The 123886-nt window shown below is 52.7% G+C and overlaps 3 protein-coding genes across 11 annotated transcripts; 2 read left to right on the top strand and 1 right to left on the bottom strand.

The window, feature by feature from the left end:
* The first annotated feature begins 7821 nt into the window (after window positions 1-7821).
* Window positions 7822-30818, top strand: LOC144674363 (AP-4 complex accessory subunit RUSC1-like). Of its 2 annotated transcripts, none has more exons than XM_078535751.1 (9): window positions 7822-8478; window positions 17165-17299; window positions 18629-18705; window positions 19746-19920; window positions 21238-21343; window positions 21455-21501; window positions 26108-27320; window positions 28755-28889; window positions 30616-30818. In XM_078535751.1, exons 1-9 carry the CDS (start codon window positions 8391-8393, stop codon window positions 30779-30781), a joined length of 2142 nt encoding a protein of 713 aa, XP_078391877.1. In that variant the 5' UTR covers window positions 7822-8390; the 3' UTR covers window positions 30782-30818. The 2 variants fall into 2 exon arrangements, with proteins under 2 accessions (XP_078391877.1, XP_078391878.1); XM_078535752.1 differs by lacking the exon at window positions 7822-8478 and adding an exon at window positions 15506-15558 and having other exon boundaries at window positions 17175-17299.
* Window positions 30819-32304: 1486 nt separating this feature from the next.
* fdps (farnesyl diphosphate synthase (farnesyl pyrophosphate synthetase, dimethylallyltranstransferase, geranyltranstransferase)) lies at window positions 32305-51693 on the bottom strand. Of its 6 annotated transcripts, XM_078535747.1 has the most exons (13): window positions 51549-51692; window positions 51410-51484; window positions 50988-51349; window positions 50152-50270; window positions 48695-48843; window positions 45119-45259; window positions 44251-44331; window positions 43168-43290; window positions 40792-40880; window positions 39836-39908; window positions 38669-38746; window positions 38075-38209; window positions 32305-35362 (listed from the first exon to the last, which is right to left on the bottom strand). In XM_078535747.1, exons 4-13 carry the CDS (start codon window positions 50255-50257, stop codon window positions 35162-35164), a joined length of 1176 nt encoding a protein of 391 aa, XP_078391873.1. In that variant the 5' UTR covers window positions 50258-50270; window positions 50988-51349; window positions 51410-51484; window positions 51549-51692; the 3' UTR covers window positions 32305-35161. The 6 variants fall into 6 exon arrangements, with proteins under 6 accessions (XP_078391873.1, XP_078391871.1, XP_078391874.1 ...); XM_078535745.1 differs by having other exon boundaries at window positions 51410-51693; XM_078535748.1 differs by having other exon boundaries at window positions 50152-50239; window positions 51410-51624.
* A 1440-nt stretch (window positions 51694-53133) lies between these two features.
* On the top strand, window positions 53134-88164 carry LOC144674360 (pyruvate kinase PKM-like). 3 transcript variants are annotated; one of them, XM_078535742.1, is made up of 11 exons: window positions 53134-53379; window positions 63784-63975; window positions 67456-67547; window positions 68249-68380; window positions 70810-70996; window positions 73723-73993; window positions 75328-75478; window positions 83439-83591; window positions 85763-85929; window positions 86960-87141; window positions 87987-88164. In XM_078535742.1, exons 1-11 carry the CDS (start codon window positions 53244-53246, stop codon window positions 88091-88093), a joined length of 1770 nt encoding a protein of 589 aa, XP_078391868.1. In that variant the 5' UTR covers window positions 53134-53243; the 3' UTR covers window positions 88094-88164. The 3 variants fall into 3 exon arrangements, with proteins under 3 accessions (XP_078391868.1, XP_078391869.1, XP_078391870.1); XM_078535743.1 differs by having other exon boundaries at window positions 53135-53343; XM_078535744.1 differs by lacking the exon at window positions 53134-53379 and adding an exon at window positions 60196-60322.
* The last annotated feature ends 35722 nt before the right edge of the window (window positions 88165-123886 follow it).

Below are 123886 nucleotides of genomic sequence, written 5' to 3'. Positions count from 1 at the left end.
GCGTGCGCGCGTCTGAGTGTGCGCGCGCGCGTCTGAGTGCGTGTGTGTGTGTGTGTGGATGCTCTGTGAGAATGTGATGCCCTCCGAGGTGAGGCAGCCTCCCATCGGGGGCTCATGTGTGAAGTGTGGCCATGTGGGGGGTGCTTCAGGACCAGCAGAAACAAGCCAGGCACCTTCGGGAGAGAGAGAAGGTACTGAGGTATTCCATTTCTCTGGCGCCTTTCACCACCTCAGGACATCGCAAAGTGCTTCACAGCCAACAAGCAACTTCTTGAAGTGTTACCTCTGTTGGAACTCTGTAGGAAATGCAACAGCCAGTTTGCGCACAGCAAGATCCCATGGACAACAATGTTGGGGGGGGGGGGGTGCTGTACCTGGAGCAGGAGCCTGACTGGGGATCAATGGATTGCTCCGTGGCAAAGCCCCTACTGATCCTTACTTGACGGTGCAGAGGAAGAGCAAAACTCCTCGTGAAGCCTCCGTATAAAGAGGCTGGGCTGAATTCCAGATACTCCACAGTGTAGAGCCGTGTCAGGAAGCAGTACTGACCCTCCCACTCTGCCCTTTACACTCTCGTTCCTTCATTTTCCATTCCTCCTTCCTCTTCTGGCTGTTGCATGTCCTACACAGGAGGTGTGAAACTCCACCCCAGTCCTCTGCCAGCCTCCGTTATCCTCCCTGAGAAACTGGCACCAGGAGGGGCATGGTCAAAGAGGGAGAGAGAGAGAGAGAGAGAGGCGGAGGGAGAGAGAGAGGCGGAGGGAGAGAGAGAGGGGCGGAGAGAGAGAGAGGCGGAGGGAGAGAGAGAGGCGGAGAGAGAGAGAGAGGGGCGGAGAGGGAGAGAAAGAGGGGCGGAGCGAGAGAGAAAGAGGGGCGGAGAGAGAGAGAGAGAGAGAGGGGCGGAGAGAGAGAGAGAGAGAGAGGGGCGGAGAGAGAGAGAGGGGCGGAGAGAGAGAGAGGGGCGGAGAGAGAGAGAGAGGGGCGGAGAGAGAGAGAGAGAGAGGGGCGGAGAGAGAGAGAGAGGGGCGGAGAGAGAGAGAAAGATAGGCGGAGGGAGAGAGAGAAAGAGAATCGGGGGAAGAAAGAAAGAATCGGAGGAAGAGAGAAAGAGAGGCGCAGAGAAAGAGAGAAAGAAAGAGAGGCTCGGAGAGAGAAAGAGGCGGAGGGAGAGAGAAAGAGGCGGAGGGAGAGAGAAAGGTAGGCGCAGAGAGAGCAAGAAAGAGAGACGCAGAAAGAAAGAGGTGCAGAGAGAGGGAAAGAGACATGCAGGGAAAGGGAGGCGCAGAGAGAGAGAGGAAGAGAGGTGAAGGGAAAGAGAGACAGAGAGAGGGAACGAGAGTTGCAGAGAGTGAGAGAGGCAGAGAGAGAGAGAGGGAAAGAGAGGCAGAGGGAGAGAAAGAGAGGCGCAGATAGAGAGGGAACGAGAGGTGCAGGGAAAGAGAGACAGAGAGAGAGGCGCAGATAGAGAGAGAGAGGCACAGAGAGAGAGGAGTGCAAAGAGAGAGGTGCTGTGAAGCGCTGAAAGAGAAAGAGAGGTGGAGAGAGGGGCGCAGAGAGAGAGAGGCGGAGGGAGAGAGAGAGAGAGAGACGGAGGGAGAGAGAGAGGCTGAGGGAGAGAGAGAGAGAGAGAGAGGCGGAGGGGTTAAGGCTGAGAGCTCAAAGACTGGGAACCGGACATGATCCGCCAATGATACAATGAGGGGGAGTGAACAAAAGGTTAGAACTGTTCCTGAACCAAGTCCTGATCACCTATCAGCCTCTGTGCTCACTGACCTACACTGGCTGCTGGTCCAGCAACGTCTCAGATTTAAACTTCTCATCCTTGCGTTCAAATCCCTCTTCTCCCTCCTCTGTTTCTCCCTCCCTCTCTCTCCTCTCACTCCTCTCTCCCTCACCTCTCTCTCTCTCTGCTGTCTTCTCCCTCTTTCTTCTTTCTCTCTGATCTCTCCTCAATCTCTCTGTTCTCTCTCTCTCTCTGTCTCTCTCTCTCTCCCCGCTCTCTCTCCTCTATCTGAGCTCTCCTCTCCGCTCTATCTCCTTTCGCTCTCCACTCGCCTCTCCCTTCGCGCTCTCCATCTCTCTTTCTCTCCCCGCTCTCTCTGCTCTCTCTCCCCCCTCCCTCTCCTCTCTCTTTTCGCTCTTTCACTCCTGTCTCCCACACCTCTCTCCTCTCTCCCACTCTCCGTCTCTCTCTCTCTCCTCTCTCCCCGCTCTCTCTCTCCCACCACACACTCTCCTTGCTCTTGTTCCTCTCTCTCTTCTCCCTCCCCACTCTCTTTCACTCCTTTCTCTCTCTCCCCACACACTTTCTCTCTGTTCTCGCTCCTCTCTCTTTCTCTGTCTCTCTCCTATCTCTCTCCCCTCTCTTTCTCCTTTCAGTCTCTCCTCTTTCTCTCTCACACTCTCTCTCCCTCTCACCTCTGTCTTTCTCTCTCTCCCTCCTCCCTTGGACCTCTCTCTCTCTCTATCTCTGTCTATCTATCTCCCCCTCTCTCCCCTCACTCTTTCTCTCTCCCTCTCTCTCCCCGCCCCCGCACTCTGCCTCCTCTCTCTCCCTCCCCCATTCCCCCCTCTCCCCTCTCCCTCAACCCCTCGCTTTCTCTCTCTCCCTCTCGCCCCCCCTCTCTCTCTCTCTCCCCCTCCCTCCCCCTCATCTCTCTCTCTCTCTCTCCCTCCCTCTCTTTCTCTTGCTCTCCCCCTTCCTTCACTCTCTCTATCTCTCTCTCCCTCTCCCCCTCCCTCTCTCTCTCCCTCCCTCTCTCTCTTACTTCCCCTCCCTCTCACTCTCCCTCTCCTCTTTCACTATCCTGTCTCCTACACTCTCCCTGTCCTCTCTCCCCACTCTCTCCCTTCACACACACATTCTCTCTCTCCCTGCTCTCGTTCCTCTCTCTCTCTTTCTCTCCTTTCTCTGGCTCCCCACACGCTCTCTCTCTGCTCTTGGTCCGCATTCTCCTCTCTCCCATTCTTCCCCCACCCCCCCCCCCCACCCCCCGTCTCTCTCATTCTCCCTCTCCCCCTCTCCTCCCTTTCACTATCCTGTCTCCTACACTCTCTCTCTCCCCATTCTCTCCCTTCACACACACATTCTCTCTCTCCCTGCTCTCGTTCCCCTCTCTCTCTTTCTCTCCTTTCTCTCTCTTTCCCCACACGCTCTCTCTCTCTGCTCTCGCTCCTCTTTCTCCTCTCTCCCATTCCCCCCCTCTCTCTCTCTCTCTCTCTTTCTCTCTCTCACTTTCTCTCCGCCGTCCCCCTCCTCCACTCTCTCTCCTTTATGATTCTGCTTTAAACCTTTCACCAAGCGTTTGGTCACCTGTCCTAATATCTCCTCCTGCGGCTCTGTGTCAAATTTGACTCGAAGTTCTTGTGAATGCACCTTGAGATGTTTCACTATGTCAGAGGTGCTATATAAATGCAACTTTTTAGTACAGACAGAATATTCCCCTCCCCGTGAAAGTGGAAGAGCTCAGTGATTTCTCCTTCTATCTGACAAGACACGGTGTATTCACAGGCTAACTCAGCACCATTATTAAAGCAGCTCGAGGTTTGACTAATGGTGACATGATCAAAGTAAATGAAACAGTGTAATTTTTACCAATTTACAAATAAATCATCGTTCTTGGTGGAAGTTGTCAGAAAGAGCAACACCAAGGAAAGACGATGTGCAGTCAGTTTGTGGTGAGGAAGGTTAAGGGGATGTTATAGCGGGATTGCTGAATAAAATTGGACTTTATTCTTACACTTGTACAGGGTTAGCTGGTCTTGGAGTGGGAAACAAGAAGGGACAGGGGGAAATCAGCCAGGGTTCCTGCTCCTGATCACTGTCCAGTGACCCCTGGGTTAGAGAGAGAGGGGAAATCAGCCAGGGTTCCTGCTCCTGATCACTGTCCTATGTCCCCTGGGTTAGAGAGAGGGGGGAAATCAGCCAGGGTTCCTGCTCCTGATCACTGTCCAGTGATCCCTGGGTTAGAGAGAGAGGGGGGAAATCAGCCAGGGTTCCTGCTCCTGATCACTGTCCAGTTATCCCTGGGTTAGAGAGAGGGGAAATCAGCCAGGGTTCCTGCTCCCGATCACTGTCCAGTGACCCCTGGGTTAGAGAGAGAGGGGAAATCAACTAGAGTTCCTGCTCCTGATCACTGTCCAGTGACCCCTGGATTAGAGAGAGGGGGGAATCAGCCAGGGACCTGAATCACTGTCCAGTGACCCCTGGGTTAGAGAGAAAGGGGAAATCAGCCGGGGTTCCTGCTCCTGATCACTGTCCAGTGACCCCTGGGTTAGAGAGAGGGGGGAAATCAGACAGGGTTCCTGCTCCCGATCACTGTCCAGTGACCCCTGGGTTAGAGAGAGAGGGGGGAATCAGCCAGGGACCTGAATCACTGTCCCGTGACCCCTGCTGGAAACCAGGTGTCTGGATTTTTGCCAAAGGCATCATCTGGCTTTTTAAAAATCCTTTCACGGGATGTGGGAGTCGCTGGCAGGACCAGCATTTGTTGCCCCTGAACTGAGTGGCCTTGCTCAGGCATTTCATAGGGGGCAGTTAAGAGTCAACCACACGTGGCTGTGGGTCTGGAGTCACGTGTAGGCCAGACCGGGTAAGGACGGCAGATTTCCCTTCCCTAAAGCGGGCATTAGTGACCCAGATGAGTTTTTATAACAATCGAGAATCATCGCCGTGGTCACTATTACTGAGACTGGCTTTCAATTCCGGATTTATTAATGGAATTTAAACTCCACCTTCTACCGCAGTGGGATTTGAACCCGTCTCCCCAGGGTATTAGCCGACGCCCCTCTGGATTGCTAGTCCAGTGTCGTTGTCACTAGGCCAGCATCTCCCCCAGTTGCCATGGTAGCCCCTTTGGTTGTCAATAGTCACTGTCCCATCACATGAATGTTGGATGACCATTCCGAAGCACAGCTGCAGGAAGCCAGTGCCCACAGCAATGTATTGCAGTGCGGGTCAGACTGCGCCCCACTGAGTGTCCGTGCCCCAAGAGCACTGTATGCAGTGAGTGTCAGTGCCCAGGGATACTTACGCACTGAGAGTCAATACCTGTAGCCCTGTGCCCCAGTGAGAGTCAGTGCCCACAACCCTGTATTCCAGTGAGAGTCAGTGCCCACAACCCTGTATTGCAGTGAGAGTCAGTGCCCACAACCCTGTATTGCAGTGAGAGTCAGTGCCCACAGCCCTGTATTCCAGTGAGAGTCAGTGCCCACAGCCCTGTATTCCAGTGAGAGTCAGTGCCCACAGCCCTGTATTCCAGTGAGAGTCAGTGCCCACAGCCCTGTATTCCAGTGAGAGTCAGTGCCCGCAACCCTGTATTGCAGTGAGAGTCAGTGCCCGCAACCCTGTATTGCAGTGAGAGTCAGTGCCCGCAGCCCTGTATTCCAGTGAGAGTCAGTGCCCACAGCCCTGTATTCCAGTGAGAGTCAGTGCCCACAGCCCTGTATTGCAGTGAGAGTCAGTGCCCACAACCCTGTGTTCCAGTGAGAGTCAGTGCCCACAACCCTGTATTCCAGTGAGAGTCAGTGCCCACAGCCCTGTATTCCAGTGAGAGTCAGTGCCCACAGCCCTGTATTCCAGTGAGAGTCAGTGCCCACAGCCCTGTATTCCAGTGAGAGTCAGTGCCCACAGCCCTGTATTCCAGTGAGAGTCAGTGCCCACAGCCCTGTATTCCAGTGAGAGTCAGTGCCCACAGCCCTGTATTCCAGTGAGAGTCAGTGCCCACAGCCCTGTATTCCAGTGAGAGTCAGTGCCCACAGCCCTGTATTGCAGTGAGAGTCAGTGCCCACAACCCTGTGTTCCAGTGAGAGTCAGTGCCCACAACCCTGTATTCCAGTGAGAGTCAGTGCCCACAGCCCTGTATTCCAGTGAGAGTCAGTGCCCACAACCCTGTATTCCAGTGAGAGTCAGTGCCCACAGCCCTGTATTGCAGTGAGAGTCAGTGCCCACAACCCTGTATTGCAGTGAGAGTCAGTGCCCACAGCCCTGTATTCCAGTGAGAGTCAGTGCCCACAACCCTGTATTCCAGTGAGAGTCAGTGCCCACAACCCTGTATTCCAGTGAGAGTCAGTGCCCACAGCCCTGTATTCCAGTGAGAGTCAGTGCCCACAGCCCTGTATTGCAGTGAGAGTCAGTGCCCACAGCCCTGTATTCCAGTGAGAGTCAGTGCCCACAGCCCTGTATTCCAGTGAGAGTCAGTGCCCACAGCCCTGTATTGCAGTGAGAGTCAGTGCCCACAGCCCTGTATTCCAGTGAGAGTCAGTGCCCACAGCCCTGTATTCCAGTGAGAGTCAGTGCCCACAGCCCTGTATTCCAGTGAGAGTCAGTGCCCACAGCCCTGTATTGCAGTGAGAGTCAGTGCCCACAGCCCTGTATTGCAGTGAGAGTCAGTGCCCACAGCCCTGTATTGCAGTGAGAGTCAGTGCCCACAGCCCTGTATTGCAGTGAGAGTCAGTGCCCACAGCCCTGTATTGCAGTGAGAGTCAGTGCCCACAGCCCTGTATTGCAGTGAGAGTCAGTGCCCACAGCCCTGTATTGCAGTGAGAGTCAGTGCCCACAGCCCTGTATTGCAGTGAGAGTCAGTGCCCACAGCCCTGTATTGCAGTGTCAGTGCCCGCAGCCCTGTATTCCAGTGAGAGTCAGTGCCCACAGCCCTGTATTGCAGTGTCAGTGCCCACAGCCCTGTATTCCAGTGAGAGTCAGTGCCCACAGCCCTGTATTGCAGTGAGAGTCAGTGCCCACAGCCCTGTATTCCAGTGAGAGTCAGTGCCCACAGCCCTGTATTGCAGTGAGAGTCAGTGCCCACAGCCCTGTATTCCAGTGAGAGTCAGTGCCCACAGCCCTGTATTGCAGTGAGAGTCAGTGCCCACAGCCCTGTATTCCAGTGAGAGTCAGTGCCCACAGCCCTGTATTCCAGTGAGAGTCAGTGCCCACAGCCCTGTATTGCAGTGAGAGTCAGTGCCCACAGCCCTGTATTCCAGTGAGAGTCAGTGCCCACAGCCCTGTATTCCAGTGAGAGTCAGTGCCCACAGCCCTGTATTCCAGTGAGAGTCAGTGCCCACAGCCCTGTATTCCAGTGAGAGTCAGTGCCCACAGCCCTGTGTTCCAGTGAGAGTCAGTGCCCACAGCCCTGTGTTCCAGTGAGAGTCAGTACCCACAACCCTGTATTCCAGTGTCAGTGCCAATCTATCACTGGGGTGATATATATACCCCAGTGAGAGTCGATGTCTCCAGAGTAGACAGAACATTGCTGGTTCTCATTTATTCTTGTTCATTCTTTTCATTATTTGTAGATGTCTCATTTTGTCCAGATTTGTGACTAATTCATGTTATTCTTTTTTCTCCATTACCCTGTCTTTACCTCCCTCTACCCCCATACCCTCTGCATGATTTTGTTTGATTTTTCCCATCTGTCTCTCGTGCTTTGTAAATTTTCTTTCCCCCTCCCCTCTCTTTCAATCTTTGTCTCCTCCCTGCCACCCCACCTTCTCCTCCTCACTGTCCATACTTTTCCCTTTCTCTCTCCTCCACTGTCTCTCCTCCACCTCTCCATCACCCTCTTTCTGCCCCTCTCCTATCTCTTTCCCCCCCCCCATCGCTTTCCCTCTCCGATCCCTTTCTCTCCTTCCTCCCTCTACTCCTCTCCCTCTCCCGTGCTCTCCCTCTCCAATACCCGCCTCTCTCGTTATCCCTCCAATCTCTCCTTCCTGTCTCATCCCTCTCTCTCTGCCTCCCCTCTCCCTGTCCATCCATCTCCCTCTCACCCTCTCCCTACCTTGCTATCTTTCACTCTCCCTCTCTTACACATGCCCCTCAAGCGTTCGCATCTCTCTTCCCCAGAATCCAGAGACCCAATACCCTGCAGCTCCAGCCCTTCCACCTTTGCCTTCCCGCTGACAGGAACCCGCTGTCTCCTGGCATCTTCCACCAGTCTGCTGCTGACCGTCACTGGCTGCACAGCTCTGTGGCCAGTGCCAACCCTGTCCCCCCCCAGACCCTGACCCCCCTATGCCCTCTGACCCCAACTCTCCTGGGTCAACCTTTGTACCAGGAAGTGCAGCTACACGGCCATGACCTGCCACCTCCTGAACGGTCAGAAGTCAGCACGGCCTTCCAGCTGGACAATGGCCCCTACCCCGCAGCTCTGCGCCCCTCCCCCGTTGGGGCTTACTCTCCGCCTCAGCGGGGAAGCCTTCCCCAGCTGGACACACCGGACCACTCCTGCCTCTGGTCCCCTTTCTTCCCGAGGAGCCGGACCTTCCCAGCTGACCCACCCCGCGTTCCCTCACACTTCCCCTGCCAAGGCAGTGCCAGCCGTTCCCGTGGAGCTTGGTTCCCTCTCGGGCTGCACTTTGGGATCATTTCCCCAAAGCCTCATCCTCCATCCTGTATGGAAAGCTGCTTCCGAAGGAACTTGCGTTGGAATTGTCAAGGAACAGAGGCAAAGGGTGCAGGGTATTCCATTTGGAACATTGGCAGTAAGTCACTTTCATCTCTCTCGGTCACTTTAACTCTCTCGGTCACTCTCTCTTGGTCACTTTCACTCTCTCGGTCACTCTCTCTTGGTCACTTTCATCTCTCGGTCACTCTCTCTTGGTCACTTTCATCTCTCGGTCACTCTCTCTTGGTCACTCTCATCTCTCGGTCACTTTCATCTCTTGGTCACTTTCATCTCTCGGTCACTTTCACTCTCTCGGTCACTTTCACTCTCTCGGTCACTTTCACTCTCTCGGTCACTTTCATCTCTCGGTCACTTTCACTCTCTCGGTCACTCTCTCTCGGTCACTTTCATCTCTTGGTCACTTTCACTCTCTCGGTCACTTTCAATGTCTCGGTCACTTTCACTCTCTCGATCACTCTCTCTCGGTCACTTTCATCTCTCGGTCACTTTCATCTCTTGGTCACTTTCACTCTCTCGGTCACTTTCATCTCTCGGTCACTTTCATTCTCTCGGTCACTTTCACTCGGTCACTTTCACTCTCTCGGTCACTTTCACTCCCTCGGTCACTTTCATCTCTCGGTCACTTTCACTCTCTCGGTCACTTTCATCTCTCGGTCACTTTCACTCTCTCAGTCTCTTTCACTCTCTTGTTCACTCTCTGTCGGTCACTTTCACTTTCTCGGTCACTCTTGGTCACTTTCAGTCTCTCAGTCACTTTCACTCTCTCAGTCACTTTCACTCTCTCGGTCACTCCCTCTCGGTCACTCCCTCTCGGTCACTCCCTCTCGGTCACTCCCTCTCAGTCACTCCCTCTCGGTCACTCCCTCTCTCAGTCACTTTCACTCTCTCGGTTGCTCTCTCTCTCTCAGTCACTTTCACTCTCTCGGTCACTCTCTCTCAGTCAGTATCAGTCTCTCAGTCACTTTCACTCTCTCTCGATCACTTTCACTCTCTCGGTCACTTTTCCTCTCTCTCGGTCACTTTTCCTCTCTCTCGGTCACTTTCACTCTCTCTCGGTCACTTTCACTCTCTCTCGGTCACTTTCACTCTCTCTCGGTCACTTCCACTCTCTCGGTCACTTCCACTCTCTCGGTCACTTCCACTCTCTCGGTCACTTCCACTCTCTCGGTCACTTCCACTCTCTCGGTCACTTTCACTCTCTCGGTCACTTTCACTCTCTCGGTCACTTTCACTCTCTCGGTCACTTTCACTCTCTCGGTCACTTTCACTCTCTCACTCTCTCACTCACTTTCACTCACTCTCTCACTCACTTTCACTCTCTCGGTCACTTTCACTCTCTCGGTCACTTTCACTCTCTCGGTCACTTTCACTCTCTCGGTCACTTCCACTTTCTCTCGGTCACTTCCACTCTCTCTCGGTCACTTCCACTCTCTCTCGGTCACTTTCACTCTCTCTCGGTCACTTTCACTCTCTCGGTCACTTTCACTCACTCTCGGTCACTTTCACTCTCTCGGTCACTTTCACTCTCGGTCACTTTCACTCTCTCGGTCACTTCCACTCTCTCTCGGTCACTTCCACTCTCTCTCGGTCACTTCCACTCTCTCTCGGTCACTTCCACTCTCTCTCGGTCACTTCCACTCTCTCTCGGTCACTTCCACTCTCTCTCGGTCACTTCCACTCTCTCTCGGTCACTTTCACTCTCTCTCGGTCACTTTCACTCTCTCGGACACTTTCACTCTCTCGGTCACTCTCTCTCAGTCACTTTCACTCTCTCGGTCACTCTCTCTCAGTCACTTTCACTCTCTCTCGGTCACTTTCACTCTCTCGGTCACTTTCACTCTCTCAGTCACTTTCACTCTCTCGGTCACTTTCACTCTCTCGGTCACTTTCACTCTCTCGGTCAGTTTCACTCTCTCGGTCACTTTCACTCTCTCGGTCACTTTCACTCTCGGTCACTTTCACTCTCTCGGTCACTCTCTCTCGGTCACTTTCTCCCTCTCAGTCACTTTTACTCTCTCGGTAACTTTCACTTGGTCACTTTCAGTCTCTCATAGTCATCAAGTTATACAGCCCATAACAGACCCTTCGGCCCATTTGTCTATGGCGGCCATCAAGCCCCTATCTATTCTAATCCCCTTTTCCAGCACTTGGCCTGTAGCCCTGTATGCTGTGGCATTTCAAGTGCTCATCTAAATTCTTCTTAAATGTTGTGAGGGTTCCTGCCTCTACCGCCCCCTCAGGCAGTGTGTTCCAGATTCCAATCACCCTCTGGGTGAAAAAATTATTCCTCAAATCCCCTTTAAAGCTACGGCCCCTTACCTTAAATCGATGCCCCCTGGTATTGACATCCCCACTAAGGGGAAAAGTTTCTTCCTATCTACCCTATCTGTGCCCCTCATAATCTTGTACACCTCTATCAGGTCCCTCCTCAGCCTTCTCTGCTCTAAGGAAAACAACCCCAGCCTTTCTAGTCTCTCTTCATAGCTGAAACGCTCCAGCCCAGACAACATCCTGGTGAATCTCCTCTGCACCCTCTCCAATGCAATCACATCCTCCCTATAGTGCGGCGACCAGAACTGCACACAGCACTCCAGCTGTGGCCTAACTAGCTTTTTATTTAGCTCCATCATAACCTCCCTGCTCTTATATTCTATGCCTCGGCTAATAAAGGCAAGTATTCCATAAGCCTTCTTTACCACCTTATCTACCTGTGCTGCTGCCTTCAGGGATCTATGGACATGTGCACCAAGGTCCCTCTGATCCTCTGTACTTCCTAGGGTCCTACCATTCATTGTGTATTCCCTTGCCGTGTTTGTCCTCCCAAAATGCATCACCTCACCCTTCTCAGGATTAAATTCCATTTGCTGCTGCTCTGCCCATCTTACCAGCCCATCTGTATCGTCCTGTAATCTAAGGCTTCCCTCCTCACTATTTACCACACCACCAATTTTCGTGTCACCTGCGAATTTACTGATCATACCTCCTATATTCACGTCCAAATCATTAATGTACACCACAAACAGCAAGGGTCCCAGCACCGATCCCTGTGGTACACCACCTGTCACAGGCATCCAATTGCAAAAACAACCTTCAACCATTACCCTCTGCCTCCTGTCACTAAGCCAATTTTGGATCCAATCTGTCAAATTGGCTTGGATCCCATAGGCTCTTACCTTCTTGGCCATTCACCCATGAGGGACCTTGTCAAAAGCTTTACTGAAGTCTATGTACACTACATCAACTACACTACCCTCATCTACACAGCTAGTCACCTTCTCGAAAAATTCAATCAAATTTGTTGGACGTGATCTCTCCCTGACAAATTCATGCTGATTATCCCTGCCTCTCCAAGTGGAGATTAATCCTGTCCTTCAGAATTTTTTCCAATAGTTTCCCTACCATTGATGTTAGACTCACTGGCCTGTAGTTACCTGGTTTACCCCTGCTACCCTTCTTGAATAATGGTACCACATTCGCTGTCCTCCAGTCCTCTGGCACCTCTCTTGTGGCCAGAGAGGATTTGAAAATTAGTGTCAGAGTCCCTGCAATCTCCTCCCTTGTCTCACATAGTTTCCTGGGATACATCTCGCCCGGGGATTTATCCACTTTTAAGCCCACTAAAACTGCTAATACCTCCTCCCTTTCAATGCTAATTTGTTCAAGTATATCACAGTCCCCCTCCCTGATTTCGACACCTACATCGTCCTTCTCCATAGTGAACACAGATGAAAGGTAGACATTCAAAACCTCACCTCTGTCCTCTAGCTGCACACACAGCTTGCCACTTTGGTCCCTAATAGGCCCTATTCTTTCCCTGGTTATCCTCTTGGCCTTAATATATTTATAAAATGCCTTGGGATTCTCCTTTATCTTGCCTGCCAGTGTTTTTTCATGGCCATCTTCGCTCTCCTAATTACTTTTTTAAGTACCCCCCTACACTTTCTATACCCCTCTAGGGTTTCTGCTGTTTTCAGCCCACTGTATCTGCCATAAGCCTCCTTTTTTTGCCTTATTCAATCCTCTTTAACCCTTGACATCCAGTGTTCTCTGGACTTGTTGGTCCTACCCTTCATCTTCATGTTGGCCCTGAACTCTCTTTATTTCCTTTTTGAATGACTCTGACTGCTCTGATGTAGACTTTCCTACAAGTAGCTGCTCCCAGTCCACTTTGGCCAGACCCTGTCTTATTGAAATCGGCCTTCCTCCAATTCAGGACCTTTATTTCCGGCCTATCTTTGTCCTTTTCCACAACTACCTTAAATCTTACAGAGTTATGGTCACCATCCCCTAAGTGCTCCCCCCACTGACACCTCTACCATTTGCCTGGCTTCATTCCCTAAGATTAGGTCCAGTACCGCCCCTTCTCTTGTCGGACTTTCTACGCGCTGGTTCGAAAAGCTCTCCTGGATGCACTTAATTCCGCATCCTCTAAGCCTTTCACACTAAGACTATCCCAGTTAATATTGGGGAAGTTGAAATCCCCTACTATTATTACCCTATTATTTTTACGTTTCTCTGAGATTTGTCTACATATCTGCTCCTCTATCTCCTCCTGACTGTTTGGAGCTCTATAGTACACTCCCAGCAAAGCAATTGCCCCCTTTTTGTTTTTAAGTTCTACCCATATGGCCTCATTTGAGGAACCTTCTAAGATACCATCCCACCTTATGGCGGTAATTGACTCCTTGATCAATAGTGCAATGCCACCTCCTCTTTTACAACCCACCCCCGCCATCACGCCTGAAGATTCTATACCCTGGAATATTGAGCTGCCAGTCCTGCCTTTCCCTCAACCATGTTTCTGTGATAGCAATGATATCATATGCCCATGTGTTAATCTGCCTTACTTGTAAGACTCTTTGCATTAAAATAGATGCAATCCAGCCTTGCATTATTCCCTTGTGCCTTAACAGGTCTATATTTGCTCTGCCTTCCAGGCTGACTTTGTTTCTCTTCTATATTTGACTGTGTAGTAGGTACCCACTATTGTACCTCCACTCTGTATCCCATCCCCATGCCAAATTAGTTTAAAACCACCCCCAGCAGCACTAGCAAACCTCCCTGCAAGGATGTTGGTCCCATTCCGGTTCAGGTGCAACCCGTCTGCCTTGTACAGGTCCCACCGCCCCCAGAAACAGACCCAGTGATCCAGGAAACTCAAGCCCTCCCTCCTGCACCATCTCTTCAGCCACACGTCCATCCCCTCTACCCTCCTATTCCCATACTCACTAGCATGTGGCACAGGGAGTAATCCAGAGATTACAACCTTTGAGGTCCTTTTTAATCTGCTACCTGGCTCCCTAAATTCTTGTTGCATGACCTCATCACTCTGTCTACCTGTCATTAGTAACAATGTGAACCACGACCTCTGACTGTCCGCCCAACCCCTTCAGAATGCCCTGCAGCCGTTCTGTGACATCCTTGACCCTGGCACCAGGGAGGCAACACACCATCTTGGAGTCATGTCTACAGCCGCAGAAGCACCTGCCTGCACCCCTCACGATTGAGTCTCCTGCCTCTATTGCTCTTGCTCTCTTACTCCTCCCCCGTTGTGCAGCTGAGCAACCCACAGCGTCGTGAACTTGGCTCTGGCTGCACTCTCCAGAGGAACCTTCACCCCCACCATTTCCCAACACAGGAAAAGGGTACTGGAGTGGGATACACTCTGACTACCTGCCAGCCTCCCTTCTTCTGACTGGTGGTCACCCATTCGCTGTCTGACTGCACTTCCTTAAGCTGCGGAGTGACCACATCTAAAAATATGCTATCCACGTTAACCCCCAGCCTCGTTGGACAAGCCGGTGGCACTTGCTGCACATGTGGTCATCCAGACTGCAAGGAGTGGCTACAATTTCCCATGTGCTGCAGGCCTTACAACACACAGGACTGAGCTCCCATGTCAGACTTTTTGTTTGTTTTTAATTAAAAGGCTATTTCCTTACATTTAAGCCCTGCTCTGCTCACTGAAGTCTCTCTCTTTACAGCCCCACTCTGTTCAGTGAAGATCGCTCTTTACAGCCCCGCTCTGTTCACTGAAGTCTCATTAGGGTTGCTCCAAGACCTGCCACGCTGGCATCACACTGCGAGGTGACTTTATCATTGACATCATCGTACTTCAGAACTGGGGCTGTCATCACCAGTTGTTTGATTTTAGTGAATGCTGCTCCTTGTTCTGTGCTCCAGTATGACTGTACATCCTCAGAAGTGAGCTGGCGTAATGGTTCACACTCCAACAACCAATTCGGCAAGAATTTTGCTAAATAGTTCACGAATCCAACAAATCGTTGCGCTGTTTTCGCATCTGTAGGTTGCTGCATCGCTGCTACAGTTCTCACCCTAGCAGGATCTGGTGGAAGAACTTTTGGTGTCAGTACATGACCCGTGTACTTGATTTCAGGCACCTTCCGTTGCGATTTTCTCTTGCTCAGCTTCAGGTTGACCTGCCGAGTGAGCTCCAGCAGTGGTATTAAATTCTGTCCATGGTGGCTATGGCTTCTTCCATTGTGTCTCCACATCCGTAGACTTAGTAGGTCAACTACCATGGCTTCCGCTCCGGGAAGATCACTGACTATCTCATGCTGTCTGCATTGATGCTCTCCTGGAGCTGGGGGGAAATACCACAACCGTCAATATCTCCCGAGCAGCACCCAGAACGTAGTTAGAAAGCTGCAGCTTCACTTGCCATTGACCATCCTTCGCATCCAGGGTGGTGAAGATCTTTGCCTTGGCAAGTTGTGGGCAAAATCCCTTCGATGGTTGGCATGGGGTAGTGAGGCCTTTTCAGCGCTTCACTTAGATCCTTTGGGTCCAAGCATACTTGCAGCTTTGCAGGTGGTTTCACTGTTACCATTGCTGCTAATCCAGTCTGTAGGAGTTGTCACTCCCTTGACTACTCCCTTCTTTTCCAGCTCTTCTACCTGGTTTTTTAGGCTTGGCAGCTGGAACTCTTGTTGGCAGATGCTGAGTTGCTCTTACCCTCTTATCTACTTCCAGATGATATTCTCCAGGTAGACATCCCGACCCTGTAAACACATCTTTGTCCCCCTCTAGGATCTGTTCAGCGGGTGTGTGAGCTGCGACACATTGTAAATCTCTGTTGGCACGTTTAGAGTTACCAGTCCAAGCTTTAGCCTTGCTCCAGCGGAGATGAGTGGCTGTTGTGTACTGCCTATGATCTGGAACTCCCGATCTTCGTCTTTCCATTGCGCTGGGCTCTCAGACTAATTTGTCCTCTCGGTAAGAGTATCGTGCCCTCATATAGCCTCAACCTCACTTTCGAGGGCTTCGTTTTTTGATCACTAGGCTGAGTCACTTCACACAGATCTCTCTGAGGGTCATGATGTTGCATGAGGCACCAGTGTCTATCTAACACTTGCTGTTCACTTGATACTCTCCTTCTGCAGTCATCATTCTAACAGTCACAAACCATTTCTCACCTATAGACGGAACCAACTCGTTGCAGGGTGTGTAGTTATTCATCACAGTCTCTTCTGCTGATATCTCCCCAGTGGCCATTTGTGTAGGCTTGTTTCTAGCCAAACGCTTCTGTACGAAATGATTCCGATTTTTGAAGTTATAACACTGCTTTCCCCACGCCGGGCAATCCTTCTTTTCCTTTGTATGATGTCCTCTGCAGTACTTGCATCCTGTCCTTTGTCCACAACTGTTCTGCTCTTTCAACCTGGAATGTGTCTCAGTGTAACGTATCTCCTGGCCTGCTGTGCTATACATGTGTTCTAGCTGATATTTTACGACCTCCACGTTTCTGCACATGTCTATCGCTTCCTTGAGGGTAAATTTCTCCTCTTCTGGTAGACTTGCTCTCACTGTCAGACCTCTTATGCCCAAGACAATTCGATCTTTAATGAGACTATTTTTTAGTTACCTGGGTTCTGTGAGCTGTGCGATTGATGTCACATACTGATCATTGACACTGTTTTTCACCTGGAGCTCTAATGTTGAACACACACCCTTCATAAGTTACGTTCACTTGGGGTTCAAAGCGTGCCTTCAAGGCTTTCAACATTTCTGCAGTCTGTTTCTTTCTGTTCTTCGGATAGATTTGCAGCAGTCTCTCCCCTGCAGTGTTAAAAGTGTTGCTCCTCATATCGGTTCCGCCTTGTTAATTAACCCTGTTGCAATCTCATAGTTTTGTCATTGCAAGTGGGAAAATTGCCAGTTCTACCGCATATCTCCTTTCACTTCGACAGGAGCTAGGAGTGGAAGATTTACAGCCATTTTTGTCTCACCCAGTATTTTACTTGCAGCTTTCAGCTTGTGTTAGCTTTTCCTTGCCTGTGTTTTTTTTTTCAGCAGCTTTTAGCAGATTGGAACATTTCAGCGTTCCTCTTTCAGTAGCTGTGGCTTCTCTTCCAGCTTTTCAAAACTCAATCTCAGCTCCATTCCTGACACCACGTTATGAGCTCAAAGACTACAGTCTTTCTGGTGTCGTGTCTTCACTGAACTGAATGTAACATGGCTGCCCCCAGACATTTCTCCATGGCAGAGGTCACATGAATATGGCAAGTCAGGTAGGACACTTAGTAATGATTGCATTTCAGAACCCAAATACAGTACATTCCCATCCTCAGCTGGTGTGAGCTCCACAGACACTCTTCAGTATTGCGTGACTGTCGCTGTGAAAAGTAGCTGGGATTCTGAGACCCGTGCTCTGACTTGATGGGATGGGTGTGAGGTGGTGGAGAGAGATGATCCACGTTTACCTCACGGACTCTCTGCTATTTTTTTTCTGTCTGTTGCAGTTGGCCGGAGCCGTTCTTTACCCGGCCGGACCTGGACGGAATGGTGTGGAATGGCCAGCGCCGCGATGACCTCCTCCCTTCACACACCTTTTCTGGAGGGCAGTGTTCCCTCAGACAGTCCACAACAGAAGAGAGGTACGAGCGTCTTCCAAGTGGCGGATACTTGGAGCTGTTAGAATTGAAATCTGAGGATTCAGTCTTTCGTGTGAGTTGATTGTGCAGTGACATCTCTTCAATGGCTGCGTTTTGAACCAAGAGATCGGTGGACATTCAGTTATTGATGTTATGGCACAGCCGATGGTAAATGCTGAGCTGCTCAAATCCCAAAGGGAAGCTTGAAATAACTGCCACAAGTTGTTTTGCAATTTGTAAAAATTTCAAGATGCGTGCCTCGAATTCAGTAATAATAAGACCACTGAGTCTTATAGGTTTCTTACAAAACTAAATTAAACCTTTATTAATAGAAGAAATGATTTTAAGCACACATAGATCTAGAAATCACGACTATGATAACTTCTAAATCCCCTAGTTAATCTAACTCCCAGTTACACTTTCGTTAAGGCAGCAAGAAGACACATAGATTTTAAAAGACCCAGGCAAAGAAACATGATACCCTGAACAATCCAATTCAAAGTGAGTTTTCTTAACTTCAGTTCTTTGTACACAGCAGCTTGAGGCTTAGATGCTGTAAGCTTTTGACACTAGTTTTAGATCTTAGAGTGCCTGCCCTTACACACAGCCTTCTCTCCTTTATACATATTTTCCACTTTGAATGCAAATTCCCATTGTTTCACTATGGCTTTGCGCTTTACCTCTCTAATAATAAAAATTTCTCATAGTACCACTTTTACCAGTAATATTTGGGGAAAAATGAACACACTGTTTCTTAACTTCTCCTGGCTAGGTGAAACATTTTACCCCTCCTTTGAATTCAAGCTAGTCTGGTTTATTTAAAATGCAAGTATTCCCTTTGCCTCTTACATTCTAAATCTTCCCCCGTGTTTACCTACTTAACATTTCAAACCTAGATTATCTTCTGATACATCAAAGCCTTCAGACAAGCTGCCTTTAATTCAATTGAGTCACACACATACACACACACACACACACACACAGACATAGACCAGACCCCCACTATTACTCTACAATAAATTACAATAACATTATGAAAATTATTGTAATCTTCCTCACAATTGAGTAGGTACAAGGCGGAGATTAATGGATTATTTGTACGCACGGATTAAGAAATCTGGGAATAGTGCAAGGAAGTGGAATTGGGGTAGCAGATTGGCGCGATCTGATTAAATCATGCAGCAGGCTCGAGGGGCCGAATGGCCTACTCCGGCCCCTATTCCTTTTGTTCTGATGTGATATTCCAGTCTGGGCTGCCTGCGACACTGCTGACGTGTCATTCGCCCTGCTGCCATATTACCAGTGTTCATCATATCGTGCTTTCCTGTCCAGGTCTCCTGTGGCCCGTGAATGTGGCTGTCGATAAAATCGTCTCCAATTTCAGTGTTGCCCGGAACATAGTACAGAAGGTATGAACAGCAATATCAGAGGGTCAGTACTGAGGGGGCGCCGCACTGTCGGAGGGTCAGTGCTGAGGGAGCGCCGCACTGTCGGAGGGTCAGTACTGAGGGAGCGCCGCACTGTCGGAGGGTCAGTACTGAGGGAGCGCCGCACTGTCGGAGGGTCAGTACTGAGGGAGCGCCGCACTGTCGGAGGGTCAGTACTGAGGGAGCGCCGCACTGTCGGAGGGTCAGTACTGAGGGAGCGCCGCACTGTCGGAGGGTCAGTACTGAGGGAGCGCCGCACTGTCGGAGGGTCAGTACTGAGGGAGCGCCGCACTGTCGGAGGGTCAGTACTGAGGGAGCGCCGCACTGTCGGAGGGTCAGTACTGAGGGGGTGCCGTACTGTCAGAGGGTCAGTACTGAGGGAGTGCTGCATAGCCGGAGGGTCAGCACTGAGGGAGTGCTGCATAATCGGAGGGTCAGCACTGAGGGAGTGCTGCATAATTGAAGGGTCAGCACTGAGGGAGTGCCGCACTGTCGGAGGGTCAGTACTGAGGGAGCGCCGCACTGTCGGAGGGTCAGTACTGAGGGAGCGCCGCACTGTCGGAGGGTCAGTACTGAGGGAGCGCCGCACTGTCGGAGGGTCAGTACTGAGGGAGTGCCGCACTGTCGGAGGGTCAGTACTGAGGGAGCGCCGCACTGTCGGAGTGTCAGTGCTGAGGGAGCGCCGCACTGTCGGAGGGTCAGTACTGAGGGAGCGCCGCACTGTCGGAGAGTCAGTACTGAGGGAGCGCCGCACTGTCGGAGGGTCAGCACTGAAGGAGTGCCGCATTGTCGGTTAGCGCTGCTGCAATTTTATGCAATTTATGGATGTCCTGAGGTAGTGGAAAGCACTGTAGAAATACAAGTTCATCTTGTTGCTGTGAATATGGTGATTGGAACCTTACCCAGCTAACAAAAGTCAGCGTGCCTCAGTTTAATTCAGTCTCTGTGGAGACACCTGACCAAAGAATATGTGTCGGTCACTTTCTCAGTAAATGTGAAATCCTCTCTCTCTTTATATATAGGCACAGCTCGGAGATAGTAGGGTCAACCCGTCAGTGGGTCGGCTGGTGTTGGGAGACCTCTGTCCAGCTCTCTACACTGTGCTCCACGATGGACTCAATCTCTATCAACAGGACGTGATTCTGGGCCGGAGGCCAAACTCGCCCTGGTCAGTGGTGGAAGCGTCAGTGAAAGCAGGTAAAGGATTGGGCCATGGTGGAGCTGGTCAGTTGCAGATATTGGTCCCCTCCTCTCCTGAAGGTGCTGACTCTTACTGGGGTACAGATCCCCCTCCTCTCCTGAAGGTGCTGATTCTCACTGGGGTACAGGGTCCCCCTCCTCTCCTGAAGGTGCTGACTCTCACTGGGGTACAGGGTCCCCCTCCTCTCCTGAAGGTGCTGACTCTCACTGGGGTACAGGGTCCCCCTCCTCTCCTGAAGGTGCTGACTCTCACTGGGGTACAGGGTACCCCTCCTCTCCTGAAGGTGCTGACTCTCACTGGGGTACAGATCCCCCTCCTCTCCTGAAGGTGCTGACTCTCAATGGGGTACAGGGTCCCCCTCCTCTCCTGAAGGCGCTGACTCTCACTGGGGTACAGGGTCCCCCTCCTCTCCTGAAGGTGCTGACTCTCACTGGGGTACAGGGTCCCCCTCCTCTCCTGAAGGTGCTGACTCTCACTGGGGTACAGGCTCCCACTCCACTTTCCCATAAGCCTTGACTCCCTTGCCCATCAATAATCTGTCCAACTCTGCTTTGAATAGGTTCGATGGCCCAGCCTCCACTGCTTTCTGGGGGTACGAGACTTCCACAGACTAACCATCCTGAGAGGAAAAAAATCCTCCTCATTTCTGTCTTAAAACGGAGGCCTCTTGTTAAACTGTCTTCCCTTGTTCCAGACTCGCGGTATCCACCCTATCAAATCCTCTCAGGATCTTACAGGTTTCAATAAGATCTCCTCCTCTCATTCTTCTAAACTCCAATGGGTCTGGGCCCAACCTGTTCAACCTTTCCTCATATTATAAACCCCTCATCCCAGGAATGAGCCGAGTGACCCTTCTCTGAGCTGCTGAATGTCAGTGGAGGGATTGGACTACAAAGGACATCACATCTGAGCCCAGTCCTGAGCTGGAGTCTGAGCAGAGCCCAGTTCTTATTCACCACCCCCCCACCCACCCGCCGGGGGTGCGATGAGGTCAGTGCTTTTAGCCGCTCAATACCAACCGGATATCGCTGTGACGATGCTGATGCTGCTGCCCACAGCCCTGGAGGAGTGAAGGTGAGGCTGTACCAGCCAGCGGGATGTACACAAGGACAGCGTTCACCCCCCTCTCCATGGCTGGATTCAACCCCTGTCATCCCCTGTGGTTCAGCAGCTTCTGCTAGCCTGACACGTGCCCCCTTCCTCTACCCATGCCCCTCTCCCCCCCACCCCAGCAATAGGCTGTTAAATTGGGGGTGGGAGATCTCTCTGTAACGCGTGTCTGATTCTCATCCTGCCTCTTCTTCCCCCTCCAGGTCCCTCTCTGAAGCCCCTGTACAGCCTGTACTATCAGCTGGACCAGTTCTCCCAGCTCAACAACTCCCAGAAGAAGTTCAACGCTTTTATATTTGGCCTGTTAAAGTAAGTGACTCCAATCCCCCTGCTATGGGATCTTCCTGCTTACTCCCTCTCCATCAGTCACCTGATGGTTTGGAGTACTTCTATTAAACACCTTCCTTCTATTCCTTACAGCCTCAAACGCCTGGATTTCTGGATCTCCTGTCTACACAGCTGCAGGGGTGAGTGTTAACCCATCACAACACACAGCCTGGAAAAGATCAACTACTCCAACCAGCTTCCCCACACGGCCCATACTCCAGGCACCAGAACTACCCACTCCCCCTTCTCTCACCCCCTCCCTCTTCCCCTCACCCTCCCCCTCCCTCTTCCCCTCACCCTCCCCCTCCCTCTTCCCCTCACCTCCCACTCCCTCTTCCCCTCACGCTCCCCCTCCCTCTTCCCCTCACCCTCCCCCCCCCTCTTCCCCTCACCCTCCCCCTCCCTCTTCCCCTCACCTTCCCCCTCCCTCTTCCCCTCACCCTCCCCCTCCCTCTTCCCCTCACCTTCCCCCTCACCCTCCCCCTCCCTCTTCCCCTCACCTTCCCCTCACCTTCCCCCTCCCTCTTCCCCTCACCTTCCCCCTCCCTCTTCCCCTCACCCTCCCCCTCCCTCTTCCCCTCACCTTCCCCCTCCCTCTTCCCCTCACCTTCCCCCTCCCTCTTCCCCTCACCCTCCCTCTTCCCCTCACCCCCCCCTCTTCCCCTCACCTTCCCCCTCCCTCTTCCCCTCACCTTCCCCCTCCCTCTTCCCCTCACCCTCACCCTCCCTCTTCCCCTCACCTTCCCCCTCCCTCTTCCCCTCACCGTCACCCTCCCTCTTCCCCTCACCTTCCCCCTCCCTCTTCCCCTCACCCTCCCCCTCCCTCTTCCCCTCACCCTTCCCCTCCCTCTTCCCCATCTCCCTCACCCTCCCTCTTCCCCATCTCCCTCACCCTCCCTCTTCTCCATCTCCCTCACCCTCCCCCTCCCTCTTCCCCTCACCTTTCTCCTCCCTCTTCCCCTCACCTTTCTCCTCCCTCTTCCCCTCACCCTCCCCCCTCTTCCCCTCACCTCCCGCTCCCTCTTCCCCATCTCCCTCACCCTCCCGCTTCCCCTCACCTCCCACTCCCTCTTCCCCATCTCCCTCACCCTCACCTCCCTCTTCCTCTCACCTCTCGCTCCCTCTTCCCCATCTCCCTCACCCTCCCCGTCTCTCTTCCCCGCTCCCCCTATCTTCCTCATTCTCTTTCCCCGTTTCCCTAGTAGCGTAAAGACAGATAGTAACTGTTTCTATTGATATTTAAATAAGAACAGAGTTAACAAAGTGAGTGTTGGTCCTGTAGAGAGTGTGTCTAGGGAATTGATAATGGAAAGTAGGGAGATGACAGAGAAATTAAACCAGTATTCTGCTTCAGTCTTCACTATAGAGGACGCAAGTAATATCCTGGAAATCAGGAAATGGGAAGGTTCCATTAGATTGGAAAATAGCAAATATAACTCCTTTATTCAAAAAGGGAGGGAGACAGAAAGGAGGAAATTACAGGTCAGTTAACCTGACATCTGTCACAGGGAAAACGTTAGAAGCTGTTATTAAAGATGAAATTTATAAAAATTTAAGACAATCAGGCAGAGTCAACATGGTTTTGTGAAAGGGAAATCGTGTTTACCCAACTTACTGGAGTCCTTTGAAGGAGTCACATGCGCTGTGGATAAAGGGGAACCGGTGGATGTGCTGGACTTAGATTTCCAGAAGGCATTTGATAAGGTGCCACATCAAAGATTATTGCGGAAAATAAAAGCTCATGGTGTAGGGGGTAACATATTGGCATGGTGGCTAGCTAACGGGAAGCAGAGTGTTGGTATAAATGGCTCTTTTTCTGGTTGGCAAGACCTGACGAGTGGTGTGCCACAGGGATCAGTACTCGGGCCTCAACGGTTTACAATTTATATTAATGGCTTGGATGAAGGGACCAAAGGAATGGTGGCTAAGTTTGCTGATGACACAAAGATAGGGCAGGAAAGTAAATTGTGAAGAGGACATAAGGAGGCTACAAAGTGACATAGATAGGTTAAGTGAGTGGGCAAAGATCTGGAAAATGGAGTATAATGTGGGAAAGTGTGAAATCGTTCATTTTGGCAGGAAGAATAAAAAGGAAGCTTATTATCTAAATGGTGAGAGATGGCAGAGCTCTGAGATGCAGTGGGATCTGGGTGTCCTAGTGCATGAATCACAAAAGGATAGTATGCAGGTAATTAGGGAAGCTAATAGAAAGTTATCATTTATTGGGAGGGGAATTGAATACAAAAGTAGGGAGATTATGCTTCAGTTGTACCGGGCACTAGTGAGACCGCATCTGGAGTCCTGTGTACAGTATTGGTTACCTTATTTAAAGAAAGATGTATATGTGTGAGAAGCAGTTCGGAGAAGGTTTACTGGACTATTACCTGGAATGGGCGGGTTGTCTCATGAGGAAAGGTTGGACAGACTAGGCTTGTATCCACAGGAGTTTATAAGAGTAAGAGGCGACTTAATTGAAACATGTAAGACCCTGAGGGGTCTTGACAGAGTGGATGTGGAGAGGATGTTTCCTCTTGTGGGAGAATCGAGAGCTAGGGGTCAAGGCAAAATACTGCGGATGCTGGAAAGCTGAAACAAAAACAAAAAACGCTGGGAAAACTCAGCAGGTCTGACGGCGTCTGTGGAGAGAAAGACAGAGTTAACGTTTCGAGTCCGTGTGACTCTTCATCAGAACTGTTCTTCTTCAGGACTAAGGGTCACTGTTTAAAAATAAGGGGTCACTCATTAAGACGGAGATGAGGAGAAATTGTTTCTCTGAGGGTCGTGAGTCTCTTCCTCAAAAGGCGGTGGAAGCAGAGTCTTTGAATATTTTTAAGGCAGAGGTGGATAGATTCTCGATTAACAAGGGGGTGAAAGGTTATCGGGGAGTAGACAGGAATATGGGGTTGAGGTTACAATCAGATCAGCCGTGATCTTATTAAATGGCGGAGCAGGCTCGAGGGGCCGAATGGCCTACTCCTGCTCCAAATTCGTATGTTCGTCTGCTCCCCCTCCCACCCCTCGTCTCTCTCTCCCTGCCCCTCCTCTTCCTACCTCCCTCTCCTCTTTAGTCATGTCATTTCTCAGCGTCGTTGAGGGGCGGTTGCCTCTCCGAAAGCCCTCAGGCAATTGAAAGTAGTTCAGGAAATCACACGGAGCAGATATTAAGTGTAATCTAGATATTGTGATCTCTGTCCCAGTCGGGAACCAGTCCGACCCACTGCCACTCCGAGTAGCACTGCCCAGGCAGGAGTTGGCACTGTGTGGCCCACACCATCTTGGAGTGAGAAGGTTGTGGGTTCAAGTCCCACTCCAGAGACCTAAGCATGTAATCCAGGATAACTGGCAGTGTGATACTGAGGGAGTGCTGGCTGTCTAAGGTGCCACCTCTTGGATGAGGCATTGAACCAAAGCACTGTCTGCCCCGTGAGGTGGATGCTAAAGATGCCCCGTGGTGAGGGTTGAAGCGGGTTGGGGTTGGGGAGAATTCCCTGGTGCCCTGGGGGCTGAAATTTATCCGTCAACCAATTTTTTTCAAAGTACAAACGACCTGGGTCATTATCTCATTGCTGTCTGTGGGATCTTGCTGTGCGCACCTTGGCTGCCACGTTTCCTCCATTGCAGCCGTGACCGCACTGCAAAGTAACGCTCCACTGGCTGTAAAGCTCTCTGGCACGCCCTGAGGGTGTGAAAGGTGCTACAGAAATGCAAGTCAGTCTTTTTTGTTCATTTCCTCCATCATCTTTTCCCAGCCGGAACGTTCGGATCTGGAATCGTGGGCGTGGAGTTTGTTCGGGTGGTGGGGGGTGGTATTAACAGGATTAAAGCCGGCTGGTGAAGTTGAAACCGGGGCACAGAGCTTTCCTTTACGGAGAGAGTTTAGTGACTTTGTTCTGCCTTATGCCTCGCCACACGCCCAGTGTCCCAGCTCTCTCCTATTTATATGCTCTTTTTGAACCAAATAAAAACAAACCAATTAACAGGGGTGTTGCAGAAGGGCTCAAGTGTACTTGTGGACACCATGTACTCCCTCTCCATGGACACCCGGACACAGATGTAACTGCGGAAGAGGGGCAGAAAATCGGGTCCAGCGACCCCCCCCACCATGTCCTGCTGCCTGGTCCTGTTAATAGCCACCTTCGCCAGGCCTGTCCCTTATTTATATGCCCTTCTAATAAACCAGTACGTAACCAATAAGATAAAATAATGAACTATTAACAGGGAGCGACAGCACCTTAAAAGGGTCACTGCCACAAAAATAAAACTTGCAAAGGAATCGTATCTAATTACATTAAAATGGTGTCTCCGGAGCTGACCATGCACTCCAGCCCCTGCAGTGCCCACCGGTCACCGAAGGCACCAAGCGCACTCCGCACGCTCCCTCTCCATGGACACCCGGGCGGGAACCGAACCGTGGAAGAGGAGCAGATAATCAGGCCTAACAAACCCCATCGATGGCTCGCGGCCTAGACCTGTTAATGACCCCCTTGGCCAGGCAAACCCATCAATCAATCAAATAACAAATTGTGGGGGGGGGTGACAGACCCTTAAAGGAGGTCCCTTATTTATATGTGCTCAAGGTACTTAATTAAACAATGCCCTTATCGGTGCATCTTAAAAATATAATGAACCTAATTTTAACGGGGTGTTGGGGGTGGGGAGTGTGGGGCAGCCTTTGATGTCTCTAAACTGCCTGAGGTGGGCTGGGATGTTAATGTTCCCCCTCTCTCTCCCCCTCTCCTTCTACAGAGGTTCTGAGAACACACTACTCTCCGATGGCGTTCCTCTCACTCTCTCACAGTTCCTGCAGAGCTCTGTTCGAAGAGCTCCTGCTGCTGCTGCAGCCTCTCTCAGTCTTCACCTTCCACCTGGACCCCCTCTTTGAATATCACCATCAGTCCCTGGCGGACCGGGGGGTCCTGGGGAGCGACCCCCAGCTCCGGGGGCTTGACCAGAAGGAGCGGCGCGCGACCCACCCGAGGGGGACCCAGCAGCGCCAAGGTGGGCTCCCCATAGCGGCAAGTGGCCAACCCGCCGAGGGCAAAGAGGGGCCGGGGACGGGCCTCGGTCAGAAGTCTCAGCCCCGGGGCTCGTCCGAGCGAGGGGAGCAGGTCAGCGGTCAGAGGGAGGCAGCGGCCGAGGAGGTGAGGGATCGAGAGACGGCGCAGGGTACGAGGGCCGGGAGGTCCCCGAAGGCCCGGGAACGCCAGGGGGGCAGGGCAGAGCCAGGGTACACGTTACAGCAAACCTTTGATCAGGTGATGCAGTGGGGCGACAGGCTTGCACAGACCCTGGGGGACCTCCACAAGCCCCCCGCCGTGGTCCGGCAGGAGCCCCCGACAGTCCCCGCGTGCAGCCCGCTCGAGCCGATAACCCCGGAGACGGCCGCAGGGGTGAAGAGGAAGCTGAGCTGGTGGAACCAACTGAGCCAGAGTTCCCAGGTCTACCTGGCGACCTCCCAGGACAGCTCGGTGTCCGCCAAGTGGATCAAACCAAAGACAACAGGCTCCAAAACCAGTTCCCTCCCGGAACGCAATGGCCAGGAGCCCTCAGCCCCCGGGCAGGAGAGTACGGGCAGCACAACGGCACAGCAGCGCAGCAGGCAGGCCAATAACTCGGTGCGAGTGGAGTCCGCGCCGCAGGACACTGACCGCACAGGTTCCCCTGGACCAGTGGCTCAGAAAGACTCCAGAGACGCCACCAATAGGAAACGCAGCCCCGATGAACAGCAAGATCCCACGCCGTGCAGCAGAGACCCGTCGGACAAGCTGGGAGAGGCAGCTCTGCCCGCGACCTCACCCCACAGCAGGCCCGTGGCATCTCGGAGTGACCTGGACGGGCAGGCGGTGCTCCGACTGGGAGACAGGCTGTGTCTGGGGAGATTGTTTGGAGCCAGAGTTCCCTGTGTTTACTCACCGAGTGACCAACCACAGCCAGAGGCCCAGGAGGGTCGGCGAGGCCGGTAAGGAGGCAGCTTGTGGTCTCAGACTCTCCGTCTCTCTCTCTCCGCCTCACCCTTACCGACTCACACTCACCCTCACCGCCTCACCCTCTCCGCCTCACCCTCACCCTCTCCGACTCACCCTCACCGACTCACCCTCACCCTCTCCTACTCCCACTCCCACTCCCACTCCGCCTCACCCTCACCCACTCCGCCTCACCCTCTCCCTCTCCCACTCTGCCTCACCCTCACCCACTCCGCCTCACCCACTCCCTCTCCGCCTCACCCTCTCCCACTCCCACTCCGCATCACCCTCTCCCTCTCCCACTCCGCCTCACCCTCACCCACTCCGCCTCACCCTCTCCCACTCCGCCTCACCCTCTCCCACTCCCACTCCGCCTCACCCTCTCCCACTCCCACTCCGCCTCACCCTCTCCCACTCCCACTCCCACTCCGCCTCACCCTCACCCTCTCCCACTCCCTCCCCCACTCCCACTCCGCCTCACCCTCCCCCTCTCCCACTCCCTCCCCCTCTCCCACTCCGCCTCACCCTCTCCCTCTCCCACTCCGCCTCACCCTCTCCCTCTCCCACTCCGCCTCACCCTCTCCCACTCCACCTCACCCTCTCCCACTCCACCTCACCCTCACCCACTCCGCCTCACCCTCACCCTCTCCGCCTCACCCTCTCCCACTCCACCTCACCCTCACCCACTCCGCCTCACCCTCACCCTCTCCCACTCCGCCTCACTCTCTCCCACTCCGCCTCACCCTCTCCCACTCCGCCTCACCCTCTCCCACTCCGCCTCACCCTCTCCCACTCCCTCTCCCACTCCGCCTCACCCTCTCCCACTCCACCTCACCCTCTCCCTCACCCACTCCGCCTCTCCCACTCCCACTCCGCCTCTCCCACTCCCACTCCGCCTCACCCTCTCCCACTCCGCCTCACCCTCTCCCACTCCGCCTCACCCTCTCCCACTCTGCCTCACCCTCTCCCACTCCCTCTCCCACTCCGCCTCACCCTCACCCTCACCCTCTCCGACTCCCACTCCGCCTCTCCGACTCCCACTCCGCCTCACCCTCTCCCACTCCGCCTCACCCTCTCCCACTCCGCCTCACCCTCTCCCACTCCGCCTCACCCTCTCCCACTCCGCCTCACCCTCTCCCACTCCGCCTCACCCTCTCCCACTCCGCCTCACCCTCTCCCACTCCCACTCCCTCTCCCACTCCGCCTCACCCTCACCCACTCCGCCTCACCCTCTCCCACTCCCACTCCGCCTCACCCTCTCCGCCTCACCCTCTCCCACTCCCTCTCCCTCTCCGCCTCACCCTCTCCGCCTCACCCTCTCCGCCTCACCCTCTCCGCCTCACCCTCTCCCACTCCCTCTCCCACTCCGCCTCACCGCCTCACCCTCCCCCCTCTCCGAGGTAACAATGCTTTGCTGTTGATTTCTGCAGGTTGCCCTCGGACTGGCTGCAGGTGAATATGATCCACTTTGAGCAGCTATTGAAGGTGATCCCTGTGGGGAAGGAGAGGTCCCCACAACTGACGGAAATCAGTCCCCCATCACAGGAAACCTCCAAACCCACCAGGTCAGAGCAACTTCCCATTCCCATTCCCAATCCCATTCCTCTTCCTCACCCAGATGCCTTTCATTAAAACGTTCTCTGACTTTCACTGGAGCCTGACCATCACACACAGCCAGTCTGCAGAAACAGCAGGCCATAGACGCACAGCAAGATCCCACAAACGGCAACCTGATAATGACTCAGGTGACCTGTTCTTGGGGGATGAATATCGGCCCAGGATTCCGGGAAAACACCCACGGCTCCTCTTTCAATACTGTCCGTGGTATTTTTACATCCACTGGAGAGGGCAGATGGAGCGACTACTTAAATCCTTATCCAGAGAAGACACCCACTGCGGCACTCCCTCGGTACTGACCCTCCGACAGTGTGGCACTCCCTCGGTACTGACCCTCCGACAGTGCGGCACTCCCTCGGTACTGACCCTCCGACAGTGTGGCACTCCCTCGGTACTGACCCTCCGACAGTGCGATGCTCCCTCAGTACTGACCCTCCGACAGTGCGGCACTCCCTCAGTACTGACCCTCTGACAGTGCGGCGCTCCCTCAGTACTGACCCTCCGACAGTGCGGCACTCCCTCAGTACTGACCCTCCGACAGTGCGGCACTCCCTCAGTACCGACCCTCCGACAGTGCGGCACTCCCTCAGTACCGACCCTCCGACAGTGCGGCGCTCCCTCAGTACCGACCCTCCGACAGTGCGGTGATCCCTCAGCACTGACCCTCCGACAGTGCGGCGCTCCCTCAGCACTGACCCTCCGACAATGCGGCACTCCCTCGGTACTGACCCTCCGACAGTGCAGCACTCCCTCAGTACTGACCCTTCGACAGTGCGGCGCTCCCTCGGTACTGACCCTCCGACAGTGCGGCGCTCCCTCGGTACTGACCCTCCGACAGTGCGGCGCTCCCTCGGTACTGACCCTCCGACAGCGCTGTGCTCCCTCAGTACTGACCCTCCGACAGCGCGGCGCTCCCTCAGTACTGACCCTCCGACAGTGCGGCACCCCCTCAGTACTGACCCTCCGACAGTGCGGCGCTCCCTCAGCACTGACCCTCCGACAGTGCGGCGCTCCCTCAGCACTGACCCTCCGACAGTGCGGCGCTCCCTCAGTACTGACCCTCCGACAGTGCGGCACTACCTCAGTACTGACCCTCCGACAATGCGGCACTACCTCAGTACTGACCCTCCGACACTGCGGCGCTCCCTCAGTACTGACCCTCCGACAGCGCGGCACTCCCTCAGTACCGACCCTCCGACAGTGCGGCGCTCCCTCAGTATTGACCCTCCGACAGTGCGGCGCTCCCTCAGTATTGACCCTCCGACAGTGCGGCGCTCCCTCAGCACTGACCCTCTGACAGTGCGGCGCTCCCTCAGTACTGACCCTCCGACAGTGCAGCGCTCCCTCAGTACTGACCCTCCGACAGTGCAGCGCTCCCTCAGTATTGACCCTCCGACAGTGCGGCGCTCCCTCAGCACTGACCCTCTGACAGTGCGGCGCTCCCTCAGTACTGACCCTCCGACAGTGCAGCGCTCCCTCAGTACTGACCCTCCGACAGTGCGCACACTCCCTTTGATCTGCCATAACTTTAGCAGAAGATTAATTGGGTGAGGATAGTGTACCTGGACTGTGGGAGGAGTGTGCTTCCATTGCTCCACGTTCTTTGTGTGGGGGGGTGAGAGGTTCCTGATTACTGAGCAGTCTCTCTCTCTCTCTCTCTCTCTCTCTGCCCAGAAAGGTACGAACACTGTGTGACCACACAGCCACAGATGAAGACCACCTGAGCTTCCGAAGAGGGGACACCCTGGAGATTTTGGCCTGTGTGGACGAGGACTGGATCCGCTGTTGCCATGGTGATGTCACTGGCCTGGTGCCCATTGGCTACACGTCACTCATTTAGAAAAAAAAACCTGGGAGCCGCCGCTCACGCACGGAAAGCTGCTCAAGTCTCCTTGGCAACACTGGCAGTGACTTTTCTCCACAACCCCACCCCAGACCAGACACCCTCCTTCCGCCAGACACTCACTGTCACCTTGTGACACACCATTAAACCTCAGTCATTCCGAGGTGGATCGTTCCCGCCTTTAATTTCCTCTGAGGTTCTCCATGGTGATGGAACCCGCTTACCTTATCCCAGAGAGGGAGGAGTACACACAGCGGGTAAAAGGGGGAATGGTTCACTCCCGCCTGGGACTGTATGATCTGTTTGTGTCTGTGTCAGCTCCTGTACACGTACAGTACACACAGCGGGTAAAAGGGGGAATGGTTCACTCCCGCCTGGGACTGTATGATCTGTTTGTGTCTGTGTCAGCTCCTGTACACGTACAGTACACACAGCGGGTAAAAGGGGGAATGGTTCACTCCCGCCTGGGACTGTATGATCTGTTTGTGTCTGTGTCAGCTCCTGTACACGTACAGTACACACAGCGGGTAAAAGGGGGAATGGTTCACTCCCGCCTGGGACTGTACAGCCCGTGTGTCTTGGTAAGTAAAAGGGAACAAGTCCAGTTTGTGAGGTGCTCTACATAATGGTAACCTCGTGTGTGTATATATAGATATATATGATATATATAAACTCCATAAAGTGACTGATTGACTGTAATGATCTAATTTCAATATCTGGACACACAGCCCTCTTGTGTGAGCAGGGAGATGCTACCAGGGGGCCCAGCAGACAGTGTTATTGTGGGGATATCGGCCTTCATTACTCACTAGACAGCTCCTTGCCTGTAAATAGCAGCTAGCCCTTCACGTGTCAGGTTTTGCACAACCTGTGGTGAGTATCACTTTCCCATTGTGTGATTTTCGACTGTCGCAATGGCAGCATTCTCTGTGGGTACCTTGACTGGCTGCAGTCAACAATACTCTATATCCATCCACCCATCTTTCATTTCCCTCCCCCCACCTTGGGGAATTGGGGATGAGCACTGACTGTCCCCCAGGGTTAGCGACGAACATGTCCAATCTCGACTCTCTGGCGTTTGCCATCGCTTAGACACTCACCTGCCAGGGGGTCCCTGGTTTCATGGTCTGCTCCACGAGGGTGCAGATATTGTGCTGTCTCTGTCCTGATCCCTGTATCCCCCACATTCCCGTGTTGGCTCCGCTCTCTCACTGTGACTAAGTCAATCTCTGGATGTATAATGGCTTTGTGTCCGCATTGTGTCTAGGCTCTCTCTGTCCCCCCCAGTGCTCTTAATAAACTGTTGTTACCCTGGTGGGCTTTCTGCTCGTGCTGTCTGGGGTTTTGCATGCTGTCACTCGCTGATCTCTGAACTTTCACTGGTTCCGACATTTTCATTAAATTGTATATTCGACAGCCCAGATCCAGGTTGCTGTGCGTTTTAAAAGAATGCTTCATCTTTGATTCACATCTTCAACCGTCTCAGGCTATCCCAAAATGCTATTTTTTTTTTTGCAGTATGGTCATTGTTGTAATGTAGGAGACACAGCAGCCAATGTGCGCATAGCAAGATCCCACACACGGTAAAAAGACAACAACCCAGATCATCTGGTATACCGAGGAAAATTTCCCAACTCTTTCACTTGTGGTTGTGGGATCATCTACCACAGCCCCAGGGGCAGATGGGACCTCACTTCCGCATCTCATCCGAATGATGGTACCTCCGACAGTGCGGCGCTCCCTCAGCGCTGACCCTCCGACAGTGCGGTTCTCCCTCAGTACTGACCCTCCGACAGTGCGGCACTCCCTCAGCGCTGACCCTCCGACAGTGCGGTTCTCCCTCAGTACTGACCCTCCGACAGTGCGGCACTCCCTCAGTACTGACCCTCCGACAGTGCGGCGCTCCCTCAGTACTGACCCCCCGACAATGCGGCGCTCCCTCAGCACTGACCCTCTAACAGTGCGGCGCTCCCTCAGCACTGACCCTCCGACAGTACGGCGCTCCCTCAGCACTGACCCTCCGACAGTGCAGCACTCCCTCGGCGCTGACCCTTCGACAGCGCGGCGCTCCCTCAGCACTGACCCTCCGACAGTGCGGCACTCCCTCAGTACTGACCCTCCGACAGTGCGACGCTCCCTCAACACTAACCCTCCGACAGTGCGGCGCTCCCTCAGAACTGGCCCTCCAACTGCGGCACTCCCTCAGTACTGACCCTCTGACAGAGCGGCGCTCCCTCAGCACTGACCCTCCGACAGTGCGGCGCTCCCTCAGCACTGACCCTCCGACAGTGCGGCGCTCCCTCAGCACTGACCCTCCGACAGTGCGGTGCTCCCTCAGCACTGACCCTCCGACAGTGCGGCGCTCCCTCAGCACTGACCCTCCGACAGTGCGGCGCTCCCTCAGCACTGACCCTCCGACAGTACGGCGCTCCCTCAGCACTGACCCTCCAACAGTGTGGCGCTCCGTCAGCACTGACCCTCCAACAGTGCGGCACTTGCTCGGCGCTGACCCTCCGACAGCGCGGCGCTCCTTCAGCACTGACCCTCCGACAGTGCGGCGCTCCCTCAACACTAACCCTCCGACAGTGCGGCGCTCCCTCAGTACTGACCCTCTGACAGTGCGGCACTCCCTCAGTACTGACCCTCCGACAGTGCGACGCTCCCTCAACACTAACCCTCCGACTGTGCGGCGCTCCCTCAACACTAACCCTCCGACAGTGCGGCGCTCCCTCAGAACTGGCCCTCCAACTGCGGCACTCCCCCAGTACTGACCCTCTGACAGTGCGGCGCTCCCTCAGCACCGACCCTCCGACAGTGCGGCGCTCCCTCAGCACTGACCCTCCGACAGTGCGGCGCTCCCTCAGCACTGACCCTCCGACAATGCGACGCTCCCTCAGCACTGACCCTCCGACAATGCGGCGCTCCCTCAACACTGACCCTCCGACAGTGCGGCACTCCCTCAGCACTGACCCTCTGACAGTGCGGCACTCCCTCAGCACTGACCCTCCAACAGTGCAGCACTCCCTCAGCACTGACCCTCCAACTTCGGCACTCCCTCAGTACTAACCCTCTGACAGTGCGGCACTCCCTCAGTAACTACACCAGGCATGTTGCCTGGATTGTTATATTCAAGTATCCGGATGGTGATTCGCTCCCACCACTTTCTCACTCAGAGATAAGAGAAGCTGGTCAGTTAGCCAAAGCTGGCACTGTGACCAGGCCCTGTCACTAACCAGATCAGAACGAGTGCTGGAACAGAATAACTGTGGAAAGCTGGGAGGACAGGAACCAACAAAACAACTTCAGACAAAAATCTGCAACGGTAAGGTCATATTTTTAAACAGATTTATTTCCATCAAACACTCTCAGGACAGGTACAGCACGGGGTTAGATACAGAGTAAAGCTCCCTCTACACTGTCCCCATCAAACACTCCCAGGACAGGTACAGCACGGGGTTAGATACAGAGTAAAGCTCCCTCTACACTGTCCCCATCAAACACTCCCAGGACAGGTACAGCACGGGGTTAGATACAGAGTAAAGCTCCCTCTACACTGTCCCCATCAAACACTCCCAGGGCAGGTACAGCACGGGGTTAGATACAGAGTAAAGCTCCCTCTACACTGTCCCCATCAAACACTCCCAGGACAGGTACAGCACGGGGTTAGATACAGAGTAAAGCTCTCTCTACACCGTCCCCATCAAACACTCCCAGGACAGGTACAGCACGGGGTTAGATACAGAGTAAAGCTCCCTCTACACCGTCCCCATCAAACACTCCCAGGACAGGTACAGCATGGGGTTAGATACAGAGTAAAGCTCCCTCTACACCGTCCCCATCAAACACTCCCAGGATAGGTACAGCACGGGGTTAGATACAGAGTAAAGCTCCCTCTACACCGTCCCCATCAAACACTCCCAGGACAGGTACAGCACGGGGTTAGATACAGAGTAAAGCTCCCTCTACACCGTCCCCATCAAACACTCCCAGGACAGGTACAGCACAGCAGTGGGAGCCACAGCCTGTAACTGGTATGAACAATTTCAGCAGTTCGAGCCACTCTCCAACAGTAGTGGAATTACACACATACAAACACACACATATACGTATACACATGAGCAGTTTTCACTAATGACCTGTGGTGGACCCCCTCTATCCCATTCCCTCTCTCCCCTTCCTCTGCCCCTTTTCTTCCCCCCTCCCACCCTGTTCCCTTTACTCAGGCTTGTTTCCCATCCTGATGTTACATACAGTCCCACACATTTCACCGTCAGGGAGCAGAGGGGGTTAGGTTCTGTGACCTTATTGGAGTGGATCCCTGCTCAAGGTGGGATATCCCTCTCCCCGAGCCTGGGATTCCTCGACAGCCTTTTCAATCTACTTGTGTCTCCTGTAGATCTTCTGAGCGAAGGAGAGGAAGACTTCTTGGGGCAGCTTCGTACAGTGTTGGCTGATGAGTCCCAAGAGCCTCTGGTAGCTGTGCTCCTCATACTGAGAGTAGATCGCTCGCATGTCCAGTTCCTCATACAAAGCCTTAACCTTTGCTATCTTCTCCTGCTCACTCCTCCCGTAGTTATCCTACAGTCACAAGAACAATTGATGCACGGTCAGGAGCCGAAACACGTTTACTGAACCCTGACAGCACAGAAGGAGGCCATTCGGCCCATCTTGTCCATACCAGCCCCAGGACACCCAGGTGCCCTTCCTAACCCCACCTTCCTGCACCCGGCCCATAGCCCTGCAGCTTACAGCACTTAAGGTGCAGATCCAGGTACTTTTTAAAAGAGTTTAGAGTTTCTGCCTCTACCACCAACTTGGGCAGCGAATTCCAGACACCCGCTCCCCTCTGCATAAAAAAAAGTTCTTCCTCATGTCCCCGCTACACCTTCTGTCACTTATCTTGAATCTATGTCCCCTGGTTCTAGAATTCTCCACCAAGGGAAACAATTTTATCCTGTCCACTCTATCTATTCCCCTCATAATTTTGTACACCTCAATCAAGTCACCTCTGAGCCTTCTTTGTTCTAAGGAAAATAACCCCAACCTATCCAATCTCTCCTCATAGCTACACTTTTCTAACCCTGGCCACATTCTTGTAAACCTCCTCTGCACCCTCTCCAGAGCTATTACGTCCTTCCTGTAATGTGGTGACCAGAACTGCACACAATACTCCAGTTGTGGTCTCACCAGTGTTTTATACAATTCCAACATTATATCCTTACTTTTATATTCTATACCTCTGCCAGTGAAGTGGAGCATTCCATATGCCTTCTTTACAACCTTGTCTACTTGAACTGCTGCCTTCAGGGACCTGTGTACTTGTATGCCAAGATCTCTCACTTCATCTACCCCTCTTAGTATATTCCCATTTATTGTGTAATCCCTGTAACTGTTTGACCTCCCTAAATGTATGACCTCACACTTCTCTATGTTAAAATCCATCTGCCACTTTACCGCCCACTCCACCAACCCATCTATATCGTTCCCATTGAATCTGCTTCCACCGCCTCCCAAATCACAACCACTGGCTGCGTAAGAGAAAATTCTCGGCCCTCCCTCTGGTTCCTTTATCAATTTCCTTGAATCGGTGTTCCTCTGGTTCCCAACACTCCTCCCGCTGGGAACAGTTCCTTCCTGATTTGGAACACCTCTATCAAATCTCCCCCTTAACCTTCTCTGCTCCCAGGAGAACAATCCCAGCTTCTCCAGTCTCTCCACATCAACTCAAGTCCCTTATCCCTGCTTCCCACCCTGGTAAATCTCCGCACTCTCTCCTTGGCCTTGACATCTTTCCACAGTGCGGTGCCCAGTGTTGGTATTGACGTGGGCCTGCCACAAACCCCTCTTTTTGACGGATTGGCCCTACCTCCAGTCAGCCCTTACTCTCTCCGCACTGCAGTGATACTGTCCTCCTTAAAACCAATACCCCAGCAACAAGCTCTGACCCTCCACTCCCCACCGTTCTCCAGCTTACTCCTCCCACGTGTTCCCAGATTTGCTTCTCAAACACTCCCAAATGGAAACCTCGGAGTCGCCCCTTTAGAGAGGAGAGCCTCTCGACTATCTGCATTTGTGCACAAAACATCATTTTGTTGAGCAAACACCCTGAGGCCATCACAGAAACAATTATCAAACGTCAATCTGACACCAAGACACACCAGGAGATGTGAGCAACAGGGAGCCAAATGTTCAGCCAAAGAGGTAGATTTCATGGAACATCTAAAAGGAGAGAGAGAGGCGGAGAGGATTAGGGCAGGAATTCCAGAGCTCAGGGCCCCCCCAGGCAGCTGAAGGCACGGCCGCCAATGGTGGAGCGATGGGAATCGGGGGATGTGCAAGAGGCTGGAATTGGAGGAGTGCAGAGATCTCGGAGGGTTGTAGGGGCTGGAGGAGGTTACAGAGATAGGGAGGGGTGTAGGGGCTGGAGGAGGTCACGGAGATAGGGAGGGGTGTAGGGGCTGCAGGAGGCGACAGAGATAGGGAGGGGTGTAGGGGCTGGAGGAGGCGACAGAGATAGGGAGGGGTGTAGGGGCTGGAGGAGGTTACAGAGATAGGGAGGGGTGTAGGGGCTGGAGGAGGTTACAGAGATAGGGTGTAGGGGCTGGAGGAGGTTACACAGATAGGGAGTGTAGGGGCTGGAGGAGGTTACAGAGATAAGGAGGGGTGTAGGGGCTGGAGGAGGTTACAGAGATAGGGAGGGGTGTAGGGGCTGGAGGAGGTGACAGAGATAGGGAGGGGTGTAGGGGGTGGAGGAGGTTACAGAGATAGGGAGGGGTGTAGGGGCTGGAGGAGGTTACAGAGATAGAGAGGGGTGTAGGGGTGGAGGAGGTTACAGTGATAGGGAGGGGTGTAGGGTCTGGAGGAGGTTACAGAGATAGGGAGGGGTGTAGGGGCTGGAGGAGGTTAGAGAGATAGGGAGGGGTGTAGGGGCTGGAGGAGGTTAGAGAGATGGGCTGGAGGAGGTTAGAGATAGGGAAGGGAAGGCTCAAGGAGGGATCGGAAAGGATGAGAATAGCTGTGTGGGCAGTGACGGGTGAACAGGGTGAGTTCAGACGTGGGGAAAGCAGAGGTTTGGATGAGCTGAAATGTAGAGAGGGCGGCAGGTGTGAGCCTGGTCTTGGGAAAGCAGGGGAATGAACTTCATAAAGCAGATCCCTGTGTGTCCTGTGAAGCTCAGGATCCTGTTCCAGCATCTCTTACCCAAACCTGTTCCTGCAATTCCTTAGACACCGGATTAGAGGGACAGATCAGCTAAAATAGGGTTTGCCTGAGTCAAGGTGGGTTCCTCACCTCCAGAAGCTGCCTCTGTTTTGGATCGACCCTCTTGAGTGCCTGTACCACCAGCCAGCTGCACTTGTTATCCTCAATGTCAGTGCCAATCTTCCCAGTCACCTCCGGGTCCCCATAGCAGTCCAGGTAGTCGTCCTACAACACAGAACTTCAACTCAAACACATTGCCAGAGAAACGCAGCGCATCGTTACTTCCCGGCAACGCACTGACCTTCAACTCCCCTCCACAGGGAGCTACCGGGAACGACAGCGCTGTGGGTGTCCCTACACCACACGGGCTGGAGCGCCTCACCACCACCACCACCTCCTCAAGGGGCAACCGGGGACGGGCAATAAACGCTGGCGTCCATATCCCGGGAGGGGATGGGCATGAACAGTTGCTACTCTGGGGTTTAAAAAACAGAATTTAAAGAGCTTTGTGTAATGTTTCCCCCACCCTCCACACTTCAGGGCGCGTGGGACAGAATCGCGCAGAGCAGCTCCATGCCCTCCAGAATCAACACTCACTCACTGTTCGGGGGGGGGCGACCCTGGCTGACAGGTCAGGGTGGTAATAGGCCAGGGGCAGTGAGGAGTCCTGCCTTTCCTACTCACCTGGATCTGGAAGAACTCTCCCATCTCCAGCAGGATGACCCTGGCGCTGCAGTGTTCAGCTTCCCCGGCGATCCCAGCCTGCAGAAAAATCAAAGGAGAAAGGTCACACCCGAGCCCGGCTGAACGTTCACCGTCCCCGCTGAGGGCTTGGCTCCCTCTCCCAAGGTTTTGTTCTGTTGATGCAGTGGCTGCGAACTGGAAGGGTTTTCACTGAGAGAACGTGCATTTATCAGTCGGGTTTGTTTTAGAGTAATAAAAGCAGAACAATCGTCTCCTACTCCCCGGAGGGGAATCCTTCCAAAAAAAAAACTAGCTGGAATGAGACCATTGAAACACTAAACGTTAGAATCATTGAAAGGCTGGTGCTGAGCTGCCTTGAGCCGCTGCAGTCCCTGTGGTGTAGGTACACCCACAGTGCTGTTAGGAAGGGAGTTCCAGGATTTTGACCCAGCGACAGTGAAGGAACGGCCGATATATTTCCAAGTCAGGATGGTGAGTGGTTTGGAGGGGAACTTGCAGGTGTTGGTGGTTCCCCATGTGTCTGCTACCCTTGTCCTTCTAGATGGTAGAGGACATGGGTTTGGAAGGTGCTGTCGAAGGAGCCTTGGTGAGTTGCTGCAGTGCATCTTGTAGATGGTACACACACTGCTGCTACTGTGCGTCGGTGGTGGAGGGAGTGAATGTTTGTGGATGGGGTGCCGATCAAGCGGGGCTGCTTTGTCCTGGATGGTGTTGAGCTTCTTGAGTGTTGTGGGAGCTGCACTCATCCAGGCAAGTGGGGAGTATCCCATCACACTCCTGACTTGTGCCTTGTGGATGGTGGACAGGCTTTGGGGAGTCAGGAGGTGAGTTACTCAGCACAGGATCCCTAGCCTCTGACCTGCTCTTGTAGCCACAGTATTTATATGTCTAGACCAGTTGTTTCTGGTCAATGGTAACCCCCAGGATGGTGACGGTGGGCGGAGGAGGCGGGGCCGGGCTGGGAGGAGGCGGGGCTGGGACCGGGAGGAGGCGGGGCCGGGACCAGGAGGAGGCGGAACCGGGAGGAGGCGGGGCCGGGGCCAGGAGGAGGCGGGGCCGGGAGGAGGCGGGGCCGGGAACAATAGGGAAATGTAGAGATAACTGTTGGGAGGAGGTGCAGGCCTGACCTTTGCCCTCAGTACTCACCATGTACATGGCTGCAGCAACTGGGAGGTAGAAGCTGTAAAAAGCTGTCTTGTATTTCACAATGGCCTTGTACCTGAAAGACAGGGAGCGGAGATCCATTAACCTGCAACACGGGGACCCCCTCCCCTCCCCCACCGCGGGGACCCCCTCCCCCCCCCACCGCGGAGACCCCCTCCCCCCCACCGCGGAGACCCCCCCCCACCCCCACCGTGGGGACCCCCTCCCCCCCCAACCGCAGAGCCCCCCTCCCCCCGCTCAGCGGAGACCCCCTCCCAACGTGGAGACCCCCTCCACCCCCACCGCGGAGACCCCCTCCTAACATGGGGACGCCCCCCTCCCCTCCCACCGCGGAGACCCCCTCTCCCCCCCCACGGCGGGGACCCCCCCCCCACCGCGGGGACCCCCCTCCCACCGCGGAGACCCCCTCCCCCCCCCACCGCAGAGACCCCCTCCCCTCCCCACCACGGAGACCCCCTCCTAACATGGGGACCCCCCCCTCCCCTCCCACCGTGGGGACCCCCTCCCAACACGGGGACCCCCTCCCAACACGGGAGACGCCCTCCCAACACGGGGATCCCCCTTCACCCCCCCCCCCCCCCACCCCCAGTACGGGGACCGGGCCACCTTATACACGCCCTCAGTAACCCTTCTCCTCCTGGCTCAGACTGTAGATATATCGGCCGGGGAGGTGGACGGACACACAGACCCGAGGGGCCATGTTCCGATCCCGGCTGCGGCAGTATCCGGGAGTTATCATTAAAACCAGTGCTGACTGGACCAGGAGAGAGCGAGACATAACAACACTGGGGTCTACCCGAGACGGAGCCGCCAGTGACAGACTGAACAAGTCCAGGTCCCGGGGAGAGGGGGATTAAAGCAACTGTCATTGGAGGGCGGCCCCTGATAACACTTACCCAGCCCCTGATAACACTCACCCAGCCCCTGATAACACTCACCTCTGTTCTGTGAACCTGTCCAGATTAACCTTGCTGGGCTGTGCAGTCATGAGGTCCAGCGCCTGGCCAAGCTCGGTCTGGTGTGAGGTCTGAGGTCAGAGAAACAAAAAACATCAGACCCGCTGGACAGAGCAGGTGAGTGAGTTGGGGGGGAACGTTTAAAGATTTCACAGCAAGTGACGAAAGTGAAAAGCAGACGGAAGCTACAGTTCAGAATTTCACTGCTGGGGAGAAAGTGCTAGTTCTTGTTACCAGCGCTGGGTGACACGTTAAAGGCAAGGTTTAGTGGGCCTCTTACAGGATTGAAAAGAAATTGAGTGAAGTAAATTATTTAATAAATACTCCAGATAGAAGAAAGAAGCAGAGGGTGTGTCATGTAAATTTGCTTTAAAAAGTACTTTGAGAGGGAAGAGGAACACGAAGAGGTGTTAGTGATGGTGGAAGATGAGAAAGAGGTGGAAGTGCAAGATTCTGAAACTGATTTTCCTCTAATCAAACTGGCTAATGAGGGGGGTGCTTGAAAATTTAAACGTTATGTTGAGTTACCTTCCAGACAAGTGTTAAAAGTGATTTGGAAAATCTATTGCAGTCACACAAAGATATTTGTGGAAACAGGTTGGGGAGGACAGATTTAGCCAGACATGATGTCTCTGCAGAAGTTTCATCTCAATATGGCAACATCTTTGTAGATTAAATCGGGCAAAGTTATCACAAGGACAAAAAGAAATTGATTTCATGCTTCAAAATGATATCGTTGAGGTTAGTTGCAGTAACTGGAGTTCACCAGTTGTACTGGCACCGAAACCGGATGGAACACAGACTGTTCGAAAGGTGAATGAGGTGACAAGAGCGGATTCATATCCCAAACCACGGTTGGAGGATTGCATTGAGAAAGTGGGACAATCAAAATTCATCACAAAGATTGACTTGCTAAAAGGATATTGGCATTTTTAAAACCTGGACACTGAACTGAAATGATTTCTGCTGATACCAAGGATTAGTATATATTGCTAAGTTAATGCATGCATCTGGTAATGTAATAGTGTAAGCATATAGTTAAATATAGGAGATAGTGTAGGATAGGTTAATAAAAATGAAGCCATCTTTTAGAATTATGACAGTTCATTTTTCAATAAGGAGGGGGATGTCAAATAGATATAATAATGTCTATAATGTTATTGGAAATTATTTTAAAATAGCCACAGACACCACTAAACTCTGAGTGTGAGTGTGTTTTTATTGGATTAAAGCCAGCTGGTCTAGAGGCTTTGATGTATAGAAGAGAAGTTTGAAGTGGTAATTCGATAAACATGGGCAAATAGAAGGTGAAGTATAAAGGGGGCAATTTGCATTTTTAAATAGACCATTCAAAAGAGCAGGTGAAATATTACACCTAACCAGGTGAAGCTCAGAAACAATGTGTTTATTGTTTTTCAAAGCTTACTAGTAAAGTGGGTATCATGAAAAGGTTTCATTGGTAGAAGATTTAAAGTTAAAAAAATCTTAGTGACAAACAGAATATGCATTCAAAGAGGAAAATATGTATAAAGGGAGAGAAGGCTGTTGGTAAAAGAAGGATGGATTCTAAGATCTAAAATTCCCAGCCTGTAAGCCTCAAACCTGTCTGCAAGGACCCAGAGCTGAAAGAAACTCATTTTGAATGTGACTGTACAGGGTGTACTTTGCCAGGTGTCTATTTAAATCTGTGTTTTACTGTTGCCTTAACGGGGGTGTAACTGAGTTAGATTAGTTAGGAGATTTTTGTAGTTATTACAGTAGTCATTTTGTAGACATATGTCTGTGCTTACAATCTTTCTTGTATTATTAAATGTTTAATGTAGTTTTATAAAAAAACCTCTTGAGACTCGGTGGTCTTATTACTACTGAATTCAAAGCCTGCATCTCGAAACTTACAAACTGCAAAGGTGAGTCATGACAGTTGTTTCAAGTTTCCCTCCGGGATTTGAACAACTCAGCCTTTACCATTGGCTGCGTCATGATTGACATGCGCACACGTGCACGCAGCGAGACAGGCACACGAACTGTGCAAGGGGTTCACTGGATAGTGACATTAGGGATGGGCAATAAATGCTGGCCTAGCCAACAATGCCCACATCCCATGAATGAATAAAAAAGGAGATCGACACACGTCCCTCCTGCCATGACCCAGGGGGCCTGACTCTTTCTCTGCTGCCTGGTAGCTAACAGGACACACGCAGACCAGTGGCTCTAATGTGAAACAGATGCGTGGGAGATGAGAGTGGAGCCTCACTGACATGTAACGTTCAGATAACCAGGGGCTTGTGGACTTTGTCCAGCTCCAGGCTGAAGATGGGAAGCATCACGTATCCCGGGATTTGATCCTGACCCCCTTACCTGCAGGAAGAGCTCCAGCAGATTCAGATAATACCCTTGTCCTTTCGTGTACTTGCGGAGGAGCTGGTAAACTGTAGCCTCCAGGAGATAAGAGTCATTAATGGCATCCAGTCCGACCCCTTCCTGAGAGAGAATGAGAATGAGAGAGAGTGAAACACTGACCTCTATACACTGACCCCAGTCTATCACAGGACACACACAGACCCACGTCCCGTCACCATGTGGGGGAGTCAGAGACCCGCGTCCCGTCACCGTGTGGGGGAATCACAGACCCGCGTCCCGTCACCGTGTGGGGGAATCACAGACACAGACCCGCGTCCCGTCACCGTGTGGGGGAATCACAGACACAGACCCGCGTCCCGTCACCGTGTGGGGGAATCACAGACACAGACCCGCGTCCCGTCACCATGTGGGGGAATCACAGACACAGACCCGCTTCCCGTCACCGTGTGGGGGAATCACAGACACAGACCCGAGTCCCATCACCGTGTGGGGGAATCACAGACACAGACCCACGTCCCGTCACCGTGTGGGGGAATCACAGACCCGCGTCCCGTCACCGTGTGGGGGAATCACAGACCCGCGTCCCGTCACCGTGTGGGGGAATCACAGACACAGACCCGCGTCCCGTCACCGTGTGGGGGAATCACAGACACAGACCCGCGTCCCGTCACCGTGTGGGGGAATCACAGACATAGACCAGCGTCCTGTCACCGTGTGGGGGAATCACAGACACAGACCCGCGTCCCGTCACCGTGTGCGGGAATCACAGACACAGACCTGCATCCCGTCACCGTGTGGGGGAATCACAGACCCGCGTCCCTTCACCGTGTGGGGGAATCACACAGACCCGCGTCCCGTCACCGGGTGGGGGAATCACAGACACAGACCCGCGTCCCGTCACCGTGTGGGGGAATCACAGACACAGACCCGCGTCCCGTCACCGTGTGGGGGAATCACACAGACCCGCGTCCTGTCACTTCAAGGTTAGTATTAATGATAAGAACACAAGGATTGGAATTCCAGCTTCTCATGTCTAATTGCTGGTGTACAGCGGAGTGCTGATGCAGACAGAATCCATACCCTCCGATACCAACAGGCTTGTCCTCTCCTTGTTACAGATTGGTCCATGATGTCATCTGCAACCAGGAAGAAAGCTTGCAGCTGGAAAGAAACAGAACATCAGACATCAGCTCTGGGGAAACAAACTGCAGCACAGTTGTGAGTATCTGACATGGTGAGTAAAGGCAGGCTGACAGAGAACGAGAGAGCATTTTAAATATTCATAAACTCTAAATGCTGCAGTGGAAACGGAGATTCGCATATCTGAACTGCCTTTCACAATCTCAGGACGTTGCAAATCAATTCACGGCCAAGTGTAAGCACAAGGGGTCGTGTAGGAAACAGTGGCCATTTTGTGCATAGCAAGATCCCACAAGCAGCACCACTCAGAGATAGGGAGGGGTGTAGGGGCTGGAGGAGGTTACAGAGATAGGGAGGGGTGTAGGGGCTGGAGGAGGTTACAGAGATAGGGAGGGGTGTAGGGGCTGGAGGAGGTTACAGAGATAGGGAGGGGCGTAGGGGCTGGAGGAGGTTACAGAGATAGGGAGGGGCGTAGGGGCTGGAGGAGGTTACAGAGATAGGGAGGGGCGTAGGGGCTGGAGGAGGTTACAGAGATAGGGAGGGGCGTAGGGACTGGAGGGGGTTTCAGAGATAGGGAGGGGGGTAGGGGCTGGAGGAGGTTACAGAGATAGGGAGGGGCATAGGGACTGGAGGGGGTTTCAGAGATAGGGAGGGGGGTAGGGGCTGGAGGAGGTTACAGAGATAGGGAGGGGTGTAGGGGCTGGAGGAGGTTACAGAGATAGGGAGGGGTGTAGGGGCTGGAGCAGTGAGTGCTGTGAGATTGATCAGTGCAATGGGCTGTGTGTGTGAGAGACACTGACATACTCACCAGCTCCACACACCAGCCGATTATTAGCGCTGTCTTCAGGTTCTCCTCTGTTTGCTGTTTGGGACTGGAGAGCTCTCGAAATGAGGCAATTACTGAGAGGCCTCGATTTCTCTTCCCACCCGGAACATTATATTCAAGCACCTGGAGAGGGGAAAGTGGGGAGACAGTGAGTGTGTGCAAGCAATGTCTACTGACCATCTGCTGGTTCAATAATGGAGACCATCCCCATAAACCAGTGGCACCAGTGTGCCCATCCCCATAAACCAGCGGCACCAGTGTGCCCGTCCCCATAAACCAGCGGCACCAGTGTGCCCGTCCCCATAAACCAACGGCACCAGTGTGCCTGTCCCCATAAACCAGCGGCACCAGTGTGCCCGTCCCCATAAACCAGTGGCACCAGTGTGCCCGTCCCCATAAACCAGTGGCACCAGTGTGCCCATCCCCATAAACCAGTGGCACCAGTGTGCCCATCCCCATAAACCAGTGGCACCAGTGTGCCCATCCCCATAAACCAGTGGCACCAGTGTGCCCATTCCCATAAACCAGCGGCACCATTGTGCCCATCCCCAAGTGCCAGTGTGCCCATCCCCATAAACCAGTGGTGCCAGTGTGCCCATCCTCATAAACCAGTGGCAAGTGTGCTCATGCCCATAAACCAGTGGCATCAGTGTGCCCATCTCCATAACCCAGTGGCACCAGTGAGCCCATCCCCATAAACCAGTGACACCATCCCATAAACCAGTGACACGAGTGTACCCATCCCCATAAACCAGTGGCACCAGTGTGCCCATCCCCATAAACCAGTGGCACCAGTGTGCCCATCCCCATAAACCAGTGGCACCAGTGTGCCCATCCCCATAAACCAGCGGCACCATTGTGCCCATCCCCAAGTGCCAGTGTGCCCATCCCCATAAACCAGTGGTGCCAGTGTGCCCATCCTCATAAACCAGTGTTGCCAGTGTGCCCGTACCCATAAACCAGTGACGCCAGTGAGCCCATCCCCATGACGCAGTGACACCATCCCATAAACCAGTGGCGTGTGTGCCTATCCCCATAAACCAGTGTTGCCAGTGTGCCCTTCCCCATAAACCAGTGACGCCAGTGTGCCCATCCCCATAAACCAGTGTTGCCAGTGAGCCAATCCCCATAAACCAGTGGCACTAGTGTGCCCATCCCCATAAACCAGTGACGCGAGTGTGCCCATCCCCATAAACCAGTGACGTGAGTGTACCCATCCCCATAAACCAGTGGCACCAGTGTGCCCATCCCCATAAACCAGTGGCACCAGTGTGCCCATCCCCATAAACCAGCGGCACCATTGTGCCCATCCCCATAAACCAGCGGCACCATTGTGCCCATCCCCATAAACCAGTGGCACCAGTGAGCCCATCCCCATAAACCAGCGGCACCAGTGAGCCCATCCCCATAAACCAGCAGCACCAGTGAGCCCATCCCCATAAACCAGTGGCACCAATGTGCCCATCCCCATAAACCAGTCACGCCAGTGTGCCTATCCACATAAACCAGCGACACCACCACATAAACCAGTGACGATAATGTTCCCATCTCCATAAACCAGTGGCACCAGTGTTCCCATCCCCATAAACCAGTGAGCCCATCCCCATAAACAAGTGACGCGTGTGCCCATCCCCATAAACCAAACCAGTGACGCCAGTGAGTCCATCCCCATAAACCAGTGGCACAAGTGTGCCCACCCCCAAGTGCCAGTGTGCCCATCCTCATAAACCAGTGGCAAGTGTGCTCATGCCCATAAACCAGTGGCATCAGTGTGCCCATCTCCATAACCCAGTGGCACCAGTGAGCCCATCCCCATAAACCAGTGACACCATCCCATAAACCAGTGACGCGTGTGCCCATCCCCATAAACCAGTGTTGCCAGTGTGCCCACCCCATAAACCAGTGTTGCCAGTGTGCCCGTACCCATAAACCAGTGACGCCAGTGAGCCCATCCCCATAACCCAGTGACACCATCCCATAAACCAGTGGCGTGTGTGCCCATCCCCATAAACCAGTGTTGCCAGTGTGCCCTTCCCCATAAACCAGTGACGCCAGTGTGCCCATCCCCATAAACCAGTGTTGCCAGTGAGCCAATCCCCTTAAACCAGTGACGTGTGTGCCTATCCGCATAAACTGGTGATGCCAGTGAGCCCATCCCCATAAACCAGCGATGCCAGTGTGCCCATCCCCATAAACCGGCGACGCCAGTGTGCCCACCCCCATAAACCGGTGACGCCAGTGTGCCCACCCTCATAAACCGGCGATGCCAGTGTGCCCATCCCCATAAACCGGCGACGCCAGTGTGCCCACCCCCATAAACCGGCGACGCCAGTGTGCCCACCCCCATAAACCGGCGACGCCAGTGTGCCCATCCCCATAAACCGGCGACGCCAGTGTGCCCACCCCCATAAACCAGCGACGCCAGTGTGCCCACCCCATAAACCAGCGATGCCAGTGTGCCCACCCCCATAAACCAGTGACGCCAGTGTGCCCACCCCATAAACCAGCGACGCCAGTGTGCCCACCCCATAAACCAGTGACGCCTGTGTGCCCATCCCCTTAAACCAGCGATGCCAGTGTGCCCATCCCCATAAACCAGCGACGCCAGTGTGCCCATCCCCATAAACCAGCGACGCCAGTGTGTACATCCCCATAAACCAGCGACGCCAGTGTGCCCATCCCCATAAACCTCCTCCCCACAGACTGCGCCCCCCTCCCCCCAGACTGCGCCCCCTACCCCCAGACTGCGCCCCCCCCCCAAACTGCGCCCCCCCAAACTGCGCCCCCCCTCCCCCCAGACTGCGCCCCCCTCCCCCCAGAGATTGCGCCCCCCTCCCCCCCCAGACTGCACCCCCACCTCTTCCCCCAAACTGCGACCCCCTCCCCCCAGACTGCGCATCCTCTTCCCCCAGACTGCGCCCCCCACCTCTTCCCCCAGACTGCGCCCCCCACCTCTTCCCCCAGACTGCGCCCCCCTCCCCAACAAGACTGCGCCCCCCTCCCCAACAAGACTGCGCCCCCCTCCCCAACAAGACTGCGCCCCCCTCCCCACCAAGACTGCGCCCCCCTCCCCACCAAGACTGCAACCCCCCTCCCCACCAAGACTGCCCCCCCCTCCCCACCAAGACTGCGCCCCCCTCCCCACCAAGACTGCGCCCCCCTCCCCCACAAGACTGCACCCCCCTCCCCCACAAGACTGCGCCCCCCTCCCCCACAAGACTGCGCCCCCCTCCCCACAAGACTGCGCCCCCCTCCCCACCAAGACTGCGCCCCCTCCCCACCAAGACTGCGCCCCCCTCCCCACCAAGACTGCGCCCCCCCTCCCCACCAAGACTGCGCCCCCCTCCCCACCAAGACTGCGCCCCCCTCCCCACCAAGACTGCGCCCCCCTCCCCACCAAGACTGCGCCCCCCTCCCCACCAAGACTGCGCCCCCCTCCCCACCAAGACGGCGCCCCCCTCCCCCCCAAGACTGCGCCCCCCTCCCCCCCAGACAGCACCTCCCACCTCTTTCCCCAGACAGCACCCACCTCCCCCTGCCCCGCCCGACGGCTCTCACCTCTCTCAGACGTTTGATTGCGTCCCCGATCTCCGGGTGATGCAGATCTTCCTCGGTCAAGGTCTCCACAATCTGGGTGAACATCCGGTCAAACTCCCTCATGTCGGCCTTGATCTGGGGCTTCTTCTCCACACTCATGGTCCCGCTGCCTACAGGAGGGAGTCAGAGGCCAGGACTAAGGTCAGCCGCACAGGGGAACAGGACTCCCAACGCCCACCTTGCAACAGAAGTGTGTCTAGGAACGGGAAGGCCGGAGGAGACTGGGACTGTGTCACCTGCCCGAGCGATGAACTGGACACTCCTCACTAACTGACCCACTTACAATAGACCCATCCGACTGGCTCTTAAAACCCAATCATTGAACGAGGGTGACTCTCATTTCCCCAAACCCTGTCCCAGCTTCAGAGAGTTCCAAAGTGCTTTCCAATCCCTCTCCAAACGTAGTCGCTGTTGTAATGTCCGAAACGCAGCAACCAATTGGTGCACAGCAAGATCCCACAAACGGCAACGTGACTTTAAGAATAAATGATGGATCATCTGATTTTTTTTTTGGGGGGCGGGATATTAGTTGGAGGGATAAACATGGGGCCAGAGCACCAAGGATAGAAACCACTCTCCCCGTCTTCAGGAGAGTGGCCCCCTGGGATCTCTCACGCCCGCCTGAGAGGGTCGGAGGGGTTCTCAGTTGAAGCAGGTCTTTGATCCCACAAGCCCCTCTGCCCTCGGCGGCGGGCCTGGTACCCGCTGAGCCGCGGAGACCATCGAGGGGCCCTCACTCTCACAGAAGGCAAGTTACCAACCGCAGTTCCTACCCCAACACGTGACTGACATTGGAGACAGTACCACCCATCACCCATTCCCCCTTCCTTCCCTCCCTCCCCAGAGCGAGTCCCACATTCTCCAGACTCTACGGGTTAAGAACTTTCTCCCGAATTCCCCATTGGGTTTATTAGTCACCGTCTTATATTGATGGCCCCCCTAGTCCTGGTCTCTCCCACAAGTGGAAACATCTTCTCCACATCTACCCTTCCGAGCCCTTTCAGAATTTTAAAGACCTCTATGAGCCTGGTCTTTTCTAGAGTTTAGACCCCAGCCTGTTCAATCTGTCCTGATATCAACTCTCAGCTGCCAGGACAAGCCTCAGGGAGACTCTACATCACCACAGTGGCTACTCTTCATTGGCTGTGAAGCGCTTTGGGACTTCCCCAGAGGCACTATTAACAAATGCAAGTTCTTCCTTTGCAAGGGCTGGGGGCGCTCCTGACCCCCAGCCCAGTACCAGCTCCGGGTGGACAGCTGCCCACGGGGTAGGGGGCAGTCGGACGGGCGGGCGGGCGACGCGGGAGTGAACTCCGAGCAGTTGCCCGCGCACGCCAGGGCGTTAACCTGGCCCGCTCCAACCCCCTTCTGGACACGCCTTCAACCCAGGCTGCTACCAGCTGCCTCAGACTGCTTACCGTGACTCCTGGTGAGCTTTCTCGGCACGGCACGGGTAGAACGACACAGGCAAGGGGCTAGCAACACAGCCGCACGGTGGAGGAGGAGCTGGCGGTACATGGGCATCGTGTGACTTGCACTACAACAACAATGACCTGCATTGATACAGCACCTCAAACACAGCAGCGGAAAAAAAAAAACCCCTGGCATTTCTAAAGCGCCCTTTGCTGGACCCTCAGGACACCCCAAAGCACTTCGCAGCCAGTGGAATACTTCTGCAGTGTAGCCACTGCTGTAACGTAGGCAGCCAATTTGTGCACAGCAAGATCCCACCACACAGCAACGTGATGATGACCAAGATCACCCCGTTTGGCGGAGGGAGAAGCATTGACCCCCCCCCGCACCCCCCAGGAGATGGAAGGGAACTGTCTCACCAGCACCAGGCAGCAAGCACTGGAACCGGTCCAGCCTGTTCCCACACAGATTAAAGTGCAGCCAACACAACCCAGTTCAAACATTCAACCACACCGTGGGTTATTAACTGCGATGTTGTTTCCACTCCTGGTATGGTTAAGGCGGGAGTGGGGGGGTCTGGCTCCAAGGGCACCAGCAGGCTGAAGCGTGGCTTCGAAACAGATAACAGCCACCTATTCGACTGCGGGAGCATCACCGCCACCCTGCACAGCCGAGCCCATCCCACCGGTTGGTGACTGGGTCCAGGTCCACCCCTCCACAACCCAGTTCACCCAGCCTCGTCGCACCAAACGGTTTAAACCATTCCGACGCATGACAAATTAAGTTGCAGAGCCAGAATTAGGACCCCCTCCCTCTCTCCCTCCCCTCCTCCATGACCCACCTTCACTCGGATGCTCAGCTGTAGGGAAGCTGCTGCTCCACGTTCATCCACAGGACCCAGCAATGAAGCCCTGGTGCGAGGTGCTGCTGCCCTGGTTTGGGGTAGGACTGTCCAAGGCTTGACCTGAGATGGGATAACCTGGTCCAAGCTGGATAGTCCTGGGTTGACCTCTTCTGGTCTGAGCTGGGCTGACCAGCACTGCGCTGGCTGTCCTGTCCTGGTCTGATGGGGCCTGAACTGTCCTGAGATGGGATGACCTGGTCCAAGCTGGACTATCCTAGACTGAACTGGGCTGGACTGTCCTGAGCTAGGATGACCTGATCTGGACTGTCCACAGCTAGGATGCTCTGCTCTGGGCTGGACTGACCTGTGCTGGTCTGGACTGTCCTGAGCTAGGATGTTCTGGTCTGGGCTGGACTGACCTGCGCTGTCCTGGATTGTCCTGAGCTGGTCTGGACTGTCCTGAGCTGGTCTGGACTGTCCTGAGCTAGGATGCTCTGGTCTGGGCTGGACTGACCTGTGCTGTCCTGAGCTGGATGGATTGTCCTGAGCTAGGATGACCTCAGCTGGACTGTCCACAGCTAGGATGTCCTGGTCTGGTCTGGGCTGGACTCTCCTGCTCTGCACGAAGCCACTGGGTCAGCTCACTCTGCACACTCTCTCTCTCTCTCTCTCTGATCTCACTCAGAACTGAAACAAATGCGACCCACTACTGCGCATGTGTCTGCGGCTCGCAAAGTGGTTGCTGGGAGTTGTAGTTCCCGTTCCTGCGCTGTCGCTATTGCCTGCGCAGGCGCTTTGTCGGCAAGGGAACTACATCACCCATGGTGCATCGCAGTGTCCGGGGGAGAGAGAGCGCGGCGCTCATCTCCGTCACTCCACAGGAGACTCGGCTCCTGATTGGTCAGCGGCATCGCACGAGGATGGGAACGCGGAGAGTTTGCCAATCGGAGCCCGAGGATGGGAGTAAACTTCTATTGTGACGTCAATTGGAACGAATGGGCGGGGTCAAGGTGGGGGCATTTGAGTGAAAGACTGACCAATAGAAGGAAAGGAGCCGGCGCCTGAGCCTGGGATCCTCCAATTAGCTTCATCCCCTCACCCGCCCCCGCTCCCTCCCCACACTGGGAGTCAGCTCCTCCCCCTCCCCTCTCCAGATCACCTTCATCCCCTCCCGCTCACTGACCCAGACCTTAAATCACCCCCTCCCCCTCCTCCTCCCCTCCCCTTCACTGACCCAGACCTTAAATCACCCCCTCCCCCACCCCCACCCCTCCCCTCACCCCCTCCCCAACCCCACCTCCCCTCACCCCCTCCCCAAACCCTTCCCCCTCCCTCACCCCCTCCCCAAACCCTTCCCCCTCCCCTCATTCACCTCACCCCCTCCCCCACCCCAACCCCTCCCCTCTCCAGATCACCTCATCCCCTCCCCTCCCCTCAATGACCCAGACCTTCTTAAATCACCCCCACCCCTCCCCTCCCCCCAACCCCTCCCCTCCCCTCACCCCCTCCCCTACCCCAACCCCTCCCCTCCCCTAACCCTCACCCCCTCCCCTACCCCAACCCTGCCCCATCCCCTCATTCCACCCTCAACCTCACTTCCACCCTTCCCCTCCCCTCTTTCCACCCTCACCCCCTCCCCTTCCCCCAACCCCTCCCTCACTTCCACCCTCCCCCTCCCCCTCCCCTCTCCAGATCACCTCATCCCCTCCCCTCACCCTCAATGACCCAGACCTTAAATCACCCCCTATCCTCCCTCACTTCTACCCTCAATGCCTCCCCTTCCCCACCTCCCCCCCACCCCCCTTTCCAGGTCACCTCATCCGCCCCCCCCACCTCACCCCACTGACCCAGACCTTCTTAAATCACCCCCCCTCATCCACCCTCAACCTTTCCCACCCCCACATTGGACCGGCTCAGCCCCCTAACCCCTCCCACAAACCGCTCAACAGACCCAACCTTTCCCAGCCCCTTCACTCTCTTTCCCCTCTCCCACTTCCCCCTCGCACTCTGGTCAGCCACGCTGCAGTCTCTCTCTCTCTCTTCCCCCCCCCCCCCCCCCACCACCCTACCCCTACAGTCTTCACCCCCAACCCCCTCACCACCTCTTAACTGGGATTCAGGGTAGATGGGTCCAGGATTTGCGGCCTAATGAGGGCAACATGAACTAATACTTTTGCCAGGATCTTCAGCAGGGAGATGCATCAATAGTTGTTGAACTTGTTGTGGTCGCCCTTGTTCTCGTACAGGTTAACAATGTTTGCATCAGACATGTCCTGGGGGCACTGTCCCCACTCTCTAGCAGAGACAGAGACGTTTGTCCAGATGCTGCAGGAGTGCTTGATGAGTTCCAGTGGTAAAGCATCAGCACTTGGAGCTTTGCCCTTGGAAAGTGAGTCAGCTGTTTTTCTAAGCTCCTTGACTGTGGCTTCAATATCCAACTCTGCCATGACAAACATTCACTCCCTCCACCACCGACGCACAGGGGCAGCAGTGTGTGTACCATCTACGAGATGCACTGCAGCAACTCACCAAGGCTCCTTAGACAGCACCTTCCAAACCCACGACCTCTACCACCTAGAAGGACAAGGGCAGCAGACACATGGGGAACACCACCACCCGGAAGTTCCCCTCCGAGCCACTCACCATCCCGATTTGGAAATATATCGGCCGTTCCTTCACTGTCGCTGGGTCAAAATCCTGGAACTCCCTTCCTAACAGCGCTGTGGGTGTAGCTACACCACACAGACTGCAGCGGTTCAAGAAGGCAGCTCACCACCACCTTCTCAGGCAATAAATGCTGGCCCAGCCAGCGAAGCTCACATCCCGTGAATGAATTTAAAAAAGGCAGCTCTCTGTGGCATCTAGAGCTTCCTTGGTGACAGTGTTCTCCCTAGAATCCAACTCAAAGGACGGGATACATCCCTTCAATAACTGACCAATAACTAAGGCAGACTCAGCTGCAGTGACATTGCTGAATTTTTAACTAGTTCTAACCGCTCCCCTCTGTGGAGTTGCTCGGTTCTGATGTTCCACTGCCAAGGTGGTGCGTGCTGTGTTTCCTGTGGACTGTCTCTTTAAGGGCATTCTGTGGGGAAGGGATTCCTGTGAACCCCAAACTCAAGCGGTCAGTCAGAGGGTAGTTGTACCTTGTTAGAAAATAGAGATAGTTTAAGTAAGTTATGTTGGTATTTGCGGGAGTTAGGAATGAGTTTTAGCTTTAAAGTTTAAGTTTGACTTGTATTTCTGTATCTGTGTTAAGAAAAAAGGAAAATTGAGTTTTAGTTTTGCTTTAAAAGATGCCTGAATTTTTAATGAGAGCTTTATTACTGTGATAGCTAAGTTAAACCAATAAGAGTAGAGAAACTGGGCTGTGACCTTGCAATAGGGGTCCAGAGAGGCCGGTGCCTCCCACAGACGCACACAGGAAAACAAAAGAAATAGCAGTTTTGAGTTCAGTTTGAAGACAGCTGCCAAACAGAAGCCACCCAGAAGGTACAGGTATAGTCCCCAGCTAAAGAAAAGACCCCAAAATCCAGGGGAGTGGAACAGGAGAAAGTCCCAAGAAAACCCTGTAGTCAAAGGAAGGACAGGAACCTGGAAAAGGTCCTGTTAAGTGAAGTTAAGAATGAGGGGCAGACAGAAAGGCTCCAAGCGTCAGATTTAAAGAAACAAAAGCTGCAGGAAGCAGATTTAAAGCGAGAACAGCTTGCAAGAGGCAGGAAGATCCAAAGAGACGGCTGAAGGCCTGTGACTCTTTGCTATCGGTGTGTGAAGCAGTGCTGTACTGTTGACGGCTGGGTCAGTGAGAGAGAGTGCGTGGAAGACAGCTGGAATGCATGTGGTCACCTAGGAAAGAGGAACATCAGAAGAAGAGTTCGAAACCCTGGAGGTGAACCCTTGCGGAAAGCGTCTGATAGAAAGGGTTGGTTTGGGAGAAGACCCCAAAGCAAGTCCTTGGAGAGTGGAGATCGGAAACCCTTGTGTGAAAGATGGAGTTGACTCAAGGTGTGACAATTGTCTGGGGGGAATTGAGAGATCCATAGCATCTCTCTCAGGTGGCATCTGTCACTTGGTTTCAGAGTGTGGAGTATCTGACCACAGGTCGCCATATGTTTACATGGTCTGTGTACTTACTGTGAACATTAAAGTATAAGATAGCTTTTGTAACTTGTGTTATCCTTACAGATCTGTATATATCTGTAAAGGTATAGTTGTGGGTGAAGGAGTATTGTAATATAGTTCACCTTTTCTTGTTAAATAAATGTGTTATTCTTTTGTTAAAAGTTCATTAGCTGACTCCTGTGACTTTGTTCAGTGGCCACTCTCCACCTATCTAAACAAATGAATTAAAAGTTAGGATCTATCAAGATGGGTTCCAATCTGGGATTAGGCTTGTCCAGAGGTAACCTCAGCTGGGATCATAATCTGCTGAAAAGTCCTCAAATGGTCAGTCAGAGGGTAGTTGTATCTGATGAAAAGTCCTCAAGTGGTCAGTCAGAGGGTCGTTGTATCTGTTGAAAAGTCCTCAAGTGGTCAGTCAGAGGGTCATTGTATCTGTTGAAAAGTCCTCAAGTGGTCAGTCAGAGGGTAGTTGTATCTGATGAAAAGTCCTCAAGTGGTCAGTCAGAGGGTCGTTGTATCTGTTGAAAAGTCCTCAAGTGGTCAGTCAGAGGGTCGTTGTATCTGTTGAAAAGTCCTCAAGTGGTCAGTCAGAGGGTAGTTGTATCTGATGAAAAGTCCTCAAATGGTCAGTCAGAGGGTCGTTGTATCTGTTGAAAAGTCTTCAAATGGTCAGTCAGAGTGTAGCTGTATCTGCTGAAAAGTCTTCAAGTGGTCAGTCAGAGTGTAGCTGTATCTGTTGAAAAGTCTTCAAGTGGTCAGTCAGAGTGTAGCTGTATCTGCTGAAAAGTCCTCAAATGGTCAGTCAGAGGGTAGTTGTATCTGATGAAAAGTCCTCAAGTGGTCAGTCAGAGGGTCGTTGTATCTGTTGAAAAGTCCTCAAGTGGTCAGTCAGAGGGTCATTGTATCTGTTGAAAAGTCCTCAAGTGGTCAGTCAGAGGGTAGTTGTATCTGATGAAAAGTCCTCAAGTGGTCAGTCAGAGGGTCGTTGTATCTGTTGAAAAGTCCTCAAGTGGTCAGTCAGAGGGTAGTTGTATCTGTTGAAAAGTCCTCAAGTGGTCAGTCAAAGGGTAGTTGTATCTGATGAAAAGTCCTCAAATGGTCAGTCAGAGGGTCGTTGTATCTGTTGAAAAGTCTTCAAATGGTCAGTCAGAGTGTAGCTGTATCTGCTGAAAAGTCTTCAAGTGGTCAGTCAGAGTGTAGCTGTATCTGTTGAAAAGACTTCAAATGGTCAGTCAGAGGGTAGTTGTATCTGTTGAAAAGTCTTCAAATGGTCAGTCAGAGGGTAGTTGTATCTGTTGAAAAGTCTTCAAATGGTCAGTCAGAGGGTAGTTGTATCTGTTGAAAAGTCTTCAAATGGTCAGTCAGAGGGTCGTTGTATCTGTTGAAAAGTCCTCAAATGGTCAGTCAGAGGGTAGTTGTATCTGTTGAAAAGTCCTCAAATGGTCAGTCAGAGGGTCGTTGTATCTGTTGAAAAGTCCTCAAATGGTCAGTCAGAGGGTCGTTGTATCTGTTGAAAAGTCCTCAAATGGTCAGTCAGAGGGTAGTTGTATCTGTTGAAAAGTCCTCAAATGGTCAGTCAGAGGGTCGTTGTATCTGTTGAAAAGTCCTCAAATGGTCAGTCAGAGGGTAGTTGTATCTGTTGAAAAGTCTTCAAATGGTCGGTCAGCTGAAATGTCCCTGGCTCGGTCGGAGACGCCCGGTGTGAAATGACCAGCTTCCTCTCTCTCTAATTGGATAATTAACAGACGGTTTGAGATATGCGATGGACACAGAGATTATTGTCGATACACAGGAGAATCCACAAAGACTCCTAGACAGAATTATAACAAACAGTAAAGGATACGGCTTATCATTAAACTGCAACAAAACAGAATGCGTGGCGATAATGAAGAGAAGGATTACACCCACATACAAAATAACCGCAGAGTCCAGAGAAATGAAAAAAATCAACTGATTTTCTTATTTGAGTGGCCTAATAACATCTGATAGGAAAAGCAATTAGGATATCAGGAAGCGCGTAATATTTGCAAAACAAACCTTCACCAAGACGTTGGACCTCTTTAGAAATTTGAACATCTCAATGGGATGCAGATTACGATTATTAAAACGCTACATCCGATCCTCCTCACCACCTAAATCACAGAATCTCACAGTGCAGAAGAGGCCCTTCGGCCCATCGAGTCTGTACCGACATGTGAGAAACACCTGACCCTACCTACCCTAACCCCATTTACCAGCACTTGGCCCCATAGCCTTGAATGTTATGACGTGCCAAGTGCTCATCCAGGGACTTATTAAAGGATGTGAGGCCACCCCCTGGATGTGGAAGTTGGAATTTAAGCAAGACAACGGAAGATAAAGTAAACAGAGAAGTGGTTTCTCAGGCGGTTGACGAGGATTAGGGACAAAAACACACACACGTTAATGAGGAAGTCACAGAGTTTTACAGCACAGAAAGAGGCCCTTCAGCCCATCGCCTTGAGGAAAGCCAGCACACACAGGAATTTTTGCAGGTGCTCATGGAGTGATTGTCAGTTCCTTTTTCACATAGTTAGGAGAGAGAAACTGGAGCACCTGGTAGTGACTGGGAAAATAGAGGGTGGTGGAGTAAGAGAAACACGAAGGAGGAAATACACCGATAAAGTTAAGAAGCAGGACAGGGACAAAATTTGAGAAGGAGACCAAGACGTTGGCTGTCATCAGAGACCTTAGAGGTTGGAGAGACATGATTGTAGTGTAATGGGTCAATAGGATAGATGTGCTCATGAGTAATGTAGATGATGGTGTATCAGTGGCATCAGCAGTCATGTGCTGGACTGTCTCTCTGGAGAGAGAGGATGGAACAGTCTGTGCCCAGGAGAGACGTACCTACTCTGTTACCTGTTCTTTATATCGCGTTAATAGACCAGTTCAAAACAAGTACCAGAGTAAGACTGCGGGCTGTCCAGGGAAGATGGGTCACACACACCAGAAGCCAACAACCACGCTAAGAGTACAGGAATATGGTGGCTATGCAAAACGATGATTGCCAACATTGTAAAACGTGGAACCGGGGGTGGGTACAATATATGGGGTGCAGGGTCCAGGGTGGGGTATGGGGTTGAGCTGGGGTTGAGGGTGGGATCTGGGGTGGGAAATGGGATCTGGGGTGGGGTTCAGCTGGGACCTGAGATGGGATATGGAGCCCAGGGTAGGGTAGGGTAGGGTGGTACGGTATGGGGTCCAGGGTGAGATACAGGCTGCAGGTTTGGGTCTGGAGTGAGGTATGGGGTGGGAGTGGGGGTGGGGTGGGGGGTGGGGTGCGGTGCAGGTGCCCGGGCAGGGGGGCAAGGCGCACGGTCCAGGGCGGGGTACGGGGTGAGACTGGGTATGGGGTGGGACAGGGTACGGGGGGTGTAGGATCCAGGATGGGGCACAGGGCAGGGCAGGTTGGGACGGGGTGCAGGGTCCAGGGTGGGGTGGGGGGTGGGGGGTGTGGTGGGGTGGGGCCTGGGGCGGGGTATGGGGCCCGGGGCGGGGTATGGGGCAGGGTCCAGGCTACAGGGCCCAGGGTACAGAGCCCAGAGTACAGAGCCCAGGGCGGGGTACGGGGCAGGGTACAGGGTACAGGGTACAGGGCGGGGTACGGGTCAGGGTACAGGGTATAGGGCTGGGTATAGGGCTGGGGTCCGCCTGAAAATTAGTGCATGTGTCATCAATTGTTTCCCAGACTAATGCTGAGAGAGCAACCATTTAACCTGGACCCTGTTTCCTGGACTCCACCATCGACCCTTTTCCCAGGAACCCCTGAATTTTAAAGATTTGGCAGAATTCCTCTAGTATTTAATTATTATCTTTTGGTGTGTGTGTGTGTGTTAGGGTTTAGAAAGAGTAATTACACTTTCATATTTCATACTGTATGTTACTAAGCTTTGTCTTTCTACTTGATAAGTCTGGTTTTATAATAAATGGATAGTTTTGTTGTTTATTGGAGAAACCTGGGCATTGAGTGGTCACTCTGAAACTATAGGTAAGGCACATATTTGGCCGTATAGCTAGTTGGAAGAATGACTTAAATATATGTTGTGACCCGTGGAGTAGTGAACCAGAGACAGACAGTGCTCCCCTCCCATCTCAGTCGTAACACAGCGCACAGAGAGGCTGTGACCCCATCAGCTCTCCAAATGAGCTATTCCCTTAGTGCCATTCTCCTGCCTTTGCCCCATACCCCTGCACATTCTTTCTTTTCAGATAATTATCCAGTTCCCTTTTGAACGCTTCCATTGAATCTGTCTCCACCGCACTCTCAGGCAGCGCATTCCTGACCTTAACCACTCGCTGTGTGAAAAAGCTTTTCCTCATATCACTGTTGTTTCTTTTGCCAATTACTTGAAACCTGTGCCCTCTGGTTCTCGATCCTTCCACCAATGGGGACAGTTTCTCCCTATCTACTCTGTCCTGACCCCCTCATGATTTTGTACACCTCTATCAAATCTCCCCTCAACCTTCTCTTCTCCGAGGAAAACAGTCCTAACTTCTCCAATCTATCTTCATGACTGAAGAGCCTCATCCCTGGAACCATTTTCGTGAATATTTCCTACACTCTCTCCAACGCCTGCACATCCTTCCTAAAGTGCGGCTCCCAGAACTGGGCAGAATACACCAGCTGAGGCCGAACTAGTCACTCATACAAACTCAACATTATCTCCTTAATTTCATGCTTTGTGCCCCTATTAGTAAACCCAACCCACGTCAGGAAGTGGGTTTTAAGGAGCATCTTAAAGGAGGAGTGAGAGGTTCAGGGAGGGGAATTCCAGAGCTCAAGGTTCCAAGTAGCTGAAGGCACGGTCGCCAATGGTGGAGCGATGGGAATCGGAGGTGCTCCGAGGCCAGAATTGGAGGAGCGCAGCGATCTCAGAGGGTTGTCTGGGATGGAGGCGATCAGAGAGAGGGGGATAAGGGAGAGGGTAATGGTGGCAAGTTTAGCCCAGTGACTGTTCCCAGATCACCGCCCATGAACTAAGTTTAAATAGGCAGAGAGAGAGAGAGAGAGAGAGAAAGTCGCACCTAGTCATGGGCTGTTAAATATTAACCCAGTGATTCAGTGATTTGTAAAGACCAAAGGTTCCTTGGACTGATCCCAGGTGCTCAGTACAGTTACTGACTTGGAGACAGGCTGTAAGAACACACAGTGAAACTGCAGCATCAAACAACCTCGTTCACCATGACAGGTTCGTATCTCACCGTCCCCTCACCATCCCCTCTTTCCTCTCGGTAACACTGTGTTACCAGGAGTTCTGCCTTTTTGCTCTTTTGCGGTGAAGAGCAGTGGGAAACCAGGGGATTGGGAAGCCTACAAAGACCAACAGAGGACAACTAAAAAAGAAATAAGGAGGGAGGGAGAAGATTAAATATGAGGGTAAACTAGCCAGTAATATAAAAGAAGATTGCAAGAGTTTTTTTTAGATATAGAAAGGGTAAGAGAGAGGCAAAAGTGGACATTGGGCCGCTGGAAAATGACACTGGAGAAGTAGTAGTGGGGTACAAAGAAATGGCGGAGGAACTGAATAGGTACTTTGCGTCAGTCTTCACAGTGGAAGACATGAGTGGCGTCCCCAAAGTTCAAGAGAGTCGGGGGGCAGAGGTGAATATGGTGGCCATTACTAAGGAGAAGGTGCTAGGAAAACTGAAAGGTCTGAAGGTGGATAAATCACCTGGACCAGATGGATTACACCCCAGAGTTCTGAAGGAGATAGCTGAAGAGATAGTGGAGGCGTTAGTGGTGATCTTTCAGGAATCACTGGAGTCAGGGAGGGTCCCAGAGGACTGGAAAATCGCTAATGTAACCCCCCTGTTTAAGAAGGGAGTGAGGCAAAAGACAGGAAATTACAGGCCGATTAGCCTGACCTCGGTCGTTGGTAAGATTTTAGAGTCCATTATTAAGGATGAGATTTCAGAATACTTGGAAGTGCATGGTTAAATCGGGCAAAGTCAGCATGGTTTCATCAAGGGGAGGTCATGCCTGACAAATCTGTTAGAATTCTTTGAGGAGGTAACGAGTAGGTTAGACAAAGGAGAGCCAATGGATGTTATCTACTTGGACTTCCAGAAGGCCTTTGACAAGGTGCCGCACAGGAGGCTGCTCAGTAAGATAAGAGCCCATGGTGTTAGAGGCAAGGTACTAGCATGGATAGAAGATTGGCTGTCTGGCAGGAGGCAGAGAGTGGGGATAAGGGGGTCCTTCTCAGGATGGCAGCCGGTTGACTAGTGGAGTTCCGCAGGGGTCAGTGTTGGGACCACAACTTTTCACTTTATACATTAATGATCTAGATGAAGGAACTGAGGGCATCCTGGCTAAGTTTGCAGATGATACAAAGATAGGTGGATGGACAGGTAGTATTGAGGAGGCGGGGAGGCTGCAGAAGGATTTGGACAGGTTAGGAGAATGGGCAAAGAAGTGGCAGATGGAATACAACATGGTGAAGTGTGAGGTCATGCACTTTGGTAGGAAGAATAGAGGCATAGACTATTTTCTAAATGGGGAGAGAATTCAGAAATCTGGAGTGCAAAGGGACTTGGGAGTCCTAGTCCAGGATTCTCTTAAGGTTAACTTGCAGGTTGAGTCGGTAGTTAGGAAGGCAAATGCAATGTTGGCATTTATTTCGAGAGGACTAGAATATAAAAGCAGGGATGTGCTGTTGAGGCTTTATAAGGCTCTGGTCAGACCACATTTAGAATATTCTGAGCAATTTTGGGCCCTGTATCTCAGGAAGGATGTTCTGGCCCTGGAGGGGGTCCAGAGAAGGTTCACGAGAACGATCCCAGGAATGAAAGGCTTAACATATGAGGAACGTTTGAGGGCTCTGGGTCTATACTCGATGAAGTTTAGAAGGATGAGGGGGGATCTGATTGAAACTTACAGAATACTAAAAGGCCTGGATAGAGTGGACGTGGGGAAGATGTTTCCATTAGTAGGAGAGTCTAGGACCCGAGGGCACAGCCTCAGAGTGAAGGGAAGACCTTTTAGAACAGAGATGAGGAGAAACTTCTTTAGCCAGAGAGTGGTGAATCTATGGAATTCATTGGCACAGAAGGCTGTGGAGGCCAGGTCATTGAGTGTATTTAAGACCGAGATAGATAGGTTCTTGATTGGTAAGGGGGATCAAAGGTTACGGGGAGAAGGCGGGAGAATGGGGTTGAGAAACTTATCAGCCATGATTGAATGGCGGAGCAGACTCGATGGGCCGAATGGCCTAATTTCTGCTCCTATGTCTTATGGTCTTATATTCTTTCCTCCTCCCTCCTTCCAAATGATTTCCTGAGCACCTGCAAAGCTGCACAGTGGCTAATACAACTCTAGGTTGAATACCCACCTCCTTTCCGATCCCCCTTTTTTTCCCAATAATTTATATAGATTTTTCTTTTCCCACCTATTTCCATTATTTTTAAATGTATTTCCATCCAGTGTTTTATCTCTACCTTTTAGCCTTTTTAGATTCCTTCCCCCCACCCCCACTAGGACTATCTGTACCTTGCTTGTCCTGCTTTCTACCCTTAATTAGCACATTCCTTAGATAATATCACCACCTTTGTCCTTTTGTCTATGACATTTTTTGGCAATCTCCACCTATCACTGGCCCTCTATCCAGCTCTACTTGTCCCACCCTCCCTTAAACCAGCTTATATTTCACCTCTCTTCTATTTTTACTTAGTTCTGTTGAAGGGTCATTCGGACTCGAAACGTTAACTGTGTTCCTCTCCGCAGATGCTGCCAGACCTGCTGAGTTTTTCCAGGTATTTTTATTTTTGTTTTGGATTTCCAGCATCCGCAGTTTTTTGCTTTTATTCTAGGTTGAATATCCTGTGGCTGCTTCCTGTCTGGGTTGACACACAACATGGTCACTGGGGTAAAGTCACGGGTCGGGGGGGAGGTTATTGGATTCGGGGGGGGTGGTGGGGGGCGGGAGGGACAATGAGAAAGATTGAGGTTATACTGGAAGTCTTTCTGTCTCTCTCTGTCTATCTGACTCTCTCTCTTTCTCTCTATCACTCCCACTATCTCTCTCTCTGCCTCTAACCCTCTGTCTCTCTCTGTCATGCTGCCTGTCTCCGTGATTCCATCCCTTTCTGTCCAACCTCCCTTTCCCCTCCAACCTCCCCCTACCCCTCCCCTCCAACCTCCCCCTCCCCTCCAACCTCCCCTCCAACCTCCCTTCCCCCCTCCCTCTCCCCCCTCCCCCTCCCCTCCCCCTCCCCCTCCCCTCTCCTCCCCCTCCCCTCCCCTACCCCTTCCCCTCCCTTCCACTGCCCCTCCCCCTCCCCTCCCCCTCCCACACACCCCCTCCCCAACCCCTCCCCCTCACTTTCCCCTCCCCCCCACTCCTCTTCCCCTCCCATTCTTCCCCTCCCCTCCCCCTTACCTCCACTCCCCCCTCCACTCCCTCTTCCCCTCCCTCTCCCCTTCCCCCCCTCCCATCCTCCCCCCTCTTATCCTCCTCCCCCTCCCCTCCCTCTTCCCCTCCCCTCCCTCTTCCCCTCCTTCCCCTCTCTCTTCCCCCTCCCCCTCGCCTTCCCCTCCACCTTCCCATCTCCCTCCCCCACTCTCTCCCACCCCCTCCCCCTCGCCCTCTCCCTCTTTCCCTTTCATAGCACCATTAACAAGGTAACTTTTTGCATCTTGAATCTTTTGCAGATAGCCACAGACATTTTAGTGAGGAGATGATGAGTTCCAGAGAGCAGTTGTTCCATGAGCTGGGCAGTGGCTTCATCCAAAAGCAGCAACTGAACGCAGCGCTGGCTGACAGCTTCCTTGAGCACCTCTGCCTGCTCGACATTGACTCGGAACCCACCAGTGCTCGCAACACCAGCATCATCTGCACCATAGGTGGGCATCAGACCAGTGCCAGGACACCAGGTGCAGACGGTAGTCACTGTGCAAAACCAGAACTGAGACTTACTCAACACCGTTAGGCTGAATCTGTTATTGCGGTCACTGGTCAGTCTGTAATGACCATCATTGGCAGGTCTGTAATGACCATCACTGGTCAGTCTGTAATGACCATCATTGGCTGGTCTGTAATGACCATCATTTGCAGGTCTATAATGAGCATCACTGGTGGGTTTGTAATGACCGTCACTGGTGGGTCTGTAATGGTCATCACTGATGGGCCTGTAATGATCATCAATGCTGGTTAAGTAATGAGCATCACTGGAGAGTCTGGAATGACCATCACGGGCGCGTCTGTATTCACCGTCACTGGACTGTCTGTAATGACTGCCACTGGAGGGCCTGCAATGACTGTCACTGATGGGTCCGTAATGACGATCACTGCTGGTTATGTAATCAGCATCACTGGAGAGTCTATAATAACTGTCACTGGAGGGTCTGAAATGGTCATCACTGGTGGGCCTGTAATGATGGTCACTGCTGGTTATGTAATGACCGTTGCTGGAGAGTCTCTAATGACTGTCACTGCTGGTTCTGTAATGACTGTCACTGGAGAGTCTGTAATGACCGTCACTGGCGGGTCTATAATAACTGTCGAAGGTGGATCTGTAGTGACCATCACAGACGGGTCAGTCTCTAATGACTGTCTCTGGTGGGTCTGTAATGGTCATCACAGATGGGTCTGTAATGACCATCACTGCTGGTTATGTAATGAGCATCACTGGGGAGTAATGACTATCACGGGTGGGTGTGTAATGACTGTCACGGGTGGGTCTATAATGACTGTCAGTGGAGAGTATGTAAAGACTGTCACTGGTGCATCTGTAATGGATCATCACTGGTGGGTCTGTAATGACGGTTACTGCTGGTTATGTAATGACCATTACTGGAGAATCTGTAATTACCATTGCAGGTGGCCTGTAATGACTGTCACTGGAGAGTCTGTAATGACCGTCACTGGCGGGTCTATAATAACTGTCACAGGCGGGTCTGTAATGACTGCCACTGGAGGGCCTGTAATGACTGTCACTGGTGGGTCTGTAATGGTCATCAGTAATGGGTCTGTTATGACCATCACTGCTAGCTATGTAATGACCATCACTGGAGAGTCTGTAATGATCATCATGGGCGGGTCTATAATGACTGTCACAGGTGGGTTTGTAATGACTGTCACTGGCAGGTCTAAAATAACTCTCACAGGCAGGTCTGTAATGACCATCACTGGAGAGTCTGTAATGACCGTCACTGGCGGCTCTTTAATACCTGTCACAGGTGGGTCTGTAATGACGGGTCACTGAAGTACCTGTAATGATCATCAAAGGCAGGTCAGTAATGACCACAGGTGGGACTATAATGACTGTCACTGGTGGGTCTGTAATGGTGATCAGTAATGGGTCTGTTATGGCCATCACTGCTGGCTTCGTAATGACCATCACTGGAGAGTCTGTAATGACCATCATGGGCGGGTCTGTAATAACTGTCACTGGAGGGTCTGTAATGACTGCCACTGGTGGGCCTGTAATGATGGCCACTGCTGGTTATGTAATGACCATTGCTGGAGAGTCTCTAATGACTGTCACTGGAGGCTCTGTAATGACTGTCACTGGAGGTTCTGTAATGACTGTCGCTGGAGGCTCTGTAACGACTGTCACTGGAGGGTCTGTAATGACCATCCCTGGAGGTTCTGTAATGACCATCGAAGGTGGGTCCGTAATGATCGTCACAGGCGGATCTCTAATGACTCTCACTGGGGAGTCTGTGATGGCCGTCACAGATGGGTCTTTAATGACCATCACTGCTGGTTATGTAATGAGCATCACTGGAGCATCTGTAATGACTATCACAGGTGGGTCTGTAATGACTGTCACTGGAGGTTCTGTAATGACTGTCACTGGTGGGTCTGTAATGCCCATCACTGGTGGGTCAGGAATGACAGTCACTGCTGGTTATGTAATGACCATTGATGGAGAGTCTCTAATGACTGTCACTGCTGGTTCTGTAATGACTGTCACTGGAGAGATGGTAATGACCGTCACTGGTGGGTCTGTAATAACTGTCACAAGCGAGTCTGTAATGACTGTCACTGGAGGGCCTGTAATGACCGTTGAAGGCAGGTCTGTAATGACCACAGGCGGGTCTGTAATGACGGTCATTGGAGAGACTGTAATGACCATCACTGGCAGGACTATAATAACTGTCACAGGCGGGGCTGTAATGACTGTCACTGCAGGGCCTGTAATGACCACAGGTGGGTCTGTAATGACAGTCACTGGTGGGTCTCTACTGGTCACCAGTAATGGGTCAGTAATGACCATCACTGCTGGCTATGTAATGACCATCACTGGAGAGTCTGTAATGACCGTCACAGGTGGGTCTGTAATGACTGTCACTGGAGGGTCTGTAATGACTGTCACTGGAGGGTCTGTAATAACTGTCACTGCTGGGCCTGTAATGATCATAACTGGTGGGTCTGTAATGACGGTCACTGCTGGTTATGTAATGACGGTTGCTGGAGAGTCTCTAATGACTGTCACTGGAGGCTCTGTAATGACTGTCACTGGAGGGTCTGTATTGACCGTCGAAGGCGGGTCTGTAAGGATTGTCACAGGCGGGTCTCTAATGACTGTCACTGGTGAGTCTGTAATGGTCATCACGAGTGGGTCTGTAATGACCATCACCGCTGGTTATGTAATGAGCATCACTGGTGAGCCTGTAATGACCACACAGGCAGGTCTGTAATGACTACCACTGGATGGTCGGTAATGACTGTCACTGGAGGGTCTGTAATGACTGTCACTGGAGGGCCAGTAATGACCATCGAAGGCAGGTTGGTAATGACCACAGGTGGGCCTGTAATGACTGTCACTGGTGGGTCTGTAATGGTAATCACTGGTGGGTCTGTAATGACCATTACTGGAGAGCCTGTAATAACCATCACAGGTGGGCCTGTAATGACCATGGCTGGAGAGTCTGTAATGACCATCACTGGCGGGTCTATAATAACTGTCACAACGGGTCTGTAACGACTTTCACTGGAGGGTCTGTAATGACCGTTGAAGGCGGGTCTGTAATGAGTGCCACTGGTGGGTCTGTAATGGTTATCAGTATTGTGCCTGTAATGACCCTCATTGGAGAGTCTGTAATGACCATCACGGGCAGGTTTGTAATGACTGTCACTGGAGGGTCTGTAATGACTGTCACTGGAGAGTCTGTAATGACCGTCACTGGTAGGTGTGTAATGATTATCACTGGTGGGTCTGTACAATGGTCACTGCTGATTATGTAATGACTGTCACTGGAGGGTCTTTAATGACTGTCACTGGTGGGTGTGTAATGGTCACTACTGGTGGGTCTCATCATTACAGATCCCAACTGTCATTGGTGGGAGTGTAATGAATGTTACATCTTTGATTACAGGCCCAGCATCCCACTCGGTGGAAACCCTGAAGGAAATGATAAAAGCTGGGATGAACATTGCTCGATTGAACTTCTCCCATGGGTCCCATGAGGTGAGAGGGCTCGGCCACTGTCATGGACTTGTCCTGATGGTTACCATAAGGTTTGACACCACCATCCACTCCTGGTCTTCTGTCTCCTGGGGGAGGTACCATTGACGCTGATATCCCACCCCCCCTCACCCCCTGCCAAAGTAACTGACCCTCAAGTCTTTGGAAGACAGTCACTCCCACGTGGTGCGAATCCAGTTGGTGAGTGTTGGCTGTCCAACCATGGAGGGCATCACAGCTGACCAGCCCCATCCTCACATAACTCAGTGTCCAGCAGAGAGTCATATGAGCACATGGATCGGGAGTGAGAATAGGCCACTCGGCCCCTCGAGCCTGCTCCGTCATTCAATAAGATCTGATCATGAGATAGCAGCCAAGAGTGGGCTCCATGGAGAGCCTGTCCTTTGTCACTGCTCTTCCCCCATGAAGGGTACTGGCACCTGCTGGGGTACAGGGGCTACCATGGGGTTAGTAAAGCTCCTGTACCCAGCTGCCACCTATAGTAATGCCCAGTGTTAGCCTGTGATTCAGTTGTCCACAGCGTAAAGCTGCTAGTCTGACGTGGGGGGAGGGTGGGAGGGGCCATTGCCTGGGTCTGCCTATTCCTGTTACTCCTCCTTGCCCCCCGACCTCACTACCCCCACCCCTCATCCCCAGCCAGCACTCTGCTGGGATTTGACTGTCTCCCCCTCTGTCTCCACCAGTACCATGCCAGCTCCATCAGAAACATCCGGCAAGCAGCGGACAGCTTCTCCTCCAACCCACTCTACCAGCGCGTCGTGGCAATCGCACTCGACACAAAGGGTCCAGAAATTCGCACAGGACTGGTCAAAGGGGTGAGTGACCACAGGGAACAGCGGGTGGGGTGTGGGTGGGGGTTAAAGGTGATCCAAACAAGAGCTAAATATAGAATAACCGATACCCGGGAGTGAGTTACAGACTGGAATCTAATTGAGGAGTTCGGGGGTGGTTTATATATAGAATAACAGATACCCGGGCGTGAGTTACTGACTGGAATCTAATCGAGGGGTTCGGGGGGGGTTTATATATAGAATAACAGATACCCGGGCGTGAGTTACTGACTGGAATCTAATCGAGGGGTTCGGGGTGGTTTATATATAGAATAACAGATACCCGGGCGTGAGTTACAGACTGGAATCTAATCGAGCGGTTCGAGGTGGTTTATATATAGAATAACCGATACCCGGGAGTGAGTTACAGACTGGAATCTAATCGAGGGATTCGGGTGGTTTATATATAGAATAACAGATACCCGGGAGTGAGTTACAGACTGGAATCTAATGGAGGTGTTCGGGGTGGTTTATATATAGAATAACAGATACCCGGGAGTGAGTTACAGACTGGAATCTAATCGAGGGATTCGGGTGGTTTATATATAGAATAACAGATACCCGGGAGTGAGTTACAGACTGGAATCTAATGGAGGTGTTCGGGGTGGTTTATATATAGAATAACAGATACCCGGGAGTGAGTTACAGACTGGAATCTAATCGAGGTGCTCGGGGTGGTTTATATATAGAATAACAGATACCCGGGAGTGAGTTACAGACTGGAATCTAATCGAGGGGTTCAGGATGGTTTATATATAGAATAACAGATACCCGGGAGTGAGTTACAGGCTGGAATCTAATCGAGGGGTTCGGGGTGGTTTATATATAGAATAACAGATACCCGGGAGTGAGTTACAGACTGGAATCTAATCGAGGGGTTCGGGGTGGTTTATATATAGAATAACAGATACCCGGGAGTGAGTTACAGACTGGAATCTAATTGAGGAGTTCGGGTGGTTTATATATAGAATAACAGATACCCGGGAGTGAGTTACAGACTGGAATCTAATCGAGGAGTTCGGGGTTGTTTATATATAGAATAACAGATACCCGGGAGTGAGTTACAGACTGGAATCTAATCGAGGGGTTCGGGTGGTTTATATATAGAATAACAGATACCCGGGAGTGAGTTACAGACTGGAATCTAATCGAGGGGTTCGGGTGTTTTATATATAGAATAACAGATACCCGGGAGTGAGTTACAGACTGGAATCTAATCGAGGAGTTCGGGGTTGTTTATATATAGAATAACAGATACCCGGGAGTGAGTTACAGACTGGAATCTAATCGAGGGGCTCGCGTGGTTTATATATAGAATAACAGATACCCGGGAGTGTGTTACAGACTGGAATCTAATCGAGGGGTTCGGGGTGGTTTATATATAGAATAACAGATACCCGGGAGTGAGTTACAGACTGGAATCTAATCGAGGGGCTCGCGTGGTTTATATATAGAATAACAGATACCCGGGAGTGAGTTACAGACTGGAATCTAATCGAGGGGTTCTGAGGGGTTTATATATAGAATAACAGACACCCGGGAGTGAGTTACAGACTGGAATCTAATCGAGGGGTTCGGGGTGGGTTATATATAGAATAACCGATACCCGGGAGTGAGTTACAGACTGGAATCTAATCGAGGGGTTCGGGGGGGTTTATGTATAGAATAACAGATACCCGGGAGTGAGTTACAGACTGGAATCTAATCGAGGGGTTCAAGGTGGTTTATGTATAGAATAACAGATACCCGGGAGTGAGTTACAGACTGGAATCTAATGGAGGTGTTCGGGGTGGTTTATATATAGAATAACAGATACCCGGGAGTGAGTTACAGACTGGAATCTAATCGAGGGGTTCAGGATGGTTTATATATAGAATAACAGATACCCGGGAGTGAGTTACAGACTGGAATCTAATCGAGGGGTTCGGGGTGGTTTATATATAGAATAACAGATACCCGGGAGTGAGTTACAGGCTGGAATCTAATCGAGGGGTTCGGGGTGGTTTATATATAGAATAACAGATACCCGGGAGTGAGTTACAGGCTGGAATCTAATCGAGGGGTTCGGGGGGTTTATACATAGAATAACAGATACCCGGGAGTGAGTTACAGACTGGAATCTAATCGAGGGGTTCGGGGTGGTTTATATATAGAATAACAGATACCCGGGAGTGAGTTACAGACTGGAATCTAATCGAGGGGTTCGGGAATCTAATTTAATCAACAGAGTTGGGAATTTCTGTAGAGAATAACTGTACCAAGCCCCATTATTCTGGCATTCCTCTGGCCTGTTCTCTACCCTGACTGTTTTCTAGTTTGGGGTGGGTGGGGAGCTGTGGGGTTGTGGGGGGGTTGGTTGGGGCAGGGTGTGTGTCAGTTTGCATGTCTCAGACCCTCCCCCTTTCCTGTTGCAGAGTGAGAGTGGGGAGGTGGAGCTGCTGAAAGGTTCAGTTGTTAAAGTGACCACGGACGGGAGTTTCAGGGAGCAGTGCGGCGAGCGGCTAGTCTGGCTGGATTACAGGAACCTGACGCAAGTGGTGAGAGTGGGCGGGAAGATCTTCATTGATGATGGCCTGATCTCACTCCTGATCAAAGAGATCGGTAGGTCTGTGCTGGACTCCCAGCTGCATCCACGGTGAAGGTGACTGGGGCCATGTCGGACGGGGGATGCCTGACCTCGCTGTCCCGAGGCTGTGGGAGGTTGTCCGGCTCAGGGGCGTTGGGCGAGGGGAGGGGTGGGGGTGGGGGTGAGCAGCGGTGCAGGGTGGGCTGCTGATCCACCATGATGTTCCTCTCTCCCTCACACTATCACCACCATCCCCCGTATCCCCTGCTCTGCCAATATCGAAATCTGCAGCCCGTTTTCTCCGTAGGTCAGTCTCCCCTGACCCCTCCCGTGTGAAGGCTGAGAGTGACCACTCCGACCTCCATGATTTAACCTTCCCTTCCCCCCCCCACCACCCCCACATCGTGTGTTTACCCAGCTTCCCCCCACCTTAGATCCATCTCTGCTCTCTGGTTCCACCACTCCCTGTGGGAGCGACGTTCCACACACTCTGGGTGATTTTGCCCTGAATTCTCGACTGGATTTATTTAGTGACCCCCACCTCCTCCCCCGGCTCTGGTCTCCCCCCAACAAGTGGAAACATCATCTCTACGCCTACCCTATCGAAACCCTTTCAGGGGTTTAACGCGCACTATCAGGTCGCCTCCCCCTCAGTCTCTTTTCTGAGCCCCCAGCCCCGCTGGTTCTTTCCCGATAGCTGTAACTCTCAGCTCTTATGCCAAACTGATGGACCTTCACCTCCCTTGCCAAGCGCTCCGTCCAGTATCCTCCTGGTAACAGGGGGATCGGGAACCGTCCGCAGTCACTGTGAGTGCAGCCTAACCGAGGGCTGATTCCCTCTCCGTGCAGAGCCCCAGCGCTTAATGTGTTGCGTTTTCTTCCCCTCCCGGTCTCGTTAAAAACCGCCGGCGTGGGTTTTCCGGCCCCTCTCGCTGCCGGGATCATCCGGTCCGGCAGAAAGCCTCCGGCTTTCTCCCGCCTTCTCCCCGTAACCTTTGATCCCCCTTACCAATCAAGAATCTATCTATCCCGGTCTTAAATACACTCAATGACCTGGCCTCCACAGCCTTCTGTGGCAATGAATTCCATAGATTCACCACTCTCTGGCTAAAGAAGTTTCTCCCCACTCCCCACTACCCTCGTGACAGAGCGCTATCCTCGTGACAGAGCGCTATCCTCGTGACAGAGCACTGTCCTCGTGACAGAGCGCTATCCTCGTGACAGAGCGCTATCCTCGTGACAGAGCGCTACCCCCGTGACAGAGCGCTATCCTCGTGACAGAGCGCTATCCTCGTGACAGAGCGCTATCCTCGTGACAGAGCGCTACCCCCGTGACAGAGCGCTATCCTCGTGACAGAGCGCTACCCTCGTGACAGAGCGCTACCCTCGTGACAGAGCACTGTCCTCGTGACAGAGCGCTATCCTCGTGACAGAGCGCTATCCTCGTGACAGAGCGCTACCCTCGTGACAGAGCGCTACCCCGTGACAGAGCGCTACCCTCGTGACAGAGCACTGTCCTCGTGACAGAGCGCTACCCCCGTGACAGAGCGCTACCCTCGTGACAGAGCGCTATCCTCGTGACAGAGCGCTACCCTCGTGACAGAGCGCTACCCCCGTGACAGAGCACTGTCCTCGTGACAGAGCGCTACCCCCGTGACAGAGCGCTACCCCCTTGACAGAGCGCTACCCCCGTGACAGAGCGCTATCCTCGTGACAGAGCGCTATCCTCGTGACAGAGCGCTACCCTCGTGACAGAGCACTGTCCTCGTGACAGAGCACTATCCTCGTGACAGAGCGCTACCCTCGTGACAGAGCGCTACCCTCGTGACAGAGCGCTACCCCCGTGACAGAGCACTGTCCTCGTGACAGAGCGCTACCCCCGTGACAGAGCGCTACCCCCTTGACAGAGCGCTACCCCCGTGACAGAGCGCTATCCTCGTGACAGAGCGCTATCCTCGTGACAGAGCGCTGTCCTCGTGACAGAGCGCTGTCCTCGTGACAGAGCGCTATCCTCGTGACAGAGCGCTACCCTCGTGACAGAGCGCTACCCTCGTGACAGAGCGCTACCCTCGTGACAGAGCACTGTCCTCGTGACAGAGCGCTACCCTCGTGACAGAGCGCTACCCTCGTGACAGAGCACTGTCCTCGTGACAGAGCGCTATCCTCGTGACAGAGCGCTACCCTCGTGACAGAGCGCTACCCTCGTGACAGAGCGCTATCCTCGTGACAGAGCACTACCCTCGTGACAGAGCACTATCCTCGTGACAGAGCGCTATCCTCGTGACAGAGCGCTATCGTCGTGACAGAGCGCTATCCTCGTGACACCGTGACAGAGCGCTATCCTCGTGACAGAGCGCTATCCTCGTGACAGAGCGCTCTCCTCGGGACAGAGCGCTCTCCTCGTGACACCGTGACAGAGCGCTATCCTCGTGACAGAGCGCTCTCCTCGTGACACTGTGACAGAGCGCTGTCCTCGCGACAGAGCGCGATCCTCGTGACAGAGCGCTATCCTCGTGACAGAGCACTATCCTCATGACAGAGCGCTATCCTCGTGACAGAGCACTATCCTCATGACAGAGCGCTATCCTCGTGACAGAGCGCTATCCTCGTGACAGAGCACTATCCTCGTGACAGAGCACTATCCTCAGAGCCAGACGCCTGATTGGTTCAATACTGTGAGGCGGGGATTGAGTTTCCAGTTGGACACAGTGACCTTGCCCCTGAGCCCAGCTGACCCGCTGTGTGTTTGTTGTGTGTCTAGGGCCGGATTACTGCCTGACCGAGGTGGAGAACGGGGGGACGCTGTGCAGCAGGAAGGGGGTGAACCTGCCCGAGGCAGCCCTGGACCTTCCGGCCGTGTCCGAACAGGACGTGAAGGACCTGCTCTTCGGACTGGAGCACGGGGTCGACATGATCTTCGCCTCCTTCATCCGCAAAGCAGAGGATGTCCGGACGATCCGGCAGATCCTCGGGGAGAAGGGAAAACATCTGAAAATAATCAGCAAGATCGAGAATCACGAGGGAGTGAGGAGGTAAAGCAGAGGGGTCAGGGGTCAGCCTGGGGGGTCAGGGGTCAGTGTGGGGGTGTCGGTGTGGGAGGGGTCAGTGTGGGAGGGGTCAGTGTGGGAGGGGTCAGTGTGGGGAGGGGTCAGTGTGGGGTGGGGTCAGTGTGAGGGTGTCAGTGTGGGATAGGTCAGTGTGGGAGGGGTCAGTGTGGAGGGATCAGAGTGGGAGGGGTCAGTGTGGAGGGGTCAGAGTGGGAGGGGTCAGTGTGGGGAGGGTTCAGTGTGGGGAGGGGTCAGTGTGGGGAGGGGTCAGTGTGGGAGGGGTCAGTGTGGGAGGGGTCAGTGTGCGAGGGGTCAGTGTGCGAGGGGTCAGTGTGGGAGGGGTCAGTGTGGGGAGGGGTCAGTGTGGGGAGGGGTCAGTGTGGGGAGGGGTCAGTGTGGGGAGGGGTCAGTGTGGGGAGGGGTCAGTGTGGGAGGGGTCAGTGTGGGAGGGGTCAGTGTGGGGAGGGGTCAGTGTGGGAGGGGTCAGTGTGGGGAGGGGTCAGTGTGGGGAGGGGTCAGTGTGGGGAGGGGTCAGTGTGGGAGGGGTCAGTGTGGGAGGGGTCAGTGTGGGGAGGAGTCAGTGTGGGGGGGGTCAGTGTGGGGATGTCGGTGTGGGGAGGGGTCAGTGTGGGAGGGGTCAGTGTGGGTGGGGTCAATGTGGGGAGGGTCAGTGTGGGAGGGGTCAATGTGGGAGGTGTCAGTGTGGGGAGGAGTCAGTGTGGGGGGGGTCAGTATGGGGATGTCGGTGTGGGAGGGGTCAGTATGGGGAGGGGTCAGTGTGGGGAGGGGTGAGTATGGGCGTGGGTCAGTGTGGGTGTCAGTGTCGGGGTCAGTGTGGGAGGGGTCAGCGTGGAGCAGTCAGAGTGGGTGATGGTCAGGGAAGAGAAGTACAGTCGTGGGGTTAGTGTGGGACGGTCAGTCAGGGAGTGGGGTGGTCTAAGGTGCAGGAGGACAGTCAGGGGCAGGGAGTGGGACATCGGCGGGGAGTGGGACGGTCAAGTAGGAAGGCCTGGTCGGGGAGTAGGAGGATGTTCGAGGGGTGCAGGAGAATGCTAGTATTTGAAGGGTCAGGGTGTGAGGGGTCAGGGTGTGAGGGGTCAGAGGGTGAGGGGTCAGGTTGTGGGAGGTCAGTGTGTGTGGGGGGTCAGGGTGTGAAGGCTCAGGGGGTGAGGGGTCAGGGGGTGAGGGGTCAGGGTGTGAAGGGTCAGGGTGTGAGGGGTCAGGGTGTGGGAGGTCAGTGTGTGGGGGGTCAGGGTGTGAAGGGTCAGGGTGTGAGGGTCATGACGCTCCTGAATATCCGGTCCAACCCTCTGCTTCAGGTTTGATGAGATTTTGGAAGTCAGTGATGGGATAATGGTCGCTCGAGGAGATCTGGGCATCGAGATACCGGCTGAGAAAGTCTTTCTAGCTCAGAAGATGATGATTGGCCGCTGCAATCACACTGGAAAACCGGTTATATGTGCTACTCAGGTTTGTTATCCATACAAAACAGGCAAAATATCCATTCCACCCACCCAATACCCACTCCACCCACCCAATACCCACTCCACCCACCCAATACCCACTCCACCCACCCAATACCCACTCCATCCACCCAATACCCACTCCACCCACAGAATATCCACTCCACCCACCCAATACCCACTCCACCCACCCAATACCCACTCCACCCACCCAATACCCACTCCACCCACCCAATACCCACTCCATCCACAGAATATCCATTCCACCCACAGAATATCCACTCCACCCACAGAATACCCACTCCACCCACCCAATACCCACTCCATCCACAGAATATCCATTCCACCCACCCAATACCCACTCCACCCACAGAATATCCATTCCACCCACAGAATATCCACTCCACCCACCCAATACCCACTCCACCCACCCAATACCCACTCCATCCACAGAATATCCATTCCACCCACAGAATATCCACTCCACCCACAGAATATCCACTCCACCCACAGAATATCCACTCCACCCACCCAATACCCACTCCACCCACAGAATATCCACTCCACCCACAGAATATCCACTCCACCCACAGAATATCCACTCCACCCACAGAATATCCACTCCACCCACAGAATATCCACTCCACCCACAGAATATCCACTCCACCCACAGAATATCCACTCCACCCACAGAATATCCACTCCACCCACCCAATACCCACTCCACCCACCCAATACCCACTCCACCCACCCAATACCCACTCCACCCACAGAATATCCACTCCACACACAGAATATCCACTCCACCCACAGAATATCCACTCCACACACAGAATATCCACTCCACCTATAGAATATCCATTACACCCACAGAATATCCACTCAATCCACCCAATATCCACTCCACCCACCCAATACCCACTCCACCCACAGAATATCCACTCCACCCACAGAATATCCACTCCACCCACCCAATATCCACTCCACCCACAGAATACCCACTCCACCCACAGAATACCCACTCCAACCACAGAATATCCACTGCATCCACAGAATATGCACTCCGCCCACAGAATATCCACTCCACCCACCCAATACCCACTCCACACACAGAATATCCACTCCATCCACCCAATATCCACTCCATCCACCCAATACCCACTCCACCCACAGAATATCCACTCCAACCACAGAATATCCACTGCATCCACAGAATATGCACTCCGCCCACAGAATATCCACTCCACCCACCCAATACCCACTCCACACACAGAATATCCACTCCATCCACCCAATATCCACTCCATCCACCCAATACCCACTCCACCCACAGAATACCCACTCCACCCACAGAATATCCACTCCACCCACAGAATATCCACTCCACCCACAGAATATCCACTCCACCCACCCAATATCCACTCCACCCACCCAATACCCACTCCACCCACCCAATACCCACTCCACCCACAGAATATCCACTCCACCCACAGAATATCCACTCCACCCACGGAATATCCACTCCACCCACTCAATATCTACTCCTCCCACACAATATCCACTCCACCCACCCAATATGCACTCCACCCACCCAATATCCACTCCACCCACCCAATATCCACTCCACCCACCCAATACCCACTCCATCCACCCAATACCCACTGCACCCACCCAATACCCACTCCACCCACCCAATACCCACTCCACCCACAGAATATCCACTCCACCCACAGAATATCCACTCCATCCACCCAATACCCAATCCACCCACAGAATATCCACTCCACCCACAGAATATCCACTCCATCCACCCAATATCCACTCCACCCACCCAATATCCACTCCACACACCCAATACCCACACCACCCACAGAATACCCACTCCACCCACAGAATACCCACTCCATCCACAGAATATCAACTCCATCCACAGTATACCCATTCCACCCACAGAATATCCACTCCACCCACAGAATATCCACTCCATCCACAGGCTGAACAGACACTGGGGTACGGTTTCCACACACACTGACTCTCACTGGGGTACGGGTCCCACACAAACTGACTCTCACTGGGGTACGGGTCCCACACACACTGACTCTCACTGGGGTACAGGTTCCACACAGACTGACACTCACTGGGGTACGGGTCTCACACACACTGACTCTCACTGGGGTATAGGTTCCACACACAATGACTCTCACTGGGGTACGGGACCCACACACACTTACTCTCACTGGGGTACGGGTCCTACACATACTGACTTTCACTGGGGTACGGGTTCCACACACACTGACTCTCACTGGGGTACAGGTTCCACACACACTGACCCTCACTGGGGTATGGGTCCCACACGCACTGACTCTCTCTGGGGTACACGTCACACACACACTGACTCTCACTGGAGTACGGGTCCCACACACACTGACTCTCACTGGGGTACGGGTCCCACACACACTGACTCTCACTGGGGTACGTTCCCACATGCACTGACTCTCTCTGGGGTACGGGTCACACATGCACTGACTCTCACTGGAGTACGGGTTCCACACACACGGACTCTCTCTGGGGTACGGGTTACACACACACTGACTCTCACTGGGGTACGGGTGCAACACACACTGACTCTCACTGGGGTACGGGTTCCACACGCACTGAATCTCTCTGGGGTATGGGTCACACACACACTGACTCTCACTGGGGTACGCGTCCCACAAACACTGACTCTCTCTGGGGTACGGGTCCCACACACACTGACTCACAGTGGGATAGGGGTCCCACACACACTGAATCTCACTGGGGTACGGGTTCCACACACACTGACTCTCACTGGGGTACGGGTCCCACACACACTGACTGTCACTGGGATACGGGTTCCACACACACTGACTCTCACTGGGGTAAGGTCTCACACACAGACTCTCACTGGGGTACAGGTTCCAGACACACTGACTCTCACTGGGGTACGGGTTCCACACAAACTGACTCTCTCTGGGGTACAGGTTCCACACACACTGACTCTCACTGGGGTACGGGTCCCACACGCACTGACTCTCTCTGGGGTACGCGTCACACACACACTGACTCTCACTGGACTACGGGTCCCACACACACTGACTCACAGTGGGATAGGGGTCCCACACACACTGACTCTAGCTGGGGTATGGGTTCCACACACACTGACTCTCACTGAGGTACGGGTTCCACACACACTGACTCTCACTGGGGTACGGGTGCCACACACACTGACTCTCACTGGTGTACGGGTTCCACACACACTGACTCTCTCTGGGGTACGGGTTCCACACGCACTGACTCTCTCTGGGGTACGGGTCACACACACACTGACTCTCACTGGGGTATGGGTCCCACACACACTGACTCTCACTGGGGTACGTGTCCCACACACACTGACTCTCACTGGGGTACGGGTCCCACACACACTGACTCTCACTGGGGTATGGGTCCCACACACACTGACTCTTACTAGGGTACGGGTCCCACACACACTGACTCTCTCTGGGGTACGGGTCCACACACACTGACTCTCTCTGGACTACGGGTCCCACACACACTGACTCTCACTGGGGTACGGGTCCCACACACACTGACTCTCACTGGGGTACGGGTTCCCCACACACTGACACACACTGGGGTATGGGTTCCACACACACTGACTCTCACTGGGTATGTGTCCCACACACACTGACTCTCACTGGGGTATGGGTTCCACACACACTGACTCTCACTGGGGTACAGGTCCCACACACACTGACTCTCACCGGGGTACGGGTCCCACACACACTGACTCTCACTGGGGTATGGGTCCCACACACACTGACTCTCACTGGGGTACGGGTCCCACACACACTGACTCTCACTGGGGTACTGGTCCCACACACACTGACTCTCACTGGGGTATGGGTCCCACACACACTGACTCTCACTGGGGTACGGGACGCACACACACTGGCTCTCACTGGGGTACGGGTCCCACACACACTGACTCTCACTGGGGTACAGGTTCCACACACACTGACTCTCACCGGGGTACCGGTCCCACACACATTGACTTTCTCTGGGGCACGGGTTCCACACACACTGACTCCCACTGGGGTATGGGTCCCACACACACTGACACTCACTGGGGTATGGGTCCCACACACACTGACTCTCACTGGGGTACGGGACGCACACACACTGGCTCTCACTGGGGTACGGGTCCCACACACACTGACTCTCACTGGGGTACAGGTTCCACACACACTGACTCTCACCGGGGGACCGGTCCCACACACACTGACTTTCTCTGGGGCACGGGTTCCACACACACTGACTCCCACTGGGGTATGGGTCCCACACACACTGACACTCACTGGGGTATGGGTCCCACACACACTGACTCTCACTGGGGTACGGGACGCACACACACTGGCTCTCACTGGGGTACGGGTCCCACACACACTGACTCTCACTGGGGTACAGGTTCCACACACACTGACTCTCACCGGGGTACCGGTCCCACACACACTGACTTTCTCTGGGGCACGGGTTCCACACACACTGACTCCCACTGGGGTATGGGTCCCACACACACTGACACTCACTGGGGTACGTGTCCCACACACACTGACTCTCACTGGGGTACAGGTCTCACACACAGACTCTCACTGGGGTACAGGTTCCAGACACACTGACTCTCACTGGGGTACGGGTTCCACACAAACTGACTCTCTCTGGGGTACGGGTTTCACACACACTGACTCTCACTGGGGTACGGGTCCCACACGCACTGACTCTCTCTGGGGTACGCGTCACACACACACTGACTCTCACTGGACTACGGGTCCCACACACACTGACTCACAGTGGGATAGGGGTTCCACACACACTGAATCTCACTGGGGTACGGGTCCCACACACACTGACTCTCACTGGGGTACGGGTTCCACACGCACTGACTCTCTCTGGGGTACGGGTGACACACACACTGACTCTCACTGGGGTACGCGTCCCACAAACACTGACTCTCTCTGGGGTACGGGTCCCACACACACTGACTCACAGTGGGATAGGGGCCTCACACACACTGATTCTCACTGGGGTACGGGTTCCAGACACACTGACTCTCACTGGGGTACGGGTCCCACACACACTGACTGTCACTGGGATACGGGTTCCACACACACTGACTCTCACTGGGGTACAGGTCTCACACACAGACTCTCACTGGGGTACGGGTCCCACACACACTGACTCTATCTGGGGTACGGGTTCCACACACACTGACTCTCACTGAGGTACGGGTTCCACACACACTGACTCTCACTGGGGTACGGGTTCCACACACACTGACTCTCACTGGTGTACGGGTTCCACACACACTGACTCTCTCTGGGGTACGGGTCACACACACACTGACTCTCACTGGGGTACGGGTCCCACACACACTGACTCTCACTGGGGTACGTGTCCCACACACACTGACTCTCACTGGGGTACGGGACGCACACACACTGGCTCTCACTGGGGTACGGGTCCCACACACACTGACTCTCACTGGGGTACAGGTTCCACACACACTGACTCTCACCGGGGTACCGGTCCCACACACACTGACTTTCTCTGGGGCACGGGTTCCACACACACTGACTCCCACTGGGGTATGGGTCCCACACACACTGACACTCACTGGGGTATGGGTCCCACACACACTGACTCTCACTGGGGTACAGGTTCCACACACACTGACTCTCACCGGGGTACCGGTCCCACACACACTGACTTTCTCTGGGGCACGGGTTCCACACACACTGACTCCCACTGGGGTATGGGTCCCACACACACTGACACTCACTGGGGTACGTGTCCCACACACACTGACTCTCACTGGGGTACAGGTCTCACACACAGACTCTCACTGGGGTACAGGTTCCAGACACACTGACTCTCACTGGGGTACGGGTTCCACACAAACTGACTCTCTCTGGGGTACGGGTTTCACACACACTGACTCTCACTGGGGTACGGGTCCCACACGCACTGACTCTCTCTGGGGTACGCGTCACACACACACTGACTCTCACTGGACTACGGGTCCCACACACACTGACTCACAGTGGATTGGGGTCCCACACACACTGAATCTCACTGGGGTACGGGTTCCACACACACTGACTCTCACTGGGGTACGGGTCCCACACACACTGACTGTCACTGGGGTACGGGTCCCACACACACTGACTCACTCTGGGGTACGGGTCACACACACATTGACTCTCACTGGGGTACGGGTCCCACACACACTGACTCTCACTGGGGTACGGGTTCCACACGCACTGACTCTCTCTGGGGTACGGGTGACACACACACTGACTCTCACTGGGGTACGCGTCCCACAAACACTGACTCTCTCTGGAGTACGGGTCCCACACACACTGACTCACAGTGGGATAGGGGTCTCACACACACTGATTCTCACTGGGGTACGGGTTCCACACACACTGACTCTCACTGGGGTACGGGTCCCACACACACTGACTGTCACTGGGATACGGGTTCCACACACACTGACTCTCACTGGGGTACAGGTCTCACACACAGACTCTCACTGGGGTACGGGTCCCACACACACTGACTCTATCTGGGGTACGGGTTCCACACACACTGACTCTCACTGAGGTACGGGTTCCACACACACTGACTCTCACTGGGGTACGGGTTCCACACACACTGACTCCCACTGGTGTACGGGTTCCACACACACTGACTCTCTCTGGGGTACGGGTCACACACACACTGACTCTCACTGGGGTATGGGTCCCACACACACTGACTCTCACTGGGGTACGTGTCCCACACACACTGACTCTCACTGGGGTACGTGTCCCACACACACTGACTCTCACTGGGGTACGGGTCCCACACACACTGACTCTCACTGGGGTATGGGTCCCACACACACTGACTCTCACTGGGGTACGGGTCCCACACACACTGACTCTCACTGGGGTACGGGTCCCACACACACTGACTCTCACTGGGGTACTGGTCCCACACACACTGACTCTCGCTGGGGTATGGGTCCCACACACACTGACTCTCACTGGGGTACGGGTCCCACACACACTGACTCTCACTGGGGTACGGGTCCCACACACACTGACTCTCACTGGGGTACTGGTCCCACACACACTGACTCTCACTGGGGTATGGGTCCCACACACACTGACTCTCACTGGGGTACGGGACGCACACACACTGGCTCTCACTGGGGTACGGGTCCCACACACACTGACTCTCACTGGGGTACAGGTTCCACACACACTGACTCTCACCGGGGTACCGGTCCCACACACACTGACTTTCTCTGGGGCACGGGTTCCACACACACTGACTCCCACTGGGGTATGGGTCCCACACACACTGACACTCACTGGGGTATGGGTCCCACACACACTGACTCTCACTGGGGTACGGGACGCACACACACTGGCTCTCACTGGGGTACAGGTTCCACACACACTGACTCTCACCGGGGTACCGGTCCCACACACACTGACTTTCTCTGGGGCACGGGTTCCAGACACACTGACTCCCACTGGGGTATGGGTCCCACACACACTGACACTCACTGGGGTACGGGTCCCACACACACTGACTCTCACTGGGGTATGGGTCACATACACATTGACTCTCACTGGGGTACGGGTACCACACACACTGACTCTCACTGGGATACGGGTCCCACACACACTGACTCTCACTGGGGTACGGGTCCCACACACACTGACTCTCACTGGGGCAGGTGTATGGACCCTGTGGGCAGAGTGGGTGGGCCTGTGAAGGCCCAGGAGGCGGGTGGATGAGGTGGCGGTTTGTTGGGTGTCGGGATTTCTGTAATATGTAATTGTTAATATTTGCTTAGTTCCTGCAGATGACGCTGATGCTGTACTTGCCTCCTGTAGATGCTGGAGAGTATGGTGAATAAACCACGACCCACTCGAGCTGAGAGCAGCGATGTTGCCAATGCTGTATTGGATGGAGCAGACTGTATAATGCTGTCTGGGGAGACGGCGAAAGGCTCCTACCCGCTGGAGTCTGTGAAGATGCAGCACGCGGTACGAAATTCACTCATGTGGGCAGGTTGTTCCCAGGACAGAGTTTTCCCAGGCTTTGGGCAGCCTGGTACTGGACCAGGGAATGACCAGGACTGAGGAGCTTGTATCTGCTGAAAGGCAGCACTCAGCCTGGCTGGAGTGTTTGATATTATCTTAACCCCGGACCTCACTCCGGCCCCTCCCCCCGGACCTCACTCCGGCCCCTTCCCCCAGACCTCACTCCGGCCCCTCCGCCCGGACCTCACTCCGGCCCCTCCGCCCGGACCTCACTCCGGCCCCTCAGCCCGGACCTCACTCCGGCCCCTTTCCCCGGACCTCACTCCGGCCCCTCAGCCCGGACCTCACTCCGGCCCCTCCGCCCGGACCTCACTCCGGCCCCTCAGCCCGGACCTCACTCCGGCCCCTTTCCCCGGACCTCACTCCGGCCCCCTCCGCCCGGACCTCACTCCGGCCCCTCCCCCCGGACCTCACTCCGGCCCCCTCCCCCCGGACCTCACTCCGGACCCCTCCCCCCGGACCTCACTCCGGCCCCCTCCCCCCGGACATCACTCCGGCCCCTCCGCCCGGACCTCACTCCGGCCCCCTCCCCCTGGACCTCACTCCGGCCCCTCCGCCCGGACCTCACTCCGGCCCCTCCGCCCAGACCTCACTCCGGCCCCTTTCCCCGGACCTCACTCCGGCCCCCTCCGCCCGGACCTCACTCCGGCCCCTTCCCCCGGACCTCACTCCGGCCCCTCCCCCTGGACCTCACTCCGGCCCCTCCGCCCGGACCTCACTCCGGCCCCTCCCCCAGGACCTCACTCCGGCCCCTCCACCCGGACCTCACTCCGGCCACCTCCGCCCGGACCTCACTCCGGCCCCTCCCCCGGACCTCACTCCGGCCCTTCCGCCCGGACCTCACTCCGGCCCTTCCGCCCGGACCTCACTCTGACCCCTCCCTCCGACCTCACTCGGGTCCCTTCCCCCGGACCTCACTCGGGCCCCCTCCCCCGGACCTCACTCGGGCCCCACCCCCCGGAACTCACTCCGGCCCCTCCGCCTGGACCTCACTCCGGCCCCAACCCCAGGACCTCACTCCGGCCCCTCCCCCAGCAGCTCACTCCGGCCCCTCCCCCCCGGAACTCACTCCGGCCCCCTCCGCCCGGACCTCACTCCGGCCCCTCCCCCCGGACCTCACTCCGGCCCCTGCGCCCGGACCTCACTCCGGCCCCTCCCCCCGGACCTCACTCCGGCCCCTGCGCCCGGACCTCACTCCGGCCCCTGCGCCCGGACCTCACTCCGGCCCCTCCCCCGGACCTCACTCCGGCCCTTCCGCCCGGACCTCACTCCGGCCCTTCCGCCCGGACCTCACTCTGACCCCTCCCTCCGACCTCACTCGGGTCCCTTCCCCCGGACCTCACTCGGGCCCCACCCCCCGGAACTCACTCCGGCCCCTCCGCCTGGACCTCACTCCGGCCCCAACCCCAGGACCTCACTCCGGCCCCTCCCCCAGCAGCTCACTCCGGCCCCTCCCCCCCGGAACTCACTCCGGCCCCCTCCGCCCGGACCTCACTCCGGCCCCTCCCCCCGGACCTCACTCCGGCCCCTGCGCCCGGACCTCACTCCGGCCCCTCCCCCCGGACCTCACTCCGGCCCCTGCGCCCGGACCTCACTCCGGCCCCTGCGCCCGGACCTCACTCCGGCTCCTCCCCCCGGACCTCACTCCGGCCCCTCCGCCCGGACCTCACTCCGGCCCCTCCCCCGGACCTCACTCCGGCCCCTTTCCCCGGACCTCACTCCGGCCCCTCAGCCCGGACCTCACTCCAGCCCCTTCCCCCGGACCTCACTCCGGCCCCCTTCCCCCGGACCTCACTCCGGCCCCCTCCCCTAGGACCTCACTCCGGCCCCCTCCCCCAGGACCTCACTCCGGCCCCTCCGCCCGGACCTCACTCCGGCCGCTCCGCTCGGACCTCACTCCGGCCCCTCCCCCCGGACCTCACTCCGGCCCCTCCGCCCGGGCGTCACTCCAAGCGAAGCATCATTGTGGGGATCACTCCCCCAGTGAGGGGTCAGTGTGGGGATCACTCCCCCAGTGAGGGGTTCAGTGTGGGGATCACTCCCCCAGTGAGCGGTCAGTAAGAGTGACCCTGTTCAGGAGTGCAGCCTCTTATTCTCTCTGTTTCTCTCTCTAGATTGCTCGGGAGGCAGAGGCTGCGATATTCCACCAGCAATTGTTCCAGGAGGTGCGGAGATCCATGCCTCTGACCCGTGACCCCACAGAGGTCACCGCTATTGGGGCAGTGGAGGCTTCCTTCAAATGCTGCTCTGGGGCTATAATAGTCATGACCAACTCCGGGAGGTAATCACCCATTTAACCCTCAGGATCGTCTTGGTCAATGTCACAGTTTGTAGAGACACCATCAGTACTGAGGGAGCGCCGCACTGTCGGAGGGTCAGTACTGAGGGAGCGCCGCACTGTCGGAGGGTCAGTACTGAGGGAGCGCCGCACTGTCAGAGAGTCAATACTGAGGGAGCGCCGCACTGTCAGATAGTCAATACTGAGGGAGCGCCGCATTGTCGGAGGGTCAGTACTGAGGGAGCGCCGCACTGTCGGAGGGTCAGTACTGAGGGAGTGCCGCATTGTCGGAGGGTCAGTACTGAGGGAGCGCCGCACTCTTGGAGGGTCAGTACTGAGGGAGCGCCGCACTGTCGGAGGGTCAGTACTGAGGGAGCGCCGCACTGTCGGAGGGTCAGTACTGAGGGAGCGCCGCACTGTCGGAGGGTCAGTACTGAGGGAGCGCCGCACTGTCGGAGGGTCAGTGCTGAGGTAGAGCCGCACTGTCGGAGGGTCAGTACTGAGGGAGCGCCGCGCTGTTGGAGGGTCAGTACTGAGGTAGAGCCGCACTGTCGGAGGGTCAGTACTGAGGTAGAGCCTCACTGTCAGAGGTGCTATCTTGTGGATGAGATTTAAACTGGGACCCCCATCGCCCTCTCACGTCAGTGTAAATGTTCCCAGAGAGGAAATTGGAGGCAGAGACAGGGCAACGTCTGTGCAGTTTGTCGCGGCCCAGTCCTGTCCCTGAACAAACACCGTTCAGAAAGGCAGATCATCTGGCCACCGTCACTTGGCTGTTTCTGGGATCTTGCTGTGTGCGTTTTGGCCAACATATTTCCTCCATCACATGAGTGAGAGCACCGGGAAATTTACTACGCTGCCTGGGAATTGCTTGGAGATATCGTGAGTTTCGAAACGGTCCGAGAGAAATGCAGGGAGTTCGGACAATTCTGACGTGGGAATGATCTGCTTACCCTTTCAGCAGTGATTGGGAATGACCTTCCACACGACTGAATTCATGTAACTTTGTTTTATTTCCCTTCGTTCCCACCAGAACAGCGCAGCTTGTATCCAAGTACCGGCCTCGAGCGCCGATCGTCGCAGTCACACGCAATGAGCAGGTCGCCCGGCAGGCTCACCTCCACCGTGGGATCTTCCCCGTCCTTTACCGGGAGAAGATCCATGAGATATGGTTGGAGGATGTTGATCAACGAGTCAGCTTTGGAATGGAGATAGGTAAACAAGAGAGGTGCACAAGCAGCGTCACACACCACCCGTTCAGAGCGAGCATTACTCTGTATCTAACCCCGTGCTGTACCTGTCCTGGGAGTGTTTGATGGAGACAGTGTAGAGGGAGCTTTATTCTGTATCTAACCCTGTGCTGTACCTGTCCTGGGAGTGTTTGATGGAGACAGTGTAGAGGGAGCTTTACTCTGTATCTAACCCCGTGCTGTACCTGTCCTGGGAGTGTTTGATGTGGACAGTGTAGAGGGGGCTTTACTCTGTATCTAACCCCATGCTGTACCTGCCCTGGGAGTGTTTGATGGGGACAGTGTAGAGGGAGCTTTACTCTGTATCTAACCCCGTGCTGTACCTGTCCTGGGAGTGTTTGATGGAGACAGTGTAGAGGGAGCTTTACTCTGTATCTAACCCCGTGCTGTACCTGTCCTGGGAGTGTTTGATGGTGACAGTGTAGAGGGAGCTTTACTCAGTATCTAACCCCGTGCTGTTCCTGTCCTGGGAGTGTTTGATGGAGACAGTGTAGGGGGAGCTTTACTCTGTATCTAACCCCGTGCTGTACCTGTCCTGGGAGTGTTTGATGGGGACAGTGTAGAGGGAGCTTTACTCTGTATCTAACCCCGTGCTGTTCCTGTCCTGGGAGTGTTTGATGGAGACAGTGTAGAGGGAGCTTTACTCTGTATCTAACCCCGTGCTGTACCTGTCCTGGGAGTGTTTGATGGAGACAGTGTAGAGTAAGCTTTACTCTGTATCTAACCCCGTGCTGTACCTGTCCTGGGAGTGTTTGATGGGGACAGTGCTTGACCCGGTTATTTGGTAACTTGTTCTGTCTTCTCTTTCAGCCAAAGCCCGAGAGTTTGTTCAGACCGGTGATGTGGTCATCGTGCTGACTGGTTGGCGTTCGGGCACGGGTGCCACCAACATCATGCGGGTGATGACAGTCCAATGAGGGCAGCAGATGACCTTCAACCTCTGAACTCTTGTCAGACTCTCAGCTGTGGAAATAAAAAACCTTAACATCGGACAGTGATGTTTATTCTCCTTGAGATCCCTGTTTCATTCTCCCCAGTGAGAGGAATCACCTTCAGGAGAGGAGGGGGACCTGTACCCCAGTGAGTGTCAGCACCTTCAGGAGAGGAGGGGGACCCTGTACCCCAGTGAGAGTCAGCACCTTCAGGAGAGGAGGGGGACCTGTACCCCAGTGAGAGTCAGCACCTTCAGGAGAGGAGGGGACCTGTACCCCAGTGAGAGTCAGCACCTTCAGGAGAGGAGGGGACCTGTACCCCAGTGAGAGTCAGCACCTTTAGGAGAGGAGGGGGACCCTGTACCCCAGTGAGAGTCAGCACCTTCAGGAGAGGAGGGGGACCCTGTACCCCAGTGAGAGTCAGCACCTTCAGGAGAGGAGGGGGACCTGTACCCCAGTGAGAGTCAGCACCTTCAGGAGAGGAGGGGGACCTGTACCCCAGTGAGAGTCAGCACCTTCAGGAGAGGAGGGGACCCTGTACCCCAGTGAGAGTCCGCACCTTCAGGAGAGGAGGGGACCCCTACCCCAGTGAGAGTCAGCACCTTCAGGAGAGGAGGGGGACCCTGTACCCCAGTGAGAGTCAGCACCTTCAGGAGGTTGTATTCCTGGTCGATTTGTCCCTCCTGATCTCTGGTCTCTCCAGCAGGTAGGATGTTGTTATATGAAAGAGTGTGGGAGGCGCCTGTCTGACTCTCTGAGGATTTGGGTCCTGATTCTTGACGTGTCAGTGTCGGAGGGAACTGGAATCCCAGCGCCCCGAGAACATGTGACTGTATCCCTGGCAACGGCTACAAATTGCCGAGTTGTATTTGATCGCAGGCCTCAATGTGCCTGTGGAGAGGCTGAATCCACATGAACCATATGGAGGTTGTGGAGGTTCTTGGGATTTCATTCAGCTATTTAAGGTTGGGCCACTGGGTCGCAGTACTGTAGGTGGACACAAGGTGGCAGAATGTCCCCACACCAATGCACTGTCTTTGACACTGGGGGCTTCAGACACAGATTCCTCTCCGTTCATTACACTGAGGGAAGCCATTCAACCCATCCATAATACTAACCCAGAAAACTCTGCCCCATATCACTGAACCATTAGACTCCATCCCTCCTCCACCCAGAGTCTACCCCTCCTGTTCAATACCTCCCCATATCAGATCATCGTGGCTCCCTCTCCAGATCAAGCACATATAAACCCGACACTGCAAGTGCCGCACTGTCGGAGGGTCAGTACTGAGGGAGCGCCACACTGTCGGAGGGTCAGTACTGAGGGAGCGCCGCACTGTCGGAGGGTCAGTACTGAGGGAGCGCCGCACTGTCGGAGGGTCAGTACTGAGGGAGCGCCGCACTGTCGGAGGGTCAGTGCTGAGGGAGCGCCGCACTGTCGGAGGGTCAGTACTGAGGGAGCGCCGCACTGTCGGAGGGTCAGTACTGAGGGAACGCCGCACTGTCGGAGGGTCAGTACTGAGGGAGCGCCGCACTGTCGGAGGGTCAGTACTGAGGGAGCGCCGCACTGTCGGAGGGTCAGTACTGAGGGAGCGCCGCACTGTCGGAGGGTCAGTACTGAGGGAGCGCCGCACTGTCGGAGGGTCAGTACTGAGGGAGCGCCGCACTGTTGGAGGGTCAGTACTGAGGGAGCGCCGCAGTGTCGGAGGGTCAGTACTGAGGGAGCGCCGCACTGTCGGAGGGTCAGTACTGAGGGAGCGCCGCACTGTCGGAGGGTCAGTGCTGAGGGAGCGCCGCACTGTCGGAGGGTCAGTAGTGAGGGAGCGCCGCACTGTCGGAGGGTCAGTGCTGAGGGAGCGCCGCACTGTCGGAGGGTCAGTACTGAGGGAGCGCCGCACTGTCGGAGGGTCAGTACTGAGGGAGCGCCGCACTGTCGGAGGGTCAGTGCTGAGGGAGCGCCGCACTGTTGGAGGGTCAGTACTGAGGGAGCGCCGCACTGTCGGAGGGTCAGTACTGAGAGGGCGCCGCACTGTCGGAGGGTCAGTACTGAGGGAGTGCCGCACTGTCGGAGGGTTAGTACTGAGGGAGCGCCGCACTGTCGGAGGGTCCGTACTGAGGGAGCGCCGCACTGTCGGAGGGTCAGTACTGAGGGAGCACCGCACTGTCAGTGAATCTTAGCTTCTGTTGAGACACTTGTGTGGGGAAATAGAACACGACTGGGATACCCTACACCCCAATATACCTCCCCCCACACCCCAATATACCTCCCACACCCCGATATACCCCCCACACCCCGATATACCCCCCACACCCCCGATATACCCCCCACACCCCAATATACCCCCCACACCCCAATATACCCTCCACACCCCGATATACCCCCACACCCCGATATACCCCCGCACCCCGATATACCCCCGCACCCCGATATACCCCCACAACCCGATATACCCCCCACACCCCCGATATACCCCCACACCCCGATATACCCCCCACACCCCCGATATACCCCCACACCCCCGATATACACCCCACACCCTCCACACCCTAATATACCCCCACACCCCGATATACCCCCGCACCCCGATATACCCCCACAACCCGATATACCCCCCATACCCCGCTATACCCCCACAACCCGATATACCCCCACACCCCGATATAACCCCCTACACCCCTGATATACCCCCACACCCCCGATATACCCCCCCACCCCCGATATACTCCCACAACCCGATATACCCCCACAACCCGATATAACCCCCTACACCCCCGATATACCCCCACACCCCCGACATACCCCCACACCCCCGATATACCCCCACACCCCGATATACACCCCCCGGGAAGATGTAGTCTGGGGGTGGGGGGAACCTGTCTGTGTTTCCGATAGGGATAAAGCCGCCCACAGGAAAGGGTTAATCCTGCCTGAAGCAGTGCGGCACAAACAGCTCCAGACTTCATGTAGAGCAGGAGAAGCCGCCCTACAGTCCAGGCAGTCTCCATAGCAACAGCCTTCTCTTCAAGGTCAGTGATAGTCGAGGCCCAGCCTCCCTCCTCTCAATATTGTCCACACCTCTCGATCGACCTGGGAGCCCGTAACTCGCACACCAGCCCCCTCCGTCTCTCTGAGCTGCTGGAGCTCAGCCACAACCTGCATTTATATAGCACCTTTCAAGTAGAGAAATGTCCCCCTGGTGTTATCGAATACAATGTCACCCTGAGCCACAACAGGAGGTTTTAGGGACGGGGACACAAGGCTCGGTCAAACAGGTCGGTTTAAAGGAGCATCTTGCAGGCAGAGCTGGACATATCAACATACAAACTTGCAGACGCTTAGGGAGGGAATTCCAGAGCTCAGGGCCCCCCAGGCAGCTGAAGGCACGGCCGCCAATGGTGGAGCGATGGGAATCGGGGGATGGGCAAGAGGCCGGAATTGGAGGAGCGCAGAGATCTCGGAGGGTTGTAGGGGCTGGAGGAGGTTACAGAGATAGGGAGGGGTGTAGGGGCTGGAGGAGGTTACAGAGATAGGGAGGGGTGTAGGGGCTGGAGGAGGTTACAGAGATAGGGAGGAGTGTAGGGGCTGGAGGAGGTTACAGTGATAGGGAGGGGTTTAGGGGCTGGAGGAGGTTACAGAGATAGGGGTGTAGGGGCTGGAGGAGGTTACAGTGATAGGGAGGAGTGTAGGGGCTGGAGGAAGTTACAGAGATAGGGAGGGGTGTAGGGGCTGGAGGAGGTTACAGAAATAGGGAGGGGTGTAGGGACTGGAGGAGGTTACAGAGATAGAAAGGGGAGTAGGGGCTGGAGGAGGTTACAGAGATAGGGAGGGGTGTCAGGGCTGGAGGAGGTTGCAGAGATAGGGAGGGGTGTAGGGGCTGGAGGAGGTTACAGTGATAGGGAGGAGTGTAGGGGTTGGAGGAGGTTACAGAGATAGGGAGGGGTGTAGGGGCTGGAGGAGGTTACAGTGATAGGGAGGAGTGTAGGGGTTGGAGGAGGTTACAGAGATAGGGAGGGGTGTAGGGGCTGGAGGAGGTTACAGAGATAGGGAGGGGTGTTGGGGCTGGAGGAGGTTACAGAGATAGGGAGGGGTGTAGGGGCTGGAAGAGGTTACAGAATAGGGAGGGGTGTAGGGGCTGGAGGAGGTTACGGAGATAGGAAGGGGTGTAGGGGCTGGAGGAGGTTACAGAGATAGGGAGGGGTGTCAGGGCTGGAGGAGGTTAGAGAGATAGGGAGGGGTGTAGGGGCTGGAGGAGGTTACAGAGATATGGAGGGGTGTCAGGGCTGGAGGAGGTTACAGAGATAGGGAGGGGTGTAGGGGCAGGAGGAGGTTACAGAGATAGGGAGGGGTGTAGGGGCTGGAGGAGGTTACAGAGATAGGGAGGGGTGTAGGGGCTGGAGGAGCTTACAGAGATATGGAGGTGTGTCGGGCTGGAGGAGGTTAAAGATACGGAGGGTTGTAGGGTCAGGCAGAGTTTAAAGAAATAGGGGTGTAGGGACTGGAGGAGGTTAAGGATAGGGAGGAGTGTAGGGGCTGGAGGGGATTACAGAGATAGGGAGGGGTGTAGGGGCTGGAGGAGGATACAGAGATAGGGAGGGGTATATGGGCTGGAGGAGGTTACAGAGATAGGGAGGAGTGTAGAGGCTGGAGGAGGTTAGAGATAGAGAGGGTTGTAGGAGCTAGAGGAGGTTACAGATATCGGGAGGGGTATATGGGCTGGAGGAGGTTACAGAGATCATAAGGGGTGAAGGCTGTTGGAGGATGTTACAGAGATAGGGAGGGGTGTAGGGGCTGGAGGAGGTTACAGAGATAGGGAGGGGTGTAGGGGCTGGAGGAGGTTACAGAGATCGGGAGGGGTATATGGGCTGGCGAGGTTACAGAGATAGGGAGAGTTATAGGCGTTGGAGGAGGTTACAGAGATGTGGAGGAGTGTAGAGGCTGGAGGAGGTTAGAGATAGGGAGGGTTGTAGGAGCTGGAGGAGTTTACAGAGATCAGGAGGGGTATATGGGCTGGAGGAGGTTACAGAGATAGGGAGGTGTGTCGTGGCTGGACGAGGTTACAGAAATAGGGAGGGGTGTAGGGACTGGAGGAGGTTACAGAGATATGGAGGGTTGTAGGGGCTGGAGGAGGTTAGAGAGATAGGGAGGGTGTAGGGGCATGAGGTGGTTACAGAGATAGGGAGGGGTGTAGGGGGCTGGAGGAGGTTACAGTGATAGGGAGGGTTGTTGGGGCAGGAGGAGGTTACAGAGATAGGGAGGGGTGTAGGGGCTGGAGGAACTTACAGAGATAGGGAGGGTGTAGGGGCTGGAGGAGGTTACAGTGATAGGGAAGTGTGTAGGGACTGGAGGAGGTTATAGAGATAGGGAAGGGTGTAGGGGCTGGAGCGGTTTACAGAGATAGGGAGGGGTGTAGGGGTTCGAGGAGGTTACAGAGATAGGGAGGGTTATAGGCGTTGGAGGAGGTTACAGAGATGTGGAGGAGTGTAGAAGCTGGAGGAGGTTAGAGATAGGGAGGGTTGTAGGAGCTGGAGGAGTTTACAGAGATCAGGAGGGGTATATGGGCTGGAGGAGGTTACAGAGATAGGGAGGGGTGTCGTGGCTGGACGAGGTTACAGAAATAGGGAGGGGTGTAGGGACTGGAGGAGGTTACAGAGATATGGAGGGTTGTAGGGGCTGGAGGAGGTTAGAGAGATAGGGAGGGTGTAGGGGCACGAGGTGGTTACAGAGATCGGGAGGGGTGTAGGGGGCTGGAGGAGGTTACAGTGATAGGGAGGGTTGTTGGGGCAGGAGGAGGTTACAGAGATAGGGAGGGGTGTAGGGGCTGGAGGAACTTACAGAGATAGGGAGGGTGTAGGGGCTGGAGGAGGTTACAGTGATAGGGAAGTGTGTAGGGACTGGAGGAGGTTATAGAGATAGGGAAGGGTGTAGGGGCTGGAGCGGTTTACAGAGATAGGGAGGGGTGTAGGGGTTCGAGGAGGTTACAGAGATAGGGAGGGGTGTAGGGGCTGGAGGAGGTTACAGAGATAGGGAGGGGTGTAGGGGCTGGAGGAGGTTAGAGAGATAGGGAGGGGTGTAGGGGCTGGAGGAGGTTACAGAGATAGGGTGGGCTGTAGGAGCTGGAGGAGGTTACAGAGATAGGGAGGGGTGTAGGGGCTGGAGGAGGTTACAGAGATAGGGAGGGTTTTAGGGGCTGGAGGAGGTTACAGAGATAGGGAGGGGTGTAGGGGCTGGAGGAGGTTAGAGAGATAGGGAGGGGTGTAGGGGCTGGAGGAGGTTACAGAGATAGGGTGGGCTGTAGGGGCTGGAGGAGGTTACAGAGATATGGAGGGGTGTAGGGGCTGGGGAGGTTACAGAGATAGTGAGGGGTGTACGGGTGGAGGAGGTTACAGAGATAGGGAGAGTTGTAGGGGTGGAGGAGGTTACAGAGATTGGGAGTGGTGTAGGGGTGGAGGAGGTTACTGAGATAGTGAGGGGTGTAGGGGTTGAGGAGGTTAGAGATCGGGGTGTAGGGTTGGAGGAGGTTACAGAGATAGGGAGGGGTGTAGGGTCTGGAGGAGGTGTATAGAGATAGGGAGGGGTGTAGGGGCTGGAGGAGGTTACAGAGATAGGGAGGGGTGTTGGGGCTGAAGGAGGTTACAGAGATAGGGAGGGTTTTAGGGGCTGGAGGAGGTTACAGAGATAGGGAGGGGTGTAGGGGCTGGAGGAGGTTAGAGAGATAGGGAGGGGTGTAGGGGCTGGAGGAGGTTACAGACATAGGGTGGGCTGTAGGGGCTGGAGGAGGTTACAGAGATAGGGAGGGGTGTAGGGGTGGAGGAGGTTACAGAGATAGTGAGAGATGTAGGTGTGGAGGAGGTTACAGAGATAGGGAGGGGGTGTAGGGGCTGTAGGAGGTTACAGAGATAGGGAGGGTTTTAGGGGCTGGAGGAGGTTACAGAGATAGGGAGGGGTATAGGGGCTGGAGGAGGTTAGAGAGATAGGGAGGGGTGTAGGGGCTGGAGGAGGTTACAGAGATAGTGAGAGGTGTAGGTGTGGAGGAGGTTACAGAGTTAGGGAGTGGTGTAGGGGCTGGAGGAGGTTACAGAGATAGGGAGGGGGTGTAGGGGCTGTAGGAGGTTACAGAGATAGGGAGGGTTTTAGGGGCTGGAGGAGGTTACAGAGATAGGGAGGGGTATAGGGGCTGGAGGAGGTTAGAGAGATAGGGAGGGGTGTAGGGGCTGGAGGAGGTTACAGACATAGGGTGGGCTGTAGGGGCTGGAGGAGGTTACAGAGATAGGGAAGGGTGTAGGGGTGGAGGAGGTTACAGAGATAGTGAGAGATGTAGGTGTGGAGGAGGTTACAGAGTTAGGGAGTGGTGTAGGGGCTGGAGGAGGTTACAGACATAGGGTGGGCTGTAGGGGCTGGAGGAGGTTACAGAGATAGGGAGGGGTGTAGGGGTGGAGGAGGTTACAGAGATAGTGAGAGGTGTAGGTGTGGAGGGGGTTACAGAGTTAGGGAGTGGTGTAGGGGCTGGAGGAGGTTACAGAGATAGGGAGGGGGTGTAGGGGCTGTAGGAGGTTACAGAGATAGGGAGGGGTGTAGGGGCTGGAGGACTTTACAGTGATAGGGAGGGACGAGTCCAAGACAGGTTTAGAAACAAGGATGAGAGATTTATAACATTGTGTTGCTCGATCAGGAGCCTGTGTCTGTCAGCGAGCACAGGGAGGTGATGGATGAACTTGACTTTGTACGAATCAGGTCGGGCACGAGGGACTCAGTATTAGCCGAAGGTGGGAGATCAGTCAGGGGATTCCTTCAAATGCAGAGCGACATCGGAAGTGAGCGGATATTCAGGGACGGGGCCATTGGATGCATCTCTGATTGGCTTCTTTTCGCTGCTACGACCCTCCCTATCTCTTGGAGTGAATGGGAAGGTGTTTGGGTCCATTGGGATTGTGTACAATGGGAGTGAATGGGAAAGTGTTTGCGTTCATTGGGATTGTGTACAGCGGTAGTGAATGGTAAGTGGTTTGGGTCCATTGGGTTTGTGTACAATGGGAGTGAAGGGGAAGGGGTTTGGGTCCATTGGGATTGTGTACAATGGGAGTGAATGGGAAGGGGTTTGGTTCCATTGGGATTGTGTACAATGGGAGTGAATGGGAAGAGGTTTGGGTCCATTGGGATTGTGTACAATGGGAGTGAATGGGAAGGGTTTTGGATCCATTGGGATTGTGAACAATGGGAGCGAATGGGAAGGGGTTTGGTTCCACTGGGATTATGTACAATTGGAATTAATGGGAAGGTATTTGATCCATTGGGATTGTATACAATGGGAATGAATGGGAAGGAGTTTGATCCATTGGGATTGTGTACAGTGGGAGTGAATGGGAAGGGGTTTGATCCACTGGGATTGTGTACAATGGGAGTGAATGGGAAGTAGTTTGGCTCCATTGGGATTGTGTACAATGGGAGCGACTGGGAAGTGGTTTGGGTCCATTGGGATTGTGTACAATGGGAATGCATGCAAAGGGGTTTGGGTCCATTGGGATTGTGTACAGTGGGAGTGAATGGGGAGGGGTTTGATCCATTGGCATTGTGTACAAAGGGAGTGAATGGGAATGGGTTTGATCCATTGGGATTGTATACGATGCGAGTTAATGGGAAGAGTTTTGGGTCCATTGGGATTGTGTACAATGGGAGTGAATGGGATGGGGTTTGACCACTGGGATTGTGTACAATGGGATTGAATGGAAAGGGGTTTGGGTGCATTGAGATTGTGTATAGCGGGCTTGACTGGTAAGGGTTTTGGATCTATTGGGATTGTGTGCAATGGGAGTGAATGGGAAGGGGTTTGGGTCCATTGGGATTGTGTACAGCGGGCGTGAATGGGATGGGTTTTGGGTCCATTGTGATTGTGTACAATGGGAGTGAATGGGAAGGGGTTTGGGTCCATTGCGATTGTGTACAATGGGTGTGAATGGGAAGGGGTTTGGGTCCATTGGGATTGTGTACAATGGGAGTGAATGGGAAGGGGTTTGGGTACATTGGGATTGTGTATAGCGGGTGTGAATGAGAAGGGGTTTGGGTCCATTGGGATTGTGTACAATGGGAGTGAATTGGAAGTTGTTTCAGTCCATTGCGATTTGTACAGCGGGATTGAATGGGAAGGGGTTTGGGTCCATTGGGACTGTGTACAGCGGGAGTGAATGGGAAGGGATTTGGGTCCATTGGGATTTGTACCACGGGAGTGAATGGGAAGGGGTTTGGTTCCATTGGGATTGTGTACAGCGGGAGTGAATGGGAAGCGGTTTTGGTCGATTGGGATTGTGTACTGCGGGAGTGAATGGGAAGGGGTTTGGGTTCATTGGGATTGTGTACAATGGGAGTGAATGGGAAGTGGTTTCGGTCCATTGCGATTTGTACAGCGGGAGTGAATGGGAAGGGGTTTGGGTCCATTGGGATTGTGTACTGCGGGAGTGAATTGGAAGGGTTTTGGGTTCATTGCGATTCTGTACAATGGGAGTCAATGGTAAGGGGTTTGGTTTCATTGGGATTGTGTACAGTGGGAGTGAATGGGAAGGGGTTTGATCCATTGGGATTGTGGACAATGGGAGTGAATGGAAGGTATTTGTGTCCATTGGGATAGTGTACAGTAGGAGTGAATGGGAAGGGTTTTGGGTCAATTGGGATTGAGTATAATGGGAGTGAATGGGAACAGTTTTGGATCCATTGGGATTGTGTATAAAGGGAGTGAATGGGAAGGGATTTCGGTCCATTGGGATTGTGTACAATGGGAGTGAATGGGCTGGGGTTTGATCCATTGGGATTGTGTACAATGGGAGTGAATGGGAAGGGGTTTAGGTCCATTGGGATTGTGCATAGCGGTTGTGAATGAGAAGGGGTTTGTGTCCATTGGGATTGTGTACAATGGGAGTGAATGGGAAGGGGTTTCGGTCCATTGGGATTTGTACAGCGGGAGTGAATGGGAAGGAGTTTGGGTCCATTGGGCTTGTGTACAGGGGGAGTGAATGGGAAGGGGTTTGGGTCCATTGGGATCGTGTACAATAGGAGTGAATGGGAAGGGGTTTGGGTCCATTGGGATTGTGTACAGTGTGAGTGACTGGGAATGGGTTTGGGTTCATTGGGATTGTGTACAGCGGGAGTGAATGGGAAGGGGTTTGGGTCAATTGGGATTTTGTACAGCGGGAGTGAATGGGAAGGGGTTTGGGTTCTTTGGGATTGAGTATAATGGGAGTCAATGGGAAGGGTTTTGGTTTCATTGGGATTGTGTACAGTGGGAGTGAATGGGATGGAGTTTGATCCATTGGGGTTGTGGACAATGGGAGTGAAGGGAACGGGTTTGGCTCCATTAGGATTGTGTACAATGGGAGTGAATGGAAGGTATTTGGGTCCATTGGGATTGTGTACAGTGGGAGTGAATGGGAAGGGGTTTGGGTCGATTGGGATTGTGTACAACGGGAGTGAATGGGAAGGGGTTTGGGTTCATTGGGATTATGTACAGCGGGAGTGAATGGGAAGGGGTTTGGTTCGATTGGTATTGTGTACAGCGGGAGTGAATGGGAAGGGGTTTGGGTTCATTGGGATTGTGTACAATGGGAGTCAATGGGAAGGGTTTTGGTTTAATTGGGATTGTGTACAGTGGGAGTGAATGGGAAGGATTTTGGGTCCATTGGGATTGTGTATAATGGGAGTGAATGGGAAGAGGTTTGGGTCCATTGGGATTGTGTATAAATGGAGTGAATGGGAAGGGGTTTGGGTCCATTGGGATTGTGTACAATGGGAGTGAATGGGAAGAGGTTTGGTTCCATTGGGATTGTGTACAATGGGCGTGAATGGGAAGGGGTTTGGATCCATTGGGATTTTGTACAATGTGAGTGAATGGGAAGGGGTATGGATCCATTGGGATTGTCCACAATGGGAGTTAATGGGAAGGGGCTTGGGTGCATTGGAATTGTGTACAATGGGAGTGAATGGGAATGGGTTTGGTTCCATTGGGATTGAGAACAATTGGAGCGAATGGGAAGGGGTTTGGATCCATTGGGATTGTGTACAACGGGAATGAATGGGAAGGTGTTTGATCCATTGGGATTGTGTACAGTGGGAGTGAACAGGAAGGGGTTTGATCCATTGGAATTGTGTACAATGGGAGTGAATGGGAAGGGGTTTGATCCATAGGGATTGTATACAATGGGAGGAAATGTGAAGGGATTTGGGTCCATTGGGATTGTGTACAATGGGAGTACGTGGGAACGGGTTTGATCTACTGGGATTGTGTACAATGGGAGTCAATGGGAAGGGGTTTGGGTCCATTTGGATTGTATATAGCGGGCTTGAATTGGAAGGGTTTTTGGTCTATTGGGGTTGTGTACAATGGGAGTGAATGGGAAGGGTTTTGGGTCCATTGGGATTGTGTATAGTGGGAGTGAATGGGGAGGGGTTTGATCCATTGGCATTGTGTACAATGGGAGTGAATGGGAAGGGGTTTGATCCATTGGGATTGTGTACAATGGGAGTGAATGTGAAGGGGTTTGGGCCCATTGGGATTGTGTACAATGGGAGTGAATTGGAAGGGGTTTGGGTCCATTTGGATTGTGTACATTGGGAGTGAATGGGAAGGGGTTTCGTACCAATGCGATTTGTACAGCGGGAGTGAATGGGAAGGGGTTTGGGTCGATTGGGATTGTGTACAGCGGGAGTGAATGGGAAGGGGTTTGGGTCCATTGGGATTGTGTACAATGGGAGTGAATGGGCTGGGGTTTGATCCATTGGGATTGTGTACAATGGGAGTGAATGGGAAGGGGTATAGGTCCATTGGGATTGTGTACAATGGGAGTGAATGGGAAGGGGTTTCAGTCCATTGGGATTTGTACAGCGAGAGTGAATGGGAAGGGGTTTGGGTCCATTGGACTTGTGTGCAGCGGGAGTGAATGGGAAGGGGTTTGGGTCCATTGGGATTGTGTACAGGGGGAGTGAATGGGAAGGGGTTTGGGTCCATTGGGATCGTGTACAATGGGAGTGAATGGGAAGGGGTTATGGTCCATTGGGATTGTGTACAGTGTGAGTGACTTGGAATGGGTTTGGGTTCATTAGTATTGTGTACAGCGGGAGTGAATGGGAAAGGGTTTGGGTCGATTGGGATTGTGTACAGCGTGAGTGAATGAAAAGGGGTTTGGGTTCATTGGGATTGTGTACAGTGGGAGTCAATAGGAAGGGTTTTGGTTTCATTGGGATTGTGTACAGTGGGAGTGAATGGGAACGAGTTTGATCCCATTGGGGTTGTGGACAATGGGAGTGAAGGGAACGGGTTTGGCTCCATTGGGATTGTGTACAATGGGAGTGAATGGGAAGAGGTTTAGGTCCATTGGGATTGTGTATAAATGGAGTGAATGGGAAGGGGTTTGGGTCCATTGGGATTGTGTACAATGGGAGTGAATGGGAAGGATTTTGGGTCCTTTGGGATTGTGTATAATGGGAGCGAATGGGAAGAGGTTTAGGTCCATTGGGATTGTGTATAAATGGGGTGAATGGGAAGGGGTTTGGGTCAATTGGGATTGTGTACAATGGGAGTGAATGGGAAGAGGTTTGGTTCCATTGGGATTGTGTACAATGGTAGTGAATGGGAAGGGGTTTTAATCCAATGGGATTTTGTACAATGTGAGTGAATGGGAAGGGGTATGGATCCATTAGGGTTGTGTACAATGGGAGTGAATGGGAAGGGGTTTGGGTCCATTGGAATTGTGTACAATGGGAGTGAATGGGAATGGGTTTGGTTCCACTGGGATTGTGAACAATTGGAGCGAATGGGAAGGGTTTTGGATCCATTGGGATTGTGTACAATGGGAGTGAATGGGAAGGGGTTTGATCCATTGGGATTGTGTACAGTGGGAGTGAATGGGAATGGGTTTGCGTGCATTGGAATTGTGTACAATGCGAGTTGTTGGGAAGGGGTTTGGGTCCATTGGGATTGTGTACAGTGGGAGTGAATGGGAAGGGGTTTGGTTCCATTGGGATTGTGTACAATGGGAGTGAATGCGAAAGGGTTTTGGTCCATTGGGATTGTGTACAATGGGAGTGAATGGGAAGGGTTTTGGGTCCATTGGGATTGTGAACAATGGGAGCGAATGGGAAGGGGTTTGGTGCCATTGGGATTATGTACAATTGTGATTAATGGGAAGGTGTTTGATCCATTGGGATTGTGTACAACGGGAGTGAATGGGAAGGGGTTTGATCCACTGGGATTGTGTACAATGGGAGTGAATGGGAAGTAGTTTGGCTCCATTGGGATTGTGTACAATGGGAGCAACTGGGAAGTGGTTTGGGTCCATTGGTATTGTGTACAATGGGAATGCATGCGAAGGGGTTTGGGTCCATTGGGATTGTGTACAGTGGGAGTGAATGGGAAGGGGTTTGATCCATTGGCATTGTGTACAATGGGAGTGAATGGGAATGGGTTTGATCCATTGGGATTGTATACGATGCGAATTAATGGGAAGAGTTTTGGGTCCATTGGGATTGTGTACAATGGGAGTGAAGGGAAGGGGTTTGGCTCCATTGGGATTGTGTACAATGGGAGTGAATGGAAGGTATTTGGGTCCATTGGGATTTTGTACAATGGGAGTGAATGGGAAGGGGCATGGATCCATTGGGGTTGTGTACAATGGGAGTGAATGGGAATGGGTTTGGGTCCAATGGAATTGTCTACAATGGAAGTGAATGGGAATGGGTTTGGTTCCACTGGGATTGTGAACAATTGGAGTGAATGGGAAGGGGTTTGGGTCCATTTGGATTGTATATAGCGGGCTTGAATGGGAATGGTTTTGGGTCTATTGGGATTGTGTACAATGGGAGTGAATGGGAAGGGGTTTGGGTCCATTGCGATTCTGTACAATGGGAGTGAATGGGATGGGGTTTGGGTCCATTGGGATTGTGTACAATGGGAGTGAATTGGATGGGGTTTGGGTCCATTTGGATTGTGTACAATGGAAGTGAATGGGAACGGGTTTCGGGTCCATTGGGATTGTGTACAATGGGAGTGAATGGGCTGGGGTTTGGGTCCATTGGGATTGTGTACAATGGGAATGAATGGGAAGGTGTTTGATCCATTGGCATTGTGTACAGTGGGAGTGAACGGGAAGGGGTTTGCGTCCATTGGGATTGAGTACAATGGGAGTGAATGGGAGGGGGTTTGATCCATTGGGATTGTGTACAATGGGAGTGAATCGGAAGGGGTTTGCGTCCGTTGGGATTGTGTAGAATTGAAGTGAATGGGAAGGGGTTTGGGTGAATTGGGATTGTGTACAGTGGGAGTGAATGGGAAGGGGTTTGGGTCCATTGGGATTGTGTACAATGGGAGTGAATGGGAAGGGGTTTGGGTCCATTGAGATTGTGTATAGCGGGCTTGACTGGGAAGGGTTTTGGATCTATTGGGATTGTGTGCAATGGGAGTGAATGGGAAGGGGTTTGGGTCCATTGGGATTATGTACAGCGGGCGTGAATGGGATGGGTTTTGTGTCCATTGTGATTGTGTACAATGGGAGTGAATGGGAAGGGGTTTGGGTCCATTGGGATTGTGTATAGCGGGTGTGAATGAGAAAGGGTTTGGGTCCATTGGGATTGTGTACAATGGGAGTGAATTGGAAGGGGTTTCGGTCCATTGCGATTTGTACAGCGGGATTGAATGGGAAGGGGTTTGGGTCCATTGGGATTGTGTACAGCGGGAGTGAATGGGAAGCGGTTTTGGTCGATTGGGATTGTGTACTGCGGGAGTGAATGGGAAGGGGTTTGGGTTCATTGGGATTGTGTACAATGGGAGTGAATGGGAAGTGGTTTCGGTCCATTGCGATTTGTACAGCGGGAGTGAATGGGAAGGGGTTTGGGTCCATTGGTATTGTGTACTGCGGGAGTGAATTGGAAGGGGTTTGGGTTCATTGCGATTCTGTACAATGGGAGTCAATGGGAAGGGGTTTGCTTTCATTGGGATTGTGTACAGTGGGAGTGAATGGGAAAGGGTTTGATCCATTGGGGTTGTGGACAATGGGAGTGAACAGGAAGGGGTTTGGGTCCATTGGGATTGTGTACAATGGGAGTGAATGGAAGGTATTTGTGTCCATTGTGATTGTGTACAGTAGGAGTGAATGGGAAGGGATTTCGGTCCATTGGGATTGTGTACAATGGGAGTGAATGGGCTGGGGTTTGATCCATTGGGATTGTGTACAATGGGAGTGAATGGGAAGGGGTTTAGGTCCATTGGGATTGTGCATAGTGGTTGTGAATGAGAAGGGGTTTGTGTCCATTGGGATTGTGTACAATGGGAGTGAATGGGAAGGGGTTTTGGTCCATTGGGATTTGTAGAGTGGGAGTGAATGGGAAGGGGTTTGGGTCCATTGGACTTGTGTGCAGCGGGAGTGAATGGGAAGGGGTTTGGGTCCATTGGGATTGTGTACAGGGGGAGTGAATGGGAAGGGGTTTGGGTCCATTGGGATCGTGTACGATGGGAGTGAATTGGAAGGGGTTTGGGTCCATTGGGATTGTGTACAGTGTGAGTGACTGGGAATGGGTTTGGGTTCATTGGTATTGTGTACAGCGGGAGTGAATGGGAAGGGGTTTGGGTCGATTGGGATTGTGTACAGCGGGAGTGAATGGAAAGGGCTTTGGGTTCATTGGGATTGTGTACAGTGGGAGTCAATGGGAAGGGTTTTGGTTTCATTGGGTTTGTGTACAGTGGGAGTGAATGGGAACGAGTTTGATCCCATTGGGGTTGTGGACAATGGGAGTGAAGGGAACGGGTTTGGCTCCATTGGTATTGTGTACAATGGGAGTGAATGGGAAGAGGTTTAGGTCCATTGGGATTGTGTATAAATGGAGTGAATGGGAAGGGGTTTGGGTCCATTGGGATTGTGTACAATGGGAGTGAATGGGAAGGATTTTGGGTCCTTTGGGATTGTGTATAATGGGAGCGAATGGGAAGAGGTTTGGGTCCATTGGGATTGTGTATAAATGGAGTGAATGGGAAGGGGTTTGGGTCAATCGGGATTGTGTACAATGGGAGTGAATGGGAAGAGGTTTGGTTCCATTGGGATTGTGTACAATGGTAGTGAATGGGAAGGGGTTTTAATCCAATAGGATTTTGTACAATGTGAGTGAATGGGAAGGGGTATGGATCCATTAGGGTTGTGTACAATGGGAGTGAATGGGAAGGGGTTTGGGTCCATTGGAATTGTATGCAATGGGAGTGAATGGGAATGGGTTTGGTTCCACTGGGATTGTGAACAATTGGAGCGAATGGGAAGGGTTTTGGATCCATTGGGATTGTGTACAATGGGAATGAATGGGAAGGTGTTTGATCCATTGGGATTGAGTACAATGGGAGTGAATGGGAAGGGGTTTGATCCATTGGGATTGTGTACAGTGGGAGTGAATGGGAATGGGTTTGCGTCCATTGGAATTGTGTACAATGGGAGTTGTTGGGAAGCGGTTTGGGTCCATTGGGATTGTGTACAGTGGGAGTGAATGGGAAGGGGTTTGGTTCCATTTGTATTGTGTACAATGGGAGTGAATGCGAAAGGGTTTTGGTCCATTGGGATTGTGTACAATGGGAGTGAAGGGGAAGGGTTTTGGGTCCATTGGGATTGTGAACAATGGGAGCGATTGGGAAGGGGTTTGGTTCCATTGGGATTATGTACAATTGTGATTAATGGGAAGGTGTTTGATCCATTGGGATTGTGTACAACGGGAGTGAATGGGAAGGGGTTTGATCCATTGGTATTGTGTACAATGGGAGTGAATGGGAAGGGGTTTGATCCATTGGGATTGTATACAATGGGAGTGAATGTGAAGGGGTTTGGGTCCATTGGGATTGTGTACAATGGGAGTGCATGGGAAGGGGTTTGATCCACTGGGATTGTGTACAATGGGAGTGAATGGGAAGGGGTTTGGGTCCATTTGGATTGTATATAGCGGGCTTGAATGGGAATGGTTTTGGGTCTATTGGGATTGTGTACAATGGGAGTGAATGGGAAGGTGTTTGGGTCCATTGCGATTCTGTACAATGGGAGTGAATGGGATGGGGTTTGGGTCCATTGGGATTGTGTAGAATGAGAGTGAATTGGATGGGGTTTGGGTCCATTTGGATTGTGTACAATGGAAGTGAATGGGAACGGGTTTCGGGTCCATTGGGATTGTGTACAATGGGAGTGAACGGGAAGGGGTTTGCGTCCATTGGGATTGAGTACAATGGGAGTGAATGGGAGGGGGTTTGATCCATTGGGATTGTGTACAATGGGAGTGAATCGGAAGGGGTTTGCGTCCGTTGGGATTGTGTAGAATGCAAGTGAATGGGAAGGGGTTTGGGTGAATTGGGATTGTGTACAGTGGGAGTGAATGGGAAGGGGATTTGGTCCATTGGGATTGTGTACAATGGGAGTGAATGGGAAGGGGTTTGGGTCCATTGGAATTGTGTACAATGGGAGTGAATGGGAAGGGGTTTGGTTCCATTGGGATTAAGTACAATGGCATTCAATGGGAAGGGGTTTGGGTGAATTGGGATTGTGTACAGTGGGTGTGAATGGGAAGGGGTTTGGGTCCATTGGGATTGTGTACAATGGGAGTGAATGGGAAGGGGTGTGGGTCCATTGGGATTGTGTACAATGGGAGTGAATGGGAAGGGGTTTTGGTCCAATGGGATTCTGTACAATGGGAGTGAATGGGATGGGGTTTGGATCCATTGAGATTGTGTACAGTAGGAGTTAATGGGATGGGGTTTGGATCCATTGGGATTTTGTACAATGGGAGTGAATGGGAAGGGTTTTGATCCATTGGGATTGTGAACAATGGGAGTGAATGGGAAGGGGTTTGGGTCCATTGGGATTGTGTACAATGGGAGTGAATGGAAAGGGGTTTGATTCACTGTGATTGTGTACAATGGGAGTGAATGGGAAGAGGTTTCGGTCCATTGGGATTGTATATAGCGGGCGTGAATGGGAAGGTTTATGGGTCTATTGGGATTATTTACAATGGGAGTGAATTGGAAGGGGTTTGGGTCCATTGGGATTGTGTACAGCAGGCGTGAATGGGAAGGGTTTTGGGTCCATTGGGATTGTGTACAATGGGAAGGGGTTTGGGTCCATTGGGATTGTGTACAATGGGGCTGAATGGGAAGTGGTTTGGGTCCATTGGGATAGTATACAATGGGAGTGAATGGGAAGGGGTTTGGGTCCATTGGGTTTGTGTACAATGGGAGTGAATGGGAAGGGGTTTGAGTCCATTGGGATTGTGTACAATGGGAGTGAATGGGAAGGTGTTTGGGTCCATTGGAATTGTGTTCAATGGGAATGAATGGGAAGGGGTTTGGGTCTATTGGGATTGTGTACAATTGGAGTGAATGGGAAAGGGTTTGGGTCCATCGGGATTGTTTATAATGTGAGTGAATGGGATGGGGTTTGGGTCCATTGGGATTGTGTAGAATGGGAGTGAATGGGAAGGGGTTTGCTTCCATTGGGATTTTTTACAATGGGAGTGAATGGGAATGGGTTTGCGTCCATTGTATTTGTGTACAATGGGAGTTGTTGGGAAGGGGTTTGGGTCCATTGGGATTGTGTACAGTGGGTGTGAATGGGAATGGGTTTGGGTCCATTGGGATTGTGTAAAATGGGACTGAATGCGAAAGGGTTTTGGTCCATTGGGATTGTGTACAATGGGAGTGAATGGGAAGGGTTTTGGTTCCATTGGGATTATGTACAATTGTAATTAATGGGAAGGTGTTTGATCCATTGAGATTGTGTACAATGGGAGTGAATGGGAAGGGGTTTGAGTCCATTGGGATTGTGTACAATGGGAGTGAATGGGAAGGGGATTGGGTCCATTGGGATTGTGTGCAATGGGAATGAATGTGAAGGGGTTTGGGTCTATTGGGATTCTGTACAATGGGAGTGAATGGGAAAGGGTTTGCGTCCATTGGGATTGTGTACAGTGGGAGTGAATGGGAAACAGTTTGGGTCCATTGGGATTGTGTACAATGGGAGTGAATGGGAAGGGGTTTCGGTCCATTGGGATTGTGTACAGTGGGAGTGAATGGGAAGGGGTTTGGGTCCATTGGGATTGTGTACAGCGGGAGTGAATGGGAAGGGGTTTGTGTCGATTGGGATTGTGTACAGCGGGAGTGAATGGGAAGGGGTTTGGGTTCATTGGGATTGTGTACAATGGGAGTCAATGGGAAGCGGTTTGGTTTCATTGGGATTGTGTACAGTGGGAGTGAATGGGAAGGGGTTTGGGTCCATTGGGATTGTGTACAATGGGAGTGAAGGGAAGGGGTTTGGCTCCATTGGGATTGTGTACAATGGGAGTGAATGGAAGGTATTTGGGTCCATTGGGATTGTGTACAGTGGGAGTGAATGGGAAGGATTTTGGGTCCATTGGGATTGTGTATAATGGGAGTGAATGGGAAGAGGTTTGGGTCCATTGGGATTGTGTATAAATGGAGTGAATGGGAAGGGGTTTGGGTCCATTGGGATTGTGTACAATGGGAGTGAATGGGAAGAGGTTTGGTTACATTGGGATTGTGCACAATGGGAGTGAATGGGAAGGGGTTTGGATCCAATGGGATTTTGTACAATGGGAGTGAATGGGAAGGGGTATGCCATCCATTGGGGTTGTGTACAATGGGAGTGAATGGGAATGGGTTTGGGTCCAATGGAATTGTCTACAATGGGAGTGAATGGGAATGGGTTTGGTTCCACTGGGATTGTGAACAATTGGAGCGAATGGGAAGGGTTTTGGATCCATTGGGATTGTGTACAATGGAAATGAATGGGAAGGTGTTTGATCCATTGGGATTGTGTACAGTGGGAGTGAACGGGAAGGGGTTATGGTCCATTGGGATTGAGTACAATGGGAGTGAATGGGAAGGGGTTTGCGTCCATTGGAATTGTGTACAATGGGAGTTGTTGGGAAGGGGTTTGGGTCCATTGGGATTGTGTACAGTGGGAGTGAATGGGAAGGGGTTTGGGTCCATTGGGATTGTGTACAATGGGAGTGAATGCGAAAGGGTTTTGGTCCATTGGGATTGTGTACAATGGGAGTGAATGGGAAGGGTTTTGGGTCCATTGGGATTGTGAACAATGGGAGCGAATGGGAAGGGGTTTGGTTCCATTGGGATTATGTACAATTGTAATTAATTGGAAGGTGTTTGATCCATTGGGATTGTGTACAACGGGAGTGAATGGGAAGGGGTTTGATCCACTGGGATTGTGTACAATGGGAGTGAATGTAAAGGGGTTTGGGTCCATTTGGATTGTATATAGCGGGCTTGAATGGGAAGGGTTTTGGGTCTATTGGGATTGTGTACAATGGGAGTGAATGGGAAGGGGTTTGGGTCCATTGGGATTGTGTACAGCGGGCGTGAATGGGAAGGGTTTTGGGTCGATTGGGATTGTGTACAATGGGAGTGAATGGGAAGGGGTTTGCGTCCATTGGGATTGTGTACAATGGCGGTGAATGGGAAATGGTTTGGGTCCAATGAGATTGTGTACAATGGGAGTGAATGGGAAGGGGTTTGGGTCTATTGGGATTGTGTACAATGGGAGTGAATGGGAAGGGGTTTGGGTCCATTGGGATTCTGTGCAATGGGAATGAATGGGAAGGGGTTTGGGTCTATTGGGATTGTGTACAACGGGAGTGAATGGGAACGGGTTTGGGTCCATTGGGATTGTGTACAGTGGGATTGAATGGGAAGCGGTTTCGGTCCATTGGGATTGTGTACAATGGGAGTGAATGGGAAGGGGTTTCGGTCCATTTGGATTGTGTACAATGGAAGTGAATGGGAAGGGGTTTTGGGTCCATTGGGAATGTGTACAATGGGAGTGAATGGGATGGGGTTTGGGTCCATTGGGATTGTGTTCAAGGGGAATGAATGGGATGGTGTTTGATCCATTGGCATTGTGTACAGTGGGAGTGAACGGGAAGGGGTTTGGGTCCATTGGGATTGAGTACAATGGGAGTGAATGGGAAGAGGTTTGATCCATTGGGATTGTGTACAGTGGGAGGGAATGGGAAGGGGTTTGTGTCCGTTGGGATTGTGTAGAATGGAAGTGAATGGGAAGGGGTTTGGGTCAATTGGGATTGTGTACATTGGGAGTGAATGGGAAGGGGTTTGGGTCCATTGGGATTCTGTGCAATGGGACTGAATGGGAAGGGGTTTGGGTCTATTGGGATTGTGTACAACGGGAGTGAATGGGAACGGGTTTGGCTGCATTGGGATTGTGTACAGTGGGATTGAATGGGAAGCGGTTTCGGTCCATTGGGATTGTGTTCAATGGGAGTGAATGGGAAGGGGTTTCGGTCCATTTGGATTGTGTACAATGGAAGTGAATGGGAAGGGGTTTTGGGTCCATTGGGAACGAGTACAATGGGAGTGAATGGGATGGGGTTTGGGTCCATTGGGATTGTGTTCAATGGGAATGAATGGGAAGGTGTTTGATCCATTGGCATTGTGTACAGTGGGAGTGAACGGGAAGGGGTTTGGGTCCATTGGGATTGAGTACAATGGGAGTGAATGGGAAGAGGTTTGATCCATTGGGATTGTGTACAGTGGGAGGGAATGGGAAGGGGTTTGTGTCCGTTCGGATTGTGTAGAATGGAAGTGAATGGGAAGGGGTTTGGTTCAATTGGGATTGTGTACAGTGGGAGTGAATGGGATGGGCTTTGGGTCCATTGGGATTGTGTACAATGGGAGTGAATGGGAAGGGGTTTGGGTCCATTGGAATTGTGTACAATGGGAGTGAATGGGAAGGGGTTTGGTTCCATTGGGATTGAGTACAATGGCATTCAATGGGAAGGGGTTTGATCCATTGGGATTGTGTACAGTGGGAGTGAATGGGAAGGTGTTTGCGTGCATTGGGTTTGTGTTCATTGGGAGTGAATGGGAAGGGGTTTGGGTCCATTGGGATTGTCTACAGTGGGAGTGAATGGGAAGTGGTTTGGGTCCATTGGGATGTGTACAATGGGAGTGAATGGGAAGTGGTTTTGGTCCATTGGGATTCTGTACAATGGGAGTGAATGGAATGGGGTTTGGGTCCATTGAGATTTTGTACAGTAGGAGCTAATGGGATGGGGTTTTGATCCATTGGGATTGTGTACAATGGGAGTGAATGGGAAGGGGTTTGGGTCCATTGGGATTGTGTGCAATGGGAATGAATGGGAAGGGGTTTGGGTCTATTGGGATTGTGTACAATGGGAGTGAATGGCAAAGGGTTTTCTTCCATTGGGATTGTGTAGAGTGGGAGTGAATGGGAAGCGGTTTGGGTCTATTGGGATTGTGTACAATGGGAGTGAATGGGAAGGGGTTTCGGTCCATTTGGATTGTGTACAATGGAAGTGAATGGGAAGGGGTTTGGGTCCATTGGGATTGTGTACAATGGGAGTGAATGGAAGGTATTTGGGTCCATTGGGATTGTGTACAGTGCGAGTGAATGGGATGGGTTTTGGGTCCATTGGGATTGAATATAATGGGAGTGAATGTGAAGAGTTTTGGGTCCATTGGGATTGTGTACAATGGGAGTGAATGGGAAGGGGTTTGATCCACTAGGATTGTGTACAATGGGAGTGAATGGGAAGGGGTTTGTGTCCATTGGGATCGTGTATAGCGGTTGTGAATGAGAAGGGGTTTGGGTTCATTGGGATTGTGTACAATGGGAGTCAATGGGAAGGGGCTCGGGTCGATTGGGATTGTGGACAGCGGGACTGAATGGGAAGGGGTTTGGGTTCATTGGGATTGTGTACAATGGTAGTCAATGGGAAGCGGTTTGGTTTCAGTGGGATTGTGTACAGTGGGAGTGAATGGGAAGGATTTTGGGTCCTTTGGGATTGTGTATAATGGGAGTGAATGGGAAGAGGTTTAGGTCCATTGGGATTGTGTATAAATGGAGTGAATGGGAAGGGGTTTGGGTCCATTGGGATTGTGTACAATGGGAGTGAATGGGAAGAGGTTTGGGTCCATTGGGATTTTGTACAATGGGAGTGAATGGGAAGGGGTTGGATCCAATGGGATTTTGTACAATGGGAGTGAATGGGAAGGGGTTTGGGTCCATTGGAATTGTGTACAATGGGAGTGAATGGGAAGGGGTTTGGTTCCATTGGGATTAAGCACAATGGCATTCAATGGGAAGGGGTTTGATCCATTGGGATTGTGTACAGTGGGAGTGAATGGGAAGGTGTTTGCGTCCATTGGGATTGTGTAAAATGGGAGTGAATGGGATTGGTTTGGGTCCATTGGGATTGTGTACAGTGGGAGTGAATGGGAAGGGGTTTGTGTCCATTGGGATTGTGTACAATGGGAGTGAATGGGAAGGGGTTTTGGTCCATTGGGATTCTGTACAATGGGAGTGAATGGGATGGGGTTTGGGTCCATTGCGATTGTGTACAGTAGGAGTTCATGGGATGGGGTTTGGATCCATTGGCTTTTTGTACAATGGGAGTGAATGGGAAGGGGTTTGATCCATTGGGATTGTGAACAATGGGAGTGAATGGGAAGGGGTTTGGGTCCATTGGAATTGTGTGCAATGGGAGTGAATGGGAAGTGGTTTGGTTCCATTGGGATTAAGTACAATGGCATTCAATGGGAAGGGGTTTGGGTGAATTGGGATTGTGTACAGTGGGTGTGAATGGGAAGGGGTTTGGGTCCATTGGGATTGTGTACAATGGGAGTGAATGGGAAGCGGTTTGGGTCCATTGGGATTGTGTACAATGGGAGTGAATGGGAAGGAGTTTTGGTCCATTGGGGTTCTGTACAATGGGAGTGAATGGGATGGGGTTTGGATCCATTGAGATTGTGTACAGTAGGAGTTAATGGGATGGGGTTTGGATCCATTGGGATTTTGTACAATGGGAGTGAATGGGAAGGGGTTTGATCCATTGGGATTGTGAACAATGGGAGTGAATGGGGAGGGGTTTGGGTCCATTGGGATTGTGTACAATGGGAGTGAATGGAAAGGGGTTTGATTCACTGTGATTGTGTACAATGGGAGTGAATGGGAAGAGGTTTCGGTCCATTGGGATTGTATATAGCGGGCGTGAATGGGATGGTTTATGGGTCTATTGGGATTGTTTACAATGGGAGTGAATTGGAAGGGGTTTGGGTCCATTGGGATTGTGTACAGCAGGCGTGAATGGGAAGGGTTTTGGGTCCATTGGGATTGTGTACAATGGGAAGGGGTTTGGGTCCATTGGGATTGTGTACAATGGGGCTGAATGGGAAGTGGTTTGGGTCCATTGGGATAGTGTACAATGGGAGGGAATGGGAAGGGGTTTGGGTCCATTGGAATTGTGTTCAATGGGAATGAATGGGAAGGGGTTTGAGTCCATTGGGATTGTGTACAATGGGAGTGAATGGGAAGGTGTTTGGGTCCATTGGAATTGTGTTCAATGGGAATGAATGGGAAGGGGTTTGGGTCTATTGGGATTGTGTACAATTGGAGTGAATGGGAAAGGGTTTGGGTCCATTGGGATTGTTTATAATGTGAGTGAATGGGATGGGGTTTGGGTCCATTGGGATTGTGTAGAATGGGAGTGAATGGGAAGGGGTTTGCTTCCATTGGGATTTTTTACAATGGGAGTGAATGGGAATGGGTTTGCGTCCATTGTAATTGTGTACAATGGGAGTTGTTGGGAAGGGGTTTGGGTCCATTGCGATTGTGTACAGTGGGTGTGAATGGGCATGGGTTTGGGTCCATTGGGATTGTGTACAATGGGAGTGAATGGGAAGGGTTTTGGGTCCGTTGGGATTGTGAACCATGGGAGGGAATGGGAAGGGATTTGGTTCCATTGGGATTATGTACAATTGTAATTAATGGGAAGGTGTTTGATCCATTGAGATTGTGTACAATGGGAGTGAATGGGAAGGGGTTTGAGTCCATTGGGATTGTGTACAATGGGAGTGAATGGGAAGGGGTTTGGGTCCATTGGGATTGTGTGCAATGGGAATGAATGTGAAGGGGTTTGGGTCTATTGGGATTCTGTACAATGGGAGTGAATGGGAAAGGGTTTGCGTCCATTGGGATTGTGTACAGTGGGAGTGAATGGGAAACAGTTTGGGTCCATTGGGATTGTGTACAATGGGAGTGAATGGGAAGGGGTTTCGGTCCATTGGGATTGTGTACAGTGGGAGTGAATGGGAAGGGGTTTGGGTCCATTGGGATTGTGTACAGCGGGAGTGAATGGGAAGGGGTTTGTGTCGATTGGGATTGTGTACAGCGGGAGTGAATGGGAAGGGGTTTGGGTTCATTGGGATTGTGTACAATGGGAGTCAATGGGAAGCGGTTTGGTTTCATTGGGATTGTGTACAATGGGAGTGAATGGAAGGTATTTGGGTCCATTGGGATTGTGTACAGTGGGAGTGAATGGGAAGGATTTTGGGTCCATTGGGATTGTGTATAATGGGAGTGAATGGGAAGAGGTTTGGGTCCATTGGGATTGTGTATAAATGGAGTGAATGGGAACGGATTTGGGTCCATTGGGATTGTGTACAATGGGAGTGAATGGGAAGAGGTTTGGTTACATTGGGATTGTGCACAATGGGAGTGAATGGGAAGGGGTTTGGATCCAATGGGATTTTGTACAATGGGAGTGAATGGGAAGGGGTATGCCATCCATTGGGGTTGTGTACAATGGGAGTGAATGGGAATGGGTTTGGGTCCAATGGAATTGTCTACAATGGGAGTGAATGGGAATGGGTTTGGTTCCACTGGGATTGTGAACAATTGGAGCGAATGGGAAGGGTTTTGGATCCATTGGGATTGTGTACAATGGAAATGAATGGGAAGGTGTTTGATCCATTGGGATTGTGTACAATGGGAGTGAACGGGAAGGGGTTATGGTCCATTGGGATTGAGTACAATGGGAGTGAATGGGAAGGGGTTTGCGTCCATTGGAATTGTGTACAATGGGAGTTGTTGGGAAGGGGTTTGGGTCCATTGGGATTGTGTACAGTGGGAGTGAATGGGAAGGGGTTTGGGTCCATTGGGATTGTGTACAATGGGAGTGAATGCGAAAGGGTTTTGGTCCATTGGGATTGTGTACAATGGGAGTGAATGGGAAGGGTTTTGGGTCCATTGGGATTGTGAACAATGGGAGCGAATGGGAAGGGGTTTGGTTCCATTGGGATTATGTACAATTGTAATTAATTGGAAGGTGTTTGATCCATTGGGATTGTGTACAACGGGAGTGAATGGGAAGGGGTTTGATCCACTGGGATTGTGTACAATGGGAGTGAATGGGAAGGGGTTTGGGTCCATTTGGATTGTATATAGCGGGCTTGAATGGGAAGGGTTTTGGGTCTATTGGGATTGTGTAAAATGGGAGTGAATCGGAAGGGGTTTGGGTCCATTGGGATTGTGAACAGCGTGCGTGAATGGGAAGGGTTTTGGGTCGATTGGGATTGTGTACAATGGGAGTGAATGGGAAGGGGTTTGCGTCCATTGGGATTGTGTACAATGGCGGTGAATGGGAAATGGTTTGGATCCATTGCGATTGTGTACAACGGGAGTGAATGGGAAGGGGTTTGATCCACTGGGATTGTGTACAATGGGAGTGAATGGGAAGGGGTTTGCGTCCATTTGGATTGTATATAGCGGGCATGAATGGGAAGGGTTTTGGGTCTATTGGGATTGTGTACAATGGGAGTGAATGGGAAGGGGATTGGTTCCATTGGGATTGTGTGCAATGGGAATGAATGGGAAGGGGTTTGGGTCTATTGGGATTGTGTACAATGGGAGTGAATGGCAAAGGGTTTTCTTCCATTGGGATTGTGTAGAGTGGGAGTGAATGGGAAGTGGTTTGGGTCCATTGGGATTGTGTACAATGGGAGTGAATGGGAAGGGTTTTCGGTCCATTTGGATTGTGTACAAATGAAGTGAATGGGAAGGGGTTTGGATCCATTGGGATTGTGTACAATGGGAGTGAATGGAAGGTATTTGGGTCCATTGGGATTGTGTACAATGCGAGTGAATGGGAAGGGTTTTGGGTCCATTGGGATTGAATATAATGGGAGTGAATGTGAAGAGTTTTGGGTCCATTGGGATTGTGTACAATGGGAGTGAATGGGAAGGGGTTTGATCCACTGGGATTGTGTACAATGGAAGTGAATGGGAAGGGGTTTGTGTCCATTGGGATCGTGTATAGCAGTTGTGAATGAGAAGGGGTTTGGGTTCATTGGGATTGTGTACAATGGGAGTCAATGGGAAGGGGCTCGGGTCGATTGGGATTGTGGACAGCGGGAGTGAATGGGAAGGGGTTTGGGTTCATTGGGATTGTGTACAATGGGAGTCAATGGGAAGCGGTTTGGTTTCAGTGGGATTGTGTACAGTGGGAGTGAATGGGAAGGGTTTTGGGTCCATTGGGATTGTGTACAATGGGAGTGAAGGGAAGGGGTTTGGCCCCAGTGCGATTGTGTACAATGGGAGTGAATAGAACGTATTTGGGTCCATTGGGATTGTGTACAGTGGGAGTGAATGGGAAGGATTTTGGGTCCTTTGGGATTGTGTATAATGGGAGTGAATGGGAAGAGGTTTAGGCCCATTGGGATTGTGTATAAATGGAGTGAATGGGAAGGGGTTTGGGTTCATTGGGATTGTGTACAATGGGAGTCAATGGGAAGCGGTTTGGTTTCAGTGGGATTGTGTACAGTGGGAGTGAATGGGAAGGATTTTGGGTCGATTGGGATTGTGTACAGTGGGAGTGAATGGGAAGGGGTTTGGGTTCATTGGGATTGTGTACAATGGGAGTCAATGGGAAGCGGTTTGGTTTCATTGGGATTGTGTACAGTGGGAGTGAATGGGAAGGGGTTTGGGTCCATTGGGATTGTGTACAATGGGAGTGAAGTGAAGGGGTTTGGCTCCATTGGGATTGTGTACAATGGGAGTGAATGGAAGGTATTTGGGTCCATTGGGATTGTGTACAGTGGGAGTGAATGGGAAGAGGTTTGGTCCCATTGGTATTGTGCACAATGGGAGTGAATGGGAAGGGATTTGGATCCAATGGGATTTTGTACAATGGGAGTGAATGGGAAGGGGCATGGATCCATTGGGGTTGTGTACAATGGGAGTGAATGGGAATGGGTTTGGGTCCAATGGAATTGTCTACAATGGGAGTGAATGGGAATGGGTTTGGTTCCACTGGGATTGTGAACAATTGGAGCGAATGGGAAGGGTTTTGGATCCATTGGGATTGTGTACAATGGGAGTGAATGGGAAGGGGTTTGGGTCCATTTGGATTGTATATAGCGGGCTTGAATGGGAAGGGTTTTGGGTCTATTGGGATTGTCTACAATGGGAGTGAATGGGAAGGGGTTTGGGTCCATTGGGATTGTGTACAGCGGGCGTGAATGGGAAGGGTTTTGGGTCGATTGGGATTGTGTACAATGGGAGTGAATGGGAAGGGGTTTGCGTCCATTGGGATTGTGTACAATGGCGGTGAATGGGATATGGTTTGGATCCATTGCGATTGTGTACAACGGGAGTGAATGGGAAGGGGTTTGATCCACTGGGATTGTGTACAATGGGAGTGAATGGGAAGGGGTTTGCGTCCATTTGGATTGTATATTGCGGGCATGAATGGGAAGGGTTTTGGGTCTATTGGGATTGTGTACAATGGGAGTGAATGGGAAGGGGTTTGGGTCCATTGGGATTGTGTGCAATGGGAATGAATGGGAAGGGGTTTGGGTCTATTGTGATTGTGTACAATGGGAGTGAATGGCAAAGGGTTTTCTTCCACTGGGATTGTGTAGAGTGGGAGTGAATGGGAAGCGGTTTGGGTCCATTGGGATTGTGTACAATGGGAGTGAATGGGAAGGGGTTTCTGTCCATTTGGATTGTGTACAATGGAAGTGAATGGGAAGAGGTTTGGGTCCATTGGGCTTGTGTACAATGGGAGTGAATGGAAGGTATTTGGGTCCATTGGGATTGTGTACAATGCGAGTGAATGGGAAGGGTTTTGGGTCCATTGGGATTGAATATAATGGGAGTGAATGTGAAGAGTTTTGGGTCCATTGGGATTGTGTACAATGGGAGTGAATGGGAAGGGGTTTGATCCACTGGGATTGTGTACAATGGGAGTGAATGGGAAGGGGTATGTGTCCATTGGGATCGTGTATAGAGGTTGTGAATGAGAAGGGGTTTGGGTTCATTGGGATTGTGTACAATGGGAGTCAATGGGAAGGGGCTCGGGTCGATTGGGATTGTGGACAGCGGGAGTGAATGGGAAGGGGTTTGGGTTCATTGGGATTGTGTACAATGGGAGTCAATGGGAAGCGGTTTGGTTTCAGTGGGATTGTGTACAGTGGGAGTGAATGGGAAGGGGTTTGGGTCCATTGGGATTGTGTACAATGGGAGTGAAGGGAAGGGGTTTGGCTCCAGTGTGATTGTGTACAATGGGAGTGAATAGAAGGTATTTGGGTCCATTGGGATTGTGTACAGTGGGAGTGAATGGGAAGGATTTTGGGTCCTTTGGGATTGTGTATAATGGGAGTGAATGGGAGGAGGTTTAGGCCCATTGGGATTGTGTATAAATGGAGTGAATGGGAAGGGGTTTGGATCCATTGGGATTGTGTACAATGGGAGTGAATGGGAAGAGGTTTGGGTCCATTGGGATTTTGTACAATGGGAGTGAATGGGAAGGGGTTTGGATCCAATGGGATTTTGTACAATGTGAGTGAATGGGAAGGGGTATGGATCCATTAGGGTTGTGTACAATGGGAATGAATGGGAAGGGGTTTGGGTCCATTGGAATTGTGTACAATGGGAGTGAATGGGAATGGATTTGGTTCCACTGGGATTGTGAACAATTGGAGCAAATGGGAAGGGTTTTGGATCCATTGGGATTGTGTACAATGGGAATGAATGGGAAGGTGTTTGATCCATTGGGATTGTGTACTGTGGGAGTGAACGGGAAGGGGTTATGGTCCATTGGGATTGAGTACAATGGGAGTGAATGGGAAGGGGTTTGATCCATTGGGATTGTGTACAGTGGGAGTGAATGGGAATGGGTTTGCGTCCATTGGAATTGTGTACAATGGGAGTTGTTGGGAAGGGGTTTGGGTCCATTGGGATTGTGTACAGTGGGAGTGAATGGGAAGGGGTTTGGTTCCATTGGGATTGTGTACAATGGGAGTGAATGCGAAAGGGTCTTGGTCCATTGGGATTGTGTACAATGGGAGTGAATGGGAAGGGTTTTGGGTCCATTGGGATTGTGATCAATGGGAGCGATTGGGAAGGGGTTTGGTTCCATTGGGATTATGTACAATTGTGATTAATGGGAAGGTGTTTGATCCATTGGGATTGTGTACAACGGGAGTGAATGGGAAGGGGTTTGATCCATTGGTATTGTGTTCAGTGGGAGTGAATGGGAAGGGGTTTGCGTCCATTGGGATTGTGTACAATGGGAGCGAATGGGAAGGGTTTTGGGTCCATTGGGATTGTGTACAATGGGAATGCATGGGAAGGGGTTTGGGTCCATTGGGATTGTGTATAGTGGGATTGAATGGGAAAAGGTTTGATCCATTGGCATTGTGTACAATGGGAGTGAATGGGAAGGGGTTTGATCCATTGGGATTGTATACAATGGGAGTGAATGTGAAGGGGTTTGGGTCCATTGGGATTGTGTACAATGGGAGTGAATTGGATGGGGTTTGGGTCCATTTGGATTGTGTACAATGGAAGTGAATGGGAATGGTTTTCGGGTCCATTGGGATTGTGTACAATGGGAGTGAATGGGATGGGGTTTGGGTCCATTGGGATTGTGTACAATGGGAATGAATGGGAAGGTGTTTGATCCATTGGCATTGCGTACAGTGGGAGTGAACGGGAAGGGGTTTGCGTCCATTGGGATTGAGTACAATGGGAGTGAATGGGAGGGGGTTTGATCCATTGGGATTTTGTACAATGGGAGTGAATGGGAAGGGGTTTGCGTCTGTTGGGATTGTGTAGAATGGAAGTGAATGGGAAGGGGTTTGGGTGAATTGGGATTGTGTACAGTGGGTGTGAATGGGAAGGGGTTTGGGTCCATTGGGATTGTGTACAATGGGAGTGAATGGGAAGGGGTTTGGGTCCTTTGGAATTGTGTACAATGGGAGTGAATGGGAAGGGGTTTGGTTCCATTGGGATTAAGTACAATGACATTCAATGGGAAGGGGTTTGATCCTTTGGGATTGTGTACAGTGGGAGTGAATGGGAAGGTGTTTGCGTCCATTGGGATTGTGTAAAATGGGAGTGAATGGGATGGGGTTTGGGTCCATTGGGATTGTGTACAGTGGGAGTGAATGGGAAGGGGTTTGTGTCCATTGGGATTGTGTACAATGGGAGTGAATGGTAAGGGGTTTTGGTCCATTGGGATTCTGTACAATGGGAGTGAATGGGATGGGGTTTGGGTCCATTGAGATTGTGTACAGTAGGAGTTAATGGGATGGGGTTTGGATCCATTGGGATTTTGTACAATGGGAGTGAATGGGAAGGGGTTTGATCCATTGGGATTGTGAACAATGGGAGTGAATGGGAAGGGGTTTGGGTCAATTGGGATTGTGTACAATGGGAGTGAACGGAAAGGGGTTTGAATCACTGTGATTGTGTACAATGAGAGTGAATGGGAAGAGGTTTCGGTCCATTGGGATTGTATATAGCGGGCGTGAATGGGAAGGTTTATGGGTCTATTGGGATTGTGTACAATGGGAGTGAATTGGAAGGGGTTTGGGTCCATTGGGATTGTGTACAGCAGGCGTGAATGGGAAGGGTTTTGGGTCCATTGGGATTGTGTACAATGGGAAGGGGTTTGTGTCCATTGGGATAGTGTACAATGGGGCTGAATGGGAAGTGGTTTGGGTCCATTGGGATAGTGTACAATGGGAGTGAATGGGAAGGGGTTTGCGTCCATTGGGTTTGTGTACAATGGGAGTGAATGGGAAGGGGTTTGAGTCCATTGGGATTGTGTACAATGGGAGTGAATGGGAAGGGGTTTGGGTCCATTGGAATTGTGTTCAATGGGAATGAATGGGAAGGGGTTTGGGTCTATTGGGATTGTGTACAATTGGAGTGAATGGGAAAGGGTTTAGGTCCATTGGGATTGTTTATAATGTGAGTGAATGGGATGGGGTTTGGGTCCATTGGGATTGTGTAGAATGGGAGTGAATGGGAAGGGGTTGCTTCCATTTTGATTGTGTACAATGGGAGTGAATGGGAATGGGTTTGCGTCCATTGTAATTGTGTACAATGGGAGTTGTTGGGAAGGGGTTTGAGTCCATTTGGATTGTGTACAATGGGAGTGAATGGGAAGGGGTTTGGGTCCATTGGAATTGTGTGCAATGGGAATGAATGGGAAGGGGTTTGGGTCTATTGGGATTGTGTACAATGGGAGTGAATGGGAAAGGGTTTGGGTCCATTGGGATTGTGCACCGTGGGAGTGAATGGGAAGGGGTTTGGTTTCATTGGGATTGTTTACAATGGGAGTGAATGGGAAGGGGTTTGGGTCCATTGGGATTGTGTACAATGGGAGTGAATGGAAAGGGGTTTGGGTCCATTGGGATTGTTTGTAATGTGAGTGAATGGGATGGGGTTTGGATCCATTGGGATTGTGTAGAATGGGAGTGAATGGGAAGGGGTTTGCTTCCATTGGGATTGTGTACAATGGGAGTGAATGGAAAGGGGTTTGATTCACTGGGATTGTGTACAATGGGAGTGAATGGGAAGAGGTTTCTGTCCATTGGGATTGTATATAGCGGGCGTGAATGGGAAGGTTTTTTGGTCTATTGGGATTGTGTACAATGGGAGTGAATTGGAAGGGGTTTGGGTCCGTTGGGATTGTGTACAGCGGGCGTGAATGGGAAGGGTTTTGGGTCCATTGGGATTGTGTACAATGAGAGTGAATGGGAAGGGGTTTGGTTCCATTGGGATTGTGTACAATGGGCGTGAATAGGAAGTGGTTTGGGTCCATTGGGATAGTGTACAATGGCAGTTAATGGGAAGGGGTTTGGGTGCATTGGGTTTCTGTGCATTGGGATTGAATGGGAAGGGGTTTGAGTCCATTTGGATTGTGTACAATGGGAGTGAATGGGAAGGGGTTTGGGTCCATTGGAATTGTGTGCAATGGGAATGAATGGGAAGGGGTTTGGGTCTATTGGGATTGTGTACAATGGGAGTGAATGGGAAAGAGTTTGGGTCCATTGGGATTGTGTACAGTGGGAGTGAATGGGATGGGGTTTGGGTCCATTGGGATTGTTTACAATGGGAGTGAATGGGAAGGTGTTTGCGTGCATTGGGATTGTGTTCAATGGGAGTGAATGGGAAGGGGTTTGGGTCCATTGGGATTGTCTACAGTGGGAGTGAATGGGAAGGGGTTTTGGTCCATTGGGATTCTGTACAATGGGAGTGAATGGGATGGGGTTTGGGTCCAATGAGATTTTGTACAGTAGGAGCTAATGGGATGGGGTTTGGATCCATTGGGATTGTGTACAATGGGAGTGAATGGGAAGGGGTTTGATGCATTGGGATTGTGCACAATGGGAGTGAATGGGAAGGGGTTTGGGTCCATTGGGGTTGTGTACAATGGGAGTGAATGGGAAGCGGTTTGATTCACTGGGATTGTGTACAATGGGAGTGAATGGGAAGGGGTTTGGGTCCATTGGGATTGTGTGCAATGGGAATGAATGGGAAGGGGTTTGGGTCTATTGGGATTGTGTACAATGGGAGTGAATGGCAAAGGGTTTTCTTCCACTGGGATTGTGTAGAGTGGGAGTGAATGGGAAGCGGTTTGGGTCCATTGGGATTGTGTACAATAGGAGTGAATGGGAAGGGGTTTCTGTCCATTTGGATTGTGTACAATGGAAGTGAATGGGAAGAGGTTTGGGTCCATTGGGCTTGTGTACAATGGGAGTGAATGGAAGGTATTTGGGTCCATTGGGATTGTGTACAATGCGAGTGAATGGGAAGGGTTTTGGGTCCATTGGGATTGAATATAATGGGAGTGAATGTGAAGAGTTTTGGGTCCATTGGGATTGTGTACAATGGGAGTGAATGGGAAGGGGTTTGATCCACTGGGATTGTGTACAATGGGAGTGAATGGGAAGGGGTTTGTGTCCATTGGGATCGTGTGTAGAGGTTGTGAATGAGAAGGGGTTTGGGTTCATTGGGATTGTGTACAATGGGAGTCAATGGGAAGGGGCTCGGGTCGATTGGGATTGTGGACAGCGGGAGTGAATGGGAAGGGGTTTGGGTTCATTGGGATTGTGTACAATGGGAGTCAATGGGAAGCGGTTTGGTTTCAGTGGGATTGTGTACAGTGGGAGTGAATGGGAAGGGGTTTGGGTCCATTGGGATTGTGTACAATGGGAGTGAAGGGAAGGGGTTTGGCTCCAGTGTGATTGTGTACAATGGGAGTGAATAGAAGGTATTTGGGTCCATTGGGATTGTGTACAGTGGGAGTGAATGGGAAGGATTTTGGGTCCTTTGGGATTGTGTATAATGGGAGTGAATGGGAGGAGGTTTAGGCCCATTGGGATTGTGTATAAATGGAGTGAATGGGAAGGGGTTTGGATCCATTGGGATTGTGTACAATGGGAGTGAATGGGAAGAGGTTTGGGTCCATTGGGATTTTGTACAATGGGAGTGAATGGGAAGGGGTTTGGATCCAATGGGATTTTGTACAATGTGAGTGAATGGGAAGGGGTATGGATCCATTAGGGTTGTGTACAATGGGAATGAATGGGAAGGGGTTTGGGTCCATTGGAATTGTGTACAATGGGAGTGAATGGGAATGGATTTGGTTCCACTGGGATTGTGAACAATTGGAGCAAATGGGAAGGGTTTTGGATCCATTGGGATTGTGTACAATGGGAATGAATGGGAAGGTGTTTGATCCATTGGGATTGTGTACTGTGGGAGTGAACGGGAAGGGGTTATGGTCCATTGGGATTGAGTACAATGGGAGTGAATGGGAAGGGGTTTGATCCATTGGGATTGTGTACAGTGGGAGTGAATGGGAATGGGTTTGCGTCCATTGGAATTGTGTACAATGGGAGCGAATGGGAAGGGTTTTGGGTCCATTGGGATTGTGTACAATGGGAATGCATGGGAAGGGGTTTGGGTCCATTGGGATTGTGTATAGTGGGATTGAATGGGAAAAGGTTTGATCCATTGGCATTGTGTACAATGGGAGTGAATGGGAAGGGGTTTGATCCATTGGGATTGTATACAATGGGAGTGAATGTGAAGGGGTTTGGGTCCATTGGGATTGTGTACAATGGGAGTGAATGGGATGGGGTTTGGGTCCATTTGGATTGTGTACAACGGAAGTGAATGGGAATGGTTTTCGGGTCCATTGGGATTGTGTACAATGGGAGTGAATGGGATGGGGTTTGGGTCCATTGGGATTGTGTACAACGGGAATGAATGGGAAGGTGTTTGATCCATTGGCATTGCGTACAGTGGGAGTGAACGGGAATGGGTTTGCGTCCATTGGGATTGAGTACAATGGGAGTGAATGGGAGGGGGTTTGATCCATTGGGATTGTGTACAATGGGAGTGAATGGGAAGGGGTTTGCGTCTGTTGGGATTGTGTAGAATGGAAGTGAATGGGAAGGGGTTTGGGTGAATTGGGATTGTGTACAGTGGGTGTGAATGGGAAGGGGTTTGGGTCCATTGGGATTGTGTACAATGGGATTGAATGGGAAGGGGTTTGGGTCCTTTGGAATTGTGTACAATGGGAGTGAATGGGAAGGGGTTTGGTTCCATTGGGATTAAGTACAATGGCATTCA

The sequence above is a fragment of the Cetorhinus maximus genome, unplaced genomic scaffold (assembly GCF_964194155.1).
Source record: "Cetorhinus maximus unplaced genomic scaffold, sCetMax3.hap1.1 HAP1_SCAFFOLD_635, whole genome shotgun sequence".
Classification (NCBI taxonomy): domain Eukaryota; kingdom Metazoa; phylum Chordata; class Chondrichthyes; order Lamniformes; family Cetorhinidae; genus Cetorhinus; species Cetorhinus maximus.
Note: the sequence above shows the minus strand (reverse complement) of the source record. Positions and strands in the feature narration are given on the sequence as shown.

Excerpts from the sequence above, each read along its gene's own strand:
- LOC144674363 (XM_078535751.1), top strand. The coding sequence starts at position 8,391 with ATGGAAAGCTGCTTCCGAAGGAACTTGCGTTGGAATTGTCAAGGAACA. Across the intron at positions 17,300-18,628 it reads CAGTCCACAACAGAAGAGAG|GTCTCCTGTGGCCCGTGAAT; the intron begins GTACGAGCGTCT and ends TTTCCTGTCCAG. Across the intron at positions 18,706-19,745 it reads CCCGGAACATAGTACAGAAG|GCACAGCTCGGAGATAGTAG; the intron begins GTATGAACAGCA and ends CTTTATATATAG.
- fdps (XM_078535745.1), bottom strand. The coding sequence starts at position 50,257 with ATGCCCATGTACCGCCAGCTCCTCCTCCACCGTGCGGCTGTGTTGCTA. Across the intron at positions 48,844-50,151 it reads AAAGCTCACCAGGAGTCACG|GCAGCGGGACCATGAGTGTG; the intron begins GTAAGCAGTCTG and ends TCCCTCCTGTAG. Across the intron at positions 44,332-45,118 it reads TCGGCTGGTGTGTGGAGCTG|CTGCAAGCTTTCTTCCTGGT; the intron begins GTGAGTATGTCA and ends GTTTCTTTCCAG.
- LOC144674360 (XM_078535742.1), top strand. The coding sequence starts at position 53,244 with ATGTTTGCATCAGACATGTCCTGGGGGCACTGTCCCCACTCTCTAGCA. Across the intron at positions 53,380-63,783 it reads TGGAGCTTTGCCCTTGGAAA|ATAGCCACAGACATTTTAGT; the intron begins GTGAGTCAGCTG and ends AATCTTTTGCAG. Across the intron at positions 63,976-67,455 it reads CAGCATCATCTGCACCATAG|GCCCAGCATCCCACTCGGTG; the intron begins GTGGGCATCAGA and ends CTTTGATTACAG.